Below are 129,652 nucleotides of genomic sequence, written 5' to 3'. Positions count from 1 at the left end.
TGTATGTAAACATACCGAAAGATATCTGGAACGGCTCCACAGCCACCGTAGTTCTTCATAAAGAAAGCAAGAAAATCCCTATAAGGAAGTGCGACAGGGAGGGACATACAATCTCTCCAATGCTATTCACAGTTTATTTGCAGGAGGTATTCAGAGACCTGGATTGGGAAGAATTGGGGATAAGGGTTATTGTGGAATACCTTAGTAACTTGCGATTTGCTGATGATATTGCCTTGCTTAGTAACTCAGGGGCCAATCGCAATGCATGCTCACTGACCTGGAGAGGCAAAGCAAAAGGGTGGGTCTAAAAATTAATCTGCAGAAAAGTAAAGTACTGTTTACCAGTCCCAGAAGAGAACAGCAGTTTACGAAAGGTAGCGAGTCACTGGAAGTGGTAAGGGAATACATCTACTTATGGCAGGTATCGACCGCATATCCGGATCATGAGAATCATCAGAAGAATAAGAATAGGCTAGGGTGCGTTTGGCAGGCATTCTCAGATCATGAACAGCAGGTTACCATTATCCCTCAAAAGAAAAGTTTATAACAGCTGTGTCTTACCACTACTCACCTACTGGGCAGAAACCTGGAGGCTTACGAAAACGGTTCTATTTAAATTCAGGACGACGCAACGAGCTATGGAACGAATGATGGGTGTAACATTAAGGGATAAGGAAAGAGCAGATTGGGTGAGGGAACAAACGTGAGTTAATGACATCTTAGTTGAAATAAAGAAAAAAGAAATAGACATGGGCGGGACATGTAACGAGGAGGGAAGATAGTGGATGGTCCTTAAGGGTTACGGACTGGATTCCATGAGAAGGGAAGCGTAGCAGGGGCGGCAGTAAGTTAGGCGGGCAGATGAGATTAAAAGTTTGCAGGGACAACATGGCCAGAAGTAGGACATGACCGGGGTAGTTAGAGAAGTAATCGAGAGGCCTTTGCCCTGTAGCGGGCGTAGCCAGGCTGCTGCTGCTGCTGCTGATGATGATAATAGGTACGCGGTCTGCTTACCTGCAGTGCAGAAGGAATAAAGACAGGTGTTTATGAGCAAGTCATGGCAGCTCATTTTGTTTCTCATTCGCGGGCCGGTGAGGTGCACTGCAGGTCGAGCCAAACACCATGGAGAAATCGCTAGGAAGTTGCAGGGTTGCAGCCTGATGGATGGCGGTTGTAATAATCCAAAATAGTAACGCAAGATTACACCTGCGGCCTTTCTGACGGTGGTGTTGCAAGATGATGGGATTGGGCTCGGGTGAAGTGCCAACTGGGCACTCTAAGCACTTCCACCGCAACGTGTGTTTTATATTCGTTGGTCCTGGGTGGTTGCACTAGTCGCCGCTCCCGATATGACTTTTGGAAAACCGAGGCAATCTCTGAGAGCCCAAGCCTAAATAGCCTGTAGAGCACTAAAATTTGTCCTGGAAGTGTTGGTCAACACGGGCAAACTATATCTCAAATAGCCCACAAAAATGTGCCCAGTAGGCTTCCGACGCTCTATTGTCACGAGTCTTCAGAATACTATTGGCGTTTTAATAAACAGCAGAGCAGCGGGCTCTTCGAAAGTGCGTCCGTCGGTGTTGGCTCGCGAGCAGGGAAGGGGCGCGGTCTTCGTTGTTCTTTTGGGCTCTACCCACTCTTGCCCTCGACCCACTACCTACATGTGGCATTATCCCCCCTTCCGAACAAAAGCATCGTCTCGAAGCTGCAAAATAGGCGTGAGCAATAAAAACAAAACAAACAAACGAAAAAATAACACAACACAGACAAGGCGAATGTACGAAAAAAGAAAAAGGAAACGTGCTGCATGTACAGTCAGTGAACAAAAAGGGTGAATGAGAAAGAAAAATTATGAGCGCGCAGTGTACGGCTTCATGCGCACAACATGAACTATGCCCGAGCTCGGTTGTCGTTGTGTCCGGGTCCGTGTCTGCGATGTTGTGTCCGGGACAACTTCGTAGTTAATGTCACTGACGCGGCGTAGTACTTTATGCGGACCAAAATATCGGCTCATTAACTTTTCAGAGGCCATGGTAGTGAACAGGGTTCCACACCGAAACTTGTTCTCCGGAGTTGTAGGACACGTCCCTGTGGCGGATGTTGTAGCGCCGTGCGTCCATCTGCTGCTTCTGGCCGACGTGCAGCCGCGCGAGCTGCCAGCTTCATCGGTACGTTTAGCAAATTCATCGGCGTCAGTTATCAAGTGGTCGCCGTCTTGACACGGAAGTATAGCACCAGCATCGTCCGGACTTCGCGACCGTAGAGAAGGCGGAATGATGTGAATCGCGTCATCTCTTGCACGGCGGTGTTATACGCGAATGTTACGTAAGGCAAGATCCAATCCCATGTTTTGTGTTGGACGTAGATGTACATCGAAATCATGTCTGTGATTATCTTATTTAGTTCTTTGTAAGTCGGTTGGTCTGTGGATGATACGCCGTCGTTTTTCGATGCCTGGTGTTGCTTAATACAAAAACTTCATCGATAAGGTGGGCAGTGAATGCTGTGTGAATGTTATGACAGCAGAGGGAGCACCGTGACGCAGTACGATGTGGCGCATGAAGAATTGTGCTACCTCTGAAACCGTGGCTCATGGGATCGCCTGCGTCTCAGCATAACGTGTTAAGTAATCAGTCGCAGCGATCACGCATTTGTTGCCATCGGCAGAAAGAAGAAACGATCCGTGAATGTTAATGCCGAGTTGGTCGAAAGGCTTGCGAGGTGCTTCGATTCCATTCCATTCCTTTATTTCAGCATTCAACTTCAGCCCGGTTAACAGCATTCAACATTCAGCATTTCAGCATTTCAGCATTCAGCATTCAGCATTTCAGCATTCAACTTCAGCCGGGTTAACCCGGCTGAAGGAAGCCAGCCGGGTTAACCGAACGTGTCTTTCAGCGCTGGCATTCATGACAGCCTTTAACGTACTGCTTGACGTTTGCCGAAAGCCCGGCCCTATAGTACATCTCGCTTAATCTAGCGAGTGTTCGTACGGGAGAAGCTTAAATGTCCAGATATGGGCTCGTCACGGCAAACCAAGAGGACGCCATCTCGCATGTCTCTTGGGACAACCAGGAGGTAAGCACGGCTAATCGAACGGGGATTCTTCTTTACAGCACGTTGTGTCGTAGAGAGAAGGACGTCAACGAGTGAGGCAGATGGCGTGGTATGGCTGTGCCACGGCCCTTTTAAATGATCAATGATCGGTCGAATCTCAGCGTCGTCACGCTGCCGTCTGATCGAGTCCAACGAACTAATGGCGCACAGAAAGCCATCATCGTTCTCGGTTTCCTGAGTGACAGAATCATTGGGAGCGCGGTACAGTGTATCAGCGTCTTCATGCTTGCGGCCAGACTTATAAACGAGAGTGATGTCAAATCCTGTAGCCGCAAGCTCCACAGTGTCAATCGTCCTAAAGGGTCGCGCATGCTTGCCAACCAACAGAGTGCATGGTGGTCCGTCACTACCTTGAAGGGACGACTATAGAGGTAGGGGCGAAACTTGATAATACCCATACCACTGCAAGGCACTCTTTCTTCCGTACTCGAATAATTCACCTCGGCGCGGGATAGGGAGCTGCTGGCATAGGCTATAACTCTTTCCACTCCATCTTGACGCTGGACGAGCACTGCGCCAAGGTCAATGCTACATTCGTCGGTATGCACCTCTGTATCGGCATCATCGTCAAAATCTGAAAGAACAGGTGGTGACTGTAGGCGCTGTCGTAATTCAGTAAAAGCTGCCTGTTGCATATTATGCGAGACAAATGGCCTGTCATCCCTTGTAAGGCGAACCAGAGGCTCCGCTAACTTAGGAAAGTCCTCAATACACCGGCGATAGTAGGCGCGCAAACCCAGGCAGTGCCAGACGGCCTTCTTATCGGCAGGAGCTGGAAATCCGGCCACAGCGGTAAGCTTGTCTGGATCGGGTCGGACCCTTTGGCGCTTACTACATGCCCGAGGAACTTGAACCGAAGTGGCACTTTTCAGGCTCAAGTGTGAGGTCTGCCGATCGGATGGCTTCTAGCACACTCCGCAGGCGGGGAAGATGCGGCTCGAGCGTTTCAGAAAATAAGACCACATCATCAAGGTGCACGGCACAAGTCTGCCACTTTAGTCCGGTGAGGGCAGTGTCCATCATTCGCTGGAATGTAGCCGCGGCTGCACACAAACCAAAAGGAAGGGCTTGAAATCCGTAAAGGCCATCTGGAATCAAAAAGGTTGTTTTCTCGCGGTCTCGTTTGTCTACCTGCATTTGCCAGCAGCCACTATTTAAATCGAGAGAAGAAAAAGAGTGTGCAGGCCACCGCCTATCTAACGAGTCGTCGATACGCGGCAGCGGTTACAACTCCTTTTTAGTCACGTTGTTAAGCTTGCGGTAGTGGACAGAGAAGCGGAGCGTTCTTTCTTTTCGACAGAATGATCGGAGATGACCACGGGCTGCTGGATGGTTCGATGACGCCATCGCCAAGCATCTCCTGGACCTGCGTACGTATGGCTTCCCGTTCTTTTGCCGACACCCGGTAAGGCTGCTGGTGTATCGGGCACGCGTCATCGAACGTGATGATCCTGGGTCTAGCGATGGGAGTCTGGCGTACCTTTGAAGAACTCGCGAAGCAGGTCCGGAATTCATGCAAGAGCTTGCGCAGAGCTGTCTGGTTATCGGGGGACGTTCAGAATTGATGTCGATATGGCCCAGAGACATCTCTGTTGTATCCACTACTTCAGACGTGAAAGAGTTCTAAACGTTTGCTACTTCGTCGGCAAGCGCTATCGAAGTGCCGCGGAAAAGATATCGGCGTTCCTTGCTATAGTTGGTAACGAGAAACGGCGACTGGCCATACCGAAGCTGTATAACTCCTTCTAGCCGCAGAAACACCGTGCTTCAGGACATGTTCCAAATTAGTTTCGGCCACCGCTTCGCCATCGCGTAAGCCACAGCATGTCACGTCGACAAGGGCACTGGCTCGTAGAGGAAGCGTTACACTGTCTCCAGAAACATGAAGTACGACGGCACGCCGTTGATCTTCCTGCACGCCGATTACTCGGTCGACTGAGAATGTGTGACGACGCACTTGAACATTAATAATAGGTCCATACTCCTGCAGGAAGTCAACACGAACAAAAACGTGGCGAGAGCATTCGCGTAAGACAAGGCAACAGGCTACGAACGTAGATCCTTGAATTTCAACTCTAATCGCACAGGCGCCCAGTGAGCTAACGACGTGGCGGCCAGCTGTCCGAATATGCGAGTTATACCAGGACGTGATTATTTTCTTCAGCTGCGTTGCCATTTTCTCACTTGGTATCGAGTAGTCTGCGCCGGTGTCCACTAAAGCGCTAATGGCGTAACCGTCTATAGTCACTGCTATATCAAGAGAAAGCCGGTCGTCTTGTTCAGCCGTAGGTGGTGTCAGATCGGGATCTGCCCGTGTCTGCGTCAATCGGGGGTCTTCAGCACTTCGATCGCCACCGACCTCATCTCCAGAGATCACTTAGTTTTCCCAGCGGGGAGTGGGCGACCGCGCGGTAGAATACCACTGAGGCGGAGGTGAAAATCGTCTCGGAGAAGGTGGCCATGACTGTCGACGGGCAGAAGGCGGCAAGCGCTGTTGAGAGCGGTAGTCCTCAATGTCCCGGGGTCGCTGCCCGTATCGGGGCGGCAGCGAGTAAGCGGAAAAGTCGTGAAATGTACTGCCGTACCACAACCTGTACCACCTGTACAGATGGTCAGCCACCTGTACAGGCGGCTGACCACTTGTACTGCCGGTACAGGTGGTCAGCCTCACCCCAGTGAAAGCATAGAGGCCAGCAATTGGGTGTGCGCCAAACATCCGACTTCCGAGGGGATGTGCGTCTATCGTCGATGTAGTGGACTGGTTGCTCCGGAGGATGGGCAGCTGGAGCAGCATGAGCAAATGGCGGAGGCGTGTACTCAGCTTCGCAATACGGTATCGGCTGCGCCGACTGGAGTGACACTATAGGATGAACAGCGACGGAGAGGAATCAGGGTGCCTTAAGCCTTCCGTGTAGTTTTCACGGCTATATTGAGTAGGTCGTGTCGTAGCATTATCAGGTGGCAAGTTGTCATGGAGGACCTGGTGCAGCTCGTTCTTGACGACGCTTCTAAGGGAGCTTACCGTAGGGTGTGGTGTTGGTGTGACGCCGGCCTTTTACAACTCTCGACACGCTAAAGAGCGGATGAGCTGTCTCAGGCAGTCACTGTTGCTTCCAATGGTCGTGAAAATGTCAGCAGTGGACATGCTGTTCACATGCCGCTCATACTGGTTTGGCCGATGCAGGAGCATGTTTTCCATGGTCACAGCCTCGGACAGGAACTCCATGACCGTCTTCGAAGGTCTTCGCACGAGACCCACAGAGAGCTGCTCCTTGACCCCGCGCATCAGATGGCGTAACTCCTCCTCCGTCATTCCTGGATCAGCTCGTCTGAAGAGGCGCGTCATGTCATCGATGCACACAGTCGTATTTTCGTTTGGCTACTGGACGCGAGCCTCAATCGCTCATTCCTCTCGTTCGTGGCGATCAGCACCTGCGTATGTCTAGAGAAGCTGACGACGAAATTTGTGCGACGATGTTAATTGCTCCTCACGGTTCCGAAACCATGTGCGCGCGCCATCCTTTAGGTAGAAGTAGACGTGGCTCAGTTTTGCCGCGTCGTTCCAATGGTTCATAGCAGCCACGTGCTCGAAGTCGGCTATCCATTCTTCGACGTCTTCGAACATTGCGCCGTAGAACGACGTCGGAACCCGTCGGCTCTCAAGTGTATACCGGTTTAACATCGTATTCTCCATACCGGTTGGAGCGGGTAGAGTGGAAGCGCTGGTCCTACCGGTTGAACTGGTGGGCGTAGCGTCGACGACTTCTGAAGCTAGTCGCCTGATCCTGCGGTCGACTGGCAGTGGGTTCGTCGTGCGGATCCTTGGAGGGGTTTTCAACATCTGTGAGGGCTACCCCGCACCTCTACCAGTTAGTCACGAGCCTTCTTTTTTTTATTGAAATGAATATAAGGAGAGGTTCGCGCCTTTATGACACTCAGTAGAACACTTGATAAATAAATATATACAGTTCAACAATACACGAAGCACAAAGTTTTGTGCATGAGCTCTGTACACGTACGCGTATATAAAGTCCGATATTTTGAACAAGCAAAGCACACAACACATGTAGTACACTGCAAGTACAGAACAGAATTATACATATTGCGTAAAAGTTGCGATCGCATCATAAATCAATTTGGAACCCAGAACAACATTTATGTTTTTCAGTTAGCGTATTAGGATAATCTGAAACTTATGTTCCCAAAATTTTGGTGTCCTCTAAAAACGTTTTCAGAGCAAGAAGTGCTCTTTTCTGAAGGCCCACAATCGGCCATGGGCCAAGCATCTTTTTTAGGGTGAATGGCCTTCTATCTAGTATCAAGAAATTTGCTTTGAGGATGATGAGGAGAAGATGATGCACATCTTCGTCTAGATGGCCACAAGAACACTGCGGACTGGACACACGTTTTGTCCTGTACAAGAAGTGTCTCGCAAGTGCAGTACCAAGACACAGGCGGTGTACCAATGTTTCAAATGTTCTGTTGTCTCAGATTTTCCGGCATTGATAAGTTTGTACATGGGTCTATAAAGTTTAATTCCGAGTTCTTAGTTTGTTGATCAAACCAGATTGTTTTGCTGAGGCGACAACAAATCTGTCTCAGGATCAGACGGACTTCACTACGCAATAGGGGAATATTGGTTGTCTCTGTGTTATTAAAATACTCTTGGGGCTTTAATAAACCGCAGAGCAGCGGGCTGACAAGATTTCAAGACCTTGGTTGCGCAGGTATACAAGTGTCAGATCAGCAGCTTTTCGAAATCTTGCAACGAGTTTGGGGATGTGTCACAGCTGAAATCCATACAAAATTGTCGCCTGCGTACATTTATATCTTCATCGCTGCTGGTAGATATTAAACGAGACGAATCAGCGTGAGGTTTTATAGTGGGAGCTTAGTACTTCGCCTTGAAGAACGCCTCGGTAGGTGTAGTATCCTGTGGTTTGTCTATTGCTCGTACGCACAAAGAACTATCTCATAAATAGGTAAGTAGAAATCTATCGAAAAACTCTACCCCCAAGGCCAACAGTATGACTAGCATCGACAATGGCCTCGTAGGATACTTTATCGTATGCCCCTTTCACATTCAAAACGATACTGCAGATAATATTTTACTGTATTTCTCATTTTGGACGCACCGTAGCGAATTATAAAAAACTGTCTATTGATGAGCGGTCTAGCCGAAAATCAGCCAGGCAATTTGGATGCACGTTGTAGCCCTGCTGCGACCACGACAAGTGGCTATGGTTCCTTGCGACTAATTACCATAGGTAAAGGCACTCTAGCTTGCACATATTAAGAGGTTCAATGCCAGTAATAAGCCTTCTTTTCTTGCCAGGCTGCTGAATATTACCTCGGTTTACCGCATAATGATCTTTTTGAATTTTTTCAGCTAATGATCTTAATCAGTTGGTGCGTATAATCTTTATCGCTGTTCATTAGGATAATGTTATCTGCAATCAGCAAATTTCTGATGCGAGACGTTAACGGTACGCCATCTTAAGCACAATCAACGTCCCCCCTTTTAGAGGGTTTTAGGCAGGGTACGACATCTACATCATTTAATCCACCTCTATTCAAGTTTTGTTAGAGCTACTTGCATTTAGTGTGTTTCTGAGAGAAAGCATTCGTTATTCGCAATTTATTGCATATATCTTTATTGAATATACTGCATATTTATTCACATATATTGTGAACTATTTCTAAAGTCGTAGTTAGTTTTGAACTGTTGCTCCTTAGTCCGGTTTCTTACTACATTCACAACGAATTCTCTCATGATTCCGCTATATTCGGTTTTCCGCTTTCCCTTTTCTTTAATGTCTATTTCCTTTCTATTTCTTGCCCATCATGATTCGGCTTTTTTATGTAGAATTTGGAGAACACTTTAGGGGTATGAATATAGGGCCTTTGAGCCTATATATATAGGGCAGACGGGGGTGCTTTCTAGAACGTATTGGGAGTGTCTTCCACGTTTCTGAAGGCTTTAAGTAAGACCGCGCCCTTACTAGGACACTGCCGTGAGTGAGGCTACTCTACCCTCTTTGGTGAGACCAAGGTGATTACCAGAGACAGGGGCAGGCTGGAGAAGCCGATTCTTGAGAGAGGACAGACAACAGTCTCAGGAGATTTGTACATTAGTGTAAATTCTGTACTTCTTGCAACGAAGTAATTGATCTATGAACGATTGGTAGTTTTTTGCAGTGCAACATTCCACCTCACCCCTTGCTTCGTATTTCTTACAGTTCTATTGCTTTTTGTTTGAGCCCATGCGCCATCTTTTAAACTAGGTTCAACTAGTTCCGTTTTGTGTAAGGTATCTGCATTCGTCAGGGTGAGATATGATTCATGTGTGCATGTCGGTATACTATATTTCTCACGGTAGACGCTCTCGTTACTTGTTTGTAAATCTTGCTCAAAAGCGAACTGGTTCACGCGCAGGCGCAGTACACGTTTGCAGGATGCTTTATGCTGCAATAAATTCTGTAGCGAGTAATACCTTGCCTGTCTGCATCTGTCTTCCTTCCATCTGTGTTCTTTACATCGGCAATTCAGCGCTGCTCTAGCTTCAAGGTCTATGAGTGAGCTTCATTATATCGACTGCTATGCTCTCGAAAATTCAGCATAATTCCTGTATACGCCCTGGACCAACAAGTTCTGGTTTTTGCATAATATGAATGTTGTCACTGTAGCTATGAAACACACTGGTTAGAAATGAGACCTGTAAACAATTATATTGTTACGAAGCCAACACAATAAGATAGACGTATTCTGCCTTGAGCAGACGACGAAGACGGGCATCTGGTGGGCAGGCTGTCCGCCATCTTGGTTGATACTGTGTACCTCAGTGTAAATACATTGCACTGGCGAGTGTTGCACAGACATTTAGGGAGCCGTAAGTCACTTTCATTCATGACGTTATCGCTTTTGCCGCCGGTTTGACGAGCGCATGCCTGAGTCCAAGAATGTTTCTCATGTGCTGAAAGGTATCGCCAACGATGCTTTTAGCCTGCTCGTTTATACAGACGTTGATACCGTTGACACCATCACCAAACAGCGTCGGAGATTTATATAGCTGCCCAATGTGGCCCAGCGTCACTGTGTGATGCAGTTCGCTACGTAGAACTCACGCCTTGTGTACTTCTACGTAACATCCTTGTGATGGAGGTATTGGTTGTTCCCTGTACCGTCACAGAGCTCTGTAACGGCCGCCTCATCACGGTGCCGACCATGTAACTTGGCGCCGGGACATTGTCTTCGCCACTTGCCCTTCCCGTGGCTCCCACCTACACAATTCTCTCTCCAGCTCGTGATACTGTCGGCAAATGGGTCAACCTTTATAAATGAAACGGCGCCAGCTACAGTTGTGACCAGAGTTTTATGCTGGCCAACGTGCATTTGTGCCTCGATGGCCCATCACGGGTGTCGTTCGAGACGCACAATACTAACGTTACAAGCTGGGACTCTTTCAAGGAGGAGATCCACCACCTTTTTGGTGGCAGCGCTGGTCGGCACCTTGCTGCGCAGAATGAACTGGCGAGTGCTGCACAGACATTTAGGGAGCCGTAAGTCGCTTTCATTCAGGACGTTATCGCTTTTGCCGGCGGGTTAACGAGCGCATGCCTGAGTCCAAGAATGTTTCTTATGTGCTGAAAGGTATCGCCGACGATGCTTTTAGCCTGCTCGTGTATACAAACGTTGATACCGTCGACACCATCACCAAACAGTGTCGGAGATTCATATGGCTGCCCAATGTGGCCCAGCGTCATCGTGTGATGCTGTTCGCTAGCGGCCAAACAATGAGAACGTCATGCGCATTGTTCGTCGCGAGATTTAAGTTGCTTGTCCAGCATCTTTTTAGCCTCGCGTATTCGACCACTCATCTCGTTCATCCCTGTCCCTTTCTAGGCGGTCGTCAGGCAGGAGTTTGCCAATCTCGGCCCTCTATAACCTTGTCCACTGATTCGTCATGATCCTCGGCCTTATTCCAGAACCACCCCTCGACAATCCTACACCTCTCCTTAGCCCTTCTGCGATCCTGCAGAATGGAGAATGCCCGGCAACCAACCGACCTGCTTCCTCTGTCATCAGGCCGGGCACATTGGTCGTTATTGTCGCCGCTGTTCGAACTACACGCCTCGCCAGACCTTCTGAGCTCCCTGCGCCCTACTCCTTCGAGCGGTTCAGCCACTGCTTCCCCTAGTTACTATTAGTAGCCCTTCTGCGCGCCTCTCACCTCTGACGCCACTCCTCCTGTTCGCTGCTTCTGCCGCTCCCCGTCGCCGCAACGCCACCAATTCCGCTCACCGCAGCCTCGCCGCTTTCCTCGCCGATCTTCTCTGGACGCTCGCAGCCGAAAAACTGGATCGTGTACTTTATAGAGGTGAAGCTACAATGCCATGATCTCCTGCACATCCTCTACTGACGGTTCCTCACCACTCACCATAGCCTCCTAAAAGTAAAAGTTGACAATGTTTCTGTAACCGCCCTCATCGATACTGGTGCACAATTATCTATTATGGGCGCCCCTTTACGCCGCTTCCTGCAGAAGATTATGACGCCGTCTACGACACAGATTATACGTGTTGCCGATGGTGTTCAAATGATAGGACTGTGCGCTGCCCATGTCAGCACTGCCGGTCCTCACACTGTTGTTCATTTGCCATCCTTGCTCGCTGCCCACATGTCCTTATACGTGACCTTCACTTTCTTTCGGCACGCTCAGCAATACTTGATTGTTCTTCAGATACACTCTGCTTTGATCTTCCTCTTCTATCAGCTGTTTCTGGCTCACCCGTTAGTCGCTTAAGCCCCACTCATTTTATTCACCTACGGCCTAGGAGGCGTCACGCACGTGTGTCTGTCATTGACCCCTCCCGTTCCTGACAGCGCCTATACCATCACTCCGATTACTGACTTACGACTGACGTGTAATGTTACTGTGCCACATACAATCGCCACAATAGCAGTTAACTGTGTGTTCATCCCACTTCTAAATTTTGGTTTTACCCCTCAAGGGTTGCTCCCCAAGATGTCGCTTGCTCAACTCACCGCTATAACAGACAATGATGTGAAGTTTGTCGCCATAAGTGATCCTGATGAAGCTGAAGTTACCCTGTCACCTTGTCCTGACGACACCATATTCAAAAAAATGTTTAAATCAGACCTTTCGCCTGACCAAACCGACGCGCTCTTCCGGGTTTTGGCCTCACCCGGCGACATTTCCGACATCCGTGATTGATCCCTGGGCCAGACTAAGATTGTGACACGCAGCGGCAACACTGGCGACTCTTTTTCGATTCTTCATCGGCCTTGTCTTGTGTCCGCTCAGAGCACGAAGTGGCTCACCAAGAAGTGGCCTAAATACATGCGAAGATGCTAATTGAACCGTCATCTTGTCCTTGGGCCTTTACCGTCGTCTCAGTAACGAAGAAAGGCGCTCCTTTCGTTTCTACATTAATTATCGGCCCTTTGACAAAGTCACCAAGAAGGGCGTGTACCCTCTTCCCCGTATTGAAGACTGCCTCAACTAACTGCCTCCAAGATGCCACCTAGTTTTCAACTCTACACCTTCACTCAGGCTACTGGCAAATTGCTGTAGAAGAGATGGATCGCGTGGAGACCGCCTGCGTAACCCCTGACGGCCTTCACTAGTTCAAGGTGGTGCATTTTGGTCTCTGCAATGCGCAAGCTACCTTCTTTGGCCGTGAGCCGACGTTACCACTGGACACCTTACTTGTGGCTGCTACATCGCCGCCTAGCGAATATGCGCAAGATACCATCGTTCGTGGAGATCACGAGCGTCAGATCGCCCACTCTAGGCTGTCGGCCGCTCGAGTTTCCCAGAAGCGCCTTTAAGACAGGCGGCCGTTTGTTTCTCAGCCGGTGCCTTACTTTTCCTGCGGTGTCCATTCCGTCATGTTGGCTTGCCCGGGAAGTCGTCATCTCGGTTCAAGGACCCTTACTGGATCGTCCGCCAGGCCACTGACGTCACCTACGAGATTGTTTCCGTCTCGCTGACTGTGCCACCTACGATCGCTCCCAGTGACATAGTTCACGTAAGCAGACTCAAAGCATACGGCCCTCCTTCTGATATCCATGTTTAAAGTGCACTGAGACGGCGCTCCTGCCAGCGGGGCTAATGTTACGAAACCAACCCAATTACAGAGAGACATTCTGCCTGGCGCAGACGACAATTACGACGGGTCTGCCTCATGTGTAGGTTGTCCACTACATCGGTTGCTACTTTGTACCTCAGTGTAAAGACGTCGTAAATAATCACGCCTCGTGTCGTTTCACGCAACAATACTGTATTTTCCACTACAGCGCCACTGGCGCTCTCCTCCAGCGGTGGGTTCCAGTTAAGTGAACTCGTGAAGGTCAGGGAGGCTAACATTCAATTTTGTGGGCAGGATATGCGTCGTTTTCAGTTATCACCGCTGAAGACTGCTGGACAGCAAAGCCGGCTATATAAATTAATTTGTGGCATGCTGAGAGTCATGTGATTACAAAATTTTTATGCTAGTACGGCGTAATCTTGAGCGGGATGCTTTTTTCTCGAGCGCGGCAAGAGGTGATAGCCACGCCTCTTTTTCGCAGCAACGCACGCACATTAGTTCGCAAAAACGTCGGTCAAAAATCACCACCATTGCCGGAGTGCGAAAACTTAAATTGATTCTGCAAGCGCAGTGCCTGTACTAACTACTGGAAGGTCTTATAGGGATAAGAAAAGGGTTACATATGTCAAAATTGCCGATCTAAAGCATCGTTTACCGGTGATACAATTGAATGGGCGTTCTTTAACGAAATAGTTAAATTCATTATTTTCATTAATAAATCTTCGTGCAAGCCGGCTCTAGAGTCTCCTAGTCTGGTGCGCTTCATAATCATGTCTTTGTTTAGCCATTTAAGTTCATACAATTTATTTATTTTATATTATTCACAAGTTCTCTGTGTGCCTAAATTAAGGCCTCAATAAACCGATTCTCAAACCTCAGACCAAGACCTAGTGATAAAAACCTCAGTACACGCTTTGGCTACCATTTTCGTTGAGCGGCCATATTTCTCGGCAAATACTTCCATTCATTCTTTCTTCTTTTCAAGACAGAATAAGACACGGGTTACTATGCATGTGTTCTCTTTGTTGCCTCCATCACATTCTGTGTGGAAGACGGCGACGGTAGAGCCATTGCTCATTAACATACCAATCTATTACCATCTTAGACTGATCATTCTCCCTCCCCGCCATAGCTTTTATTTCTTATCTATTATTACATTGTCTGTATACACGCTTTTCTTCGGATTATTTTTTGCTCCACAAACAAATCGTTTACTTCTTTCGCTCCAACGTTCAAATTGTTGACTCCCTTGATTTATACACTTAGTTAACCACCCGATTCATGGCCAATCCCCCACTGTGATTATGTGCTACAACCACTCGGGGCAACCACCACAACAACTTCGGCTTTCGCTTTTCTCAACAGTTTTGCGACGCTTTCTTAGGATTTCAACGCATTATTTGTGTACAATTGCATTGTAAAGACATAATGACTCCATGGACACAATACTGGACACACTGAGTGTTTATTTCCACGTTTTTCAATGACTTTACCATCGTCGTTCAACCGCCAGCTCGCGAGCATTAGCGAGTGCAAACTCCGACACGGCACGCACTCGCTAGCGCGACCCTGCAACTGGCACGGTGCTCTCTTCCACGCCGTCGCCGGGGCATCGGCTGCATTTTCTCGCTAAACAATGGAATATCAAGTGTTGGGGGAGAACATTGCTTCGGAGGGAATTACAACAGATGGCAACGCCGCGTATCGCCGATCAATAACTCAAAATATGCGCGCTAACCCCACTCAGACATATGGCGTGCTGAAACGCGGCAAGAATAAGCCCCACGGCAGAGAAAATGTTGAGCACAACGTCCGAGCGAGCAGAATTCGGCAACTACCAAAATGCGATGTCCATATCATTGTCACATCCAGAGCGGGAAATATTATCGCCAGCCTTGGCCCAACGGTCGTCGCCAACGCCATTTCCACCTCGGCTAGTATCAGCCCTTGGGGAACAACAAACGTGCACGCTTTGCCCGAGCAACAAGGAGAACACGCCTAAAATAGAAAACGAGAACGCCTACCTATGGGGTAAACAAATGTGTATCGGTGAGAAGATCTTCGAGGTTTGCACCTATGAAGCGGCACCGCACTTTACCTGTAAAGGCGTCGTCCATGGGATCTCCGTGCAAGACGGATCGGCGGACATTGATGGAAATACCGTCAACGACAAAAATCCGCTAGCGCTGGTCACCAAGTGCATCGGCAGTACCACCGCAGTAATCATGGCCTTCGACGGACATCGCGTGCCCAATTTCGTACTATAAAGGTCGATGCTGATGCAATGCACGCTGTACCGCAGGCGGAGAGAAACCTCCTACGCCTGCGGTTGGCTCGGCCATCGCGCGGACGTTGGCCTCAACCCTGGGGACGCTTTTCGCCGAGCATGTGGTGCCGCGACCTCCGATAGGGAGTATCCGTGTACATCAGAGTGTCAGATGTGTGGCGGCGCCGACCTCACTGCTGGAAAGGCATCTAAAGAACGCAACCACATTCACTACGTAGTGCGGCGACGACGATGGGAGCGAGCACGTTCGACGCGAGGGGAAGACGATCGAGCTACAACGTCCAAGTCCACCGCCGGTGCCGATGAATCACGCAAATTCTGAGAGACAGCCGATCTGTTGGTAGACGATCCCGGTCCCGGTCCAGGGGCCTTTCCGGGAGCGGCTCCACGCGTGCATCGAGATCCCGAAGCAGTCATCGGCCCCGCTCCGGCAGCGCGCCATGCGGGGCTCCCAGTGGGCCTGCATCGCGAGGCCATCCCAGGTCGCTTTAGAGCTCCCGCCCCGTGTCCCGCTCCGGCTCCCAACGATCGCTGAGCCAGCTGGCCTCACCATGTGCAGGTAACTCCAATAAGAATAAGTAAGGTACCCTCACTTGGTCGGACACCGTTCTGGGTAGAGGAAACGCTACATCACAGACAGGGTCGGGTTCACTCCCAAAGCACGACAGACACACCACATGTGAGATAGCATTTCTAAAATGCGAAAACGCGATTCTGAAAGGAACAATAGATGAACTCACGGCAGCCATCGCTGAACTGAAAAATGGCAGTTGCGCGCACGCCGATACACCTGCCGCCGCCAATGCTGCCAATACAGTCCCCCGTGGATGCCGCAACCCGCAGGCGCCCGTAACAACGATGATGAGAGCGCATCTACAAAACGCGCGGTCGCCCGCGCCTAGCCTAATCTAAAGCATGAATTAGACGATATTAAAAACACGCTCTCGGCGATTAAGGAGAGCATCTGCTCCCTCGGCGAGAACATAGACCTCGTGCATCCCACTCTCGGCACACGGTAATAAGCTAGGCCAAGTAGAACACTACTTCAAAGATGTCATGACTCCCGCCATCAAAAAGGGTAAGCCAGTTTTGAACGCACTCCCACGCCGAGTCCACCCCCTCACGCGTCGCCTTTCCACGCGCCAGGTGCCCGGGCCGACCCCCACATGATTCAAGATGGCCAGGCCAAATAATGCTTTTTGCATTTGGCAGTCGCACTGAAGGAGCTTCGGCTTGACGAAAGCCTCCCTGCAGCAATGCCTGCGAGGTCACAAAGCCAAATTGCATGTCATCCTGTGAGAAAAAACCGTAATATCTACTACCACGTTCTCTCGATACCAGTGGTTTCCCGGACCCTCGGAAGGACGCGGTACCGCCACGCTGGTCTCTAAGAACTCCAGCCTAGCGCACGACCTCGACAGGCCCAAAATTGAATACGTCATTGCAGAAATTCTCACTGAGAACGTGTCTTGACGAAACGTGCACATGCTCCATGCCTACACTAGCCCCCAGAACGACACACAACGGTTGAGACGCCTTTTCTAAAAAGCCGTCAGCCTCACCGGTTCCACCGACTAGTGATCGCAGGCAACTTTAACGCTGCGCATCGCACCTGGGGCTACGCGTAAGGCAACCCCAAGCGTAACGAGCTCCCGTAGAACGCGAACGTCATGGACCTTACCCACATTACAGACAAGGCTTTTCCCACCCGCACCTGCACGTCCATGCAAGGAGAGACCACCCCGGATCTCTGCTTCGTCAAGAACATAGCTGACGCCCGCTGGTCTAGCCTTGCGGTAGATGTGAGTAGCGACCACTTCCTACTGGCCATGCACTTTCCAACCATCGGCAGGAAGACCAAGTCGTACACGTGGGTCGATTGGGACGTCTTCCATAAGACTCGCGCAGAACGACTCCCACCCGACTACGCCTCGTAACTCGAGACATGGACAGCTCAGCTCAACGCCGAAGTCGCTAAGGCCACCAAAACCATCAGTACGGACCACGCCACCGAGAAGGTCAACAGTCGCCTCGCCCACCTGTTCAAGGCCAAACAGTCCGTCCTATCCCGCTGGAATGGCCAGCGCCTAAATCGCAGGCTCCGCAAGCGCATGTCCAAGTTAGACAAAAGCATAGCAAATCACCGCCAGTACCTTTCCAAACAACAGTGGGACGAAACCTGTAACTCGATCGACGGGCAGGTCCGTAACGTTAAGACGTGGAACCTCCTTAAGCACCTGCTGGACGTCACCAACGCCTGTACTAACCAGCGCCATTCGCTCGAGAAAATACTCCATCAAGTCGAACGGGCCGCATAAACGGAAGACGTCACCAAGATCCTCATACAGAAATATCTGCCGCTTCCCATGGGTCCGTTGAGTACTCACCCTGAATACACCCGTCCCGACTACACCCTCCACGACGCCAAATTTTCTGCCGAAGAGGTACGCCGGGCTCTGCATGAACTCAGCGGCCGCTGCGCCCCCGGTCCCGATGGCATCACCATCAAGTTCCTGCGCAACTTGGATTACCCTTCTGTCCTTTACCTCACCAGCACCATCAACAAAGTGCGGAAGAAAGGCGAGCTATCCGACGCCTTTGAGCTCGCCCACGCAATCTTCATTCCCAAACCGGCAAGGCGCCTAGCATAGATGACTACCACCCTATCTCGCTCAAGCCGTGCGTGGGTAAGGCGCCCGAACACGTCTTCCTCAACATGACCCGTGGATACCTCGAGGACCACGAATGCCTCCCGCGCCGCACGATCGGCTTCCGACCCGGGTTATCTGCACAAGGCGCCATGTTACTCCTAAATCATCTCATTCTGAACGGTGGAAACACTCGGGAAACTCGTGCAATACTCGACCTCGATTTGGAAGGCAATCAAAAACCTTGGGCTCGGGCGTCTTTTTATTACTTTTTCCGCTCCTTCCTTACCTGTGCAACGCTGTGCTACGCGCAGGAAACCTAGTATCGGAAGCAATTGAGCTCGAACAGCGGTGAACCCCTCCAGGATCAGTCCTCTCGCCAACGCTTTTCAATTTCGTGATGATCGGGCTCTCCGAACAACTCTCGAAGATCGACGGGCTAAACCACACCATTTACGCGGATGGCACAACCATCTGGTGGTCCGCAGGGTCGAATGGCTTTATTGTATCCTCCATGCAGGAGGCGGTCGAAACCGCCAGGTCCCACCTCGAACACACTGGTCTTTAGTGCTCCCCCACCAATCGGAACTGTTGCTGTACTCGCCCAAACGCTGGGGCGCCAATCTCTGCAAGTCTATACAATGCTTTGTAATTATTCTTTTTTTTTTCAAACGCCAATACTGATGATTCTTGGATAGCTATCATTTAACTTCCTGTTTGAATAATTCCCACACAGCAAAGGGTGGCAAGTCCATGCGGCATGACAAATGAGCTATAAGCTCAGTAACACGTTTTAAGAAGCACTCACGCGAAAGTAATTGGTTATTAAACTACCACGATTCCCAGCAAATACGCCGACATTGGTACCGACGGCTACAAAGCGATGCAGAGACCAGGCAATGGTCAATAAAGAATACAGGGCGCACAGTGAAAACATAAATAATAGATAGCGTGCTAAGTGAAACGTAAACTTTATTGCATGCGAGCCTTGCATGCGGGGTAACTTGGAAACACTGCATCGAGCATTTGCAAAATTTACTTGGGGTTCGAGTTTTGAATCTATGCGGCGCGACAACCTGTTCTTCCCCCTAAAGGTGGTGGTCTAGGATTAGTCTATCTGATCGTCAGGCAAATTGCTTCTCGCCTGTTTTTCGTTCGAGACAGTGACCATCCCCTTTTCCGTTAAATGTTACAACTCCGTTTAGTTCGCCATCTTCCTAATACAGTAGTGTCATCAAATGCCAAAGACGTCCCGCAGGCTCCATGGGGCTTTCTCAAAGAGGTCGTTGATACATTTCTTGAAAGTTAGATTCAGCCTGGAGTACGTGTTCGCTGCGAGTCGAGAACCAACTTCTGTGGCACTGGTGGACGCTATATTCCGGGATCCTTTGTATGGTGCACCTTAATTAAGGCGACCTTATCAGGATGTGCTTAAACGCGTCCGAAGAATGTGTGTACCAGCTGGAGTTGAAACTTCTTTCTTTAAATTGCATTCGGAAACACTCCTTGTTAAATCTTGGTTGAATTCAAGGGTCTGCTTTGTGCCGTGGTCCACAAACTGTCGAATCCGCCCATGTACCGAGATCATAGATCAATAAGTGGATGCACTTTTTGGACGGATGTGTGTTTTTGCCCAAGTTTTGAGTGTGTAGCTGTGTCCGCTCTGTAATATACCTTCAGTTTTGTTTTCCTTGTAACAAAGAAAACGATGCGTTGGCGTGGCTCAGTGGTGGAGCAATTTATTCCAACGCAACGGGCCCGGGTTCAATCCTGGCGGGAATTCGTTTTTTTTTTTCTCCTTCCCGGCGATAACTTCTATGGACACCGGATACCGACAGCGGCGGCAGACACCGTCGCCACCAGAAACGGCTGTTGGAACGTGTATATAACACCTTAAGCTGTAAAAGGAAGTGGTCGGTTTTGTTCTTAATTTAATATTTCTTACCAAAAGTACTCATGAGTGCTTATTAGTCGCAGAAATGTATCAAGATTTGTGTGCGTAGTCGGAGATTTCGCCAGGACTCCTCAACATGTGAATCGCTTGCTTACAAAAAGAGTGTAGGCGGGAGAAAAATGTATGCTAAGAAAATAAAAGTATTCATATAAATGAAACCTCTTAGAAGAATATTCCAACAATCAGATGGTCTGTAGCAGCACACATTATTTAGGAGGGGAGAAACATTAAGGTTATACGTGCGCATAAAACGTGACAATGTATTCTCTGCAGGGTGCATATACGTCTTTTATGTATTCGAGAGCATCGCGCACTATAATGTAGGCATGCCGTCAGTATTGGCAATTAGAACTACATTTGGAATTGCACAAGTGTACGTAATCCTCGTATTTTCTGCTAGCAGAGCTTCAATAGATGAGCAAGGACAGAATGTCTCCAAAAACTGTGGACGCATTGCACACCCCACGAAAAATCAGGCTCATTTACCACACCTATAGAACAAGGCGTCCTAGCATTTAATTGGCACGCCACTTTAGAATCTGCGTCCAATGTGTAAATTCGTAATGGAAACCAAAGCGCTCCTTTCTGGAGGCACGGGTAAATCTTACGCCGAAAGGTAGCACGCCTTCAGAGCCCGACCGTGCAATGACGACATAGGTGTGATAAACAAAATGGTACGATGCTTAAACTTCCTCTTAAGAGTGGGACGCGGTAGCTTCCCGGCAACTGCAGCTTATGTAACTGTAATGTTCACCAGGAAACGCTGACAGCCTACGCACTGCGCGAATGCGAGCTTTCTAGAAGTGCCGTCAATTGCGTGGGCCGCGCATGCGCGGAGACGAGCGCCATCTGAACAGTGTTGCAAGGAACCGGGCGCACCGCTCCATGAAAGTTTGAAACGCGGGAAAACGGGTTTGTGTTTGACTTTCCGTCAAACAGACTTATGTTTTCTCGTATATATAAATTACAATATTGCGCTATCACATCTCTAGTGTAAGGAAGAAGAAGTGCGCCGTGCAGAGCTCCGCAGCCGGATCGCCAATGCTACTGAAGTGGGGCTCGGGCTAGACGCTGTTCCTGGTGTGACTGGCTAAGCCTACGCTGTTGCGTCTGCTTGTCCGCATCCATCGTGCCGTCCACAGCCGTGTCGTACTTCTTTTCCATAATTGGTGGAGGTTTGCTGGGTCTCCTGTCATCCTGGAATTGCGCAGCCGGACTCTCCCTGCCACCATGACCACCGCAAGCGCCACGAGCTTACCACCACCTGCTCCCCAGTCCTCCGTATGCCCCGGCACACTCCGTCAGCGGGACCCTCCCATCTTCAGCGGCACTGACGACCACGACGTTGATGCCTGGCTCTCGTCATACGAACGCGTCAGTCTGAACAACAAATGGGATAATATCGCAAAACGGACCACCGTCCCTTTTTACCTCACCGGAAGTGCCCACTTGTGGTTTCGGAACCACGAAAGCGAAGTCCCAAGCTGGACGGTGTTCAAAACAAAGTTCAGCGAGGTCTTCGGCCGCCCTGCTGTTTAAAAGCTTCGTGCCGAACAGCGCCTGCAGTCGCGCTCTCAGCAGCTTGGTGAGACCTTTACCAGTTACATCGAAGATGTCATCGATCTCTGTAAACGCGTCGATGCATCCATGACTGAGGGCAATAAAATCAAGCATATAATGAAGGGCATCGACGAGGACGCATTTCAGATGCTCATTTCAAAGAGCCTCTCTACTGTTGCACAATTTATTGAATTGCGCCAAAGCTATGACGAGCTCCGCCGTCAACGCGTCCTCACTCGCCGTCCTGTTCCCCATCACGAATCGTTGTCCGGCTTGACCTCCCCTATTCAAGATTCCACCCTCCTCTCGCAGATCAAGGCTTTCGTCCGGGAAGAAGTAGCTCGCCAGCTCTCCCTCATCTCCAACCCGCCGGACTCAAGTTCGTCCCTTAGTCCGACCCTACAACATGTTATAGAAGAGCAAGTGTCCGAGGTCCTTCCTCTGGAACGGGCGCCTCAACTCACCGCCCCATTGACTTACGCCGACGCCGTCGCACGACCAGGACCGCCGACCTTCCGGGCTCCGCTTCCGATGCCTAGCCCTGTTCTTACCCCCCCGCCGCCACGACCTTCAGTCCATCGAGTAATTAATCCCTGGCGCACACCGCACAGTCGGCCCATTTGCTATTCGTGTGGTATTCCCGGACACGTTGCACGCCGGTGCCGCCGCCGTCCATTTCATCCCCGTGAAGACCCACGCACAGCCGCGTACGACCATCCTTTGTCTTACGCTCCAGACCGCGATTTACCCCTTGCCTGCCCAAGCCTTCGCCCAGTCTCCGACCGCCGTTCTCCTTCTCCTCGTTGTCGCTCGCTCTCCCCGATGCGTCGACGTCCCTCTACCGCTGACACGGAAAACTAAGTGGCGCAGTTCCCGAGGCAAGAACTGCGTCATCGTCACAGCGCTCAAGCCCTCTTCTTTCTTTTCGCCGCCCAACGTTATTCAGGTGGCTGTTGAAGGTGTCTCTGTGCTTGCCCTCATTGACACAGGTGCCGCCATATCTGTAATTGCCGAAAAACGAAAAAGTCACGACGCCTTTCTTCGGTCCTTTACTCCGCACAGCCACAGCACAGCACGTCCGGCCGGTGGCTGCGTGCACCGCCAGACTTGAAATTCAAGGAGTTGTCTACACAGTCGAGTTCGTCGTTCTTCCCCACTGTTCCCACGATATTATTTTAGGTTGGGACTTTCTCTCCCGTCACCAAGCTGTTATTGACTGCTCCCGTGCACAAGTCGCCTTCTCTTCGCTTGGCAATGCCACATCTGATGACGTTTCGCTTTCCTGCACCAAGTTGTCCCTCACTGACGACATCCATATACCTCCGCACGCATCCGTTCTGGCACCTGTATCCTGATCCGTTGCCGCCGACTCTACCGTACTCTTCACGCCTTCGACTGCTTTCGTTCACCGCCACCTCTCACCACTCCCAACTGCGCTGCTTAGCCTTCAAGCTGGTGCCACTCACCTTCCTATACGCAACCACTTCCCATTCTCGATTGCGTTGCTTCGCGGTGAATCTCTCGGCACTGTGGAGCCTTACGACACCATTACCACGTCGGAACTTCCTGCTGGATCGTCAGAACACCCTCTACTGTAGTCCCGCACCTGTCGCATCGCCTGAAGACGTTTTCAGCCACGTCATCGACAACGCCTTAAGCCCCACGCAACGCCATGACCTTATCCGTCTCCTCGAGAAATTTCGCGCTGCTTTTGACAGTCATAGCACTTCTCTGGGCCGAACCACGACTGTATGTCACCGTATTGACACCGGTTCTCACTCACCGCTACGACAGCGACCCTACCGCGTCTCGTCGACAGAACGACGCGTCATTGATGAGCAAGTAGGTGACATGCTAAAGCGTGGTGTCATTGAACCGTCCGACAGCCCATGGGCATCGCCAGATGTTTTAGGTAAAAAGAAGGATGGCTCGATCCGCTTTTGCGTTGATTACCGCTGCCTAAACAAAATAACCCGAAAGGATGTTTATCAGTTGCCGCGGATCGACGACGTCCTCGACAGCTTACAAGGTGCAGAGTTCTTTTCCTCCCTCGATGTACGCTCTGGTTATTGGCAGGTGCCTATGGCTGCAGAAGATAAGCCTAAAACTGCTTTCATCACACCAGATGGCTTATACGAATTTCGTGTAATGCCATTCGGGCTTTGCGACGCGCCCGCGACTGTTGAGCGGATGATGGACACTATTCTTCGAGGCCTCAAATGGAACACGTGCTTGTATTATTTGGATGATGTAGCAGTGTTCGCACCAGATTTTCCTACTTACCTTCATCGCTTGGAGCAGGTTTTACGCTGTCTCAGTGACGCTGGCCTCCAAATAAATCTGAAAAAATGTCACTTTGGGGCACGCAAGCTGACAATTCTCGGACATGTCGTATGGCTGCTTGTAATACCTCGGCAGCTCCGCACTGATGTATGCGCCGCTTTCCACGCCGACCTTCAGTGTGCACACGCTGGTCTCTTCAAGACCTACACCAGACTACGTCAAAGGTTTTATTGGCGTGGTATGTACACATTTGTGCAAAAGTACATTCGCTCTTGCACAGGATGTCAACGCCGGAAGCCTGATCCTTGCCGCCCTTCTGGACCAATACAACATTTGCCATGCCCTTCGCGACCCTTTGACTGGGTTGGGATAGACCTCTACGGGCCTCTGCCATACACAGCTGCTGGCAATCGCTGGGTCATTCTAGCTGTAGACCATCTGACGACGTATGCAGAAACGGCCGCTCTGCCAGCCGCGATGGCTCGTGACGTTGCCTCCTTCCTCCTTCAACGCTTCGTTCTACGTCACGGCGCTCCCCGCGAACTCCTGAGCGACCGTGGCCGCGTCTTTCTCGCCGATGTCATTCAAGAACTTCTCGCTGAATGCCGCATTATTCATCGCTGTACCACCGCATATCACCCGCAAACAAACGGATTGACAGAACGCTTTAACCGAACTCTTGGCGACATGCTTTCGATGTATGTCGCCTCCAACCACACCTAGTGGGACCTCATCCATCGCTATGTCACGTACGCCTACAATACGGCACCCCAGTCAACGACGGGCTTTTCTCCCTTCTTTCTTCTACATGGCCGCGAACCATCCTTTCCCATTGACACTATTCTTCCTTACCGTCCCGACTTATCAGAGGGTACACCTGTTGCCGAAGCCGCCCGGTATGCAGAAGATTGTCGGCAACTAGCTCGCTCCCTTACAACGCAAGAACAAGCCCTAAAGAAATTTCGTCATGACGACGGGCTCCCCCACCACCAGTTTTCGCCTGACGCTCTCGTTTGGTTGTGGGTGCCTGCTACTTCGACACCAGGTGTCTCCTCCAAGTTTGTATCCCGATACCATGGGCCCTACCGGGTTCTACAGCGAACTTCTCCGGTGAACTACGTCATCGAACCTCTGACACCCCCTACGGACCTGCGTCGCCGAGGCCGCGAAACTGTTCAAGTAGATCGGCTCAAGCCGTATCACGAGCCCTTCGTCCTCACGATGCCTTAGGCCTCATGTGCGGCTCCGTCTTCAGCGAGGGGGCAAGTTGTAAGGAAGAAGAAGTGCGCCGTGCAGAGCTCCGCACCGGATCGCCAATGCTACTGAAGTGGGGCTCGGGCTAGACGCTGTTCCTGGTGTGACTGGCTAAGCCTACGCTGTTGTGTCTTCTTGTCCGCGTCCATCGTGCCGTCCACAGCCGTGTCGTACTTCTTTGCCATACTAGGAATAAAGTCATACCTTACAATTTTTTCTGAGGCATTTTACTTGAAGAAATCCAATTACGGCAGTAACATATTTGCGAACATGGAGGGCCGGCGTGGTTGGGTACGCGCGGTTCGGGAAGTAATTTGTCTAACGAGAACGCCGCCAATGCCCGCACCGTATTTTCTCCGACACGGGGCCTTTAACGTTATCGCGTTATTACTTTGAGGCAGTCGACGGTATTACGAGTGAAATGCGGCGGTGCTTTGATCAGCCTGGCATGGAGCAGCTAATGAATTTAGAAGGCATGTTGACTGACGGCGCCAGAGGAAGGCAATTGTTGGCTCACAAATTAAAGGCAGCATTAAGGGTGCACGCAGCCTCATTTTGTGCCCAGCCGTCTCTCGGGGCAATTCTGAAATTTTCTTGCTATTTTGGCCAATGTAGGGCCTCGATCAATAAAAACATTTCGGAGACTCTGGAGGCAGAATCTGAATAAGCTGATGAGCTGCTATACGAAGTCTTCAAATACATGCGACTAATACCGGCACCTGTAGCGTCGGCAGAACGCACATCCTGCCCTTTACGCCGAATTAAACTTACTTTTTGAGCCGCACGACGCAGGCGAGGCTAACACATCTCCTCAGTTTGGATGTTCACAGGGAAAGGACCACCAAGCTCAACTTAGAACAAGCAATCAAGGAATTTTTCACAATGACTAATGAGCAAACACCTACTTCTGAGCTTTTAGTCGATCAATGATGCATGCATTTCTAATTCTATGTTTGAAATCTGCTGCAGTCTGCGAGCACTACAAATCTGCAGCTATCCATCTCTCTCTCTCTCTCCTCGTCCTCTCTGCTTTCAATTATCGGACATGTGTCCGTAGGCGGGCTGTTCAGAGCCATATGGTGAAGCGCCACTGCCTCGAATAAGCTTGTCCTCACGAGGGATCACTCTGCGAAGAGCAGTGCACACAACGCTGTTCTGCGCACACAGCTTCCCCGTGTCCTTTCGAGCGTTGTTCGTTTTAACGCACAGAGCAAATGGAAACACATGTTGTTAGCGCAATTTAAAACAGAAATTTAAAATAAGGAGTACTCCTTTGAGCTTAACTTGACGACAAGGAGTTTTGATAAAACAAAGCTTTCGCTTGTAAATGAATGTACAGCGTAATCGCTTCTTCCAAGCTATGTAAGCTCTATAATTTGGTCTGCGAAGCAGAGATCTCCTTACCTCTCGCAATTAAAGATGTAGACCGGTAATTACGTATATCTGTTGTAAATGTTATGAAAGATAAATTAACGTGTATTCACATTTTTTCATTCTCTGTACAGCGTCTTGATCGAACCGCCCACTTTTCACGTGACGTTATATTAAAAGCAGGCACCAAGAGCGGGGAATATCAAGTTGGTATTGTTTTCGAGATTCCTGTTAGATTGCTTCAACTTTCTCGTGCACTGAATCTGTAGCTGAGGGTAAAAACATGGAAATAGATAAATGTTATTCCTTTGTTTGTATCTTACGCTATACTTTAATAACGTACTTTCCTTGCACGATATTTTAAAGAGAGCTTGCTGCATAAGTAATTTTCTGAACAAATATGTGCAAATGTGTACCAAAAAAATGTGACTCGCTGAGTATTTAAGCAGATGTGCAGCTTGTTTTTTGTTTGGTCACGTTTTCGAAAACTAAGTAATGAAGCCCGTACATTATTAATGTATTTATCAGGTTTTATATATGAATCAGCTGCAGAAGACGTGTAGGCTAATTGTACGAAAGTTGAAGAGATGCATGGCTGGAAAATATTCCTGGAATTATATCAGCGTTACATCTCAAGGAAGTGTTTTACAAATAAAATATAGCGTGTAAAGCATGTTTCTCTTTCTCTTTCTCAAACAAATAAAGATAAAACGTGCAATTTGAAATGCAGCTCTTTCTTCCCCTGCGCTTTGCATGCGGCAGCCCCCGCCCCACTAGGAAACCACTTCAGGAGTCACTGGCTCCAGAAATTGATAAACTCTGTTCAGTGACTTCTTTGGAAACTTCTGCAACATCTGCATTCACGGTATAATTAATCATTCCCACACGAAAGAGAAAAACCAGGAAAACTTTTCATATGTGCTCGTAGGCTAAAGGAAATAAAAATTTAAGATAAACTGCAGAAAAACTGAGTTCTTCAAGAAGCACGTTGTCTCCTTCGGAAGAAAATTCGCAGTTCCGCTTCAAAGGCGAATCACCGATTGCGATAGCACATTAGTAGATGGCTGTACGAAGTAACGATGGTAGTTATATCGGCCGTATATATTTCTAAACATTCGCTTACTAACTAAATTAACAAAGATAGAATATGCAAGCTTGACTCAACGAAATAGTACAAAGAAACAGACGCACGGAGACAGCTGTGTATATGGGTTGCCTGCTTCTTTCTACGTCCTTGTTCAGTCGCGCTTACGTATTCTACCATGGATTCAAACCAACCAGCCAGTCAAAGTGTTTTAACTAAATTAACCAGCACGGTGTCACGCGTGCACCGGCAAACGTGAACACACATCGCTGGAGGACAGCGGAAACTGTCTGTGAAAAAAAGGCAGCAGTTAGGAATCGCGGCAGCAGCCGCAAGCCAAGTGATCCTTGTGCATATGTGGCTTTAACGCGTATGAAACGTCGAAAGCACAGCGCATACGAAGCTAGCGGCACTACGCGCACTCTGCAATCACCGCAGATCGCTATGAAGATGAAGCCCGCGCTGGCGCGGATTATAGCCACGTCGCACAGTTTTTAAGACACATGAGCGCCGGCTATAGCCCCGTTTACATGAATGCGAGAGAAGCGCATTGCATTTCCAAGCGCATTTGGGAAAGGCGATGCGACGCCGTTTACATCATCATCATCATCATCATCATCATCATCATCAGCCTGATTACGCCCACTGCAGGGCAAAGGCCTCTCCCATACTTCTCCAACTACCCCGGTCATGTACTAATTGTGGCCATGTTGACCCTCCAAACTTCCTAATCTCATCTGCCCACCTAACTTTCTGTCGCCCCCTGCTACGCTTCCCTTCCCTCGGAATCCAGTCCGTAACCCTTAATGACCATCGGTTATCTTCCCTCCTCATTACATGTCCTGCCCATGCCCATTTCTTTTTCTTGATTTCAACTAAGATGTCATTAACGCGCGTTTGTTCCCTCACCCAATCTGCTCTTTTCTTATCCCTTAACGTTACACCTATCATTTTTCTTTCCATAGCTCGTTGCGTCGTCCTCAATTTAAGTAGAACCCTTTTCGTAAGCCTCCAGGTTTCTGCCCCGTACGTGAGTACTGGTAAGACACAGCTGTTATACACTTTTCTCTTCAGGGATAATGGCAACCTGCTGTTCATGATCTGCGAATGCCTGCCAAACGCACCCCAGCCCATTCTTATTCTTCTGATTATTTCACTCTCATGATCTGGATCAGCAGTCACTACCTGTCCTAAGTAGATGTATTCTCTTACCACTTCCAGTGCCTCGCTACCTATCGTAAACTGCTGTTCCCTTCCGAGACTGTTAAACATTACTTTAGTTTTCTGCAGATTCATTTTTAGTCCCACCCTTCTGCTCTGCCTCTCCAGATCAGTGAGCATGCATTGCAGTTGGTCCCCTGAGTTACTAAGCAAGGCAATATCATCAGCGAAGCGCAAGTTACTAAGGTATTCTCCATTTACTCTTATCCCCAATTCTTCCCAATCCAGGTCTCTGAATACCTCCTGTAAACACGCTGTGAATAGCATTGGAGAGATCGTATCTCCCTGCCTGACGCCTTTCTTTATTGGGATTTTGTTGCTTTCTTTATGGAGGAGTACAGTGGCTGTGGAGCCGCTATAGATATCTTTCAGTATTTTTACATACGGCTCGTCTACACCCTGATTCCGCAATGCCTCCATGACTGCTGAGGTTTCGACTGAATCAAACGCTTTCTCGTAATCAATGAAAGCTATATATAATGGTTGGTTATATTCCGCACATTTCTCTATCACCTGATTGATAGTGTGAATATGATCTATTGTTGAGTAGCCTTTACGGAATCCTGCCTGGTCCTTTGGTTGACGGAAGTCTAAGGTGTTCCGGATTCTATTTGCAATTACCTTAGTAAATACTTTGTAGGCAACGGACAGTAAGCTGATCGGTCTATAATTTTTCAAGTCTTTGGCGTCGCCTTTCTTATGGATTAGGATTATGTTAGCGTTCTTCCAAGATTCCGGTACGCTCGAGGTCTTGAGGCATTGCGTATAGAGGCTGGCCAGTTTTTCTAGAACAATCTGCCCACCATCCTTCAGCAAATCTGCTGTTACCTGATCCTCCCCAGCTGCCTTCCCCCTTTGCATAGCTCCCAAGGCTTTCTTCACTTCTTCCGGCGTTACTTCTGGGATATCGAATTCCTCTAGATTATTCTCTCTTCCATTATCATCGTGGGTGCCACTCGTACTGTATAAATCTCTATAGAACTCCTCAGCCACTTGAACTATCTCATCCATATTAGTAATGATATTGCCGGCTTTGTCTCTTAGCGCATACATCTGATTCTTGCCAATTCCTAGTTTCTTCTTCACTGCTTTTAGGCTTCCTCCGTTCCTGAGAGCTTGTTCAATTCTATTCATGTTATGCTTCCTTATGTCAGCTGTCTTACGCTTGTTGATTAACTTCGAAAGTTCTGCCAGTTCTATTCTAGCTGTAGGGTTAGAGGCTTTCATACATTGGCGTTTCTTGATCAGATCTTTCGTCTCCTGCGATAGCTTACTGGTATCCTGTCTAACGGAGTTACCACCGACTTCTATTGCACACTCCTTAATGATGCCCACAAGATTGTCGTTCATTGCTTCAACACTAAGATCCTCTTCGTGGCTTAAAGCCGAATACCTGTTCTGTAGCTTGATCTGGAATTCCTCTATTTTCCCTCTTAGCGCTAACTCATTGATCGGCTTCTTATGTACCAGTTTCCTCCGTTCCCTCCTCAGGTCTAGGCTAATTCGAGTTCTTACCATCCTGTGGTCACTGCAGCGCACCTTACCGAGCACGTCCACATCTTGTATGATGCCAGGGTTAGCGCAGAGTATGAAATCTATTTCATTTCTAGTCTCGCCGTTCGGGCTCCTCCATGTCCACTTTCGGTTATTCCGCTTGCGGAAGAAGGTGTTCATTATCCTCATATTATTCTGTTCTGCAAACTCTACTAATACCTCCCCCCTTTACATGTAGCGCATTAACTCTCGCGAGAACGTAGCGCCACATGGTGTCGTGTAAGGGAAGTGCAGCCGACTTCCGGTGTAACGGGTTTCCGGTAGTGGGCAGAGTGCACTTCGGCGGCTGAGTGCCGACGGTACCGGCTACCGAGAGCCTGACGCTTGTGCAAAATACTTGGGAATGCAGCGTTCCGTCTCTCCAATCTAACAGCTCGCCAATATTTATTTCAGATATGATGACAAGGAAAGCAGTGGTTTTCTCTGCGGAGAGATAGGTTCGCGTAGGGCACGCTGCGGCGAGCGAAGTTACCGTGGGGACGCCATTTTATTTCTGCCTCGCGCGTTGCTGTCTCGCAGCTTCACCAGCGCGGCAGTCCCGCAGCTAATTTATTCAAATAATTCCTAATGCGACGATCCTGCGTTTACATGCTCCGCGAGAGTCGACTCGCGCCCGTAAATCTACCTTCGCCAGGCGCACTAATGCGATGCGCCTTCCTGGTGCCTTCCTAGTGCATTACCGCTGTTTGCACGAATGCGATACGCTAGAAATGCGATGCGATGTGACACCGTCGCATTCATGTAAATGTGGCTAATGCGTCCCTACGGCGTCCGCGTATCGCATGGCCAACACCGTAGTAGGCGCCGCGGTTGTGTCAGCTCTGTAGAGAGCGGCGGGCGAGGAGGACAACGAAGTTACGCTTACCACGCTGACCCAGTGGCCCTAGTTTTGTAACAGCTTGAACGACAAGGTGTCATGGCCGTTCCATTGCCGTCATGGCGTCATAGCCGTTCCATTGTGATAATTCTAGCTCTGTAACTACACCGTCGTTGTGCCGTCGTCATCTCACCACCGGCATCATACAGGTTGCGTGATAAAGTGGCCGTTACGCCATTGCCGTCCTTGACCCCTTGTCATTTCATTCTCATCAATGGTTGCCATTCCAGCCTAGCCAATATGTAGTCGTAATACCGTCATTGTCATACATTGGTTGTCATACAATTTTCGTGACGTATAGCGTTCATTACATCGTTGTTATTCAAACTTTGAGATATCACTCTCGTCATGCGACCATCGTTAGCTATCGTAGTCATACGTTGTCATCATGCCATAGTCGTAACGCTGTCGTTTCGCCACCGTCAACACTTCAGAAACGTCAACTTATTGTCGCCATCCCGTCGTCATCATAGTACCTCCGTCTATCCATCGACATGATTCCTTGTCTGTCATTTTACCTAATGCGTCTCTTGTCATTCAATAGTCATTATGGCGCTGTTGCGTGATGGTCGTCATTGGGTCCTCGTTTGAGAGACGCTATCGTGTATCTGTCGCCTTACCGGAGTCTTCATGCTGCTATGTTTTTTCTATCATCGTCATTGCAGCTCATTCGTCCGGTTGTCGTCATACCATCGTCATCACTTCATTGTTGTAATCGCAATGTCTTCATTCCGCCGTACTCATACTACCTCCATCGATCCATTACCATCCTTCCTTGTTCGTCATTCTATAGCAATGATGCTCTTCTTAGTGAGTTGTCATTTTCTCGCCGTTTTTATGCCATGATCGTCATTGCGTTGAAGTCATAAAGACGCCATTGTACATGCGTCGTTATGCAAGCGTCTTTATGGCGCCATTGTTGTTCCATGGACGTCTTTCTAGCTTCTTCGATTGTCAACGTACCGCCATCGTCAGGATATAGTCGTTATACAGTTGTCGTCTCAATGTCCTCACGTTACTGTCATTTCGCCGTGGTCGTTCCACCACCGTCCTAATTTAAAAATCGACATGTCATTGTCGCCTTTTCGCCATCGTTAAAGTGATTATGTCGTCCCATCCTATCAGTGCTCCTTCATCATTCTATCGTCAGGGCGTCGGTTACACACAGCCGCCGTCATGATGCCATGCTTATGAGGGATCTTGGCAAGCAATTGCTATTTCAAAGTGAGGCGATAACGGCGCATGCCGCATATAGCGGCAGCAATGAAAGTATCGGAATTAAAACTACACGCGTTAAATAAACGTGACTTAAGCAATACGGTGTGTCGTTACATAACTCCATTGCTATTCTCATTACTGGAGACAGTCATCACGAGATGAGTTCTGCCGTTATTTTTTTTCTTTTAGCTTATGCTGACGCTAACATAACCATGTGCAGTATTCAGGCTGGAAATGAAATAATGCAAGCATCAGAAGACAGTCCTAATGCGATTAGTATTCTTGGTCTTGTGACGCCTTGGGCCTATCTATCTATCTATCTATCTATCTATCTATCTATCTATCTATCTATCTATCTATCTATCTATCTATCTATCTATCTATCTATCTATCTATCTATCTATCTATCTATCTATCTATCTATCTATCTATCTATCTATCTATCTATCTATCTACCTACCTATCTATCTATCTATCTATCTATCTATCTATCTATCTATCTATCTATCTATCTATCTATCTATCTATCTATCTATCTATCTATCTATCTATCTATCTATCTATCTATCTATCTATCTATCTATCTATTCTCTTTCCTTGACAATATGACCCAAGTTGTCTACCAGCTTGAGAATTGAAATGTGCTCATCCTTCTCCTGTCGATGTGGTCACGCTGTCATTTTACTGTCCTCATCACTCGAAACACGTCACCCCATTGTCGGCAAGTCGTCGTCGTCATGCTGCCTTCGTGTTTCCATAGACGCTATCCTTTCTTTGACATTCCAGGGTAATCATGCCGTCGTCATTAAATCGTGATTATTACACTGTTATGTGATCGTCGGCATTGCGTTCTCGTCAGGTCGTCGTGTCCGCCATTGTCGGCATAGTATCCTTAGTCATTGAATTTTATACCGTCACCTTATCGCCATCTTGGCCAATGTATCACCGTCATTTTAGTTTCGTAATTCGAATCTCGTCACGCAGCCGTCATGATACCACTGTCGTCACGCCGTCGTTGTCCTACAGTTGTCGTGAGACAGTGGGCGTCCTGCCATCTTCGTAATACACTCGTCGTCATCCTGTTACACTCCTACAATTGTCATACCATCCTGGTCATGCAGTTACTGTCATAGTGATCTCATGCTGTCGAGGACGTTCTATGGTCTTCGTACTATCTTCGTCATGCCACTCTCACCATACCGTCATCCTCACGCCAACGCCGTCACATAGTCGTCATATCATTGTCTTCATGTTATCATCACGTTGGTATCGTCATCACAGTTGTAAACTCGTCTAATTCTCATTGTGCCTTCGTCGTCATACTGCCTTTTGCATACTGCCTTCTGCTTGGTCATTGTAGCTTAATCATGCTGTCCTCATTTAAATGCGATAATGTCGCCGCTCTCGTGCCGTTGCCCCCATCGCCCGTTGTGAGAAAGTCCTTTGCATCCGTTGTCATGGCGTCTTGGCGGCGTCATTGTTGTTATTCCAGCTTCGCTGAATGACACATGCACTGGTGATACACTCGTCATACACTTCCCTATGCACACGTCGCTATAACATTGTCCCCAAGACGTCATTGTCACGCTGTCGTCATTACAATATCGTCCCCATTTCCGCCGGTCATGTCAATTTCGTCACGCCTCCATCGTCATACCACTTCTGTCGTCCCATCGACGCCATTTCTCCTCCATCATTCTGGTATGCTCATAGGTGATCTTGGCAAGCGAGCGTTATACAAAAGTAGGTTGAAGTTAGAGACAGTGAGTGTCTCATATTGCCTAAGTAACGGAAATATCAGAATAGCTTCTTCAGAATTTAAATGAACTTCTGTTCAGCAATACGGTTTGTCACTACACTGCTTGAATAATAATCGCATTACCAATGACTGACATCGTGAGATAGGCTCTGCCGTTATTACTTCCGGTTCGGTGAAATTTATTAGTGAGGCAGCACTCTTAGATATTGTTTTTTTATGCGGTAACTTTCACTGTCGACCTGTGGATTTGGAATACAGGGATTCTTAAAAGCTACTTTCTAAGATAATTTTGATTTCAGAATAAACTCTTTCAACTCCACAGACGCCATTCTCCAGCACTCATAAGGCCAAAAATGTATGATTGATTTCGTTTATTGAACAACCACAAAGTCAAAAAAATACAAGCAGGAAAGAATCCATTACGTCATACTAGTCCTCCGTGCTTCTTATTTCGCTATACCTGCTGGAGTAAGGTAAAAGAAGATAAAAGAAGCTTCTTCTGCTTTGAAACACGACCGATGAACTGTGCTTATAAACCTTCGGGTGTGCTATAAGCCCAACCGATCATATCGTCGTCATAGGTAGGGCTTGTAGCGGTTGGGCTACCAGCGTGCCCTCTTGGTCGGATCATCATGCGAACGTTTGGATAAGAGTAGTGGTACAGAGCTTCTGTTGTGTCCCAGTCAATGCCGTCACCAGTACTATCGTGGCGACCGTTCAAGTTGAGCCCATTTAGATTGCCACCTAGACAATCACCGTACCACCATCCACCACGGTAGCGTTCGGCGCAATTAGAAGTGGAACCGTCATTGTCACTGTCGAAGGTTGAGAAATTCTGGCCCGAAACTGGAAGAATGGCGTCCCAACCTGGAAGAGAGAATTGTGAAAAGTATTATGTTTAATGGAAATACACATTTGAGAGTAAATGGCCTGAATTGTTATACATATTATAATTCGCAGTGTTCACGTGATTGGCTGTATTGTTACAGATATAGAGAGAAAGGATGCATAGAAAGGGAGGGAATTTAACCATGGGTAGTTCCGTTTGGCTACCCAAAACGGGGGTAAGGGTAGAGGGATAAAAAAAAAAAGTGCAGAATGAGGGGAGAGAGAGAGGCGAGCACTAATCAACCGGGTACATTATAGAGCGATAGCGGGTGTCGTTGTCAACGTCTATCATGAAGACTCGTAGACGGCACAAACATTACTAGCGAAAATAAAGCCTTGTGCACGGACTTGCTTTAGAGCACTGGACAAGAACGTTTAGTTGTGCTAGTGAACAAACATTTATTTGAAGAATTTCACATAGTCAGTCCGTCATTCAGTCAGTTTTTATTTGCAGGAAAATCACATCATCCTGCGGGTGGCATAGACTAAAGGCATGGTTGCCTAACGAGATCTCTGCCCCCGTAACAAAAGGAGCAGCCTACAGCAGTACAGCCGAAGCTGGTACAAAAAAGAGAAGCTGCGTTACAAATAGTACACGCATACATCCTATACAATATGGCTGTACTTAAGCACTATGGACAGATTCGCTCATATCACAAAAACACTTAAACGGAAGTCAACAATTCAAACGGAAATTTACATTTCTCATTCTTACTTAACAATTTCAACGGAATACAAAATTGCCCGCAGTTCACGTTTGAACATTTTTCTGGGTAGGCAGAAATCCAAAATCGAAGCAAAGTTATTTAACATGTCTATTACCTGATATTCCAGATCTTTTTTTCCATAATTCGTTCTGACTTTTTTATTTCTGCGTTTGGGGTTACTGATATCGTATTGCGCCAAGACAGGTGTGTAAATACTGTGAGGTTTCTTTTTATATTTTCGCTGTGCCAGTATCCATAAATAGACATCATTTGCAGGTAAAACATCAAATCTGGAAGAAAGTGGTTGCGTTGGCAACAATCTGATAGGGCCGGTATGGTTCACAAAAATCCGGAGGACACGTTTCTGGAGCAGTTGTAGCCTAACTTAGTTCCCTTTTTCATTGTTACCCAGACCCGAATACCATACAAAAGTTTAGAATAGAACAGGGAGTAATATAGTGATTGCTTTAGTCAAAGAGGTAGAAGAGGGGATATTTTTCTAATACATCCAACAGACTTCGCGAGTTCGGAGAGCAGATGATTGACATGAGGGGTCCAAGACAACTCTTCACTAAAACATACCCCAAGAAACTTTTGCACAGTTACTTGTTGTAAGTTATGTCCTCTGTACTATAGGTTTATCATTTTTTATGCTTATTGATTGGCTTAAATATTATGTACCATGTTTTTACTGCATTCAACTGTAGTTTGTTTTGTTGCAACCATGTGGATAAATAATTTAAATACAGATTAGCCGATTGTTCAATGTCATGCAGTGTTCTACCTGTAAAAAATAAACTAGTGGCGTCTGCAAACATGGTTACTGTGGGTATTTTTGTAGTTCCATAATGTAATTCACATTGAAGAGGAAAAGTAACGGGCCTAATATAGCACCTTGCGGGACACCTAGTTTAATGTCAAGCTGTTTTGAAGAAGTACAGTATATTTTAACAATCTGACGCTGAAACGATAAGTAGTTCTTTATGAGGTCCAATGTGATACCTCGCATTGCATAGCAATCTAGTTTTATAGCTGAGATTTTGTGGTCAACGGAATCAAAAGCTTTGCGCTGATCGAGAAATATTCCTAAGGTGAAGAGCTGATCTTCAAAATTTCGATAATTTGCTGCTTGACGGCAAGAAGAGCGTCCTGAGTTGTCTTATTTTTCTGAAAACCATACTGCGAGGGTGATATTATATGATACATGGTTAGATATTTTGACAGCCGGTTATTGATCGACAATTCGTAAATCTTTGAAAACACCGGTAGCACTGAGATTAGCAGCTAATTCATAATATCGTCAGTTGTAACTCCTTTGTGTATTGGAATTACTTTGGCCAGTTTTAGTTTATCTGGGAAGACTCCAGCAGAAAACGTGAGACTAACGAGATAGGACAGGGCTGATAACTAATTACACTCGCATTACAGGTTCAACATTAATTTCATCATACCCACTTGCGACATTTTTTAAGCGTATTATAAGACCATTGATTTCTCTTTCGGTAACGGCATCCAAAACGAATGAATTTATTCGACGAGAAGGCCAGTAGAGCCCACTTTGTTGAACAGATGGCTGGGGTACGGCTGCATTAATGAAATACTCGTTAATTTCATCTGTTAGCGTCTTGTCTCCTATAGAATCATTGATTACTATTTGGTCAGCCTTAACCAGTGATGGGTTTCTGCCAGTAAGGTAATTTACCTATCTCCAGATTTTTGCCGGATCCGTTATTATCCTCGCAAACATTGCTTCATAATATACAAGTTTGGCTTTCTTGATATCAGTGTTTATTATATTGCGATATTTTTTAAATTCTTTGAACAAGTCACCGTCTTTGCATTTTATGAATTAGCGGAACATATTGTTGTTTTTCTTGATGCGTTTTAGTAAGGTCAATAGTCACTAGGGTCAATAGTCAAGGTCAATAGAGTTTAGTAGGTCAATAAGAGGCTTTAGTAAGAGTGTCAATCCAGGGCTTTTTAATTTTGCGATCGCCTTTTTTATTCTCTCTCAGTGGAAATGCATCATTGTAGCAACTAAGAAAGACCCGAAGAAAAACCTCACACGCAGAAATTGCATCCTGCTGTAAGTACACATTTGACCAGTCAGCCCGCTCAATTAAAGAATGGAAATAGCTTAAGGAGCAGTCATTCACCACTCTATGCTCAAGCCACCAGCGTTTATGGTTCGTGGTTAGGGTGTGTTGCGTGGCAAAGAATATATTTCAGCATTGCCATTTGTTGGGCGTGTTGGTAAACAGAAAGCATATTTAGCGCCAGCCAACAAGGACGGAAGGCGCATTGTAGTGTCGTCTCCCTTCTGTCCTTTTTTGCTGGTGCTAAATATGCGTGCAAAGAATATAGGCAGATGGTCACTGATGTCGCATGATAATGCTCCTGCTTTGAAATCTGATGCATTCAGGTTGAAACACATATATCTATAGAAGTAGAACTTTGTGAAGTAATTTGGGTTGGCACAGAAATAGCATTTTCGCACCCATAGGAGGACAAGAAATTCATCAAGTGGCGCACGGAGTTGGCTATATACTTCCGCTCTTCAAGTTTCGCTTGTTAACCTTGCGTAGTGATAAGCTTACTATTTGGACATATGAATTTTACCCATTCGCAATTCAATGAAGAACTAATGCTGGCACTGAAGCAGTTTTATTATTACATTGGTGCGCTCTCAAACCTGTACTGTGCTTTCACTTCTTTTATAGACAGTTACAAAACTTATCGTCACATAATGATCGACAAGCTATCGATTGTGTAGTATAAGCCTTACGTCCCGCCAGCCAAATGCAGCTGAGGGTAGAGGCAAAAGCGGACGACGTTTCCGTGCAGCCCACTGCTTCCTATTCTCTTACGCCTGATCCATTATGGTGCCTTTTAGACCGTGCGTATTGCTCAGCAACTTACAGGCAGTCATACAAACGTGCAGTCATCAGCGGCGAAAACCAAATTTCTCTTTTATGGGTGGCACATATCCTTACGCAACAATACCTAACACAGCAAGCAATGCTAAATCACTCACGCTGCGCAGAAATCTATGCAAGCCTGTCACTGCAGGTCCACTACTGTGCAAGGCGCTGAAAAGACTCTCAGTAGACCAATGTTGGGTGCATAATACGTACAGGGACACGCGCTGTGCCAGGTGTATTTTTTAAACTGACGATACCGCACAGAACGCCCACGTGCATAAGCACATGCGAGCACGCAGCTCGCGGCCCTGATAAATACGACGCAGACAACACAGACACCATTTGCAATCATCAGGCCGTTAGCTTTCCTTGGGTCGCAGCACCTTCGCTAGAGTGGAAATACGGGATAGTATGTGGTTTATGACTCCATATTATACATACGCGACGTCAAAGACAGCTTAGGAAGCTGAGAGCTTAATACGCTCTCAATTGTATTACCATCAACGCCACGATACGCTCTGTCAACCTTTCCTTGTTTTCACTCGTGGCGGCTCAAGTATCCAACGATGAACTTCCATGACTCCTATCGTCTACATCCTTAGGTTGGAGCTAGTTAACTCTCCCGGCCACAACGCCCCACTCTGGTGCGGTGGTCCACCTAATGTACCCACATTTATGCTTGTGCTCGTCATCATCGAGCAGCTTTTGACATACGGCACTCAATCTGCCATCCAGGCGTACCTGCCACGCAATACCTTATCGTTTGACCGCGCAGACGCGCTGATATACGATACTGGGTCCGCAATTTTACAGCGTGTCAACGTATCACAGTGCAACGACACGCCTACTCACCAACTCACCATTCACTTAATCATGGTAGGAACTTTGCCGCCATGCCGTGGTTGTGCCTATTTTCTTAGGTGTATTGATAGGTACACACGGTGGCCTGAAGCAACTCCAATGCTGGACATAACGTCTGAATTGGTCATATTTGTCTTTGTACCCGCATTCGCCGTTTTTAGTGTGCCATCATCGGTGACCACTGATCGAGGAAGACAGCTTGAGTCTGCACTTTTCATGTCTGTAAAATCAATTCCAGGTTGTGCGCACATTCGCACAACCGCTTATCACCGTGCATCCAACGGCATCGTCGAGAGGCTGCATCGACGCTTGAAAGCTGCACTCACCGCTAAGCCTCACGAGGAAGATCGGGTATCACACCTTCAAGTCGTGTTGCTCGGCCTTCGGTCAACACTCCGACCAAACTCGCCTGCGCTGTAGCTGAGGTGGTTTACGGCTCAACAGGGGGGAACTTTGGCCCAGATGGTACGACTCGTTTAAAGAGGAAAACAAGCGCGACTTCAGACGGGGCGTGACCAAGGAGTGGACCGGACGAACGGACAGCGCCTACGGCTGCACCCTCCGTTTGCCCACTGACGTCGTCAAGCTCGTATCCACGCCGTATGTTTTGTATCCATCTTCGTTCGTCCAGCACATACGCATTTTCGGGTACAACTTGCGTCCATTGCCAACCTCTTCTCACACGAATAAGCACATTTTTCTGTCCACAAACATGCAAACATCCTCACACGTTTGTTTTTTTTTCCGTGTTGACATGCCTCGCCCTTCTCTTCAGCCGCGCCACGAGGTTCCTTTTCCCATCATCAAACGTTCTGAATACCAATTCACAATCCTGCGCAATGGGCGTAAGGGTAATCGCAAGGGTCAAACCGGCTCCTATTACTAACGCCTCGGTATGACCACCTCTGGAGTGACACGGCTACTTGTCTGCAGAGGGGAAGGTGCACCTGTGACAATTTATTTGTCGGACGCGTCCCTGGTTTTAGACATGAGCGAGTAGTGGCGTACGGCTTAAGTGATAAGGAAGAGGAGTTTGAAACGACGGAGCACAATAATTGAAAGGGCGTACAAAAAAAACCCATGCTCTTAACGGTGATTGGTCGTTCCACGCCACAAAGCAGCAACTGTGAGAACAAGAGGACTGCTGAATTACCGGAGAAGCGATGTTGGCCATCTGAACACCTCAACAGTGTCAATGCGAAACACAACAGGAGGAGTGTGATTAGGTATTGCGTGCCCTCTTTATGCCTCTGCGATTGCACATTTCGAGGATGCCGGCGAGCTCCAGGAAGGACAGGCTAGAAGGAGTGGCTGCACTGTAGTGGGTGATCCTAAGCTCCAATTCCTCTTACAGTGCCTATCTGGGTGAATCTGGTCAAGAGAGCAATCTGTCCGTCCCGTACAAAAATGTCGCAGTGGGATTGAGCGGCATTAACTTGTCATTTACATCTATCTATCTATCTATCTATCTATCTATCTATCTATCTATCTATCTATCTATCTATCTATCTATCTATCTATCTATCTATCTATCTATCTATCTATCTATCTATCTATCTATCTATCTATCTATCTATCTATCTATCTATCTATCTATCTATCTATCTATCTATCTATCTATCTATCTATCTATCTATCTATCTTTCTCCCGCCTACATGGCCCACTGGGTTATTGGTGGTTGATTGGGTGGCGCATCAAGCTGCTGTGCTGAGAGAACCCGGTGCGAAACCAGCCATCAGCTAAACTTGGGTCACTGGGTATGGGGTAATGAGAGCATGCATGCCGTTTTTAACGAAGCCTTTGCACACCGACATGCGTCACTGTAGATGAAGGACTTGGTAGGTACTACTGTACTAAGGTAAGCAGCTATGTGCCACTGCGAATCTGTCGCTGGGCTACGACAAAAAATCAGCAGAAGACGCCTTACGCACCTCTCCTGTTTAGCATTAATTAAATATGGGGTAACAACGTATTGCACCGGCGAAACGGGTTATGTATTAACCGTCTACTGATGCGGGGCTTCTCTTTCACGCTTCCCTTAGCATAAGGAGCCTACATGCAGCAGTGCTTGCATGTAGACTCCCATACTGGATGCATGGATGGCTGTTATTAGCGTCCCCTTTGGAACGGAGCGGTGCGTTGCGGAGCCAAGCTCTTCCTAGTATACTGCCTGTTCCCCTATGTAGTTAAATAAGGAGAAAAAAGAAAAAAAAAAGACCCCGATGAATTTTTATACCCAAACATTCTGAACCTCTATTATGAACTTGGTTTTTGTACGTTACTGTTTTTTTTTCATTTCTTTACTTCTACCAATCATCCAACCGCCTAGTACTAATCTCTATTGCGCACATGTTTACTTTTCCCCTGCTCTCGCTGAACCCAAGGGCTTCAAGGAGGCAAGTCGTGCCTAAATTGACCGCTGGGCAGATATTTTCACTTTATAATAAAACATGCTCGATCGATGCCCTAGCTTTACCGCAGCAAGCGCATACTGCTTCTTCTTTCTTATATCTCGCTTTATAGGTGCGTGTTCTAAGGCATCCTGATCTCGCTTAGAAAAGTAATGAGCTTCCTTTCGAGTAAACATAAATTATTTCTGGGTCTACGCACCTGTGTCCAGTCATGATGACCAGCAAGTCGAAAACTTCTGTGAAGACGTGGAATCGGCGATGGGTAAAGTAAAAACAAAATACACCATACTGATGGGTCACTTCAATGCCAGGGTAGCCAAGAATCAGGCTAGAGACAAGTCAGTGGGGCAATATGGCATATGTTATAAGAATAGCAGGGGGGGAGTTATTAGTAAAGTTTGCAGAATGGAATAATTTGCGGATAATGAATACCTTCTTCTACAAGCGGGATAACTGAAAATGGACGTGGAGAAGCCCGAGTGGCGAGACTAGAAATAAAATAGACTTCATACTGTGCGCTAAACCTGGCATCATACAAGATGTGGACGTGCTAGGCAAGGTGCGCTCCAATGACCACAGTATGGTAACATCTCGAATTAGCCTAGGCTTGAGGAGTGAAGGGCAGAAACCGGTACATAATAAGCCGATCAATGAGTTAGCGGTAAGAGGGAAAACAGTGGAATTCCGGATCAAGCTACAGAACAGGTATTCGCCTTTAACTGAGGGAAAGGACCTTAGTATTGAAGCAATGAACCACAATCTTATGGGCATCATTAAGGAGTATGCAATAGAAGTCGGTGGTAACTTCGATAAACAGAATACAGTTAAGCTATGCAGGAGACGAAAGATCTGATTAAAAAATGCCAATTTATGAAAGCCTCTAGCCCTACAGCTAGAATAGAACTGGTAGAATTTTCCAAGTTAATCAACAAGCACAAAATAGCTGACATAAGGAAGTATAATATGGATAGAATTGAGCATGTTCTCTGGAACAGAGGAAGCCTAAAAGCAGTGAAGAAGAAACTAGTTATAGGCAAGTATCAGATGTATGAGTTAAGAGACAAAGCCGGCAATATCATTACTAATATGTATAAGATACATCAAGTGGCTGAGGAGCTCTATAGAGCTTTATACAGTACCAGTGCCACAATGGATTTGGAAATCTACTAGATGAATGTGACATGCCACAAGTATCGCCGAAAGAAGTAAAGAAAGCCTTGGGAGCTATGCAAAGTGGGAAAGCAGCTGGGGACGATCAGCTAACAGCAGATTTCTTGAAGGATGGCGGGCAGATTATTCTAGAAAAACTGGCTATCCTGTATACGCCATCCCTCATGATCTCTAGCGCACCGGAATCTTGGAATAACGCCAACATAATCCTAGTCCATAAGAAAGGGGATGTCAATGACTTGAAAAATTATAGACCGATCAGCTTACTATTCGTTACCCACAAAGTATTTAGTAAACTAGTCGCAAATGAAATCAGGGACACCGTAGACTTCTGTCAAGCAAAGGACCAGGCCGAATTTCGTAAAGGCTGCTCAGCAATAAACCATATTCACACTATCGATCAGGTGATGGAGAGGTGCGGAATATAACTAACCCTTATCTTTAGCTTTCGATGATTACGAGAAAGCGTTTGATTCAGTCGAAACCTCAGCGGTCATGCAGGCATTACGGAATCAGGGTGTAGACGAGCCGTATAAGCATACTGAAAGATATCTATAGTGGCTCCACAGCCACCGTAGTCCTCCATAAAGAAAGCAACAAAATCCCAATAAAGAAGGGCGTCAGGCAGGGAGATACAATCTCTCCAATGCTATTTACAGCGTGTTTACACGAGCTATTTAGAGACCTAGATTGGGAAGATTTGGGGATAAGAGTTAATGGAGAATACCTTAGTAACTTGCGATTCGCTGATGATGTTGCCTTGCTTAGTAACTCAGGGGACAAACTGCAGTGCATGCTCACTAACCTGGACAGGCAAAGCAGAAGGGAGGGTCTAAAAATTAACCTGCAGAAAACTAAAGTAATATTTAACAGTCTCGGGAGGGAACAGCAGTTTACGATAGGTAGCGAGGCACTTGAAGTTGTAAGGGAATACATCTACCTAGGGCAGGTAGGTGACCGCGGATCCAGATCCTAATACTGAAATAATCAAAAGAATAAGAATGGGCTGGGTTGCGTTTGGCAGGCATTCTCAAATCATGAACAGCAGGTTGCAATTATGAACAGAAAGGTGTATAACAGCTGTGTCTTATCAGTACTCACCTACGGGGCAGAAACCTGGATGCTTACGAAAAGGGTTCTAGTTAAATTGAGGACGACGCAACGAGCTAGTAAAGAAGAACAATGGATGTAACGTTAAGGAGCGGGGATAAGAAGAGAGCAGATTGGGTGAGGGAACGAACGCAAGGTAATGACATCTTAGTTGTCAATCTACGCCGATGACATCGCCCTATGGGTGCTGGGTCCACCGCAACACATCCGCAAGGCACGTGCGGCCCTACAGAGAGCCCTGGAAAGTGCGGCGGCCTACTTGTGTAGCATCGGCCTTACCATCTCGGCCAGGAAGACTGAGGCCTTACTACTGCGTCCCAGAGCATCAGCCCACCGTTCAGCTGCCCGGCTGCGCTTGGAGGGCGTCCAGATCTCATGGAGGAAGACAGTCACCTACCTGGGGCTGCGCATTGACCATCGGCTGACCTGGCTGTCGGCTACCAAGGCCCTGTACGCCGAGACGCTTCGGGTCCGCAAGGCGCCCTCACAGCTCCTTGCCCGTGGACAGGGCTTTACCACGAGGTTGGCCCTGTAGCTATTTGAAGCTGCAGCCACTTCACGGGCACTGTATGCCCTCTGTCTTGTGGCGCTGGCCCCGCCCCGCCTACGCAAACTGGAGCTGCAGTACCGGTCAGCAATACGGCTCTGTCTTGGCGTTCCCCGAACCTCACAAGTGGCCGCCACTTTGGCTGGGGCAGGTGCCTGGCCCCTGCCATTACTCTTCCTACAACAAGGGCTACGACACATTGATCGCCTACACCATGCCGCAGATGGTCAAGCACTCCAGACCCGCCTACGTTCCCGGCCAGCATCACTCATGGGACGGCTGTGTGGCCTCTATAAGGAAGTCATAGGGGACACGCCTGCAAACGCTCTAAAGCCTCGCCCACCACATCGACCACCAATCCCTATCTCGACGGAGCTGCCAGGTGCCTCGAAGAACCGTTACCCAATATGTGCCCTACAGCAGACGGCAGCCTCTCTCCTCCAAGGGAGACTTGGGGACCGCCTTCGCATCTTCGTCGATGGATCCGTGATACCGGAGACGGGCTCATCCACAACAGCCTGCGTTGCACTGCCCCTACAAAAGAGGAAGCTGTGCCGTCTCCCGGGACACGCAAGCTCTACCGCAGCAGAGCTAGCAGGACTCCACCTTGCTGTGGACCTACTTGCAGAAGAGCTACCAGCGACCCCGGCAGCCATCTTCTGCGACTCCAAGGCGACGCTGCTCTGCCTGCAGAAACCTTGGGGTTGCGCTGCTCTCTTCACCACTGACGGCCCTTCCGGACGCAGGATGCTCACTATCCCTGCATTGGCTACCGGCACACGTGGGGATCCTGGGCAATGAAGAGGCGGACACTCTTGCAAAAAGTGCCCATCACTCAAGCGTCCCCCTTAGCCCTGCTGCAACGGCCGCAGACTTCTCGAGACACAGGCTGTGCCAGCACATCTTCGCTTGCCACCCGGACAAACGGGTATCCCTGGGCCGGCCTCCACGGCCTCTTCCACAGCACGGCCTCCTACGAAGGGATGCCTCGTTGCTGCTCCGACTGCGAGTTGGCTGCTACTGGAGGGCAGCCCGCCGGCACCGCCTCGGGAAAGCTACCTCGCCAGCCTGTGCCTCCTGTGGTGAACCATAGACTCTGGAGCACCTCCTGCTGGCCTGCCCTGCTCAGCTACAGCACCGCGGCCGACTTCTGCAAGAGTTCCACCGCCTGGGGCTCCCATGTTCACGACAGGTAGATGTCCTCTTCCCCTGTCGCAATCCGCTACCAGCCTTCCTAAGTGTCGTCGAGTAAATCGACTCGTCGGGGCTGTCGGCGAGACTATAGGAAATTTCTACAAAGGCGGATGGCCTAAGGGTCATCCCACCACGGTCATCCCACAACCTCGGGCTTCCTGATCCGCCACTACTTCGCTTCTGCTGGGCCACCTCATATACGGCCTACCTCCAGCCTACTCATCCGGTCGAACCCACTGGGCCCTCCCGGCCGGGCTGCTCTGATGCTGCTAGGACGACCTTCTACCTTTCTTCCTCCTGCGCTCTCTCTCCTTTAATCCCATCTCCCGGACCCTGCTGGCGCTAAGCCGTGCTCCCGTATGAGTTGCAGAAAATAGTGCTAGCCTTTCCTCCTTCCCCACAAGAACCACTTCTCTCTCTCTCTCTCTAGTTGAAATCAAGAAAAATAAATGGACATGGGCAGGACATGTAATGAGGAGGGAAGATAACGGATGGTCATTAAGGGTTACAGACTGGATTCCAATAGAAGGGAAGCGTAGCAGGGGGCCGCAGAAAATTAGGCGGGCGGATGAGATTAATAAGTTTGCAGGGGCAACATGACCACCATAAGCACATGACCGGGTAGTTTCAAAAGGATGGGAGAGGCCTTTGCCCTGCAGTGGGAGTAGCCAGGTTGATGATGATAATGATGATGATGATAATGAAATCGTCTCTTTTGTGGTTTCATTTTTACCTCTTAAGAAGATACTCATGACAGGTTTCTTTTCCATTGCCGCCACCCATAAGTATATTTCAGCCTCTCTGACTTTCCGTTTAAGGTTCTTTGTCGCTCTGTTACTCACCCTACAAGCCACTTACTTGCTGGTAAGCTTCCTAGTTCTTTTCTTCCAGTGGGAATTAATGTTTTTCCTGTACAAGTACTTCCAACCCTCTTGCAGCCCATATACTTTCTTCCATATTCCTCAGGCATTCTTCATAATCAATTTTACTTTGAGCTTCCCTCACTTCAAAACTTGCCCAGCTCCTAGCACCCTGCACAGCTTCATTTGTAGTCATTCCGTGAGCGCCCAGTGCGCGCCGTCCCACTGACCTTTGGTTGCCATCAAGTTCTGATTCTACACCCAATTTCAAGCAAACTGCATTTGCAAAAGTTAGTTCTGGAACCATTACACCTTTGCACATATGCACGTAGTACCTATTGTACCTCCATAGCGCTCGGTGTTTCATTAGGGCAGCATATCTCTTCCCCTCTACTGTTATTCTTTTTTCTGTGTTTCCATATATTTATTGCCTTCGTTTGCCCATATACCACGGTGTTAATATTCTTTTACCCGAGGTATTTCCTAGCCCTCTATTGACACTGTCTGTTCAGTGTATTTATTGAATACCATAACACCTGATTTTCCAGTTCTATATTTCAAACCTAAATTATCGCCTTCCTGCCAACTGATATTATTTAAGCATTGCAAATTACTTTGCTTGCTAGCTAGGTACACAATGTCGCCAGCATAAAATAAATCTGGAAGCTGCTGTTCTGCTACTGTACCCGCCAGTTTATATGAGAGATTATAGCCAATATTACTTCCTTCTAGCGCCCTCTCCATCCTCAACATGCACTTCATAAACAGCACTGCGGATAAGGGGCACCCCTGCCTCAGTCCCTTGTTAAAATCAACTTTCTTCTCGCCCCTCATCGTTTCCCATTCAACACAAAGGGCATTTTTAGGTGAATCTCTCTCAAAATCTGTAGACAATTGCTGCCTCAGCCTTCAGCTTCCAGAATATCCAATAAAATGTTGTGGTCCACGTTGTCATACGGTCCTTTAATGTCTAAAATGGCCACGTTAACGGTCTTCTTTCTACACTTGATATTTCAATATACTGAGTAAGAACAAATAAGTTATCATCCCAATCCCTACCTCTACTAAAGTCATTCTGAAGTTCTCCCAACATGCCATCGTTCTGTGCCCATGCTTGCAGCTTTAATTTGATTGCTTGCATTGCTAGCCTGTACGTTAAGGATATAATGCTTGAGGGCGTATATGAATGAATTCCATATTTCTCCCCCTTAACTTTGTAACTTAAATTGATTTTAATTTGTCGCCAACTGTCTGGTATTCGTCTGTCTTTATAGGTTTCTGCAGTGCTTTCACCAGAGATTCCTTGCTTTTTGGGTCAGTTCATTAAGCAGCCTAATGAGAACCTCGTCTAGCCACGGCGGCCGCATTTCGATGGGGGCGAAATGCGAAAATAGCCATGTACTTAATTTTATTGAAGTGCACGTTAAAGAACCCCAGGTGGTCTACATTTCCAGAGTCCGCCCCTACAGCATGCCTCATAATCAGCTCGTGGTTTCGGCACGTAAAAACCCATAAGTTAAATTTTTTAGACTCTTGTCTATTCCTGTGGCTGTGCACCTGAGAATTTTCTCTTCCGCTCTCTTCCAGTTGAAATTTGTCAGCACTAGCTCCTTTTCCATCTGTTTCTCTTTCATGCTCTTTTTTTCATCAATTACAGCATCCTCATTGCCTCAGAAAGATTGTGCTGTTATTTTTCGGATGTCATTTAATGCCGCTTCCCCACCCACTTTGCTTCCGCCTTTGTCTAGGATATGTTGTTTTATTGTCGTTGACTTCCGGGTTTATAATTTTATGTTGCTCTAAGCTATTCTAGGTGCGGCCTTCTTTTTCTCACGTATTTCTGACAACCAAGGCTCACTTTCACCTTTTATCTTTGCTTGCACCAGTTTTTTAACTTTATATTTTTTTCACCCGGCATATTTCCCATTTACTCGCTACTTCATCCTGCGGCAACTGCGCCTTGTTTGCCTGCCTGAGCTCTCGGGGTGCTTTCTGTCGTTCGGCGATCGCTTCTCGTACCTCCATGTACCACCAGCTTTCCGGTTTCTTTTTTCCTTTCCAACGAACATGCTGTTTCTCTTTCCGTATTTCAGTCGTTACTACACTTAGAAGCTTAGTAGAACTTAGTAGAAAACTACGCGCGATCTGCTGTTGCCACAGAGAAGCCTGCCTGGGGCCTCGGAAAAGCACGGTACGTCGGTGGGTGCGAACGCGGAGAAATGCGCAATGCGGCAGCCGGGCCCCTCTCTCTCACTTCTTTCTAGACACACTGAGCCACCTCGTATTATCAGGAAAAAAAAGAAAAATTGGCAGAAAGAAGGAATGGTACAGCCCGGCGCCTGTCTACCTTCAGGTTAGACAGTACGTCCACGCTGCGGATGAGACCTACGGTCCAGACAGTGCAGTCATACGTACTGACATCAAGATCCTTTGAGTGCGTTGTTGAATGGGACCCACTAATGCGTACTACAACCGCAATAATTATAGAAAATTTCCTCACGGGGTCATGAAATCAGGTCACCGATTAAATTAAGGAGCACCCTCCTATTACCGCTATGTGCAATCTAGCGGCCCCATAGGGAAGACTGCGCACAGCACTTCGTGAAACGCACGTCGCGCTAGTGCATGCGCTGAGAAACGCATCATGCTGCAACCGGAGTGTACTCTCGCGCTGTTTTCTAGAGACACTGCGCCGTCTAGCGGCGTGGTCGAGAAGTCCACACGTAGTGTCGAAGGCAAGAAGTGAGGCCCGCCGGTGCCTACGACTGCTCTGAATTGTTCCGTCGCTTGCCTTACACCCAGGGGCACAAACTCAGTGACCTATGTGACGGTGAATGGTGAACAATGGTGGTGAACAAACCAAGCCTGTAAAACTGTGAATGAAGTGTTTATTTGGGGAAGCAGTGAAAGATGGTCCCCATCAGACAGTAAAAGCGATACGCGTGATAATCTTTCCACGAAACGCGAACTCTGGATCTTTGGTTTCTTCAATGGAGCTAATATGTATAAGGGGACGTTCGCTGTATCCGTAGTTCTGTGGTTAAAGGGTTGCGGGTGGCTCTGGAGGAATTTTGGAGTAGAAATAAGTGCTCTTTTTTTCTTTATGAGTGGTAGTGCAGAGAAAACGCGTACTTTAACTAGACAGCTGCTTCATGGCATCTTGGGAAGAAGGATACACGTGAACTACTGAAGCATTGCCTCGCAGCAGCTTTTGCGAGCGTTGGCGAGCGTTTTGCGCCGTGGCCTTACTTCTACGCTTTATCTTCGTTCACACTTGGGAAGCGAAAATATGGTGAAAAAACCGAAGCTAGCAAAAACGTTTTTCCGCATATTCCCAAAATGTTCACATTTCTTTTGCTATGGCCACCTTCGCCAAGTTTACCTGCTGTGAGAACATATGGTCGTGGGGTGGAGCTCGTCACCACATATCGAAAAGTAAGTGCGTTCATCAATCCATTGGTCACGAAAAACAGTAATTGCGTGCGACTTCGCTCGCGCTGAATGTTAACGACGGATATACAACAGGAAAAAAGTAGCTATAATCTATTTAACCTTTTGTTTCATGCAGATGCAGAAGGATCAGCTGAAGAAGCGCGCGTCCCGAAGGCGGTGGTGGTGGATACGCCTCGCTCTGCGAAATCTTGATAAGTTGGGCCATGGCAACGCTTCGCTGCTGCACCTCTTCCTGATCCGCATATCTTCGAGAATTTCCATCCCAATCTCGCTCTTGTGGGACGTGTCCTTCTATAGGCTATCAGTGCTATCTTACAGAACGACGCAATTTTTTAACGTGTCGGTTAGCATAGCCAGTGACATTTTGGGTGACTTCTTCAGTTTGCGGCTGTACGCCTGTGCAGTTTTCGGTAGAGTTCAACGACTTTCCACTTTTTACCGTCGCGAGAAAATCAGTCCGAGACCAACCAGGAAAGTCGTCGGGTTTTAGGCCCACTTGGGCGAGAAATTACTCGGATTGTTTTGACATTTTCGCTCTTCCGCCCGCTTCGAGACCTAGTGTCAACGTAGCCTTAATGCTATCCAATAAGAAATTCACGTCGAAAGGTGTAACCGATTACAAGTTGAGAGCTTGCGACCTTTCACAGTGCTGTCTTACGTAGTACTTGACTGGTACACCAGGAGTTGCTTTACGATGCACAAGCTTATACACAAATGCATTCGCTTAGCCATGTCCGCTCTTGCACCTTGAAATTCGTTCTCACTTTTTTGCTCACTACTTGGAATAGCATCACGCGCGCTTATAACTTCTCGGACTACTATGCAAGCAGATTATTTTCAACAACAGTGAACTTACACCAGCTACAAAAAAAAAAAAAAAACCAGTAGCGTTGAAAAGAAATAATTAGGGAATTAGTAGCATTCTTTGCCAATTCTTTGCCAATTCTTTTCATTCCTTGTTAAGAGGAACAGAATCCCGTTATAACTCGCTTTCTATGAAAACTTTTAAAACAGAAGTAGGTTAAAGCCATGCCGAAAACGAAAAGATATCTCCCCTTTCAAGTGCGAATCTTCAGAAGGTGGCGGCTGCAAAATGTCTTGGAGCACATTTGCAACAAACCCGGTATTGAGATATTCCTATTGTTTGGTTTCATACAACCTTTCTTGGTACTTTTGGAATGCTGTCGTATCGAAGGTTTTCATATGTCCGGAAATGCGAAACAGTGCTCCACAACTCATTATTTTAAGAGGAATGTTACGTCTCAACACCGCCAAAGGTGTTAGTTGAACGTTTGCCACGCGTCAAACAAGCGGACTTCCTAACCACATATCAGGGGGGCGTGGCGAATGAATAAAAGCACTCACCCCACCTTTACCTAGAAACCAGAGAAACAGGTGAATGGAAGGGAACCGCGACAACGAATGGATGGGCGCAGTTAATTAGATGAGTCAAATTACCACCCATTCCTCGGCACTTATCCAACGTTCAAGACAGCGGGCAAACCGGACGAAAGGCCTTTAGCCCGCCCTTAACATTGCAGAATGAGCGAAGAACGGGGTGGGCCATGACGAACGAACCGAGTGTCGCAGGATGATTCCTTTTTCCCCAAGTTCCAAACCAGTTTCTTGAAGGCGGAGTTACTGCGGGTTATGGACAGCATGTGCGTGGTATCGCAACAGAGTCGGCGATGGTGATTTGCTGCTGAACAGTCTTCAGATTCCCTAATCGACTCTCCTAGAGAAGACGACGGGATTAAAAGCAGTGACTTTGTGATAGTGAGGACAGAGGGTCCCGATGTGAACTTGCTCCTGCATGGAGTTGGCTTCCGCATTGGAGCCGTGTAACTAAGCAAAACAAACTCTTTTTCGCTCATATTGTAGAACGTAACGTCGCAGTTGATGGGCTTGGTGGATTCCATGCCTTGAACGGCAACTTGGCCGCAACGGGAAGCATTAGTTCGGGTGCTCCTAGATAAACACATGTAAAAGGAGAATTCGTTTTTGTAGGCAACCACTGCAACAAATTTGACGAAGTTTGTGGCATTTAAACGAAAAATTTAAGATCTATTGAATGCTGACCTCAAATTTTTAATTTAGGCGGTAAATTTTTTTACTAAGGATGGACAAAAATCACAAATTTTAAGAAAAAAAAAGTGTTACGCTTACAACTCAGGAACTCAGCAATGAAAATTGATCTTGCAGTTCTGTGAACTGCACCTCATAGTACATTTAAGCAGAAAAAATTGATATGTTATACATAAGTGTCAAACATTCAATGTGTAAATACCTATTTTTCAGAACCGCTCGCCACAACGTAACAAATTCACGTAATATATTGTTACGTGTAGAAAGACGCAGATGAAAGAGGATATTTACAGGCTATTCGTCGGTCGGCTCTCGGTCACTTGGCGGAGCACGCGATATGGGCATGTATAACAGGAAAGCAGTTTCTCACAAAGGCCAACTTTACGCGATGGTGACAAAAGCAACACGAGGGTGCCGGGCAAGAAATGGACATCACGGTGACGGAAGTAATAGCGTTGCTTCTGTTTATCTTGAGGCACTTGTAGACAAACACGCACAATTTGGCGAGCGTGGTCAGCACGGGCGATTGCATCACGGGAATAAGCGCTAGTTGAAGCTGTGGTGTACGGAAGCACAGTGTCTAGTACTAGCATCGGTTCTCGGCCTTACAAGAGGTAAAATGGGGAAAAGCGAACAGTTTCGAGACGGGAGGAGCTGTACGCAAAGGTGCTGTAAGGTAGAGCCAGGTCCCAGTCACGGTGGTCGTCTGAAACGTATATCGATAGCATGTATGTAAGGGTGCGGTTCAAATGCTCTTGAGGCCGTTCGTTTGAGTGTGGCAGGAGGTAGTTAATTTATGCTGTATCGAGCAGGCACGCATGATGTCGTCAATGATTTTGGGTAAAAACGTACGGCCACGGCATGTTAGCAATTGATGCGGAGCACCATGCATCAAAAGTATATCATATAGAAGGAGGTCGGCAACTTCAGTGGCGCAATTGGTTGGAAGAGCGCGGATTACGGCGTAGCGGGTCGCGTAGTTAGCCGCGACTGCAACCGACTTGTTTCCTGATGTAGATTCCGGAAATGGACCGAGAAGGTCTAAGCCAACACGATGGAAGGGCTCGGCAGAGTTGTCGAGTGGCTGCAGGTAACCAGCGGGAAGCTGGCAAGGCTTCTTGCATCGTTGGCAAAGTTCACAAGCGGCGACGTAACGCGATACGGAACGGACAAGGCCCAGCCAGAAAAAACGGCGACGTACACGGTCATAGGTTCGAGATACGCCGAGGTGTCCTGCCGTTGGTGCGTCATGAAGCTCTTCTAGAACGGTGGAGCGGAGGTGTTTAGGTATTACAAGGAGGAACTCAGAGCCGTCCGGATGAATGTTACGACGGTACAGAGGAGCGTCGCGGAGGACGAAGAGGCATAGAGTGGCATCGGCCGGAGAGTGTTCATAACGGTCGATGAGTGCTCTGATGTAGGCGTCACGACGCTGCTCGTCGGCGAAATGAAGCAGCTCTGTTACAGTGAATACGCAAGCAGCACTGGCAGTATTGGAGCAGTCAGAGTGTTCAGCAGGATAACGCGACAACATGTCAGCGTCTTGGTGCAGGCGGCCAGACTTGTAGACCACTGAATATGAAAATTCTTGTAGCCTCAAAGCCCATCAACCAAGCCAGCCTGTAGCATCTTTAAGCGATGAGAGCCAGCAGAGAGCATGATGGTCAGTGACTACGGAAACAGGGCGACCGTAAAGGTAAGGACGGAACTTCCCAACCACCCAGACAACAGCAAGGCATTCTCGTTCCGTAATGGAATAGCCGAGCTCCGATTGTGCTAGGAGGCGGCTTGCATAAGCAATAACGCGGTGCCGGCCACGCTGACGCTGGGCTAAGACGCTACCTACGCCATGACCGCTGGCATCTGTATGCAATTCTGTAGGAGCATTAGGCTCGAAGTGGGCGAGAATGGGTGGTGAGGTTAAAAGAGTGACGAGACGAGAGAAGGCGGCGGCTTCTGAAGTGCTCCACGAGAATTGCACGCATTTCTTCAAAAGATTAGTGAGGGGTGTAGCAATTGTCGCAAAATCGAACAAAACGACGAAAGTACGAGCATAGCCCTACAGCACTTCGGACGTCTGCGGCTGTTTTCGGAACCGAAAAGTTTCGCATAGCAAGTGTTTTGTCCGGATCAGGCTGTACTCCCGAAGCGTCAACGAGATGACTCAGAAGACTAATGTGGCGGTTGCGAAAACGACATTTGGACGCGTTAAGTTATAGCTTCGCCTTTCGAAATACATCAAGCATATTTGTTAGACGCTCAAGGTGAGTGTCGAAAGTTGGCGAGAAGACGATTATGTCGTTGAGGTAGCAGAGGCATGTGGACCATTTGAAACCTTGGAGCGAAGAGTCGACCATAGGCACAAAGATGGCAGGGGCGTTACATAATCCAAACGGCATTGCTTTACATTGGTATAGGCAATCAAGTGTGATTTACGCGGTTTTTTCTCTGTCCATATCGTCAACAGCAATCCGCCAGTATCCATAACGAAGATCAATAGAAGAGAAATAGCTGGAACCGTGGAGGCAGCCAAGGGCGTCGTCTATACGCGGGAGCGGGCAGACATCCTTCTTAGTAATGTTGTACAGATGACGGTAGTCTACACAGAAGCGCCATGTGCTGTCCTTCTTCTTAACCAACACCACAGGTGACGTCCAGGGACTGGAAGACGGCTCAATGATGTTTTTATCCAGCATTTTGTTTCCTTTGAATTACTCGGCGTTCCGACGCAGAAACTCGATACGTTCGTCGGTGAATTGGTGTAGCATCGCCAGTAAGAATTCAATGCTTGACCGCGAGCGTCCGGCCTAAAGGGCAATCGTCGAAGTCGAAAATATCTCGGTGGGACGATAATACTTGGTAAAGGCCTTTAGCCTGCGCAGAGGACAGGTCCGTCACAACCATTTTCGTTATGTTGGGATCGGCGCCCGAAGCTGGGGCGAGGGTCCTGCTAAGCTCGCAAGAACCATCGGTTGATAACGCTGCCACGTGATGGTCGCCGAGGCAATCAACGCTGGCAAGGCAAATACCTTACGGTAGAATTTCCTTTGCCAATCCAAAGTTAAAGATAGGTATGCGAGTGCGGTTCGCAGTAATAGTAAGTATATTGTGAGGCACGGTGATGTCATACTGTATGGAATGTCGGGCAGAGGTGTGACGAGGTACTCGCCATCAGGAACTGGTGGGGAAGTCAACAGTTAATAAAGGCTATTGATTTTGGTGGCAGGCGAAGAAAGCCGGTGGGGCGCAAGCGGCAGTGGGGTGCGTCAATAGGTTCTGCGAGAATCGGCAACTCAAGGCGAAGGGTACTGGCAGAGCAATCAATAAGAGCGGAATGCGCGGAGATAAATTCGAGGCCAAGAATTATGTCGTGGGGGCAATGAGCAATCATGGTGTGAGAAGTCAGGGGGTGTGGCGGCTGGCGATGCTGAGACGTGCCGTACACATGCCGACGATAGGCACAGTACCGCCATCCTCCACGCGGACGACGCGTGCCGACGCCGGGGGGAGGAGTCGTCGTCGGAAGGCAGCACTCATAATAGAGAGATGTGCGCCTGTATCGATGAGTACAGTGACAGGATAGCCGTCAACGTCAAGAAGGTTTTGGTTCGTTGGTAACGTGAGCAGAGGATTTGAGGGCAGGGTCGACAACGCAGCTCCACCTGCAGGAGCTGCAGTGCCTAGTTTTTCGGCTGGCTCCGGGAGGCGATAGGCGGCGAAGACAAGCGGCGGGGTTGGGGCGAGCGAGACTGGTGACGTCAAGGTGAGGGCGAGCGGCTGTAGCGAAGGTTCGGAGCAGGGGCATCAGTGGCATTGAGTTCATCACGGGTGGCATAGGGAACAGAAGGTCCAAAGGTGCGAGAATAAGTACCGGCGTATGTCCGAGGAGGGGGTGGCGATCGGTTGCGGCAGTGACGAGCGACGTGGCTGATGAGACAGCAGTGGAAGCAGGTCGGCCTGTCATCAGGGGTATGCCATTCGGACGGGTTGCGGCGAGATGTGGCAGAAAAGGACTGTCGGGGACGAGGAGGGCTGGTAGAGAACTGGGAAACGCTGGGTTGAGACTTTGAACACACTGAGTTCAGACCCGTGTTCTCAAATTCTTGTCTGACTACGGCTTGAATCATTGCAATCGTGGTTGCTGGCGGATCGGGAGGCGTCGCGAAGAAAGCTGACGAACAGGCGGCCTGGAGCTCGCGGCGAACAATACGGGTTACATCGTAACAGGTAGTGGGCTGATGGGGTCGACGTTCACATGTCGACGTAACAGCGGTGTTGGGTAGCTGCGTGATGTGGGGTGTGATACGGCGGCTCTTAGCTTGTTCATGGCGACGGCATTCTTTTATGATGGAGTCGATAGTCGAGACGTTACCGAAAACAAGCAAATTGAAAGCGTCTTCGGCGATGCCTTATAGAACATGTGGCACTTTATCTGCTTCAGACATAGTATCGTCAGCTTTGCGGCACAGAGCCAAGACGTCGAAGATGTATGAAACGCACGGCTCTGTAGATGTCCGAACACGAGACGATAGAGCCTTTCTCGCGGCAACCTTGCGGCCAATAGGGCTGCCGAACAGTTCCCGTAGCTTTTCTTTGAAACTGTCCCAACTGGTTATCTCGCCGTCATGCGTTTGGTGCAACATGCGGGGGCTGCCGCCGAGATAAAAGATGACATTGAGGAGCATAATCGTTGGGTCCCACTTGTTCTTAGCCCTGGCCAGTTCATAGAGCTTCATCGAGTCGTCAAGGTCCGGTCCCTCCAGGCCAGAGAACACAGAGGGTCGCGATGTTGGGCAACCGTGATGATTGGAGCAGTTGGACAAGCTGAAGCCAATGCAGAGGCGGTCTCGTCACCGGGAGGCATGGTGACAAGCTTGATGTACCGACCACTTCGGAGTCCCATGATGAGGACGGGGATCGCTAACCTCCACCAGAATGTTACGTGTAGAAAGACACAGATGAAAGAGGCTATTTACAGGCTATTTACACTGGAGCCATACAGCCAGGCCGACACTGCCCGCGCCAAGGCACAGACCAACTTCATCGTAGTTCTCGCGGCTTCTCGTCTCTTGAGTATCTCCCGATAATATCGTAATGACATAAATTCACATGACGAATTTGTCCGCCTTGAATGATCTTAGTGAGCACCTGCTGGTGGGCTAGTTGGTTATACATGATTGCAAAGAAGGCGCCAAATAAAACAAGAGACGAAGGATGCCTATGTAGTTGTCTCGTGTCTCCATCCTTCGTCTGTTGTTTTATTTGGCGCCTTCTTTGTAATCTTGAATGATCTAATGGATGCCCTTTAGATACTCACGATATCTGTCCTTTAGGGAGAGCTATTAATATGTAGACCTCGTGCTTCTATCTTTTTTCGAACCTTCGGATTTTAGAAAATTATTTCAAGCCAATTCATCAAGAATTGAAATTCCGCTTTCCACAGTCACTAGAATGTACCTTTTACTCTCAAATGCAATAAATTTCATTAAATTCGGCCCAGGGGTTATCTCAGAAAAGGGTTATTGCGTTTTATATGTATTTGAAGAGGCCGCGTCAAATTTGGGCCCGAGCTAAAAGTTCCTTTTAACGGCAACAACATATTGCCATCTGGTTTGCATGAGAACTACGAAGTTCATCCTTCTAAAGATTTTCGTGTTGCAAAGGAATGCTACCCGTTCAGTTATCGATGCTTCCTTCATGAGCACACGCAGCCAATTTTCGGTAAGCTTAACATATTACCTGTAGAAAACCCGCCTAAATCGACACTAATCATTAAGTGGAATAAAACACGAGAGTTTTTTTTTTGTCTGGTGCAGCATACAGCTCTGACAGAACAACATAACTTTTAGGACATAGAGAATGATAAACTGGAAAGTTTAATTACCCCGTAATGTATGCACCTTAAGTTCATATTGGGATTGTCGCGCAAATGTTTTGTTTCACTTCCGTTTTGCTACGGGAACGGGAAAAATATTTTCTTGGTGTTTTCGATGTTAAGGTGTGAAGTCCAAGGCTAAATGCATTATAGAATCATACAATTATTCAGAAGCGCTATTGTTCTTCTGTGTCAAAACTGTCCCTTGAATTTGTATGTTACGTACATATTTCTTGTTAATTCACAAAAGATAGCTACTTTAGTGTAGAAATGTGAGATGACGTTTCTTCAATACTTGAGGTCATACCGAAAAAAACTGCAAGTTGTGCTAAAAGGCTGCACGCCAATCGAACTCCCATGAGCTTATTGTATGGATCCCCAGTACATGCCCTTTCTTTTTATGCGGAAATATACTTGATTTCTTTTGAAAGTGCAGGTCGCCAGCAGCAGCCATGCCAAAAGCTTTTCTGTTTTTCGCTGACTCCCTAATACGGACAAAAATAACACTTTAGCCACTTATGAGCCCTAACAAGACTAATGTTTTATCCAAGCAAACACATTCAAAAGTAACAAAAGGCATGGTTTTTTCAGTTCCTTCATACCCTAGAATATCTACTAAAATATACCGCATATGCAACTACAGGATTTCAATTCCCCTGTTTTGCTGTTATGAGGTCTCGTTCTGATCTCTAGAACAATGAATAAGCTGGCATGCTTTAAATTGTTCTATTTTGAATGCTTAAGGATTTCTATGCCTACCGAAAAAGGAAACGCGTTCGTCCATCAGTCCTTCCGTCAATCCGTTCCGTAAGACGATCCCATTCAAGATAGGGCCCGAAGCAGCGATCGATTTGACCTTCGTGTTGCCTCTTGCTTCAACGCCAACTAAGCGGCGAGAACACAGCCCGCAGGAAGCTATAAGCACTGAACGCACTCTGTTACAACCGCAGATTGCTTTCATATTCGGACCGAGAGGCCGCGCCATACGCAGCCGCCGTCAGAGTACAGTTCATTACGGGTCGTAATATGTTCGACGTGTAGCGATAAGGTGTTAAGGAGCGATAACGGATGATAATGATGGCGATGCACCTGGCACCTGGCACCGCCACCTGGCACCGCCAACTAAAGTTGCTTGCTTGCGCCATCAATTACCTTTGCGCAACCGTGCATAGAAATTTGTGTCGCCGAAGACCTGTCGTTTATGCTGTATCGAGTTTCCTAATATTAATAGTGACACCGGGCTGCGTGGAGATGAGCAAGTGGCACAATGCTGAAGCGTATTTAGACAACTCCCAGAGGTGGTGTTTTGAGTGATTTGTTATGATCGAAAGGACATGATACCGCTGGTAAGGTGCAACTTGTCATATAAGCACGCGAAAGGCAACAGCAATGTGAGACCTTATAGTGAAATTCATAAGCCGTAATAAATATATAAACGACGCTGTCATATGTCATGTTTGCGTTGAAAGCGCTGCGTATTCGAACATATACTCGACATTGTTGTGACGCACATAAAAATATCGATTAGCACTTCAGACATTTTTCGGAGATGTCTGTGCCGCTGCTTCTAAGAAATGTTTGTATGTGCTGTATTTGCTAAGTAAAACTAGATGCACATGATCTCTTTGTGGGACGATATTGAGTTTCTATTTCTATCTTACGAAAGTGTGAATCTGAGATATGACGAACATACGCAATAAATAACTGCAAACAACAAATAATAGTGCTCAAGTACGTATACTGTGAGCTCTCACCTGTTTTTCCTTCATAACCTCCCAGTTCAAGCCTAAAGTATTGCAGTTCATGCGCTACTTTGAAATTCTGGTAGTCAAGGGACACAGTTTCTTCCGTGCTGTTGCTCAATACGACACGCAGATCCATATTCTCATCACCGGATGTGAGAACGTGGAGTGCGATGTTGCCTGTAAGCAAGACAGTACATACTGAGAAATGGCTTCAAAATTAGGCTATAACGTCGCGAACCCGCAAAGGTTTATTGTAAAACTGGTACCATTATACCAACATAGCCGCCAAAGCAGAGATAAGTGCGTTTCTTCGAAACGTCATTTATTACGATTCTCATTTAGCCTTAACCGGCTTCAGGTAACTTTTCAAATTCCACTCTAGGACGTCGAGGAATCCTGATAGTCCTTCTCCAAATTACGTCTAATTAATTGTACAAAAGCTTGCAGCAATGGCTAGTGTGTATGGCTTTGCATTACTGAGCACGAGTCCGCGACATCAGACCGCGACCGCAGTGGGCAGGGCTTAGTCAAACTGCAGTTTATGTAGCAATTTTCTCGTTATCCATTTTTTTTTCTCTTCGTTAAATGAATAAATCTGATTGATTTAGTTGATTGAGCTTTATTGCCAGACGCCGCCGTCCGATCATGGGAAAATGAAAAAAAAAAGCAACAACGAAACCTCTTTACATTACGCTTTCGATTCACATTAAAAGGAAACTTTAGCTCGGGGTCAGTTTAAACGGCTCTATTCCAATACATGCAAGACGCAGAAACGTTTTTAAGAGACAACTACCGGAATGATTTCCAAGAAATGTGGTATGCTTGAGAGAGAAAGTGCAATTGCGGTAAGTTTAGGCAGCATAACGTTTACCAAAGCCTAACCCTTCTTTAAGGAACATGCCGACAATCGGCAAGTGTAAAACTAATAGAAGCTTGAAGTCTACAAGTTCGTATATCTACTACAACAAAACCATATGTCTTACGGCGCAATGCGAGATTGGGACGTTAAGTTCAATAGCTTTAAACTGCAATGCCCAACTTCCTATACTTGAAAATCTTCAGAAAGTTATCCTCGGGTAGACAATATTAGACGAAACATCGGTGCATCCTCCTTCGGCCGACGAATGCAAAAATCCACCTTAATACACATAGGTCACCATACTGTATAGGGTGGATGAGCAAAATAAATAATGTAGAGTTGTACTTTCCAAATGTTTTTTGATAGATTCAGATGTTTTGAAATAGCACATCGGTGAAAAGTTATGGGCACACTCATTATTCATTAATAAGAGACTAATTTGGTGTTTTCTTAGGGAAGGCATAATGACGCATGTGCCATTTTACTAAAAGTTCTCAAAGCTGATTTGCCAAGCCGTGGCCCTTGAAACTCTCCCTCACAACCAATATATTTCTTCTCGCACTCTACAGGCTGCATCATACCTATCCAGTATTCTTCAGCAGGATTTCCGAACCCGTCGGCGTACTCGTTCCAGTTGCGGTAGAAGTAGTACGCAGGGTTTCCGTACTGTCCGCGGCGTTGAATAACCTAAAATAACGAAAAAAGCCATTATGAAAGCCCAAATATGAGAAAATCTGTCGTAGTGCCTTCAACATTACGATAGCGATGTGGGGCCAAAATCTGCGCAGAAGGCTAAAATCTACTTTAAACAATAAGGGGCCATATCTCAAACGAAGTTGGCTGCAAAAGCCTCACCGTTATATGTTGTAATGATATGCAGCCGTCAGGTGCCGATACAAACCCATCTTAATTACTTAAGATGTCTATTTATGTAAGATGTAGTTATGTAAGATGTCTATACAGATTGCTTGTCGTCTTTGGAATAAAGAACACAGCATTTGCTAAATAAATGTAGTGGGTACTGGCTGCAGCAATCAACCAAGAAGAATAGCAGTTGCGACGAAGAAAAGCAAGGTTAGATCGGTTCTAGAATCAGGAAAGAATGCAATCCTTCCTTCAGAAAAAAAAAAAAAAAATCAGTCATGTTTTAACTAATAACAAGACACTTGTGGTACAACTTAAAGCAGCTTTTGAAGTGAACATTTATTTCCATACACTCCGGTGAATGGCGTTGCTGTTGCTGCGACTTTTGCTGCTGGTTCGTTAAATATTTCGACAGATATATTACTCTGCATTTACAATGCAACATGCTTTGTGACGATGCAAATACCAGCAAACAGAATTATCAGCCTGTGTATGCTTACAACGTAGTGCCAGTAATTGTACGCCTGTCCCGTTCAATGATTAATCATTTAATCAGTACATCAATCCACCCAAATGAGAGAGAAGTTTAATTATACGAAACGCAGAAGGGTCGGCCTGAGGTATATTCGTCTAGCCAGCTACTCGGCTTTGGGGGAAGGTGAAGAGGGAAAGAGGGAAGAAAGAGGCGCATGATGGGTGACGATGACGAGAGAAGGAGGATGTAAAATATATGGCAAGCAATTTGGCATGCTCAAAGCCTGCAGTCCAGGCACGTACTTTTTAAAAAATTCAGTCACGCCTCGATGGACGTGCCCAGAAACGAAACTCAGGTCTGAATGTTCGTGTACAGAAAGAAATTGCGGCAAAACGCCTCTCGCGATGTCCATCGACTGTAATGCGTTAATGCTGGATTATTATAGTGGCGCAACATAGTACCACTGTGGAAACGACCTATATGTATGATGCTTGTACTGCAGCGGGACTCCTCTATGGTATTTCTCTAAGAATAGTCCACGCCACTTATCGCCACCGCCACAAAGCCTGCGCATGGCGTCCGAAATGCATGTCGCAACGGTGCGTGCGAACGCTGACAAACGCGTCATGCGGCAACAGGGGCGAGATCGGAGATCTTTGTTCGATACCCATTCTGTTCCCTTGCTGCAATGTCACAAAATAGGTAGTATGGAAAATTTGTGAAAACGGGAGCGAGAGAACAGTCAATTGGCAAAGTGGTGAACTCCACAGGAAGTTTACTACCCTCGTTTGTCGACTGCTTGCAGACAATGTACTACAAAATGAAATATTTCTCGCGTTCCAATGACTGATATCCTTGTATAAAAATGAATGTTTTTCTTCTTAGACCTAAATACTTTGTTATATAGCAATACACATGACTACTGCAATTTATAACTGTTAGTTCCCAAGCGTGGGACCTTGGTGGTGTCGCGCACAGCGATGAAAAAAAGGAAATGACGAGAAGAGTGGCGCACATTTCAAGAAGTCACAACAATATTCCACTGGCTCACTGGCACCCGGTGATGCGGTCGACTTATTCGCACAACCAACTTAATGTTTGTTTCTAGAAACTAAAGCTACGCCGGAATTCGCTTTCTGTCATCTCTTAAAAGGCGTTCGGGCCTACAACTGCACTCCTTCCTCTTCGAGCAGCGCCAACGCAATAACGGAAGTTCCCATCGCAAGCGCCATTTTCTCAAATTAGGCAATGAATTGAATTCGAACGTGCCATTCCGCGGCCGCAGCCACTGTTTGGATCCAATCCAAACCACCAGACGCGCTATGCGAAGCCGGTCTCGTAACGAGCTCGTCTCGCTACAACTTCTCAACTCCCGTCGAGTTCGGCTCCTAGCAGACGACATGCTCGGTTGCAAGATGATTGACAGGACAACCTCGTGATTTTGACATCACCAAAAACGTCGTCGCGCCCCTCAGCTGGCGATGTCGGCGCGGCCTAGGGGAATCGCAAGCGCCCGTAACCAAGACAAACGATCTTCGATCGCACCTCTGGGCTCCCTTATCACTCTTGTTCCAGGACACTCTGCGCCATCTAATCGCACTGCCGAGAAGTGCGCGCGCACCCTCCGAGACTACAAGCTTGGCCCGCCGGTGCCTGCGAAATCTGAGAATTGTTCCTTCACTTGCCGCACACTCAGTCACCCAAGTTGGCGAGGGGTTCATCGAAGAGTGGCACATACCTCACGCATTTGTGGTCCAGACTGCGAATGTGTCGGGTTGCTGTCATTGCGGAACTATTAAAACGAAGCTTTCATTGCCCCTTTCATCGACTTTCCTCTGCTGCTGCTGCTGCTGCTGCTGTGGCCCTGTTGTGGTCCTGCACGCCGCTAACGCCGGCCATGTCAGCACGTAGTTCAGACGCACGCCACTACCGCTGGCCATGTTGGGACGTGGTCGTGAAGTGGCCATGTTACAAATAGATAAAACGCAATTGCTGTCTGTATTTCGTTTCATGGAATTTGTTTACGAACTGTAATTCTCAAAATTCCGAGGAATACTACTGTAAAGAATGTAAAACAAGGTGTGCGCCACGTGGCGGGTCTGCGTGGTTGTGGTTCGGAATGATTATTCGCCAAGCGACCCCGCGGCGTCGGCCCCAGATCTTCTGCGACACGGCGCCCTTAATGCTGCCGCGTTAGTGATGGACCGGAGTGTGGCACAAAGGAAAGACGGCCAGAGAAGCTCCTGTCAAGGTTTACGCCGTGTCGCATCTGCACATGACCTCTGGACGCCTAACTAGGCGTGACCTATCACAAATGCTGTGCAGGAGCTGCCGTTCTTGTCTCCGTGCGCACCCGCAGCAGACAGAACAGTAGAGAGAGGAGGAGAGGAGCGTAGTGTTAGCGAGGGAATAGAGCGAGAGAGAGGAGGTATCTTTGTGAGCTATAACGCTACAACCCAGAATGGCGCCGAAGCGTGCACTTAGGGCGGACGAGACAAAGGCTCGCATAAGGCGTCGAGCGGAGCAAGAACAACTAACACAAGTGGGGCAGCTAAGGTAAAATTTGCCATACAGTCACGATTGTCGTATGCCATCCATATATCACCGCCAAATAACGTCAATGAACGCAAACAGCAGACAAAGCTTCGATTACATCGATTCCCACAGTGTGTGGGATCTGCATAACTTTTTGACGAGCAGTGGATTCTGCTCAGCACAGGAGAAATTTAAAGGATATTTTTTGTCATTCTAAAGGCACACATCCCCAGTGGCACATACCTAGTTATCTTAGTTGGCATGAAATATGGTATTTGAAGAGCTGCACACAGATACTGGCACATACCCAGTGATTCAAATTCGCATTGAAAAGGGTAATTAAACGCAAACACGGACCGAGTGGCGCATACCCGATGCTCCAAGTAAGAGTCTGAGTTTCTCGGAACGGTGGCGCCTACCCAGTCCATGCATCTACACTGACCCCTGCCGGTATGAACAAGGTCGGTTGAAAAGCGGCCCGTATGTACACATGCGCACACACTGAGACCCAAGTTCTTCCGATGATTGGTTCTGAATCCTGTCACCTCAGATCAGCAGTGCGGTGCGCTAACCTTTTGATCACAGAGAGCCCAGTGACCGATGTAGGCATGAAAAAGGTTAGATACAAACATAGATAGATAGATAGATAGATAGATAGATAGATAGATAGATAGATAGATAGATAGATAGATAGATAGATAGATAGATAGATAGATAGATAGATAGATAGATAGATAGATAGATAGATAGATAGATAGATAGATAGATGGATAGATAGATAGATTGCATCTTTGACAGGTGGGAACCGAGCCGCAATACACATGCACATGGGTTCCAGCTCACGGTGCACAATCTTTGTCAGCTGCACTAAAGGCTGCTGCTGCTGCCGCGCAGGCGAGTCTTGCCGGTCTTCACAAGGCGATGTTCCAGCCGTTTTGGAAGTCGTGTAAATGACTGGTAGATACGACGGGCTTTCACCTGCTCGAAACGCTTGTACTCCATGATGACGTATTAACCCAAGCACAGTTCTTATAAATGAGTAGATTGAAGGCGTCGTCTGCAGTACCTTTTAAGACATGACTGACTTTGTCAGACTCGGGGATTTCAGTGTCGGCCTTGCGGCAGAGAGCCAGCACGTCCTGTATATAGGCGGCGTAACTCTCGGTGGACGTGGCAACTCGTGGTGCCAACTCTTTCTTGGTGATGACCTTCCGACCTAACTGTTTTCCGAAGACATCTCGCAGCTTCTGCTTGCAGGTCTCCCAGTCACGTAGTTCTGCTTAGTGATTTTGAAAACACACTCGCGCAGTTCCCGCTGAGTAAAAAAATATGTTCGCCGTCGACGTCAGCACCATCATGGCCACAGAAGGTTCCCGAATCAAGCGGATGCAGGAATACGAGAGCCGACGCAGTCGACGCAGCTGTTGCCGAACCAGCCACCGTCTCCTGTGACATTGGTGAAGAAACGAAGCGGCGGCCAGAGCAAAGCTCCGTTCTGAGTCGTTAGCCCGGAATTCCAGTACTAAGAGGAAGCCCGACGCACAAAGGTATGTATAACTATTTACACAAGAAAAAGCGAATGATAAACGCACCGGCTGGTACAAAGGTCACAGCTGCAATCGACAGTCCAGCACTTCCTTTTGGTGCCCCTCTGGCGCTGCATGATCCAGTACAATCGCGCCATAACAATATCGAGACGGAAAAAATGACCATAAGCGCTTCATATTATGGCGAAGCTAGTGTCTACTGAGTGAGAGAAGAACGTGGAAAGGTCTAGATTCCTTGGTAGTCATATGCGGAACTCCTGAACAAACAAAATGTGGTGGGTCAGAACATGCAATGATTACATGACTGATCTTGTGTAAACAAAGGTGGTTGCTACGGCTGCGTCTCCAGCTAAAGGACGGAAGCGCAGGATGATTATTTAAACTTGAAAAGTGGTAGTAGATTGTGGTGAGGAAGAGATGTTTATATTTACACGCGCACAGATTTGATTGCAGTTCGTGATCAAAGCTTGAACACGGGACCCCGTGGCTCACGCTGAGCGCTTCCTGTTACGGCGGCAACGGCAAAATAGTGCATGCGCAATGTGTCCAAAGCCTACGCCAGCATTTGCGTCAGCGCTGACTGCATTCCTGGTCGCCGCCGGCACTCCGCTTTCCTCCTAACCCTTTCGCCACACCGTCCTCCGTATTGCACCTCATGGTGCCGTTGCACCCTCCTCTCTGCTATCGTTATCCCACATCGTCCATTACACGGCGTTTTTCATCCACCGTGGCGCGCCAGTTCGCTCGCAAATTTCGCTATACTAGTTCGCTCGGTTACACGTGATGCCGAAGCGGTAACCATTTTAGAAAGGGAAGGTATGTTAGAGGGGAGCGCACTATTGTCAACAAATGAATTAGTATTATTTTTATGATCTTTTCATAAGGCAAGGTCACTGAGATGTATACTATGAAGATGTCTTATGTGGGATGAATTTAGGTTTTAGCCTATTATCTTAGTGGGGCCTTCCATGGCAAATGCCACAGTGCTACCTGAGGTACATCCACTAAATCCAGTTCGGCGAATTATTTCGAGCAAGTACATGCGAGAAGGTGTTAGGCTCGACAGGTTATTTAGAACCTTAAACCATATTGTGTTTTATAAAGTGGCGTAGTTTTAATTCAGGAGCAGCAGGTGCACGTACGGCTTTAATGTACAAAGTGTTGAGATGAACAGCGGCTTATTTGAATATTTAACGCGGGCATATTGCACAAGAAACGCCTGTGAGACAACAGCAATTCGTATACGTGGCTTTAATTTAAGCTGTGGAAGTCATATGCACCCCTAGGATAACAACATATAACATGGACTGCGCGCAACTTCATACACAACAGAAGCAAAAAATTTTAATTAACTAAAGCGGCACTATTAATTTATCGCACTGTAAACTCGCTTTTTCAAATGGAACATCACAATGCATCACAGCGTATTGTGCTGACCATAAAAGTTTCCTTACTGTCCAACCTCCACCGTCAGTGTCCATGTCGCAGGATACATTCTGTCCTGAAGTGCCGGCGCCCTCATGGAACACGGTGTAAACTCCACTTGTGGTTTGGCCGTTGCGAAGGAGGTCTGCGCAGTGTCGAGGGTGGAAGGAATCTGAAAGAAGAAAATAACACCAAGACGGCGTCTGTAGCTATATGATATTATTTGTATACCTATGGTTTTTTGCGAATATGCAGTTTCCGTAGCGTTTGTCTCGCTTAGTTTCAAATCACGGTATGCGTTGACAGAATTGCTTATGTAGTGCCAACGTCATTGTGCTCCTGCAATTGCCATTTTATAAATGTCAGGGGCCGAATTACCACAGCTTTTCTGCCCTAAATCACGCTCGTTATTTGCTCGCCACCTTCACTATATAGATGTCTGAGTTCACAAACGGCTAGTATCTTATTACCAATTTAGAGGGAGAACTTTCTTGTGAACGCGGGCCGAAATTCTCATCATGCTTTCTTGAAGCCTTTACGTCTCAGAATGACTCACGTGAAGCTGTCCCACGTATTGCTGACAGTCGTCTGCAGTACGCAAGGCCACACTAAACTTTTTTTTTCAAACACCCGCAAGGGCTGTGGTACAATGTATCGTGTAGCAAGCTGGCACCGCTGTGCCAGCTGGGCCCGTATATATATATATATATATATATATATATATATATATATATATATATATATATATATATATGTATATATATATATATATATAAAGCGCGCATGTACTCCTTACATATGGTGAACCAGTGAAGCTGAACCCTGCGGCCGCGACGCTTACCGCTCGGTTAATTCCGACCGTTTATTAAACTCTTTCTCATTTATTGGTTACGTCTTTGTGTTTCTCAAAGAGATTACGCAAATGTTTGGCTTGGTTTTATCACTATGTTTACTTGAAATGCCGTACATTGGGCTTCGCGTAATAACCGTCAAGGAGGGGTGCAATGAGCGGTTGATTGTATTAATCTAGCCGGTTCATCAAAGTCTTTCTGAATTAGGTTACACGTTTGAGTTTCCTAATGCGTTATTCACAGTGTTTGTGATTCGGTTGTGAACTGTAGTTAAAGTGATACACCGGGGCAGCACATTTCATTAAATGAAGACAGGGACACATTTTGAACATATTTCGAAGTTGGAGGGGGATTGCTGCGTGTGTGCTTTGCTGCGAGAGAGAAACGATGCCATTGTCAGCGTCGCCAACGGCGCACCACGCTTTCCGCCGGAGGGTTTCTGTGGTCGGACCGCGAGCGTTTCAGCTACGCATATACAGCTTCGCTGTAAATATATTTCTTTAATAATCTCCTCATGATGCTGTCTTGATCATGATACGCTCGCGATCCAACCACAGAAACCCTCCGGCATAAGCTGTGGCGCATCATTGGCTACACCGGTAGCGACGTTGTTTCTCTCTCGCAGCAGAGCGCGCGCAGCAGTGCCACTCCGACTTCTTAATGGTACGGCCGCGTATCGTTCGTTCTCCCGAGGAGCAGCTGGCCTGCGAACAACATCCCCAGGAGCAGGAGGGCGGGTGACCTTGCCGGCGTTGTAGGGGTTGTAGGACGATCCCGCCGCTGGCGTCCAGTTGTAAGGGTTGGAGGTCGTAAGGGAGGAACTTGGGAGGAACTAGGCGTACATGATTTAATTACAGATATTTACATTCAAACAGGGATACATTCGACAGTCTAGCGTGACTCCCAAATGGGTCACGCAAGACGAAGCATACAGCATGCTGAACCGCTTGTGGAACTTTCAGAATATTCAGAATATTCAGAATACTTTCAGAATATTCTTTCGCAAGAAAGAAATTTGGCACATTCCCGTCTTCCGTACAATGTACGGGTAACAGATGCTCCTACATAGCCTGCCCACTGTTTTGAATAAATTATTGTCTAGGGGTATAATTGCTGAAACATGTTCACTAGTTGACATGAGAAGTGCATTAATTCACTAATATCTTCTTTTTGAAAGCCACGTTCATGTATTATTTTTTCTTATCTTGCTGCGATGTATCCTGTGTATTTTAGCTTGCTGTGATGCATTTCTGGGTTTTTTTTTTACTAATACGCTGTGTTTTTTTTTTGTTCTTATGCTTTGTGCACAAACTCATGTATATACGAGATGTTTTTGCTCTTGTTAAATAGCTAGATCGTTAGTATGTCTTTTACATTTTGCGTTTTCGCTGTATGTCTTGTACAGGGGGGCTCGGGCGTCCCTCAAGTGGTTGTGTTCACTTTTTGCCCGGGCCTACCCGCATCGTTGATTTTTTGGCGATGTAGAAAAACTCAGCTTCAACTTCAACTTCATACGAGCACGAAGCTCCAAACACGCTGCTTCTCGAGCACGAGCACACAGCTCACGAGCACACTCAGCAGTCGCACAACAGCTGCTAATAAACACTCTGTCCTCCCTAGATCCCTAGGTGAGGGAAAACGGCAGTTCACCACCTATTCGTAGCGTCCAACGTCCTCGTAGTCGACGCGCCTTTTTTTTGGAGGAGGAAGGCTCACACACGCACGTACGCACTGCTTTCACAGCTCCCACCAAGGTGAGACGGTCTTCGCAGAACTGTGTCTTGCCCAAAGGAGGCGCCTCTTATTCCCCAATCTGATCCCCGCATCGTGGACGCCGTGGTTCTCCATTGTCAGGCGTCTTCAAAGGCGCGTGGGACGGTGCCGCCAAATACATTCGCTCAGGAACTCCCCCGCTCACGACAGACCAGGGTGGCGGTGGCGATTTCACTAACAATAGTTGGTCCGCCGATCGTGTTTAGTCATAGCGGCGCCGAGGGGGTGTTGACGCGGCACCTCGTGGTCCCTACGAAACGTGTCACCGCAGCGGGTGTTGAAGGCTTCCATGGTCTCTTCGGGGAAGCTCGCCACGCTCGCAGCTGCTGCGGGCTGAGAAAAATTTGCATGTCGGCACCTCTGCAGGCCGTTTCTAACAGCGTCAAACCAACCGGGTCTGCGACCGGGTCAAGACCGTCAAGACCGGGTCTGCGATGCGGAGCGCTAGTGGCAAAGTCGAGCCGATTCGGCTGTTTCGTTCACTTAGCTTCGCTTCGCGAACCAGTACGCGAAGCGGAGCTTAAGCGATAACGTTAGCCCGCCGAGGCCGTGGCCGAGCGAGATCTCTAGCGGCGACGTCGAGCCGAGGATCCGGAAATTCGGGTCCACGAGGCAGCGCAGCGGCAACGTAAAACATCAAAATAAAAACCGAGGCCGCACATTTCAGCTTCGCTGGTTTACCGTCTGCACGGGGTGTGTGGGCCGTGTTTCAACTTGTGTTTCAACTGATCGAGAAATTTCTACGTCCGTCAAGTAGGACGAATGCAATGGCTCATGTCCTCGCGGTAGGGTTTCTGCGATCGGACCACGAATGTTTCGCCTAGGCATATGCAGCTTAGATGAAAAGCATGCCGCTGATAATAAACGTCACTGACTGCCGAGACACTAATGCACGTGTGAAATCAGTGAGATACGTGGTGCCAGAACTTGCCGACACGCGACGCGGTCCACTGCTACAGCCATGACTGAGATTCCGCCGCCAGAGTCTTTACGGCTTCGCAAAAACGCGCCTCACAAATGGCGGAACTTGAAGCATGGAATGCAGATTTAATTTGCCGTCAAAGAGCAAAAAGAGCCACAAAAGCAAATCAGTAAGGCTTAGAAAGAAGCCATCCTCTTCACCTCTCCGGGCAAGAGGCCATCGTTTTTTGCCTTGATCCGCGATGAAGACAAAGCCGACTACGACAAACTGGCGGAAGGTTTCGAGATGTATTGCCTGTCGCAAAGCAACGAGACGTGTTTTGCCACAGAACACAAGCGGACGGGGAGACATTCAAACAGTTGTACATGGACCTACAGTTGAAACCAAGGAGCTGACTGCTGGGAGGCTGCGAGACTGGATGTTGCGGGACCAGGGAGTGTATGGAACTGCAAGCAAGAATTTTTGAGAAAAAAAATTTCAGCGAGAAAGGGTTCAGGCTTTGAGGTGACCGTAGATGGAGCAAAAGGTGACTAAATTGGACTTGCGCATAGTAAAACGTGGAGCGAGGAAAAAAAATATCAGTGCCTTTCCACTCTGCGAAGAAAGATGACCAGCTAAGCTGTGTATGTGGGCCCCTTAATCGCGAACTGCACCTCCGCCGAAGTTTGGCCCGGCATTGCACTATCCTCGGGATCGGTCCACGTATGGGGAGGGCTTAACGCCTGCTTTACCTCCGCGGCTCGTCGGTCCGGCATTACACTGTTTTCGGGAGCGGCCCATGTGTAGGGAGTGCTCAACGCCTGCTTTACCTCCGCCGCGGGTCGGGCCGGTATTGCACTCTCTTTGGGATCGGCCCACGTGTGGGGAGTGGTTAACGCCTGCTTCACCTGGGCTGCGTGTCGGCCCAGCATTGCACTATGTCCAGGATTGGCCCACGCCTGGGGTTCCTTGCTTAAAACGACACGAAAATGTCCTTGGATGGCATAGGTATGCAGCTTCACTGTAAAAACTGTTGGCCGGATAAAGCACGACAAGGAAAAGCACCAGGACAGATGCCAAGTATAAAGCAGATGCGGTTTCTGTGACAGAGTTCACAAGGATAGGCAATGCCTAGCTTCTGGTCAATTTGGTGCCCAATGCGACAAGCTAAACCATTTTTCTGTGCGCTACAGACCGAAACAACCAAGGGCTGACAACGCATTACAGCTAAGCGACGTAGCGGCAGTTACCGATAGAAATATTTCAACTTTATGGAAATATTCGCGGCTGGTAGCCTCATAATCGATAAGCGAAGGCGTGATTGACTTGTTATAACTCGCATCTTTGGCCTTGCCGTGAAGCTAAATGTGGAAGCAAGTACTCAGGTGAACTTCCATCATTTCACTATGCACGTTTGAGATTGTGAATGCCCGAAAGCATCCGCTGCCCACAGAAGCTATTCTCAGTTACGAAAGAAGTGAAATTAAGCAAACAGGAAAGGCCCGCCTCTGTGTTGAACAATGGCCGCAAAGACATGCGGTGTATTTTTTTCGTCTTGAGAAAAAGAATACCGACCTTACTGCAGCTTGAAAAGAGTGAGCAGTTCGGCTTGGTGAACATTAATCAAGGCTATGACGTGCAAGGTGTAAGCGAACTGTCTAAGTGCTAATAGCCGGACTTTAAAGACATGACAGTGTTCTTAAAGCTGTGCTCTGGAGGAGGATGAAAAACACACAATGTAGAGAACGGGTGCCGAAATTTCAACTAGCGTTACATAAATTGGCTAGCTATTTGTACGCACTGCGCATCAGGAACGCATATTGATGAAAATAATTGCACAAGCTAATCGATTCACCTATCCAGATACCTGTAAAGAAATGACATTTTTTTCATGCTGCGCCAAGGAAGGGCGGCTGATAAACTAAACCCCTGATTTGCTTTTATACTACGCTTCAACTCTTTCATGTTCTGTCTTGGTTTCTTTTATTTTTTTATTATTTGCTTATGAAAGGTGTGTTAGAACGTGGTCACAGGTATTAACACGCTACAACGGAAGTACAGAGTGGCCTTGGAAAGACGGTGTTCGCCCAGTAGCTGAGCCGGCAAGACTTGTTCCCCTCATTCGGCTGCCTAATCTCAAACAAGAAGTGGATCGCCTGAAAGCAGCAGCCATCATCGAGAAAGCTCAAGAACTGTCTGAGTGGGTGTGCCCACTGGTAACTCTCCCTAAATATAACGAGAATTGCTTCTAGCAAGAGATTATGTATAATATTAAACTAGATGGAAATAGTGGCTTTCACGAAAGCCCACTAGATAAAGAAACTTCGCCAATCTGCACGTTCATAAGCCATTTTTAACGTTACCGGTTTTTAAAACTACCATTTCGGTTAGATTTGGCGCCAGAAATGTTTCACAGGAAGGTGACATATGTAATTGAAAGTTTACCCATTATGCGGGTTTGTGTGGATCCGATCATTATCCGGCAAGCCACGTGGGAAGAGCATACGGATAGGCTGTGTACACTTCCAACACTGCTGTCACCGCAGGCTTAACGCTTAACTGGGAATAATGCATGCTACAGCAACGTCAAAAATAGAGCACATGGCTGACAAATTCATCGCTGCTGGAATAGAACCAAAGGAGAACCTAGAGAAATGCATAGCGATATCCACCAAGACGTCAACCAAAATGGAGTTCCAAGGATACTTGGGTGCCATGACTTACTTTTCTAAGTGCCTCTCAAACCTGGCTGATCGAACCAAAAACATTCGTGCCTTGCGGCGACAAGATGCCATTTTCGAAAGGACATCATTACACGAAAGAGAATGGGCCCTTCTGCGCGAAATGCTTATGCAAGAACCCGTTCAAGCAGTGCGCTATGTTTATCTTCATAAAAGTGTTAAATGGGACTATATTTTCCGCAGGAAAACTAACTGGTATCTATCAAGTTCTTAGATTTGAACCAAGACATCACTAGTTATCGCAATTAAGTAAAAAATCTGTACCCTTTTACGTGGCTAGCGACTGTAAATGTAAGGTGTCCCACCTAACGTTAGCCAAGGTGTTCATCGAAATAACACATTCTTTAAATACGGTACGATGATCTAGATTAAGACATACGTTGTTCGGTCGTCACACCGCTGATGACCCAACACAGCAGGTTCCATAATTGTATTTTGCGCTCTCTTCCTTAAATATTTTTTTTCGTTCAACATGTTGGTTAACGTCGCTGGGACATACGCTAAAGTCGACTGTTCTTACATGAACAGTGAAGCGCGGCCGAGGTGGCCCCATGGGCTTGCGCGGCAAGAAAGCACCAATCAAAAGGCACAAGGCAGGGCAGGGCATTAGAGGCTAAAGCATTTTGTTAGAAATCAAGGGTAGCATTCTATTCAGACATGCGTTTGCGAGGGATCAACAATGTTATATTGCGGTTCAGCAATTGATTTAGGGAAGGTGGGTAGAAGCATCCTGACGTATTGAGGCCCGCCTCATTATATTGAAGGCTCATTACGGAGGTCTGCAATAGTATGGCGAGAGCTTAGATTTTTTCTTGGCGATTCTCGAAGTTTACTCTGACAAAGAGCATCATAACTTGCTAAAGAAAATGTGAAAGTAAATTCGGACCTGCCAGGAATTTCACCGCGCTGACGCATGTAGAATAAAAAAACTAAATTATGGTGTTTTACGTGCCAAAACCACTTTCTGATTATGAGGCACGCCGTAGTGGAGGACTCCGGAAATTTCGACCACCTGGGGTTCTTTAACGTGCACCTAAATCTAAGTACACGGGTGTTTTCGCATTTCGCCCCCATCGAAATGCGGCCGCCGTGGCCGGGATTCCATCCCGCGACCTTGTGCTCAGCAGCCCAACACCATAGCCATTGAGCAACCACGGCGGGTTCATGTAGCATAGGCTTGGCTGTAATCGAAAACAAGAAAAGATTCCAACGACTATAAATACCCCTGTTTACACCAGAAAGAATATATTTCAAAAATCGGCGGGCCTAGCAAACGTGGTGTTTACACAAGTATGTTCCTGTGAGGCAGACATACAACAATTATAATTCACAAAAATTCGTTATATAATTTTACATTAAAGCCTCGAGAGTAGCTTCTTAGATGAAAAATTTGAAGGCGGCGACGTCTTAAGGTATCGATATCTCTTTAGACCTTGAAAATTGCCCCCAGTTCAATATTTTTTTCATCGTATTTCCAAACCTGATAGGTGCATAATAGCAACCAAGTCCGCCCACTGCTATGTCAGGCAGAGTTGCCCTGTGAGGAAGTGCATGACGAAATTTAAATTGTGGCATGCAGCTTTTAATATTAGTACTGCGCTTTGCGGCGTATGCCTGCCGTGACAAACATGACCTATCACTACCTGCTGCGATTGGCCGTGAAGCCCACTTTGAAACTTTGTCGTGCTTTTCATAACAATGAATATCTGTCTTACACAACAGCGTGACCACTTATTCTGCGTTCCCGGTACGATTAATTTTGATTTTGCTTGAATTGAGCACTGAAATTGGTCAGCAATTTCTCAGCTGAGGTGCAGTGTTGAAAACTTCGAACAACGGCACTGCGAAAATGCGATTGCCACTTAAAGAGCGGGTCCCAAAGTTCAATAAAAGGTTATTTAGCAATGTTATGTGAATTAGTATTCTAAGCCTCCGAATGTTCTCGGCAAAGTATGTTCACTTCGCCAAGGAACTCATCTACAAAAACAGCACGTTCACTAAGCTCATAGCCTTCTTTAAAAAAAATTTGCTGTAACAAAAAAGAATCTAATGCTCCATTCAATATATACGTAAGTAGGGTGTCATTCCCGCGGTAGCAAAGCTGTTAAATGAAAAAAAAAACGAAATACAGTACAAGATGCAAGATACGATCTTAAGACATGCGGTGTTCGACTGCCGCACCTCAGAGAATTGAACACCGTACGCTTTATAATTGCATGTTGTACTTGTTTTTATGTTTTGTTAGCAGCTTGGCTATCGTTAGCAGGGTCCCACAGTACATAATGCTATTGGCACATCGTGCGAAAGTTTCAGGGTTGCTTTGCTGAGAGTCTGCTTATTTCACGTTGTTTTGTGCTGCACAAAACTGGAGATTGCTACAAGCTTAGCTTCACGGAAGGTTGGTCGACAGATGTAACTATTATCAGTCCTTTCTTTTGCGTCAGTAAACAGCATGAAGAAACTTTGAGTGCACTTACATGGAAAGAGAAACGTACAAAGGAATACTTGGTGTTGTGAATAAGCAGTAAATATGAACGCATTCCGGTGTGCTGCGTGACATTACATTCATTGCTTATTCCGACAGAATCTTCCGCTTGGATGTTGTGTAGCGCAGTGGCGTTACTTGGCTTCATGACAGCCGCTACGGCTGCATGGCGTGTCATCCTCCTTCCACCCTACACACCCACCTTTTTTTGCGCTCCACGATTCATGCCTTTGGGAATGTAGAACGCATTTTCCAAAGCTTCAATAGCGAACACAACCTTCGAGCTTTCTGGCTTCGGAGCCATATTTGCACGCGGAAGCAGAGCGTTGAGCACGCGTGTGTAATATCGAGGGCCATAGTGAGCGAATAGAAAGACACGATACATTTCACGGCCAACGTCGCTTTGTTGCAGAAATAGAAGACGAGCAAGTGTTGAATTTGCAATCTGTATTCTTCCGGAGGCTTTTATTTATCATAAGCAGCCCAGTAGAGTGTTTTTAGAGCTATCAGATAAAAATAATAGCAACTTTAAGCCACGAGACGTTCATCTGAGGGATTGTTAGCTTTTTGTGCGCAGGCGTCAATTAAAGCGGGCGCGAGAGAGAAACTATGGGGGCCTTTGCTCCTTGAATATATGACTCTGCCTAGGCACTACTGAGGAGGTTTCTTAGCACGTGTTGTATTAGTTTGTCCCCTAGACATGCCGACATTGCGGAGTGCGGTCGAGTTTGTTTATGCTCAGCCGCTGGCTTCCCTAGCGGTGAGGAAATGAGTACGGACGCCCCATTTGGTGACGGATGTCTCTGAAGGGGGAAGGTTCTCACTGGTGTTGCATAAGTGGCGGGTCACTTTTTTCTTTCAGACGATAGATTGGATTTTTACAAGCACTGCTCCAGGCGGGTGCATGTAACCGGCAAACGGAAGCCTCAGAAGAGCACGTGAGGTTATAATGCAGCAGGCGGCGCAGGATCTCCAGGGCACCCAAGTCGGCCACTGAGAAGTCGGTGGCCGACTTATCGGCCATACAAGCGAGGGTCATAGTCCGCTTATGCATGGCCATTGACCACGTCGGCAGAAAGTCGGGCCTCTTGCTTGGCCTAGCGTCTTTGGGTGACTATGTGCCATGGGCTCCTCCTGCAGGTCGGTAAGCGAGCCTGGGCCAACCTCGCTATTAGGTCGGTGGCCTGCGCGTGCGCTTGTGTATATGAAAAAGTTCGTAAATAACTAAAACAGGTTGGCCGGTTTCTAACATTGTACCACTAATCTGAAAACCGATTCTCATAACAATTAGGCCACGGACGTATACCTCAAGAGGTCGCATGCAAGCCAGTGCGTTGAAATGTTGGTACATCATTTAAAATGGGCCCGCGAAACGTCATCTGAGACTTTTTTGAGAGCACAGAGGTCGTAACGCGAGGTCGAAAAGCTGGTTTGAGGTGCGGGGCCAACACTTTCTTGGTTCCTGGGAAGCAGATAGATCAATGCATAGACTGGGCGGTGTATTGGCTAAATTCTCCATAGGATTGGTCTCGGGAGGTTTTTACGGTTTCCTTCCCTTAAGTGTAGCTACTAATTTTACTTTTGCGCTTCGTTCTACCCGGTTTACCGCACTACAGCCGCTCCTGCTGCTGAAACCGCTTGGCAGTCACGGCGGCTGAATCTATTAGCCGGCATGCAAGCATCATGGACGCTTCTGCGACGCCGCGCCGTTGACTCATTCCACAAAGGCAAGTACTCTTGAATGAAAAGTATCTGTTCAAGTGTTAACAGAATCATATGCCGATTCGGCCGTGGAGCAGAACGCACCCGTCACCCTGTTGCAGTTAAGCTTGAGACGCCGCTGTTTTCAGCAAAGGCTACTTTCCGTTTTGTAGCGCGTCGTGAAACGCAGCAGTTTCTCGCTGAAACACATGTATTTCAGCACCTCAGCGTCTGAAGGATGGCATAATGTGGCCACAGTTTGACAAATGCTTTCTTTTTACTTCTTCATTTACAGTTTGCCTCGACAGTGAACACTTCCAAAGTCCAAATGCAAGCAAGACGTGAACTCTGTTGTGGTGCACTGAATCTTCGGCACGCAAGACAAAGAGGACGCACTGAAAGGTTACAGGCAGGTTATGCAGGGTGCAGCTACAGTCTAGTGCAACTAGGGGAACTGACTGAAATTTACTGAACGGATTTTTGATGTTATCATTGTATACACATTATGCGCTACATATATCAAATGATATTCATTTCTAAGCGATACTTAGAAAATGTCATTACTAAATAAAGAATGCTTCCTAATTTCTGCAGTACATTTTGTCTTAGTCTAGTCACGTGCAATAAAACGTGTCGACAAATTTGAGTGGTTCTGACACGTATGGTTTACAGATCTTTGTTCAATAAATGGCTTAAAAACATCCACTTCGTTTTGTACCTGTGTATCCTGGCCTTACAGTAGTGTGTAAGTGCAGTTGCTTTACACACACTTACATATATATATATATATATATATATATATATATGCGTATGTATGTATGTATGTATACAGGGTGCGTTATTTAGCTACACCAGAATTTTTAAAAATTGCCTGTGACAGCACAATCCCAACCCTCGAGAGGAATTACTTGATTAGCGTGGGCATTACTTCCGCTAAAAATCCTAACGCTTAAAGGAATGTCGTAATTACACTAATCTACTTTGTAATTAATTACTTTACGTCACATATCTCACTTCTCGAATAGTATCTAGTGAGTTTGCTAAGCATATGCACTAGGAACGAATTCTGAGAATGGCACCGGTTTCAAGATATGCGCCGTCAAACTTGCGATAAAAATGTACTGTTATTCTACTTACATTGTTATGGAAAAGCTTTTTAGATATTAAACACAAAAGTAGCGGGAACGCCAATTCATTTCCTCGGACACTTCAAAAAATTAATATCTCGAAACCGGTGTAGACCTGCGAATTCGCTCCAAGTAGAATGGCCTTGCGAACTGGCCTGCTATAATTCAGAGATTGAAATAAGTTCTGCAATGTGCTTAACTAAAGAAAGTCAATTATAGCAATTACGTTAAAATTCAATTAAAACTTTGATTTCTCGTAGAAGTAATGGCCGCCTCGTTGCATAATGTAATCCAAGGACTGTAATTGTGCTAGCTCCCACAGGCAATTTTTTAAATTTTGCGCGCAGCTAAGAAGCACCTGATATAAAAACCAATGCATAAATAAACGAGCGGCCCACCAAACTTTGGTTGACCAGTTGGCCAGGTTGGCCATTCAGGTCGGCCAAATGTCGATGGCCATAATGCCGGTCGACGTGAGGCCAGTGTCAATCCCCAAATGCGGGCCGCGCTCGGAGGGTGACCATGGGCCTAGTTCGGATGGGTCGGCCAGTGACCTCGGGCCAACATTGTGCCGAGCACTTTTGTGCTATTGGGGAGTCAGTCATCGTTACCTTACCGACGGCCTTTCAGCCACTTGCGTTCAAGCGCGGTTTCTAAGGCGCTCTGCCTTCTAGATTTTCGATATATACGGCCCGGGCTCTACTACGGTCGATACTGCTCCCACAGAAACATGTGTGGTATTATTTACAAGGTACATTGCCGTAAGGTGCGAGAAAGCTATGATCCGCCACGACTGACTTAGCACGAGCGTCGCAGGCGCGACAGTCTTCCCGACACAGCGTTCGCGAAGTCGGGCGTGAGTGCCCGCTCATTCACCTGTTTTACCGCGCGGGCAGCCAGCACCCAAGCGCAAACTCGACCCCACTCCGCAATGCCGGCACGCCTACGGACAACCGCCTATACGCGTAGTGCGCGCCGGTGGACGCGCCACTGGTGGCGGCCTTGCGCAGGTGGGGAGCCAGGCGCGCGCCGTAGTTTATTGTGTCGTTGATTGTGCTTCTCTGTCTTATTCACGTTTTCAGAGCAAAATAGGCAACACCCTTGGCATGTGTGGGGTGGCCAAAGCTTCAAGGAATGTCGAAGAAGAATCGTTGCAGGGTGGGGGGCTCAAACACCGGCGAAAACGTGCCGGCGACACGGTTCTAATCATTCCCCGCAAAGCCTCATCAGCGAGAGCAACGGTTGCAAAAATGTATTGTCGCTTCGGCGGAAAATTTCTTGTTCTCATTCTTTCCTTTGTCTCGTCGGCATTTTTTTTTCCCACTCAATCATAGGCGTGTAAGCAACGAAGTTCGTCTGCAGTGCAGCATGCGGTTTAAAGGCATTTCGCTGAAGTTCGGAAAGCCGTTTGCCGCTTATATTGCTTTCCGCTTCTTTACCGTGTTGCGCTAGCTAGGCAGCGCGACTGCACGAGCGCATTGTGTTGTGTGTTAAAGCTACCGAAGTTTGCAAGAACTGAAACTGTTGGTTTTATGTGGCCCAGTAAATCATCGCACCAGTTGTCCCGCACTTCATTTTTCTACATCTATTTTATGCGTGGCTTCGCACATCTTTAACTGCTGCTAGTTGCTGAATGAAAAACTATTGTTGATTCTTTTGAGCTGCGAGGTTTTCACCCTGCGTCATTTGTAAAGAGTATAAATCACGCCGTGTCTTATCGGAATGATAGCAAGGAAGTGCTTCTTTCCCGAGGGCAACTTAGATATTGTGTGTGTGTTTTTTTTTTCGGAAATGTGTTGCTAATAATTGCTGCATATGGTATTTTTGTTCCATATTTCGCTGAAAAGTTCGCTCCACGTTTGGGAAGTCATCACACCTCGATGCTGCCTGAGCAGACTTAACGCGCCAAGCGATTTGTTTGTTTCACAACGTAGTCCCTTCTTGCATGTGAAGTTTGTGCTCAACTGAATTCTTTCTTATTATGGTTACGCTGCAGAGGATTAAATCCGGCCTTGCCGCCAGCGCTCATCTACTTTGACTGGCGCTATTCTGTCTTTAAATATATCATGTGGCACCTCTCTCTTTTATTATAATAAAGTACTGAAAAGTTAGTTAGACTTTAGCTTCGTACGTTTCCAAGCAGCTCCCTTGGGGAACTTAAAATTGACGAAACTGCAGCGGGAATGGCAATTCATCAGCGTATGCAGCAGAATTGTATCGGCGGTACAGCACTAACACACGCTTTTATTAACCCGTGCATTTGGAGACAATCAATAAATTCGCAATTCTTCTTAAGGCGACTTCGACTGGACTTATTCGGCGATGTCACATGTATTCATCGGCAGAAAAATCACAATGCCATATGCAGACATCGCACCGAGCGGATTTGTTTGATATAAAGTGTTGCCATCGGCCATACCATGCTGAATACGCCGGTTCTCGTCCGATATAAAGTGTGCGCTAACGACGGTTGTTGATTATTGAGGTGCAGAAGCAGCATTACGGCAAGGGTAGAATTAAAAAGACGATCGAGAGATCACATTACTTAACAAAATCTATCGGCTAGTTAACATGAGCTGCACTTCATGTAAATGGGGTTCGTGGCGTTTGTCTGCGGGACGCATCTGGCAGGTATGTGGACCATGTTGTCCCAAACACCTGTCACATCGTGTTCCTTCTGCACTTCTCTACCCTTCACGCTATTCTCTTCATCCGCCAATTCAGCTGCCCCAGGTGCAAACGTCAACCGCAGTGGGCTACGAGCCGCGGAAAAAACAATGGCTATAGTAGCGACCACAGCATCGCCGCCGCCCAGCGCGCGGCACACTCGGGCGATATATCACCCCCCCCCCCCCCCCGCTCTAGTGGCGCCATGGGTGTGGCAAGTGCATTGTTTGTATATTTGGACGTCCTCTCTTGCAAGTGCTTATCGCTATCAAGGTGTCGCGACAGCACACAAAATACACAAGTGGATACGAAACTTGAAGTACGCGTGGCTGCCAATTCGATGGCGAGGCAGGCGTGACCTACATTGCATGAGCGACGACAATGGTGTGGCTCCAATCTGGGATATTTGTGATCAACAGAGATTGCAGCGGAATGTGCGGTGAGACGTGTGGAAATACCGATCCGATTGGAGAAGTTCGAGTACATTTTACGAGCGACGATGCTTCTCTGGTCAATTTAGGGCTGCTATTGTTTCTGGATAGAAGCTCTCCCAATAATAATTGTAAAGATAGGTTCATTCTGTCTGAGAATACATCTGCTTGTCCGTCAACGCACCGTGGCACAATTAAAAGCAAAGTTACGGTAATGTGCCTTAAGCGAAGTTTTGTTTAAGTGCTTAGTATAATTGCTATGCCCAGGGAAACACAGCGCGTGGACTTATAATTCATTGCCTAAGTATTTTGAACCTATGCGTACGGCGTATGTCTGTCTATGTAAGTTTTTGCAACATTTGCCTAACTACAAACTCAAGATCACATGTTCTCATAGGAGGCGATGTGGATGGAGCGATAGAACACCGGTTATTGCGAGGTTTTGACGGGATGAAGGAAGCATTGCGAGCAGAAATGCGTGGCACACAGTTGCAATAAAGTCAGGGACAGCCCATGCTTAACGCTTCAACTTCACCGATTAATACATGGTCAAGCATACCCACCAGCGAGCGAGAAGTCCTTTGTCCTTCTTTTGCAAATATTCATTGGCCTCTAAAACCTTTGCATGATTTTCCCTCATCGTGCCGAGGCTGTGTGGGATGTCCCCTCCCCCCCTCTCCATGTAACGCTACTTGTACTCGACGATACACCCACGTTAAACCCAATGGAACAGGCATAGATGCTATGTCCACACTTCAGGGCCTCTAATGTGATAGATCTAGCACGATTATCAGAACTCTACTGTAACAAGAAAAACTGGCGTTGAAAGCCACATTGAACATCTTAAATGACCAGAGAGACATTTCGGGCACGTGAATACCCCAAAAGGATGACTAGAGAGGCACGAGCTGGAAAAACCTTAAAAAAAAAGCACATTCAACACACACACACAACTGCTTGTGTGTGTGTGGGGGAGGGGGCGGGGGGGTCAGTGCGGGTGCGTGCGCGCGTGCATGAGTGCGTGTGCGAGCCCAGTTGGCGCTTGTTTAGTCGTCCATGAAATGACACGCGCTGCATTGGTATGGATCGCTGAACGAAGTCCAGGGTTGCAATACGCAGTCTCCACGACCAACTCAGCTTTGATTACAACTCCTGAGTGATCGGCTGAGTTTTGAGTATACTGTCTACGGGATCGATGCGCTTTACTCGGCATTAATCTGATTAGCGGACAGACAGGTGACCAGGCGGCAGGAAATGGATAGGATGTGTAGGTAAAAGAAGTTTTGCTGTAACAGTTTCAGTGATATTAGTGTCACACAGATAAGAAATATACGCAGGTTACCTTTAAGACTGTTGAACTCTTCTGCTAGCTCCCGTATACGCTGTCGAACGCTGTTGTACTTAGCCGGGGCCTGGGGCATTGACAGCACAGTGGTCGTAGCAGAAGCGACGATGCACAGAACGGCGATTGTACGCATCATAGTGTCCTGCCGGCTGTACCTGCATTTTTCGGAAGCAGGTTATTTAGTCTGAGAAGGCTAAGGTTACCTAATACAAAAAAAAATATATTTTCGCCTTCGGATACTTCAGCTACACCACCCTGCAGGGTTGCCTTGAATATGTACATTGCTTGTGCAGTCCACCATAGGAGTACTGTAGCTTACATGTTGAAAATTGTCAAGTGATGGAAGGCCTGATTTTTCCGCTCACGGCAAATGCAATTTTAACCTGGTGCTACAATGAAACACTATAATTTTTGTAAGAGGGCGAATATATTTGTTTGCATGTTATTAGAGCTAATGGCGAAGGATATATCGATGGCCAATTCTGGTTGAGGTATTACGGAAAAGCAAAATTATCAAGCAACATAAGTTCTGGCTAATCAGCGTCACTCATTTTGACACGATTGGATCGACAATTCAGTCTGATTAAAGAAATACGGGTTACTTCCAGCTTATTCCGTCGTTGATGACATTCGGATGTGGAATATTGCTTTTTACCTACACTTCAATATTGCACAGTTCTTTATTCTTAATTATGAGCTTTTACCGGCCGGCTTAAATGAGGAAGCGAAGAAAAAAAGAAATGTTGTGAACACATTCCCTATGCCAGTTCATATATGTGAAGCTTTCTTAGTTTTTGACAATTCTTCACTGAAACACATCATATGGTATGTACAATATACAAGTCCTAATTAAGGGAGAATGAGACATGCACCCAATCGTAGCAATTGCTACAAAGGAAACCCATACGGGTTCCTCGAATTATTATTTTCTTCAACTGCGAGGCTTTTCTTTCGAGGAACCCTTATGGGATTCTGCAGAAGAGTACGCATTTGGGCTGGTGGGTTCATGATTACGAGCAATAAAAAACAATAAAAAATAAAGCAATAAAAAACAACAGCACTGTTGTCTGTGTCCCTTCACTCGTCCTGTTGTTAAGCGCTGTTTTTTATTGTTCGTATGAGATTTCTTTGTATCAATTGCTACGATTGGGTGGATGTCTTATTTTCCCATAACTAATTGCTCCTCTACACTTTGCGGGTTTCCGCATAACTATTACGTCAATGTACAAGCCTGTCTATTTAGAAAATTCAGTTCTCTGGTGCCACCTCACCACATTGCGATGAGAGATGCACAGAGAATTTACACAGCTAGTATGGTGGGTTTTCCAAGGCTAAGAGAAGTTCCATCCAGCATTAAAGCGTATTTAATCACAAGACGCCACGTACTCGACTTTGTACTCTACTTTGCCGCAGAACCAAAGTACGATGTGAGGCAGGCAGCAAACGCACCCCGTTACTTATGTTTTCATGCACGGTTATGGCTTATGCTCACTTTTAATGCACATCATTCTTGTGTGAGTTAACCCAGTTCTTTACATTTATCTGGCCGTTCTCGTGGAAGGAAGAAGGAAAAAGTGGAGAAGGAAGGCAGGGAGGTTAACCAGTTTAGCCTAACCGGTTTGCTACCCTACACATGGGAGCGGGATGGGGGGGATGAAAGATGGGGAGAAGAGATAGAGGGCACATAACACGGCACACACATCGTTGGTTACAGTCTGTCACTCTTGTGCTGTACGTGACATCACTGTCACAGCCGCTTGTCCAAGCCCGTATCCTTCATAAACCGAAGTAGTCCCTTCGTCGCCTTCAGCTGCGATGTCTTCAGTCGGCGATATGTGAAAATGGTTGCAACTGACAATGGTCTATTGTCAAGGTGCGCTAGAACGGACGGCATGGACTGTCTCTGAACATTATATTCAGGACAGTCGCACAGAATGTGTTCCAGCGTCTCCTCGCAAAGACAGGCATCGCAGAGAGCGTTGTCGGCCATTCCAATGCGAAACGAGTAAGATTTCGTGAAGGCCACCCCTAGCCATAAGCAATAAAGCAGGGTGGCCTCATTTCGGCGGAGTCCAGTTGGCATACACAGATGCATCAAGGAGGGCAGGTCGTGTTGATGATTGCTGTGGTTGGTCTGGCTGCTTGGTGTGCACCATAGAGAGAGCGTGATCTCCCGTGCAAGCACTTGAAGTCTGCTGGCTGCGTCGGACCGTGAAAGTGGTATGGCCTCTTCCTGTGTGTCTTCAAGAGCTGTCCGAGCGGCTTTATCGGCGTCTTCATTTCCGATGACGCCGCAGTGACTTGGCAGCCACTGAAACGTCACGTGATGTCCTTTCTCATGTGATGTATGGAGTAGGCATCTAATATCGAATACGAGCTGTTCGAATGGCCCGCGACGCAGAGCTGATAGTACAGATTGTAGGGCTGCCTTTGAGTCGCTGAAAATTGACCATTGCCGAGGTGGTTCCCGATTGACAAAACAAAGTGCAGCTCGAAGAGCCGCTAGTTCCGCAGATGTAGATGTCGTTAGGTGGTCAGTCCTAAAGCTGATGGTAATACCTCTTTCTGGGACGACTACAGCACCAGACGAACACTGCATGTTTGTGGAACCGTCAGTATAAATATGTGCACTGTCTGCGTACCTCTCGTGCAGAAGAAGCAGAGACAGTTGTTTCAGCACAGGCGACGACAGCTCAGACTTTTTCCCGATTCCTAGTACGCTGAGATGGACTGTGGGGCTGACAAGGCACCAAGGGGGTATCGATGGTTTAGATGCAGCGGTGAAGCCCGAGGGAAGCTTGTCGTTGTACTTGACGATAGTTTTTGAGAATGATGCTTGGTGCCTGTCTGAAGGTAGTGTTGCAAGGTGGTGATAGGGGGCCCGTGCCAAATGTCTGATATGCGTTCTCAGGGTTTCCACCGTGATGTGAGTCTGCATTGGATGGTCCCGAGCAATCGCAATAGTTGCCTCAGTTGACGTGCATCTCGGTAAACCAAGACAAACTCTGAGTGCTTGAGCTTGCGCTGCTTGCAGAACACGAATATTTGTCTTGCAGGTGTTGTTCAGTACAGGTAGACTGTATTTTAAAAAACCTAGAAAGAGAGCTCTGTAGAGTCTCAGCATTGCGCCTACTGACATCCCCCACGTCTTTCCTGTCAGGTATTTAAACAACTCGGAGGTTGCTGTTAGGCGTCGTTTCATGTAAGCCACGTGCGGGCTCCAACAGAGGTCTCGGTCGATAATTACGCCAAGAAATCTGTAGGTTCTGACATAGGAAATGGTCCGCCCATTGATTGAGATGACATAAGGCGTCATTGGTTTGCGAGTAAACGCCACTAGGGCGCATTTTTCTGGCGATATGCTGAGACCTTGTTCACACAAGTAGCTCGCTGTCAAAGTAGCCGCTCTCTGAAGCCGTGCACGTACCTGAGGACGTGTGACTGCCGAAGTCCAGAGACAGATGTCGTCTGCGTATACTGAAATTTTGGTGGTAGTTGGCAAGTGTTCAGCAAGCCCAATAAGAGCGAGGTTGAATAGCGTCGGGCTGAGAGCACCGCCTTGAGGAACGCCCTTGCTGGTATAGCGTCGCGTAGTTGGGCCATCGTCAGTTAATACATAAAATGATCTTGCAGATAGGTAACTTGCAATCCATAAAAATACTCGACCACCTAGGCCAACCGTCACAAGAGCGTCGAGAATAGCCTCATGTAATACGTTATCGTATTCCCCTTTCACATCTAAGAATAAAGCTGCAGATAAACGTTTACGGGACCTTTCGTGCTGGACATATGAAACGAGATCAACTACATTGTCGATGGAAAAGCGGTCACGTCGGAAACCAGCCATGGAACTCGGATAAATCTTGTAGTGTTCAAGGTACCATTCCAGGCGGCCAAGGATCATCTGTTCCATTATCTTTCCTACACAGCTGGCCAACGCTATCGGGCGGTAAGAGGTGAGCTCTAGCGGGGATTTGCCCTGCTTCAAGATTGGCACCAGGCGGCTCACTTTCCATTCGTCAGGAACATTTCCCTCCTGCCATGAGGTGTTGTAGAGACTCAATAGTGCTATCCGTGCGGATTCTCCGAGATAGCACAAGGCTCGGTATGATATACCATCTGGACCCGGAGATTATGAGCGCCTGCAGAGAGCTAGTGCCTCCTCGAGCTCCTCCATTGTAAAAGGAAGGTTCATGCGGCAATCTCGGGAATGGCGGACATCTTCTCGGGCTGGAGGATCTGGACGTGTCGCTTGGTCTGCCATTCGCGCACAGAAGTCTTCTGCGACATCGATGTCTTGCCGCCCTTGGAAAAGCGCGAGCGCCTTGAATGGAAAACGCTGTTCCGGAAGGCAACGCAGACCTTGCACCGTTTTCCAAATGTGAGACAGCGGCTTGCGGGGGTCGAGTGTCTGGCAAAACGTTGCCCAACGTTGCGACGCTAATCTATCCATTCGACGCTGAATCTTCTTTTGTATTCTCCTGGCTGCCCTAAGGTCATGGATTGATCTTGTACGCCGATATCGACGTTCCGCCCGGCGACGAAGTGCGCGAAGTCACTCTAATTCTATGTCGAAGTCGTTTCGCGTGTGAGAGATCGTCAGTATGCGAGTGGCGTTCCGCATCGTATTTTTAATTGTTTGTTCTAACCCAGAGGGTAGGCCCTCGCTGCAGGCATCTTCCATATCAGATTTGAAGTTGGCCCATTGAATCGTCCGAATGGTATTCCGTGGGCCAGATCTAGACGACAAGCCTTTGATGTTCAGATAGGTGGGAATGTGATCACTCCCATGTGTCTCAATATCTGGAAACCACTTCACATATCTGGCGAGAGAGTTGGAGACAAAAGCAAGGTCGAGGCAGCTGCCGTATGTCACGCCTCGAAGAAAGGTGGGGCTACCATCGTTCAAGAGAGTAAGGCCATAGTTGTAGGCGATGCTTGATAATCTTCGTCCTCTTGCATTTGTCTTTGTACTTCCCCATGCTGGATGGTGTGCATTGAAATCTCCTATGATGACCCATGGGGCGGGGCAAACACTTAAGATATCCGCTAATCTTTTAGTGTCGAAATTGTTGGAAGGCGATATATACACGCCTATGAGAGTAAACAAGAGTTTGTTCTTTTTAACTGTGACGCATATAACTCTGATTGTCGTCGTGGGGCGCAATCGGTTGCAAAACATAGGTGAGTTCCCGACGAACAAAAATGATGATTTTGCTGCATGCACTATTTGTTGATGACATGAAACATTCGTACCCTGATAGTCTGATTGGTTTCGACAAGTTGGGCTCACAAATGACGATGAGTGGAAACACATTGGTGCACACATACTGACGGAAATCTGAAATTCGTGATTTTAGGCCTCTGGCGTTCCACTGCATGACGGACGCTGCCTTGACTTCTTTTCGGAAGGATGGGGTATGGGTAGCCATCTTTCTAGTTGAGGGATTCAAGCACTGGGCTTAAGGCGTCCAGGACTTTAAGTGCGCTTCGAGCAGACGGTGTCCCGGCCGTTCTCGTGGACTGAGCCGTAAGGTAGTGCAGACTAAAATTATGTACCGCTAAGGCCGCTAGGTATCTGCCAGCGGGAAGTAACAACTAGAACCACGATGAATGTGTCACGCGGCATGTTTCACTGGGCCCTCGGGCATGGGGGTGTGCCCCAAGAACTACTGGGTATGTACCCCTCTTCGATAAACGTCTTCAAAGTTAACCTCGGTATGTTCCACTGGGTATGTGCTGCTGCTCTTCAATGAACATTTGTACGCCAAGTTAGGTCAATGGGTACCACATCCGCAATAGGCAGACAGAGCGAGAGTGGAAAGGCAGGGACGTTAACCAGAGGCGAATTTCCGGTTTAATACTCTGCACTGTGTCGAGAGATATAGGGACTGGGAAAATGCCAGAGAGAGAGACAGAAAAACAGGAACAGTTAACATATCTGCGTAAATCAGTGCCTCATGTAGATGTCAATTGTAGTGGAGGTCGCTTTACCTTAATTAAGCAAATTGTTGATATGCAACTTGGCTAACATGTCGAGTGCCTCAAAGTGCTGAAAAGCTTTCAGTGCAGAATTTTTCCAGGGTGTTTATTCCACACTTTTTAGGCATGTATCCACAGTCTACAGGTAAGAGCATCGGCTTTCTGCACTGGAGGGTGGACCTGGTTCAAAACCAACCATCGGGAATTTTCTTTCTTCTCCTCTCTCTCTCTCTCCAAACACAAACGCGCACACACACACACACACACACACACACACACATATATATATATATATATATATATATATATGGATGGATGCAAAACTTTAATAAGGTCCTGAGGTAGTACGCGACTCAGCGCGCTGCGGGTCGCTCCCACGTTGGGACAGTCAGGCCTTGCCCGACCGCCGCATCGTGGGCCCTCTGGACAGCTCTCTCTCTCTCTGTCTCTCTCTCTCTCTCTCTCTCTCTCTCTCTCTCTCTATATATATATATATATATATATATATATATATATATATATATATATATATATATATATATATATATATATATATAGCCCTCAAATGCACCAAGGAACACATGGGGTACGTTATTTCTACTTACTGAGTCTGAGAAAAGCTACATTTACGTACAAGAAAATGGAATGAAAGAGCAAATGACAGCAGACGGGATACGAGCCCACGTCTTCGCATTGAGCGTGTGATGCTCTTCCCAATTGAGCTAACATTCTACCGTTTTCCCATCCACTTTTTTGGGTGTATATGTATTACTACTAGAACTGACCATGGAGTGTTAGCCGGCGCCGCCACTCACAAACCTTGTCGGCAGATGTGGAACATTCTTACTGCCGGAGATGTTAATTTGGGTGCCGGCAACTGGTTAATAAACACACGCATGGTACCTAAATGCACCAACCTTGCCAGATGTGGGACTCTCGTAATGTAGTGAACGAGAAGAAAGGGAACTGAGAGGCCTGATTTTTATTAAGCATTTAATGAAAAGCCCAGAGACACCAAGGATAACATAAGAGAAATTACTTGTACTTAATAATTGAGGTAAAGAAAGGATAAATTAATGAAAATGAGAGAAGAAGGGAAACGAGAGAAGAAGGGCAACCGATGGGCTTATCATCATCTTCACCACCATCGTCATCATCATAATGCTATTTAATTTCCACTGCAGGACGAAGGCCTCTCTCTGCGATCTCAAATTACCCCTCTGCTGCACCAACCGATTCCAACAAGCATCCGCGTGTTTCCTAATTTCGTCGCACCGCCTAGGCTTCTGCCATCCTCTACTGCGCTTCCCTTCTCTTGGTACCCATTCTGTCACCCTAAAGACCCAACGGTTGCCTAATCTGCGCACTGCATGTCTTGCCCAGCGACATTTTTTTCTCTTAATGGCTATTAGAATATCGTCTATGCCCGTTTGCTCTCTGATCCAAACTGCTCTCTTTCTGACTCTTAAATTTATGCCTAGCATTCTTCATTCCATCACTCTGCGTGGTCCTTAACTTGTTCTCAAGCTTCTTTGTCAGTCTCCAAGTCTCTGCCCCATATTTCAGCACTGGTAAAATGCGCTGATTGCATACTCTCCTATTCAATGATAACGGTAAGCTCCCAGTCACGGGTTCACAATGTATGCCATATGTGATCCAGCCCATTTTTATCCCTCTGTGAATATCCCTCTCAGGGTCAGGATTCCCTGTGATTTGTTGACCTTGGTAAACGTACTCCTTCACAGACTCTAGAGGCTGACTTGCGATCTTCAATTCTTGTTCTCTTGCCGGTTATTAATCATTATCTTTGTCTTCTGCATATTAATCTTCAACCCCACTCTTCCACGCTCCCTGTTAAGGTCCTCAATCATTTGTTCTAACTTGTCCGCAGTGTTGCTGAAGAGAACAATGCCATCAGCAAACCGAAAGTTGCTTTGGTATTCGCCTTCGATCCTTACTCCTAAACCTTCACAATTTAATGGCTTGAATACTTCTTCCAAGGAAGCAATGAATAGCATTCTAGAGATTGTGTCTACTTGTCTGACCCGTTTCTTTATAGGTATCTTCCTACTTGTGTAAAATGAAGGCGGCTGGGGAATCTCTGTAGATATTTTCCAGGCTATTTGCGTGATAGGTCTGTACTCCTTGATTACGCAATTCCTCTATGACTGCAGGTATCTCTACTGAATGAAATGCTTTTTCGTAATCTATGAAAACCCTATAGAGAGGCTTATTGTATTCTGCAGATTTCTCGGTAGCCTGATTAATGACATGGATGTGATCCATTGTAGAGTATCCCTTCCTGAAGCCAGCGTTCCCTTGGTTGACAAAAGTCCGGCGTGGCCCTTATTCTATTGCAGATTATTTTGGTAAATATTTTACATAATACTGGGAAGAAGCTAATGGGCGTATTAATTTTTCAGTTTTTTAAAGTCTTCCTTCTTGTGGATTAGTATAATGTTTGAATTCTTCCAGTTTTCTGGGACCCTTGCAGCCGATAGACACTTCGTATTGAGAGAGCCGCCAGTTTTGCTAGCATTAGGTTTCCTACATCTTTGATTAAATCGACCGTTATTCCATCCTCTCCCGCCGCTTTTCCCCGCTTGAAGCTTTGCAAGGCCCTTCTGACTTCATCTCTAGTTATAGGAGGAGTTTCTGCATACTGTTCATTATTTTTTCGAATATGGTACTCCTAATTCCTCTTGGTAGTGTACAGTTTAGTATAAAATTCTTCTGCTGATTTTATTATACCTTCAGAGTTGCTGATGAGATTACCCTGAATTCTTTCAGTGCATACATCTTGGTTTGTCCTATTCCAAGTTTCGTTCTCCCTGATTTCAGGCTACGTCCATTTTTGCAGCTTCTTCAGTCTTTCTCACGTTATGATTTCGAATACCACTGATTTTCTTTCTGACGATCAGTTTTGACAGTTCCGCGAATTTTATCTTATCTCTTGAGTTCGGCACTTTCATTCCTTTTCGTTACTTTATTATGTCCTTTGTTACTTGGGAGAGCTTGCCTACTGTTTGTCTTTGTGCCTTGTTTTCAACTTCAATTGCTGCCTCTGAAGCCAACCTCGTTACGGTTTCCTTCATTACCTCTATGACATCATCATCATCTCTCTGTTCTAAGGCTTCATGTTGGTTTGCTAGTACGAGCCTAAATTTGACTGCTTTTACCCTTACTGCCTGTAAGTTGACCTGTTCTTTCTTGACCAATTTTACTCTTTCTCTGTTCAAATTGAGGTGAATCCTAGCCCTCACTAACCTATGATCACTGCACTTTACCCTACCTATCAATTCTACATCCTGCACTATGCTGGGATCGGCAGAAAGTACGAAATCCATTTCTTGTCTTTTTTCACCAATAGGGCTTTTCCAGGCCCACTTTGTGTTCTACGTTTCCTGAAAAAGGTGTTCATTATTCTCAGCCTTATTCCTTTCTGCGAATTATGCCAGCATCTATAGCGTTTCTAGAATCGACGTCGTAGTTGTCAATTGCCTGTTCACCCGCCTGCATTTTCCCCATTTTTGCATTGAAGTCAACCATTGCTACTGTATAACGAGTTTGCACTTTTTCATCGCTAATTCACCATCTTCATAAAACTGATCTACTTCCTCATCGTCGTGACTGGATGTTGGAGCGTAGGCTAGAACTGCCTTTAATTTACACCTCTTAAGTTTGATTACGAGTACTGCTACCCTCTCGTTAATGCTGTAGAATTCGTCAATGTTGCCCGCGATGTCCTTTTGGATTAGGAATCCTACCCCGTATTGCTTCTTATCAGGGGGACCTCTATAGCAGATGACATGAGCGTTATTTAGCAATTTGTCAGCCTCACAAGATCTTCAAATCTCACTAAGGCCGATAATATCCCACACAATGTCTGATTGTTCCTCAAAGACTCCTGCTAAGCAGGTCTCGCTCGAGAGGGTTCGAGTATTACACGTTGCAAGGATCGGTTTCCATTGGCGGCCCACAGATTCTTAGGACCCTCTGCTGCGTTACAGTTGTGACCGCCGTCTTGGTCAGGTGCTCCGGAGCTGATGGGGACTGAGGGCCATTGCTTAATTGTAGATATAATAAGGGAGGTTGTGGCCGAATACTGCTCCATGGAGGCCAATTCCTGCTCTGGTGAGGGAGTGTCTTTGTCCAAGCTCAGTGGGCCTTCCTAATTTGGTTGTGCCTGGATTGGTATAGCCCCACTCGCTCTCGGCATCTTTCGCCGGTATCAGGTGGCACTCCGAGCTTGCAGATGTAGTGCACTGGAGCATGTCAAAATTAAAAAAAAAAGATGGAGGGGAGGGGTGGGGGGATTTGAACTTCCGACTACCGCAACCGAGCATTAGGCATAGCTCAGTAAGATAATACCGCAGGCGGCTAGGCTACCTTGTCGCCGAAAAGTACGGCCTTCATGCCTAAGAGATCCTACAATTTGACCGCCCTTTGCGCGTTGCATAGGTAGCACGATATAATATCACTTCTCCATGGTCATATCCTGTTGTTTCCCGAATATCACACACGCATGCGGTCTTGAACGCGCCTAGGTACACGATATATTTTCGCTGAATTTGAGCAGCACTTAACACTTGTGTGTCAAAATAAAAAAAGGGAAACGTTTTCAGCGCTCGCCGAGAGGCCCCGAGAAGGTGAACTTTGAAAGCTCCCAGTGATGTCTTCAGCCTTTCTACAGCTTTCGACAGCAGTTATACTAGAGATAATGAGAAGGAGGAGAGAGGGGGGGGGGGGAACTGACCCCGTAGTTTTTTCTGGGAATGCTGCGGGCTTAAACACTAGAGTGTTGGGAATTGTATGCCTCATTTAACCTACAGTGGCGCCTTCTTCAATCAGTTAGACATGGTTTGAACATATCGCGCTTGTAAGATATAGACGGCTCTGCTACCGCCGCGGTCATAACTCAATTTTCGGGAATACAAACGAAAATAAGCAAGAAAGAATAACAGCAGATGTAGGCGAAAGGAACGGATGCATATACGATCGTTCTGACGTGCAGAAAATCTGTGTGTTAAGTTTACAGCTAGGTTTTGTTGGGTACTTGCTTACCCGTATTCTTTGCTTGAATACTGTAAACAAAATCCTTCCCGTCATCTTTCTCTGTACCTTTTGTGCAGAGATTTCGCAACCTCAAAGAAAGCCAGTTTTGGCAGCGCGCCTCGTAAGTTGCTGCTGATAAGTTCTTGATCATTTGTATTGTTATGCAGTATGTAGTGCCAACATCTATTCCCGTATTAGGTTACCCGGATACGTTTTCAAAATCTGTATAAGCTAGCTTCTATGTATTGTAGGCTTATAAAGAGGAAATAGCGGCAGTGCAGACGTTCGGAATTTGTCTGCGTTATATTTTCTAGTGTTGTCACTAGAAGGCATGTGCAAGGTATGTCGGTAGTTTATTTGCAAAGCCCGTTTCGTAAAGATTTTGTGTTGCACGATATAGTGTCAATTCTCCGGCGGAAACGAGTGAAGAAGGGCAACCGACGGGCTAAATTTCTGTCAATCGTTACCATATAACGCCAACTGACAATGAAGCCAAGGAAAGCAAGAAGGAAATTAACTGTGGTTGAATGGAAATGCAGAAAATATTAGAGAAAAGGGAAACAAAAGTGTACGACAAGATCACTTGCCACCGGTGGGAGCCAATCGCGCAGCCATTACGCTTGTGTTGCACTACCAATTGTGCTACGGCGACGGCTATGAATCCGGCCACTAACTTAGGTTTATGTTTAATAGAAGTGGTCCTCGGAGCGTTAGCCAGCGTCACTCAGAGCCATGTGGTACCTTTGACATTCTTTTTTACCCGGTGGCGTCAAGTAGCACATGAACTAAGGAGAGCAGGCACGTGGATAAGAAAACCCTCAGATGCTTCCTAATGACATCAAGGCTCCCAGATTCGAGACACTCGCTATGAAAAAACGAGAGAAGAAGGGGAACGGAGGAGCTTCTGTTTTGTTGAAGCACAACATGAGCGTGAAGCTAAACAAAGGAAAGCATAGCAGAAATTAGCTGTGTTTGAAATTGTAAAGTAGAAAATAAAGGGGGGCGGGGGAAAAAGGGGGTGCAATTGGACGACGAGAACCGGCGTATTCAGCATGATATGGCCGATGGCAAGGCGGTGCAATGAAAGTGAACTAAAAGAAAACTTGCCCACAGGGAGCGCCGAGCCCACGCGTCCGCATTACGTATATGTATGATATATATATATATATATATATATATATATATATATATATATATATATATATATATATATGTGCGTGTGTGTGTGTGTGTGTGTGTAGCGTCCGTGTGGTTTGGGTTGTCGATTAATTAGGATTCCTGCGGGGATCTGCTCGTCCCTTTTTAGCCAGGTAGTAGCGCGACCGCCAGGAAAAGGTATTGGTTCCGCGTTACAATCCCAGACATAGCCGAATTTTCCTTCAAGTTCGAACGTTTCTTTATAAGAAGTCAGTATGGGTGTGCCTTATAGCTTCCTGCTACATTAGGGTGGACGACAATTCTCCCTTTATAGAGTGAAGCTACTCTAAAAAACTTTTGTCACAAACGAATCTTTGCGAGTGACGAGAAATTCGTCCTGCTTGTGACAATTTAAGTGGGTTGTAATCCTCCATGGTTACAAGGTGGCTTTTGTGTTGGGCTGCTAATCACCAGTTCGCGGGATCGAATGCCGGCCATGGAGGCCGCATTTCTATGGGAGCGAAAAGCGAAAACACCCGTGTACTGAGATTAAGGTGCACGTTAAAAACTCCATGGGGTCCGAATTATACCGCAGTACCCCACTACGGCCTGCCTCTTTAACAGATCGTGGTTTAGGCACGCAAAACGTCATACTTCTTATCTTTATATTGGTGGGTACTATATTTTACGTTCAGGCAGTCGTAAATTTTTTTCGCGAAACCATCTCTATGTTGTGGATTTACGGTGAGTTAGATTGATAGCTTGTGACTGGAATGGGTGCGCTATAAGGCAGAAGTAGGTGATGCTTTTTCAATTTGAAGGAATAGCTCTTTAATGTTCTCAGAGCAACGCTTGGCCAGAGAGTGTCAGCGTTGCAGGGATAACAAAAAAATTGCAGCAGAACACGAAATAAAAAATGGGGCCCGTATTCACAAAAACAACGCCCACGCTATAACCGGTCGTAAAAGAAGGCGCCAGCCAATTATGATGACAGACATAGTATTAGCAAAGGCGGCTGGCAAATAGGAAACACCACTTGTCATCGGAAAGGTTTGTGAATTAGGCCCTAGTTCTAATTAGGCCCTAGATCTAACTCGCCGGACAGGCCGCTATTGGAATATGAACCTGGCAACGTTTAACGCTAGAACGTTATCTAGTGTGGCAAGTCTAGCAGTGCTATTGGAGGAATTAGAGGGCAGTAAATGGGATATAATAGGGCTCAGTGAAGTTAGGAGGCCAAAAGAAGCATATACAGTGCTAAAAAGCGGGCACGTCTTGTGCTACCGGGGCTTAGCAGAGAGACGAGAACTAGGAGTCGGATTCCTGATTAATAAGAACATAGCTGGTAACATACAGGAATTCTATAGCATTAATGAGAGGGTGGCATGTCTTGTTGTGAAACTTAATAAGAGGTACAAAATGAAGGTTGTACAGGTCTACGCCCCTACATCTAGTCATGATGACCAGGAAGTCGAAAGCTTCTATGAAGACGTGGAATCGGCGATGGGTAAAGTCAAAACAAAATACAGTATACTGATGGGCGATTTCAATGCCAGGGTAGGCAAGAAGCAGGCCGGAGACAAGTCAGTGGGGGAATATGGCATAGGCTCTAGGAATAGCAGAGGAGAGTTATTAGTAGAGTTTGCAGAACAGAATAATATGCGGATAATGAATACCTTTTTCCGAAAGCGGGTTAGCCGAAAGTGGACGTGGAGGAGCCCAAATGGTGAGACTAGAAATGAAATCGACTTTATACTCTGCGCGAACCCTGGCATCATACAAGATGTAGACGTGCTCGGCAAGGTGCGCTGCAGTGACCATAGGATGGTAAGAACTCGAATTAGCCTTGACTTGAGGAGGGAACGGAAGAAACTGGTACATAAGAAACCAATCAATGAGTTAGCGGTAAGAGGGAAACTAGAGGAATTCCGGATCAAGCTACAGAACAGGTATTCGGCTTTAACCCAGGAAGAGGACCATAGTGTTGAAGCAGTGAACGACAATCTTATGGGCATCATTAAGGAGTGCGCAATAGAAGTCGGTGGTAACGCCGTTAAACAGGAAACCAGTAAGCTATCGCAGGAGACGAAAGATCTGATCAAGAAACGCCAATGTATGAAAGCCTCTAACCCTACAGCTAGAATAGAACTGGCAGAACTTTCTAAGTTAATCAACAAGCGTAAGACAGCGGACATAAGGAACTATAATATGGATAGAATTGAACAGGCTCTCAGGAACGGAGGAAGCCTAAAAGCAGTAAAGAAGAAACTAGGAATAGGCAAGAATCAGATGTGTGCGTTAAGAGACAAAGCCGGCAATATCGTTACTAATATGGATGAGATAGTTCAAGTGGCTGAAGTGTTTTATAGAGATTTATACAGTACCAGTAACACCCACGACGATAAGGTGAGAGAGAATAGTCTAGAGGAACTTGAAATCCCACGAGTAACACCGGAAGAGGTAAAGAACGCCTTAGGAGCTATGCAAAGGGGGAAGGCAGCTGGGGAGGATCAGGTAACAGCCGATTTGTTGAAGGATGGTGGGAACACTGTCCTAGAAAGGTTGGCCGCCCTATATACACAATGCCTCATGACCTCGAACGTACCGGAATCTTGGAAGAACGCTAACATAATCCTAATCCATAAGAAAGGGGACGCCAAAGACCTGAAAAATTAAAGACCGATCAGCTTACTCTCCGTTGCCTACAAAGTATTTACTAAGGTAATCGCAAATAGAATAAGGAATACCTTAGACTTCTGTGAACCAAAGGACCAGGCAGGATTCCGTAAAGGTTACTCAACAATAGACCATATTCACACTATCAATCAGGTGATAGAGAAATGTGCGGAATATAACCAACCCTTATATATAGCCTTCATTGATTACGAAAAAGCATTTCATTCAGTCGAAACCTCAGCAGTCATGGAGGCACTACGGAATCAGGGTGTAGATGAGCCATATGTAAAGATACTGGAAGCTATCTATAGCGGTTCCACAGCCACCGTAATCCTCCACAAAGAAAGCAACAATATCCCAATAAAGAAAGGCGTCAGACAGGGAGATACGATATCTCCAATGCTATTCACAGCGTGTTTACAGGAGGTATTCAGAGACCTGGAGTGGGAAGAATTGGGGATAAAAGTTGATGGAGAATACCTTAGCAACTTGCGATTCGCTGATGAAATTCCCTTGCTTAGTAACTCAGGAGACCAATTGCACTGCATGCTCACTGACCTGGAGAGGCAAAGCAGAAGGGTGGGCCTGAAAATTATTCTACAGAAAACTAAAGTAATGTTTAACAGTCTCGGAAGAGAACAGCAGTTTACGATAGGTCGCGAGGCACTGGAAGTGGTAAGGGAATACATCTACTTAGGGCAGGTAGTGACCACGGATCCGGATCATGAGACTGAAATAACGAGAAGAATAAGAATGGGCTGGGGTGCGTTTGGCAGGCATTCTCAAATCATGAACAGCAGGTTGCCATTATCCCTCAAGACAAAAGTGTATAACAGCTGTGTCTTACCAGTACTCACCTACGGGGCAGAAACCTGGAGGCTTACGAAAAGGGTTCTGCTGAAATTGAGGACGACGGAACGAGCCATGGAAAGAAGAATGATAGGTGTAACGTTAAGGGATAAGAAAAGAGGAGATTGGGTGAGGGAACAAACGCGGGTAAATGACATCTTAGTTGAAATCAAGAAAAAGAAATGGGCATGGGCCGGACATGTAATGAGGAGGGAAGATAACCGATGGTCATTAAGGGTTACGGACTGGATTGCAAGGGAAGGAAAGCGTAGTAGGGGCCGGCAAAAAGTTAGGTGGGCGGATGACATTAAGACGTTTGCAGGGCAACATGGCCACAATTAGTACATGACCGGGGTAGCTGGAGAAGTATGGGAGAGGCCTTTGCCCTGCAGTGGGCGTAACTAGGCTGATGATGATGAATTGAGCAGCCTTTGAATGTCCGCACAAACCAATAGGTGAAACGCATCACGTAGAGGAAAACAAATTGTGTTGCACATGGCGGCACATGAATACCATGGCCCGCATTCACAAAGCGTTCTTACGCATAAATGTTCGTGCCAGCCAATAGTGATGTTATGGCATATTATTAGCGAACGCGATCAGCCAATGAGAAACAGCACTTACGAACAAACAGCTTTGTGAATTCGGTCCTAGCAGAAGAATGCGAAATTTTTTTTTTTAATTATGGGGTTTTAAGTGCCAAAACCACTTGCTGATTATGAGGCACGCCGTAGTGGGGGACTCCGGAAATTTCGACCCCCTGGGGTTTTTTAACGTGCACCTAAATCTAAGCACACGGGTGTTTTCACATTTCGCCCCCATCGAAATGCGGCCGCCGTGGCCGGGATTCGATCCCGCGTCCTCGTGCTCAGCAGCCCAACACCATAGACACTGAGCAACCACGGCGGGTGCTATGAAAATTCGAAAGAGAGCAATTAAGAAGGGAAAGCAGGAACATCAAGCAGGAAAGTGTCTGGTTGGCTCCCTTACGCTTGGTATAGGCGAAAATGGGGTACAAGATGGGAAGAATCGTAAGCTCGAATTTCTTCGGGGCGACAGACTTGGGAAAGGAGCCTGAGACATTTAATTCGAGTCAGAATATCCCTGAGTCACGTAAACAGTGGCGTAGAAGACCCGAAAGCTGTGCCTACATTGAAGCGAGTAGCGTGGCTAAATTGTGAAGGCCACCGCAGGACATACGTGGCTGATTTGTACAAAAAGATTCTTTTTTGTTTAGCGTGGTGTAGAAAAATTTCGGTACAAAAAATTCTACAGAGGTCTAAAAAAATTCATATAAGAGCTAGAGGCATGCGTTTAGGCAAAGCGAAACGGAGATAAAATTGCGCGACGTACTTACTGCACTTACAGAAGGCAGTGACGAGCCAGCGCGTCGCAGGTATGCTGTAGCCCGGTAAGCTGGTCCCAGCAATGCAATCAGAAACGATCGGCTTTTATTGCGCAGCGGCCGATGTAAATCTCTCGGGAACACAATGTCCGATTCTTCAACGAGCACCTCATAGACCTGGTTATCACATGAGATAAAACACATTCCAGTTATATAGCGCGAAGGTAATAAACACTACATCTACCATGAAATGCGTATTGCGAGGTATCTGGAAGCTAATGACCGGATTGCCCCGATTGACTTCCACGTGGTTCGCTAAGTCCATCACCTGCGTCCGTCACCTGCGTTCAGCTGCGAATGACTGAATCTTATCTTAAGTGTTTTTTTTACTCATGACTAGTGTACAAAAGAACAAATGATAGCGCGGGAATGGCGCCGTTCTTGTGAAGGAAAAAAATCGGTACATACAATTAATACTGCTTACGTGTGGGAATACGAAATCTTTACAGTTTATTTGGCAGAATGTTCTTTTTTTTTTCTGCGCTTTCCTTGTACACGCAAGCTCTCACATCGGTAAGGCTGAATCGAAGCAAAGCAAAGCGTCTCAACACGCTCGCTTGCCAACGAGAAGTTGATAAGGGTGGTCTGTGCACCTTGCATGAAGATAATATAACCAACTCTTATGTAAAACTCCTCACCAACAGTTCATAAAGGTGACGTGTGCAATGACAGACGCAATAAGCACCCGTTAGGCAACCAGTACTTTGGAGCCGCCGTTCTGTCAAGGAAACGTGCTAGTCTCGCACCCCGGAGGTACCGGTTCGGTTCTCATCTAAACCGAAAGATATCGAATTTTCTTTCAGAGAATTAATTTACCTTGTTTACAGGATCCTCTGTGAGATATTTGACGCAACATTTATATGTAAAAGGGCATTTAATGCTTTCGCATTTTAAAGATTGTAACTGCACACAAGGTTTTCAATTCTTTGGTCGCAATGACAGCAGATGGCCAGTTTGCCTGTAGGTGAACAACGTGCAACACATCCCCATGCCTGCCTCTCAAATATCTAATGGTCAAGAAGAAATGATAAATTTCATAGACAGAGAAACGGCCGACTTCCCAGTAGGTAGGGAGAATTCTAGTCGAATGTGACGGTTCAAAATGAGCCATTAGTGGGAGCGATGGCCGGCATTAGTGAATGACGAAGGGCCGTCAGGATAGCGCGGAAATGGCGTTCGTGGTGGACGAAATTCGTCTATAGGTGGGGGCGGAAAGCCGAACGTACGCCGGCGAAATGAGAAAAGTGCTGGAAGAGTTGGGGTCGGGCATTTCAATAGGGCCAGCTTGCCCATGCTGTCATCCGACTCATCCATGCCAAGGACGTCGTTGAAGGAGGAACATGTTCTCATCGGGGACGATGAGTATTGGGCGTATTTACAATATCTACATGAAGAGTGGATAACGTTACGTCTCATTATTCTAGTATGGCTGAATTGAAGCACCACGCACCACGCACTAAACACGCTAAGCAATAGCATGCATTCAGGCGTTCAGTATTGTTACTTAAAGCTCATGATAATTTCGCTTACCACCCCACAATACACTAAACGAAAAACTACAAAAAATTGCAAGACAAATTTGAACACAATAGCTGGCGGTTGGTACAAAATATAGTAAGATATATAAACATGAAAAAGTATGCTATGATTAAGCATCACGAGCTTATTGCGGAGTGAAACTGCCTGGTCCATACAAAATGTCATAGTTGAAACGGCGAGAAAAATTCTTGGCCCGGTTTAAAATCCTTGCAGCAGCCTCCAATTCTCGCCAGGCCAAATTTCACCTGGAGGAGTGCTACCAATGTCTCGTTCGACATTCTATTTCGAAGGTCGGTTTTAATGAGCGATATCTGGCTAACACTTGTTCGACGGCGGCATCTGATACGGTTAGCGACAGAGAAGACAGGAGGAGGGTTTGGAGATGTGTATGGAACGGATGGCTGTGGTGGCTATGGGGCGACGGAAGAAAATATGTTCTACGTTGGTGTTGCAGCAAGGGCAATTTGGGCAGGAAGGGTCCGAGCAAATTGCCACGCAGGCGCCAAGCGGCAAGCAGAAAATTCGGCAAATTTCGGTTAGTTCAGCTCGGTGTTCTCCCATCGTTTTGGCACCGAGGTCATCCACGGCGCACAATTAATGGGCACTAAAAGCACCTCATGATTAAAACGTAGGACGCCAAAACCTCGCATGTGGAGACAGCAACAGCCTGTGTTCGCTGGCGCACGCGCTCGCTGGTATATAGCGTTGCTTCGCGGATGGAGACGTTTCCCGAGGCCAGCTTTCTTAATTAAAATTGTCAAAAGGACGCGATCTTTGACCTTTTGACATGCATATGTATTCTCTCACATAGAACTTGCAAATTTTGATTTTGTATCAGACGCGCTCAATTTCATTATCCTGCTGACCACTGCATTTTGATTCCAGCGTGCTTGTTATTCCTGCTTAACTATATTTACTTTTTTTACACAGGAAAAAACGTAGCCCAATTTGGCTATTATTATCCCAGTCTGGCAACCCTGCATTTAGTGCATGTACCTTATACCAACCAAATGCAAGAGCTTACCGGGGACCCCAAGCAATCCAAGATAAGGGTATTCCTTTTCAGGCGCCTCGTACTGTATTCAATGACTGAAAGAAGCGAAAACACAAATGCCCGAAGCGGCAACTACCAATTGGGACGTGGCAAATTTCAATTTCATACATATTTGCCTCGTTTGGGTTTCGCTTGGCTGTGCAAGTAGCACACGATACGCTGTTCGCCTTTCATTTGTTGAGCATAACAAATGCAGCTAAATTCTTGTGAAGTCCCATTACCTTTCTTGCCTTCATATAAAGAAACATTAAAGGTGTCCGAAGGTGGGCGTTTAGTGCAGCCTTTCCTCTCAACAGGAATGCAAAATTGCCACGAGCTTACTGCGGATGGCTCACATCATTTTTAGTTATTGTATTCCACTGGCAAAACTCTAAGAAATCGAGACAGCAGAATATAAATACCCAGGTGCTTTTACATTAATTATTATGAAGCAAATGTTTGTTTCCTTAGCCGAGAAATATTTTTGATGGGTATTGCGCCTGATAGAACACAATAACAGCATAATTCAGCACCAAACGACCGTTAAATGAGGTGCAGGAAGCCTAAGCCCAATCGCGGCGTTAATCCCGTTAACCCGGTTCGGATTAATGTCTAAAGGGAGAATATTATATTCCGACAGTGCATCATATCGAACTCAAGTTCACCAGGAAATTTTGTAATGTGTGCGTGGATGACCTAATTATCTACTCAAAAACAAAGAAAGATCATGAAGAGCACTTACAAAATGTTCTCGCAGTAGCTTAGCACCGCTAGACTCGAGATCCGCTATAAAAAAAGATTAGTGCTCTGTAGAACAATTGCATTTTGGATGAGTATTTGATGGAAGAGCCAAGGGAACTAAAATGGAAAGTGTTCACCACATCAAGAAGCCGACAACGCATATGACGTTTATTCTAATGAAGTTTGTCTTGGACTCGCAGCCCACTTCCGTGTATTTAGAAACGACTATTCAAGACAGACACAAAAAGTCGTGCCGTTCGTTTGATCCGCAGAATGTGGGAACTGGTATCTCGAACTTGTGCGCAATATTCTGGCGGACCCGGTGGTGACACTTCAAGACTGACTTCCCATTTCAAGTTTACTCCGACGCTTCTCGATACGCTGCATTAGCCATCCTTTATTAATAAGACAAAAACGAGTGACCTAGCCGGGAACTCAGTCATAAGCTACTGTTATTGTACATTCACGAGACCGCAAAAATATTACACGCAAACAGAAAATGCAGCACTAGTGATCGTAATAGCCCTAATATAGGACTATTTTGGAGACCGGCGCCGACTATTGGCGGCAAACAAAGAACCTGCCTTCGAGGTGACAGCAACCGCGGGATTCTGTGGAAGCGGTAGCGATCATCAAAATCTGTTGCCTCAAGTCACTGCAAGCTGACCGTCACGTAAAGCTCAGTAATTGACGCAAGGGTCCAACGTCAATGGCTTCCGTGAGAACAGCGCCAACTTCAGAATCTCTATTTGTTTCGTGTTTTCGTCGTATGCGGGGTTAATGGCGCAACATCAGAGGCGAAGTCCAGCAGTTTGGTGCAACATAATGTACGGAGTGCTGTGAACACTTCGGCCTCGGGTGGGCCATGACAACGTCATCAAATTTCGTCTTCTAGGGAAAACAAGTGCTAGAAGCAGACATCTTTGATGCGGTGCAGTGTGTGCTGAGGTATGTAGTGTGATCAGCCACGCAATGTTCTCCATCATCATCATCATCATCATACTGGTTACGCCCACTTCTGGGCAAAGGCCTCTCCCATACTTCTCCAACTACCCCGGTCATGTACTAATTGTGGCCATGTCCCTGCAAACTTATTTATCTCATGCGACCACCTAACTTTCTGCTGCCCCCTGCTACGTTTCCCTTCTCTTGGAACCCAGTCCGCAACCCTTAATGACCATCGGTTAACTTACCTCCTCATTACATGCACTGCCCGTGCCCCCCATTTCTGTTTCTTGATTTCAACTAAGATGTCATTACCTCGCGTTTATTCTCTCACCCAATCTGTTTTCTTCTTATCCTCCCCTTAACATTACACCCATCATGTTTCTTTTCATAGCTCGTTGCGTCGTCCTCAATTTAAGTAGAACCCTTTTCGTAAGCCTCCAGGTTTCTGCACCGTACGTGAGTAGTGGTAAGACACAGCTGTTATACACTTTTGTCTTGAGGGATAATGGCAACCTGCAGTTCATGATCTGAGAATGCCTGCCAAACGCACCCCAGCCCATTCTTATTCTTCTGATTATTTCAGTCTAATGATCCGGATCCGCGGTCACTACCTGCCCTAAGTAGATGTATTCCCTTACCACTTCCAGTGCCTCGATACCTATTGCAAACTGCTGTTCTCATCCGAGACTGTTAAACATTACTTTAGTCGTCTGCAGATTAATATTTAGACCAACCCTTCTGCTTTGTTTCTCCAGGTCAGTGAGCATGCATTGCAGTTGGTCCTCTGAGTTACTAAGCAAGGCAATATCATCAGCGAATCGCAAGTTAGTAAGGTATTCTCCGTTAATTCTTATCCCCAATTCTTCCCAATCCAGGTCTCTGAATACCTCCTGTAACCACGCTGTGAATAGCATTGGGGAGATCGTATCTCCCTGCTTCACGCCTTTCTTTATTAGGATTTTGCTGCTTTCTTTATGTAAGACTACGTTGGCTGTGGAGCCGCTATAGATATCTTTCAGCATTTTTACATACGGCTCGTCTACACCCTGATTCCGTAATGCCTCCATGACTGCCGAGGTATCGACTGAATCCATCTCCGTATTGGAATGCAGTTAAATTTTTGGGTTTTACGTGCCAAAACCACGATGATTAATTATGGGGCACGCCGTAGTCGGGGACACCGGCACAATTTTGGCCACCTAGGGATCTTGAATGCGCACCGAATGCACAGGACGCGGGCATTTCTGCATTTCGTCCCTATGGAAATACCGCCGCCGCAGCCTCAATTGAATCGCGCGACCTCGACCTTAGCGGCGCAATGCCGTAGCTACTAGCAGCCACGGCGGGTGCAGACATGAAGTGTGCTGCCACATTTACGGAACGTTGATAGTATAAATATTGTCGAAAGGTCGGAAATCGGAAGGACGAAAACATGAGTCAAAACGAAGAGTAAGAAGGATGGCCTCCTTAATGCCGATCGCTGGCGCCTTCGTCGTCTTCTTCACTGTGTTTTGTTTATAGGCCGATACATATTCATATCGTGGTCGCTCTTGCGCCACTACGGACGCGGCAAAATGTACAATAAACCTATGCGTTTACCTTCAATGTGCAGAACTCCCCTCCTCACCAAGAATGAACTCAGAGTGATAGGGAGGGACGACGGCGTATGCCCGCTTAGGAAGCTTAGTCCGACGCGCCGGTATAGTGCAGGGCACCTACTATAATTTAGGCGCTCCGGTGCCGCTGGCATGCGACCCTCTGTGTGATGCCCGAGTCCGAATCAAGAACCCCAAAACCGGGCCACAACAGATGCAACTTTTTCTACTACGAAGTGACTATAATAGCACTAATTGCTCCTCCATGTCGCTAAAAAAGTTGTTGTTCACTAAATCAAAAACTTCGTCCATAAACAACAACAAAGTCCTCAAAGCTAGCAAAGAGATCGCTAATATTGCAACACTGCACGGCTTCTATAGCAATATAGAGCGCATCTCTTCTAGAGAGCCGCCCCCTGCTACGCTTCCCTACTCTTGGAGTCCAGTCCGTGACCCTTAATGACCATCAGTTATCTTCCCTCCTCATTGACTCGCGTTTGCTCCATCACCCAATCTGCTCTCTTTTTATCCCCTTAACGTTACACCCATCATTCTTCTTTCCATAGCTCGTTGCGTTGTCGTAAAGGAAAGGAAAGCGCAGAAAAAGAACATTCCGCCAGATAACCTATAAAGATTTCGTATTCCCACACGCATGCAGTATTAATTGTATGTACCGATTTTTTTTTCCTTCACAAGAACGGCGCCATTCCCGCGCTATCCTTTGTTCTTTTGCAAACTACTCGTGAGTAAAAAAAAAACACTTAGGATAAGATTCGGTCATTCACAGCTGAACGCAGGTGATGGACGCAGGTGACGGACTTAGCGAATCACGTGGAAGTTAATCGGGCAATCCGGTAATTAGCTTCCACATACCTCGCAATACGCATTTCATGGTAGACGTAGTGCTTATTACCTTCACGCTATGCAACTGGAATGTGTTTTATCTCAAGTGATAACCAGGTCTATAAGGTGCTCGTTGAAGAATCGGACATTGTGTTCACGAAAGATTTACATCGGCCGCTGCGCAATAAAAGCCAATCGTTTCTGATTGCATTGCTGGCATCAGCTCACCGGGCTACAGTATACCTGCGACGCGCTGGCTCGTCACTGCCTTCTGTAAGTGCAGTAAGTACGTCGCGCAATTTTATCTCCGTTTCGCTTTGCCTAATCGCATGCCTCCAGCTCTTGTATGAATTTTTTGAGACCTCTGTAGAATTTTTCGTACCAAAATTGTTCTACACACGCTAAACAAAAAAAAAAAGCTTTTTGCACAAATCAGCCACGTATGTCCTGCGCTGGCCTTAACATTTTAGCCACGCTACTCCCTTCAATGTAGGCACAGCTTTAGGGTCTTCTACGCCACTTTTTCCGTGACTCACGGATATTTTGGCCCGAATTAAATGTCTCAGGCTCCTTTTTCAAGTCTGTCGCCCCGGAGAAATTCGAGCTTACGGTTCTTCCCACCTTGTACCCCATTTTCGCCTATACCCAGCGTAAGGTAGCCAACCAGACACTTTCCTGCTTGATGTTCCTGCCTTCCCTTCTTAATTGCTCTCTTTCGAATTTTCGCATTCTTCTGCTAGGGCCGAAGTCACAAAGCTGTTTGTTCGTAAGTGCTGTTTTTCATTGGCTGATCGCGTTCGCTAATAATATGCCATAACATCACTATTGGCTGGCACGAACACTTCATGCGTAAGAACGCTTTGTGAATGCGGGCCATGGTATTCATGTACCGTCATGTGCAACACAATTTGTTTTCCTCTACGTGATGCGTTTCACCTATTGGTTTGTGCGTACATTCAAAGGCTGCTCAATTAACTAGGGCCTAATTTACAAAGCTTCCCGATGACAAGTGTTGTTTCCTATTTGCGAGCCGCCTTTGCTAATACTATGACTGTCATTATGATTGGCTGGCGCCTTCTTTTACGACCGGTTATAGCGCGGGCGTTGTTTTTGTGAATACGGGCCCCATTTTTCATTTCGTGTTCTGCTGCAATTTTTTTTTGTTAACCCTGCAACGCTGACGCTTTCTGGCCAAGCGTTGCTCTGAGAACATTAAAGAGCTATTCCTTCAAATTGAAAAAGCATCACCTACTTCTGCCTTATAGCGCACCCATTCCAGTCACAAGCTATCAATCCAACTCACCGTAAATCCACAACATAGAGATGGTTTGGCGAAAAAAAAATTTACGACTGCCTGAACGTAAAATATAGTACTCACCAATATAAAGATAAGAAGTATGACGTTTTGCGTGCCAAAACCACGATCTGTTATTGAGGCAGGCAGTAGTGGGGCACTGCGGAATAATTCGGACCCCGTGGAGTTTTTAACGTGCACCTTAATCTGAGTACACGGGTGTTTTCGCTTTCCGCTGCCATAGAAATGTGGCCTCCGTGGGCGGCATTCGATCCCGCGAACTCGTGATTAGCAGCCCAACACAATAGCCACCTTGAAACCATGGGGGATTACAACCCACATAGGTTGTCACAAGCAGGACGAATTTCTGGTCACCCGCAAAGCTTCGTTTGTGACAAAAGATTTTTTTTAGAGTAGCTTCACTCTTGAAAGGGAGAATTGTCGTCCACCCGAATGTAACAGGAAGCTATAAGGCACACCCATACTGTCTTCTCATAGAGAAACGTTCGACTTGAGGGAAAATGCGGCTATCTCTGGGATTCTAACAAGGAATCAACACCTTTTAATGGCGGTCGCGCTACTACCTGGCTAAAAAGGGACGAGCAGATCCCCGCAGGAATCCTAATTAATCTACAAACCAAACCACACACACACAAACACACACACACACACACACACACACACACACACACACACACACACACACACACACACACACACACACACACACACACACACACACACACACACACACACACACGCACACACACACACACATGTATATATATATATATATATATATAATATATTTATTTATGCAGACACGTAATGCGGACGCGTGTGTTCGGCGCTCCCTGTGGGCAAGTTTTCTTTTAGTTCACTTTCATTGCACCCACTTGTCATCGACCATACCCTGCTGAATACGCCGGTTCTCGTCCGATTGCACCCCCTTTTTCCCTCGCCCCCCATTATTTTCTACATTACAATTTCAAACACAGCTAATTTCCGCTATGCTTTCCTTTGTTTAGCTTCACGCTCATGTTTTGCTTCTACAAAACAGAAGCTTCTCCGTTCCCCTTCTTCTCTCGTTTTTTCATACCGAGTGTCTCGAATCTGGGAGCCTTGATGTCATTAGGAAGCATCTGAGGGTTTTCTTATCCACGTGCCTGCTCTCCTTAGTTCATGTGCTACTTGAAGCCACCGGGTAAAAAAGAATGTCAAAGGCACCACATGGCTCTGAGTGACGCTGGCTAACGCTCCGAGGACCACTTCTATTAAACATAAACCTAAGTTAGTGGCCGGATTCATAGCCGTCGCCGTAGCACAATTGGTAGTGCAACACAAGCGTAATGGCTGCGCGATTGGCTCCCACCGGTGGCAAGTGATCTTGTCGTACACTTTTGTTTCCCTTTTCTCTATTATTTTCTGCATTTCCATTCAACCACAGTTAATTTCCTTCTTGCTTTCCTTGGATTCATTGTCAGTTGGCGTTATATGGTAACGATTGGCAGAAATCTAGCCCGTCAGTTGCCCTTCTTCACTCGTTTCCCCCGGAGAATTGACACTATATCGTGCAACACGAAATCTTTACGAAACGGGCTTTGCAAATAAACTACCGAAATACCTTGCACATGCTTTCTAGTGACAACACTAGGAAATATAACGCAGACAAATTCCGAACGTCTGCACCTCCCGCTATTCCCTCTTTATAAGCCTACAATACATAGAAGCTAGCTTATTCAGATCTTGAAAACGTATCCGGGGAACCTAATACGGGAATAGATGTTGGCACTACATACTGCATTACAATAAAATTGATCAAGAACTTATCAGCAGCCACTTACGAAGCGCGCTGCAAAAACGGGCTTTCTTTGCGGTTTCGAAATCTCTGCACAAAAGGAACAGAGAAAGATGACGGGAAGGTTTTTGTTTAGAGTATTCCAGCGAAGAACAAGGGTAAGCAAGAACCCAACAAAACCTAGCTGTAAACTTAACACACAGATTTTCAGCACGTCACAACGATCCTATATGCACCCATTCCTTTCCCCTACATCTGCAGTTGTTCTTTCTTGCTTATTTTCGTTTGTATTCCCGAGAATTGAGTTGCGACCGCGGCGGTAGCAGAGCCGTCACTATCTTACAATGCGAAATGTTCAAACCATGTCTAACTGATTGACGAAGGCACCACTGTAGGTTAAATGAGGCATACAATTCCCAACTCCCTAGTGTTTAGGCCCGCAGCATTCCTAGAAAAAATACGGGGTCAGTTACCCCCCCCCCCCCCCCCCTTCTCTCTCCTGCTTCTCATTATCTCTAGTATAACTGCTGTCCAAAGCTGTAGTAAGGCTGAAGACATCACTGGGAGCTGTCAAGTTCGCCTACTCGGGGCCTCTCAGCGAGCGCTGAAAACGTTTCCCTTTTTTTATTTTTACACACAAGTGTGAAGTGCTGCTCAAATTCAGCGAAAATATATCGTGTACCTAGGCGCGTTCAAGACCGCGTGCGTGTGTGATATTCAGGAAACAACAAGATATGACCATGGAGAAGTGATGTTATATCGTGCTACCTATGCAACCTGCAAAGGGCGGACAAATCAGAGGATCTCTTAGGCATGTAGGCCGTACTTTTCGGCGACAAGGTAGCCTAGCCGCCTGCGGTATTATCTTACTGAGCTATGTCGAATGCTCGGTTGCGGTAGTCGGAAGTTCAGATCCCCCCACCCCTCCCCTCCATTTCTGTTTAATTTTGACATTCTCCAGTGCACTCATCTGCAAGCTCGGAGTGACACCTGATACTGGCGATAGATGCCGAGAGCGAGTGGGGCTATACCAATCCAGGCACAACCAAATTAGGAAGGCCCACTGAGCTTGGACAAAGACACTCCCTCACCAGAACAGGAATTGGCCTCCCTGGAACAGTATTCGGGCACAACCTCCCGCATGTTATCTACAATCAACCAATGGCCCTCAGTCCCCAGCAGCTGTGGAGCACCTGACCAAGACGGCGGTCACAACTGTAACGCAGCAGAGGGTCCTAAGAATCTTTGGGCCGCCAATGGGAACTGACCCTTGAAACGTGCAATACTCGAACCCTCTCGAGCGAGACTTGCTTAGCAGGAGTCTTTGAGGAACAATCAGACGTTATGTGGGATAATATCGTCCTTAGTGGTAGTTTAGTTCAGTAGTAGATCAGTTTTATGAATATGTTGAATTAGCGATGAAAAAGTGCAAACTCGTTATACAGTAGCAATGGTTGACTTCAATGCAAAAGTGGGGGAAATGCAGGCGGGTGAACAGGCAATTGACAACTACGACGTCAATTCTAGAAACGCTAGAGATGCTGGTAGAATTCGCAAAAAGGAATAACGCTGAGAATAATGAACACCTTTTTCAGGAAACGTAGAACACAAAGTGGGCCTGGAAAAGCCCTATTGTTCAAATAAGACAAGAAAAGGATTTCATACCTTCTGCCGATCCCAGCATAGTGCAGGATGTAGAAGTGATATGTAGGGTAAAGTGCAGTGATCATAGCTTAGTGAGAGCTAGGATTCACCTCAATTTGAACAGAGAAAGAGTAAAATTTGTCAAGAAAGAACAGGTCAACTTAGAGGCAGTAAGGTTAAAAGCAGTCAAATTATGCTCGTACTAGGAAACAAACATGAAGCCTTAGAACAGAGAGATGATGATGATGGCATAGAGGTAATGAAGGAAACCGTAACGAGGCTGGCTTCAGAGGCAGCAATTGAAGTGGAAAACAAGGCACAAAGACAAACAGTAGGCAAGCTCTCCCAAGTAACAAAGGACATAATAAAGGAACGAAAAAAAAAATGAAAGTGTCCAACTCAAGAGATAAGATAAAATTCGCGGAACTGTCAAAACTGATCGTCAGAACGAAAATCAGTGGTATTCGAAATCATAACGTGAGAAAGACTTCTCGCCTCTTGCTCGTTCCGACTACTGCGTCGCCGTTTCCGTAGTGCTGGCCTGGAATCGTGCCGTCGAGTCTGCAAAGCTGCTGCTGTGACCGGCGGACGCGAGCGGTGTACCCAAGGATAGTGTCGGCTCGCATGCTATGGACAGCGTGTGGACATTTCCTCAGCGCGGCCACTGTTGCATGTACTATATTGTTCGCGAAGCACGGGTTGATGTTAGATCGGGTCACATGTTTCGCCGGAATAAGTAGTGATTTAAGGTTGGGGGGATTTGGGGATGCGCGACTCTCACGCGTCCCCTAATATGCTGTTTCTCCCGCAAAGCTTCCGTCTCCTGTAGTGCGGCTTCGCCACGTGGCCTTGGGCCCACAGCGGTAGGCATGGTTGAAGCGCAATCCGAGAGATGGCGCGAGTGTTGCGCTGCTAACGCCGCCTCACGGCAGGGTTACTTGGGGGTGAAAGGAGAACACGCTCTCTCATCGGCTGCGGGCCGGCGTGCGCGGCGGACGTACCGCGCGTGCGCCGATCCATGCTTCTGCGAGACCATCTCGCGTGGCCGCCTTCGAACGCGCCACCGTTCGCGTGACCGTACGCGCGAACGACCAGGCGTTGGGATCCAGCATGGAGCGAACATATTCGCTCGTTATCCGGTAGCCGTGAGTCGGGCTTCCTAGATTTGTCGCGCGCCCATCGGCATGTATTGTGGATAGCAACTCGACTAGCAGGCATTGATCTATGAAAGGTGCAATAAATGCCCTTGTGATTGTTTGCACTACTGTGTTGTCGTTCCTTTGTCCCAAGAGCATGGGGGAGGAGAATCCCACAATATATATATAAAGCGGCTCAGCGGAAACACTACACTGGCCGAAAACTTTCTGTGGCAATGCAGAAATAACTAGGGAGACAACGCGTGCACAAGCTCAAGCAACATCGCTCTTGAATCCCGATTGCGTCTCTACACGAATACAGTACTGTGCCCGGCGGTGCTGAAACACTTCACCCCGGCATTTTCGGGCGAGTGCCCGCGCTTTGGGGAGGTGTTTGCGGACACATACCACATGGTGTTGGCATGCCCCTCCAACCCTGCTTTCCCCCCAAACCCCCAACCTACCCGAAAGGACTGGGAGGCCGCCCTGCTCGGCTGCTGCACCCTCCCGGACCAACGTGCCCGGGTGGCCCGAGCCAAAGCCGCTGCAGAAGCCATGGGGGTCCTGGACTAGGGACTCCCCCCCCCCCCCCCCCCCCCTAGACTTTGTAAGGGCTGGGCCCTTAGGGCTCAGCTCACACGTCTCCTGTAAATAGCAGAAATAAAGTTTATCACCACCACCATCCTCAGGCCCGGATTATCAACCGCGTTAGTATAGCTCAGGAAGAAACAAAATGCACAAACGTCTGATTCACAACAACAAGGTAAGACAAAATAGACCAGTGAGTGTTAAAATTGGCTTGAACTTTTCTTTTTGCCTCTACAGCGTTTGGCCAAATGCAAAACAGTCGCCCTTAGTGGAAGCTACGGTGGTCCCGCCCCCACCCTTCTTCCCCCATCACGCATCTGTTCCAAGAAACTTAACTTGCTAGCAAACGCTACCGGAATTAGCTTAAGTACAAGCACTTGCATTCGCGCTGGCCAGCCGGAATAGTTGCCGACGTGACACACCTGCCCGCTTGGGTTCACTTTCAGTGCCACTCCTCCAACCGCATCCCCATGTGTACGCTATCAATCTCGGCAAAGTGTGGTGAACCTGAGGCATTAAAACAGAAGCAAGTAGTTAACTTCTCTTGCCTTTCCTCCTTCCTTTTTCTCTCTCTCTCTCGCCAGAATAAGCTGTCTGCTAGTTACTTCGCTGCCATTGTAAGGGAGCACAACGCGGTTACCAGCAGCGGAAGGCAGAAAGTGGTTCTGTAGCTCAGTTAGCGAGCCGGCTGCTCGGAGCGCTGTCGGTACGTCCACTTTTCTTAGTCGTTTTTGCAGTGAAGCACCCTCCTCGTCTCCTTAGAGCCTCTAAACGTGCTCTAAACTTCCAGCCGCGCGATCTGCAATTGCGCAGACACAAGCAGGACAGCACTACGACGGCGACGTCAACGGCGCGGAATGTGCGTCGAGCGTTTGTATAATTGCTAATATAACAAAGCAATAAATCATCTAAAAAACAGGAAGCACTGTATAGGCGTTCGCAGAGACCGGTGGATCGCGAAAAAATGCATTAATGTTTTCCGTGTTCTGTTGATGCCGTGATCAGTCACTTATAATATTGAATAATTATCTACTCCGAAATCCACCTTGTTGAAAGTAGCGTTTAGCGATCGTATCCACACGCGAAACTACAGGCATTGGGCGCAGAATGTGACCAGTAGTTTCCTCTTCACCGTAGTGGTCTCGGGCTGCGGCGTGGGCCGCTACTATGCCGACCGGAATTGCCAAACGCCAAGCCCTAATATAGTTTTATAACATGGTCGAGCCTCTCTGGGGCAGTGTTGTTGCTAGTGGAATACTGAACGTAGGATTCCAGGAATGAAGTTTGGTATGTCTGAAGCGTACGTAGCACATTACAGTAACGTGGTGCGCACTGGCTTCCAAATGTACGAAGTTTTCTTGCAGAACCTATCCTTGGAGGCAGGATTGATAAAAACAGGTGTCATCGCGCGCAAATCGAGCAGTTTCGTCCGCAATTTCGTTGCAGATAACGCCACCGCACCGCCAGCGGCAACGCGGGTATATGCGCATCGAGGATCCGTATAATCGCTATCGCCATAAAATGGTGATTTTCTGGATCGACGAAAGGGAACTCTATAAACGCAGCACTCCCGGAATAGCGTTGTAGAATTGGAAGCCGAGAATTCAGTTCTATCTCATTCTGTTGATTTTGCTGAATACAATGACAGATAAAGCATGCGCTGCGAACAGTGTTCCCTATTACTGGTTTCTGCGTGTTAACATTCTAGAACGTTCTAGCGATGTCTGAAGGAAAAATTGGCTGAAGTAGCCCGGAAAGCTGGCGAGAACGATTAAGGTAGAAAACACGTAGCGTTGCATCGCACGTCCGGCTTTGTTAGCAGTGATATATTCTTTCTATTATGGCGTTTTCGTCCGCACTGAGGCAGCAGTGGGTTCTAAACTTCCGGTCACGCATTTTTGACACTTACAAATCTAAGGCTTCTGTCCTATGGTATACTATAGGCACAATCTATTGATGTATTCAGATATAAGAAATGTGTTCTGTGTGTCGAGCTATGCATGGCAGCTTTCTTGCTGTACTTAGGAGTGAAATTCACTCTATGAACGTTCTTTAACTCTGCAGCAAAACTACTGCCAGTTGGAGAGTTCTACATAGTTATAAGTTATTGTAACTCGTATTGTTCCAGAGAAATCAGAGGGCACCATCAGAAGTACTTTGGGAAATCTGTTTGTAAACTTAGCAAAGGGTCTGTGTGGTTTCACTCGCGCCTATAAGAGCAGCGGGAGAGATGCCCCAAGAAACTTCCGGTCACGGGCCTCATCAAAAGCCTGTTCCTAAGTTCTTCCTGCGTGCGGAGTCTATTTTTAAGCTTTGAGCATAGAGAAAGAAAAAGACTAAGAGCGGACACTCCGAGAAATCTGGCCTCAGGAACTACGTCATAGCTACGTAACGAACTAGTGCTCTCACGAAACGCCAGAGGACGCAGGCGCAAAAAAGAATATGTTTTAATGAATTCTGCTCAGTAGTTTTACAAAATAATAATTATACTCCCAAATTTGGCGTGTTTCTTATGCATAAAAACAGAATTTATCCAAGACACTTTCCGTGGTTTTTTATTCTTCCTTCATGCTGCCATCAGCCCCAATCACCATTCGTCCATCCAGAAGAAATCAACGATTCGTGTATCAGCGGCGTGCCAGCGGGAAGGTTTCGTGAACGTCGGCTACGGCGGTGTTTTCGGGTGTGAGACAGGTGAGTCACGTTTTCAAGCGAAGCTTGGAGTAACTGACTTATGAGGGCGATGATGTTTGCTAAAGAAACAGTTTGCTGCTCTATATGATGCGGCTAGACGTGAACAATGCCAAAAGCATGCCCCCTCAAGAAACGCGTAGCGAGAGGGCTGTACCATGTGCTTTCTTGCTACCCCCGCCGAGAAAGGAATAATCTTTTTTGGTTGCGTTCCGTGAAAATCATCAATCAACACAAAGCTGCTATTAACTTGGACCGGTTCACGGCTGTGCACTGCGACTCGCAGCTTGTCAGACGCCATCGAGACGCTGCGTCTTGGTTTGCGAGGGTAAACCGAAACCGTTCTTTCCCAGCGTTGTTTGCGATAACCACGGTATCGCTGCTCCATTGAAATAGTTCGTGTTGGCGCACTAAAAACGATCTGCTGGACAACGCAAGGTCAATATCAGGAATTGCACATTTCAGGAAAATTCCGGTTTCGAGAAAATTGAATTCTTAATCCGCATTTACATGATCGCGTGACGGTTGACAGTCCTTTCGTTGGCCCGTTCTAGAGGCTGACGAACGCTGGAAAGAACGTAAAAGACGCCACGCCGATTCAGACCGAAAACGGTGTTCCGGGGATGGGCGCTACCTAAATAAAGAAAATCAGGACGTTAGGCACGCTGTAGCCAAGCTTTGCTTGCTCGTTTCTCCTATAGAGTAAGGGCGCCTGAATATTTTAACGCGACAGCGTTAAGGAGCTCCTGTCACAGAAAAGCCGGTGTCGTCGTAGTCAGCGTCAGCGGCGTTGGCCATGAGCGAAAAATCCCGACAGGCAATTTATAAATAAAAACAACTTGCAACACGGCCTGCGTGGGAATCGAACCAGGGTCTCCGGAGTGTGAGGCGGAGACGCTACCACTCAACCACGAGTTTTTTTTTCTTTATTACCGGCTTGGCAAGTACATACAAATATTGTCAAATAAAACCGAATGTTAAAACGTCTAGTCGTTACTAAGACTGACGTGTCATGTTAAAATGGCTTCATCGAAGCCAAACTGTCCAACACTGAAAGCCAATTTGGTGGATCACTCAGCAGTTTCAACACTTCGCTTGTATAATTAACGTTCTCAGTAAAATAATACATTGCTGACCTTGCATCAACATCAGCATTGCGTACAGCCATACGAGTTCGCCACACACTTTGCATACACAATAGCATCAACATGTCCACCGGCACACCGTCAGGTTCAGCCCATGGCAAAAACCTTATTCCGAACGCAGTGATAGGAAGCTCCTTTTTTAATGTTCTTTGCAGGATGTCCCAAAGAAAGCGGGCATCGTGGCAGTCAAGAAAAATATGTTCGATAGTTTCTTCCTTGTTACATATAAGACGGTTGTCTCACCATGGGACAAACCAGCCCTTGCTTCTTAGCCATGGCTTAACAGGCAGTGTGCCGGTATGCAGTTTGAAAAAGAATGATTTTGTGTTAGCTCGTACAGGCATATTATTGACTCGCTTGAAAACATCTCGTTCAGGCCCTAAGTAATACATAGAACGATACACTGGTGTAGGTACAAACACTTCAACAAGATCCTTATACAATTGTTTTCGTGAGACTGCAAACAAGTAGTCTTTCGAAAAACGAGCGTTTAGAAGACGTATCGCCATGAAAACTTCACCATCGGTTTGCCATCGGTTTGATTGCGTGCGACGATACAACAAAATCGGGCAAAGCATCGCGCAATCTCACTTGGATTACCGTCCGCAGAAACCCATCGCTTTGGTCGCGGAAGAAAACAAATCTCGATACAAGTTGCTTGAAAAACAAATGCGTTAAACCAAGTCCCCCATTGCTCAACTCAACCACGAACTCAACCACGAGTTCGATGCTTCAAAGCGGTACAAAAGTGCCTCTAGTGAATGCGTTGTTGTCTTAGAAACGTGCCGTAGAAAGTTATACTGCGGTGTATATCGGAAATTATGACCATGTAACTTACAGAAGTTGCAGTTACACGAGTAGCGAAGTACGTTTCCGCTACATTTCTTCTGCGCTTTTCGCAGACGCAGAGCCATCTTGCGGCAAACACAGAAGACCCCCTCCTCTCAATGTACGGCGCCGCCCCGACAGGTGGTGCGCCACGCGCGCATTGGGGCTGTGCGGGATCCGGTGCGAGGCGCGTCGCGGCCCCGACTCCCTCTCCCCTGACGACGCTTCGCCGTGCTCTCTCACGGGTTGCAGAATCAATCGTCCTTCCTTTCTTTAGATCACTATCTATATATCTCTCTGCCCGTGCCGATCACGACGTTTGGCTGGCGTAGATCGTTTCCCTCTTACGAGACACCGAGTTCTTTGGTTCGTTCCGCTTTCTCAGGCGCACGTTTCGTTGCCGCGCCGAACGCTGCGTTGCTCGACGCTCACCGCGTGATTGGTGGGTGCAAAGTCCGATGCGGGGCGCCTCGTAAGTGATCGCTGCGCCGTAGCGCATTGTCATACACCCCTTGGCGGGTCGACGGGAACGCTGTCGCGTTTAACTCTTGAAGGCGCAGCTTAAGCGTCCTCCAATTTTTAATGATATTGCTCGCAAACAATGGCATGGGACATAAAGAGCGAGCGCAGCTTATTGCGTTTTGTACTGCAGCGAGGTGTGTATCTACGGCGCACGGACGGACGCTGGTGTATACGTCCGTGCGGATTGTTTATACAGAAAAGTAACGGTGGAGAAAGTCACCAATGAATACTGCATGTACTTATTGCGGCGGCTGTGTTGGGAAGTACTGCGCATTCTAGTAATTTTCGGTTCCTTGTCATTTTTTCCTGGCGGAAGGCATCGCACAGCGTATTGGCGTGCGCTCATTTGAGCAAAGGCCCCGTATTTGGACGTTTCGAATGCATCTATCACGCTTATGTGAACTGCTGTTTTGCCTACCAATGTACTCCTTATACTGAGTACGTGCAGGGGTGTCCAAAAGTTCACAGGACGCTGTGCCATGGGATTGCATAGGATGGCGGCCGGGGAACTTTTGAACACCTCTGTACGGGGTCTTAACATTCATCCTTGTAAGTCCGAGTTATAAGGGTCAGAGGTCAGGATGTGTCGGTGGTTTTATATTGTGCATCGGCTCGCTATTTATTCAAAGCGGTTTCCTCGCATAGTTATGACGTGTACATATGTTTTTGGTAATTAACGAAGCGTGCACTTATTGACATTTTCAGACCGTGCTGATGCCATGCTGTCCGGCGGTCCAAGCTACGACAGCTACTGCTGTGTGTCGTGGTGCTTTGACAACGATAGAACCCAGAAGAAGCCTGTCTTCCCTTTGAATAAAAACATGGCGGAAAATCTGTCTCTTTGATACGTATGAGCTTCTGTACCAAAACACAGAAGACAAGCGCGATGGATAAAGCCGTAGTGAATTATGATTACCTCTATCTCCATCAGTTATGACTTGATCGAAATGAATATTGCATCACGACCTCAATTCACACCAAATATTGAACTAGACAAGATAGTGAATCACTAAATCAAAAGGACAAATGAAAGCGTTGCCATTTGGGTGATGAAAAGTGGTCTGAAATGACAAGCTTCCGCTACAGCCCAACGTCGGTTACGAGGGGTAATCCAAATTTCGTGCCAGCGAAACCGAAACAGGAAGTGCAGGCCAGTTGCTCTCATCAACCGCCAGGCGCGCTAGGGTCGATTGGGCCGCTGGGGTGTATGGGAGTGCCCGCTCTTAACTTTTCTTGCTTACTCTATGAATGGGGCCCTTAACGCTGTCGCGTCCAAAAGCTGTCTACTCCTCTCATATAAAATCTTAAGCTGCATTGCCATTTGAGCCTCTGCTGTTATTTTGATGCCAAACAACATTAAGACGATGTCTGTCTGATGTCACATTAGTAATACATAACATTCTCATCCGAAACTCATTGCTAATTTTCATAAAAGCGGGACTGCCCAAGTTGCTGTAGCACAATTGGTTGGGCAACGTGCATGTTTATTTTATTTATTTATTTATTTATTTATTACAGAACCCACAGCGCCAGTGTGGCATTACAGTGGGGGGGGGGGGGGGGGGAGGGGGTCAAATAGTTTATACAACAAACAGTACAAGTCATTTCATAATAAATGCAAAATAACTTACGTCACAACACATACACCCTGTGAAACACAACTTCAGAATATGTTATCTTAAAGAAGAAAAAGAAAGATACATCGTCAGACAGCATTGGTCCTTAGAGCACAACTTCATTCATCAAAAGAACATGTTATAACAAGGAAGAAAAAAATGCATCATTAGACAGAATTGTTAGAGTCCTGCGGTAACCTGTTCCAATTCGAAATCGTCCTGGGGAAAAAAGACATTCTTAGCATTTCGGTTTTGCATTTTATTTCTCTTACCTTATTCACATGATCTAGACGTAAAGATATATAATCAGGCCTAAGTATGTACTTATCGCGTTCAATACCAGTTCTAGAATGAAATATGTTATGAAAGAACATTAACCTGAGTGATTTTCTTCTTTCCTCTAATAGTTCCCAGTCAAGATTCTCTTTCGCACGGGATACGCTGAAATGCCTAGAGTAATTACGGAACACAAAACGAGCCGCTAAATTTTGCAGTCATTCTAACTTTTGTATGTCAACCTTTAGTCAAGGGTCCCATACAGTGCAAGCATAATCGAGGACAGATGTAACATTCCTATTATACAGGAGTTGCTTAGTTTCCGAAGGAAACTAGGCAACTCCTGTTGCGGAGTTGCATTATTACACGTCATTTAAAAGCTACAAATACTTACGCTATGTTTTCCTTTTTGTCATTATCTGTTGGCTTCGAATTGGTGCGGGTAATAGAATGTTCGAGGGTTCTTACAAAAACGGTGGCCTTACCAAACGGGGCCCCTGAATACCCCTTCTTTACGTCCAATATATGATACGGGATATTTCTTGCCTCTTGCCTGTCAAGCCAATTATTCCTTTTTGCACTCTAATCATGCAGCCGTGTTAACTTTTACGTTTCAACCACTGATGTTTTTCTTGTAACGGGCCATTTATTGCTTCTAGGGTACACATTCACATACCTGTTTAGCTTTTTCTTTTCTTTAATTCATAACGTACGATATTCTTTCAACAATCACCTATTTGTGTTGTTTAAAAGCTGGTCGTACATCAGCTTGTCACTCTTTCGAAGCAAGCTTGTCACTAGGCTCTAAAGGTGTCAAGCGGCTATGCGTGCAGTTCTTTTCGTGACGGTTGTAATGATCTTCTGTTTAAGACGACCCTACTTGTCCGTCATGTGTGACTATTCAGTACTAGTGTGTTCTTAACTACTCAGAAATAGATGTTGCTGGTGTATATTTGTGCGTCAGCGTTTGTCGGTTTGATATTTTATTCTTTATTCGATACTTAGTATTCACATACGAAAAAGTCGATATTCGATCGCCTACCTCTAATATATACATAATGGATTATGACAGCTTGAATTTTTCATTGCCTTCAGATTGAAAAATAATGAATACAGCGCGGTTCATAAAACACAAACAATGTAGTCTTCCTAGCATGAACATGCATTTAGTCTTCCCATTATCCCTAAATCCGGTGTATATCTAGACGGTAGTCGCAGCCGAACTATCTTCTGCAGAACGCGCCTATTGGGCTCCTTGGGCGCCTATTGTTAAGACGGCGTTAACAATTACTCGAGCTTTGTACAGTTTAAATACCACATCTACCTGAAAGCCACCGGGAAGTAGTGACAGTAGAGTACAGGTGCGATTTGTTCAGATGCGCGTGAACGAGCCCAGCCGTTCCGATATCCACGCCTTCTTTACGCAGCTGACAGGTATTATCTCCTGCTGTGTTCTAAATGTGAACACAAAAGTTATTATATTTGGTTTTGGTATATCAGCGCTCTGACAAGTTTTTGCACTTCTTCCAATCGAATGTATTTGACACCCCTGAAGCCGCATGAACCCGCAAAGCTTTCAAATGGGTTTTGGGAAAAACAAATTTCAATTTTCTGAGTACCGTGCTTCGCAAAACCACTGTGTTTCACAAAGACAACGTGAAGGCTTTCAATGTGAATGCAAGCGTTGTTTCACAATGGTCATGGAGCCCATGCCCCGTACAGCGAGTTTCAGCCGCTTACATGTACCTCTTGAATATTAAAATGTGTTGTACAAGGCGATTTTACAGCGAAGCTGTATAGCGCTTTCGTCTAAGGAAATTGTCGTGTCGTTGGTGTGCTAAGCAAGAAACACCCCATACGTGGGTCGATCGCGGAGATAGTTCAATCTGGCGTGACTAGCGCAAGAATAGACGCCGGGCACAAAAGGGCGACAAGGACAAGCACAACTGCCAACTGGTGTTTATTACAAAAAAGGTTATGAATAGATACTCTCGCGCACTTGATCGCAATCCTTCGGGCACGTGCAAGACAACATGGTCATCACAAGCAGATGAGAGCGCAACATGGAGGGGGCAGGGCTTAAGGTGGTCTCCCACAGACAGTCCCAGGAAATTCAATTTTTTTAGCGGGCAATGCTATGGATGGCTTGCTGTCGCAGTCGACTTTCTGCGATAGCCGCTGTCTGAATGATGAGTCTGGTGTTATCCTGCCCGTGCGTTGCTATTATTTCTGTTTTTTCAAAGAGTGGCTGAGTCAATTTACATTGGGAGCTATGGATCCCAAGGAAACTTTCTCTCCTTTTTTGAACTTTCTGATTGTGCTCCTGTAATCTCATGTTTAAGCACCTTCCCTTTTGTCCCACGTAACGCTGTCCGCAGGAAAGCGGTATGTTATACACTACTTTTCTTGCGCCTCGAACGAAATTTTTTCTATGCACAATGTTGCATGATTTTGATTGTCTGCTCACAGGGCTGGTTTTTCCGCATAACTCGGATAACTTGTGGGGCGCGGAAAGAACGAGCGACAGTCCCGCCCTTTTTCAAGTTTTCTTTAGTTTATCCGAGATGGCGTGGTTGTATAGGACGACTGCTAGATTCCTGCTAACAGCATCATCTGGGCCGGGAGGGGCATCACACGATTGCAACTTCAAACGCAGCGTATCTGAAATAGAAACAATGACGCTACTGATATAGACAACAGCCTTTAAACGGGCTATCTGCGAGTTGTCCCCAAGCTTTGGTTGGTTGTAAGTCATGTCCATCGTTGCAAGTCATGTCCATGTTTTGTGGTTGTATGTCATGTCCATCGCGTCTTGAGGGGCGCTGGACACCCGCTCTTACGAGCGGTTTGTTCGCTTAGGAGGCCTCGTCTCTGCAGACGAGACCATTGAGGCCACCAGCCTTGAGGTCGACGGCCCTTTCTGCTGAGATGGTGGGGCAGCGCTAGCTGCAGCCGCCGAGGGTAAAGATGGCGTCACCGCTGGCTCAATATATGTGGGCTGACAGCAGGCGGAAGCCGCTCAGACGCTGCCCCCTTACGCGTCACTTCGGCGAAGTAGTTCTTTGTTAGGTACAATACCCGCCTGCGCGCATCCCCGAATGAAATGTTTTCCTATAATTTCATTGTCAAAATCTCTTTTTCTTATTTCCTTGACGGGCAGTACCGCGAGTATGTGGCACACTCCCATCACAGTCCACAGAATGGAGATAGTTTTCGCAGCTTTCGGAAGAGTGTTCAAGAGCACTCCATCTTGCAAACATTTGGTGGCTCGGGCAGTTCTGAGAACTGTGTCCGAATCGCTGGCACTAAAAGCATTGCAAAGTGTTCGGGATGGTACGGCCTGGCCAGGATCTTTACATAACCTGACTCGATTGCATTGGGAAGCACACTTGAACCGAAGGTGAAACTAAAGTTCATTGTACGGACTTCTTTCTCATCGCGCCAGATCCTAATTCGTTTGACATTGGTCGCACCTTGCTCTTTCCAGCCTTCCGAAAGCTTGCCCTCTGTCAGCTCTATTATTTGGTCATGAGAAATAACGCCGCAGATGGGATTCATAGTTCTGAGTGATTTACGGTAACTGGATTGTCCCCAAAAGATACAAGGTCCTGTAGCTTTTCATACTGTTTTTTATACTGGAGTCCCAAAAGAACGACACCAGTAGCTAGCTTCCAAGCTTTGTAACCTGGGCCTGTGTCATGACTTAGACATTTCGCCAGAAGGAAAGTTAAGATTAGTCTCAGGCTTTTTCCTGTCTTTTTTAGAGTGTACCACATACTATCGTATTTACCCGCATAATTTGCGCCCTCGCATAATTTGCGCACCCCTAATATTTAGCCAGCTTTACACACACACAAAAAATTGCATTTTTTGCCCTCCCCGTCCCACTGAGCAGTTATAGACAAGACGGTCTGCGAGTGCTAAGTCCCTTCTCCGGAAACCCCGAACTACGGACCCTACAATATTATATTCTTGGGACCGTACCCGAACACGCAAACCTGATCACGGGTTGTCGGAACTGCTCGAGCGTTTGCCTCCCTCTACCTCCCCTTCTCTCCCGCCATGAGAATGCAGGCACGTGACACTGCACCGACTATTTTCTGCATCGGAGGCATGCGAGGGCCAGTCGCACCAACTTTTCGCCTCGTTGCCCCTTGTTTTCTGCGTCCGCGCTACAGCGCATCTTTGGTTGATTTCGGAAGTTTAAAAAAAATTAAATTATGGGGTTTTACGTGCCAAAACCACTTTCTGATTATGAGGCACGCCGTAGTGGAGGACTCCGCAAATTTCGACCACCTGGGGTTCTTTAACGTGCACCTAAATCTAAGTACACGGGTGTTTTCGCATTTCGCGATTTCGGAAGTTTAACGCAATACTGAACGAGAAGGGCGTCTCGTCCTTTCCAACAAAGATAACCGCCTGTGAAAAGATATGCTGCATGGTTACGCTTCCCGTGACAGCTGATGGCCGAAAACTACCGCCATTCGTGATCTTCAAGCGCAAAACATTGCCCAAATTGAAGGTTGAAGGCCGTATTCACATCCGCGCCCAAGAAAAAGGCTGGATGAATGAAGAACTGATGAACGACTGGCTACACACTGTCTGGAATAAGCGACCAGCGGCCTTACTGCGACTGCCATCGCTGTTGGTGGTCGACAGTTTCAAGGCCATCTCGTGAACAGGGTAAACGAGAAGTTGCGGGACATGAGGACTCACCTGGCTATTATCCCTAGCGGACAAACATCATTTTCGCAGCCATTCGGATGTCGCCGTAAATAAACCCTTAAGGACTACGTGCGCAAGGTGTACGTGGAATGGATGGCCAGCGGAGGGCATCGGCTCACTCCCACTGGCAGAAGAGACGGTGTGCGAGTGGATACTCGCAGTGTGGAACCTGATTTCTCCCAGTATCGTCAAGAAAAGCTTCAAGTAGACGAACGCGCTCGACGGAACCGAGGACGATGCGCTTTGGGAGGGCGGTGACAGCGGCAACGACGATGATTCCCAGTCGGACCTCTCGACCAGTGATTCCGACTCGACCGCGCATGACCGGATCTGGCTGGTATAAGTAAGTGCTAATTCTGTTAAATAAACAAGTACCCTTCGTCTGTGCTATAATTTATTTCATTTTTAATGTATATACCGCGTGCGTTACTAAATATTGCACGAAATATTACTTGGGATGTGTTCGAGAAATCTCCGCGTAATTTGCGCACCCCCATTCCGGAGCTTTAAAATCGCGAAATAACTGCGCAAATTATGCGAATAAATACCGCACTTGGGAAACTTTTCTCAGTAGGGACGGCAAAAACAAAAGATATTGGAATATTTCGGTGAGTCCTCGTTTAGAGGGGCGATCAGGAAGTCCCGGAAAATAATTATCTATGAAGTATCTTCAGTGTTCGGCAGCAACATTTCGTCCCTATTTGTACGTTCGGAATTTCACCAAGCACAAAGCCCGACAAGTGGATGCCAAGAATGCGTAAAAGATATCCTGCAAGCGCCAGTGGTACATTACCGCTATCACCAAATATTGTATACCCGCACAAAGTTAACCCTTGGCACCCAGAAAATCCGAAGTAAAAGGAATTGAGTAGATGACTGGAAAAATGGAAAGGTAGACAGAAAGAAGAAGATTGAAAAGAAGGACAGGAAAAGGAGAGGGCCGATTTCCACAAGTTTGGTCAACCTGGAAGTGCAGTCCATGTGAAGCATAGGCATAGGCCCACAATTTATTGCGAAATTCTCGCACATCGCATGGCCGTTAACACAGTTCACCAGAGAATATATCCCTTTTACTTGTAGCCAAGACTAGCAGCGGGCATTTCACAAGCTCCGGCAACGCATGCAAGTGCCTCCCGTGCTAGCACACTTCAATAAAGACGCCCCGACGATATTAAATACAGATGCCAGTAATATCGGTCTAGGCGCGGTGCTCGTACAATGGCCGGACGGCTGCGTAAAGGTGATCGCTTACGTCAGTGGGACTCTATTCCATGCAGAGGCTAACTACTCCACCACTGAAAAAGAAAGCCTTGCTATGGTACGGGCAGTTCTGAAATTTCGTCCCTATTTGTACGTTCGGTATTTCACCATCGTTAGCGATCACCAATCGTTCTGCTCTCTCATTAATTTGAAAGATCCTTCCGGCCAACTCGCACGCTGGAGTCTTCGACCCGGAATGTTGGACTTTATCGTCGCATACAAGTCAGAAAAACGGCACACAAGCCCCGACTGCCTTTCTGGGTGTCCTGTTGAGCCGCCAGCATAAGACGATGACGGCATCCCCTTCCTGGGGATCGTGAACACTGCCAATGTTTCGTGCCAGCAACGGGATAACATTGAGTTGATGCAGCTTCTTGATTACCTCGAAGGACGAACCAACAGCGTGCCCAGGCTATTTGCTAGAGGGTTGGCGGACTACTGCTTGCGCCACAACGTCCTCTAGAAGTACTTCTCACCTGGTGGCCGCAAATACTTACTCTTTGTTCCCTCATGGCTTCCACGTGAAATTTTACACGCCTGCAACAACGAGACGACCGCTGGGCACTTGGGCAGAATTACTGCCGGCCAAGACTTACTGCGGTCGTTAAACGTTACGTTCAGACATGTCTGTATTGCCAGCGCCGCAAACTACCATCCGTCAAGCCAGCTGGCCTACTGCACCATGTTCAAATACCGGCCACACCATTTGCGCAAGTAGGCATGGATTTTCTGGGCCCATTACGAACGTCTACTACCGGCAATATATGGATAATCATCGGCACGGATTGTGTCACTAGATATGCCGAGACAGCTGCTCTGCAACGGGCAACAGGAAAAGAAGTGCCACATTTTTTTCTCGGATCCGTCGTTTTAAGGCATGGCGCTGCCGCAGTTGTCGTCGTTGACAGAGGTACGGCGTTTGTGGCCAAGATTTTTGGATAATGTTCTAGGTCTAAGTTGCACCGCCCACCCGAAGACGACGGCCCATCACTCCGAAACAAACGGACTGATGGAACGACTCAGTAGGACACTGGCTGATATGATAAGCATGTACGCAGATGTAGTGCACAAGAAGTGGTTCGAGGTTTTACCTTATGTCACCTTCGCGTAAAATACGGCTCGTCAAGAAACCATTCGCAAGACACGCTTCAGTCTAGTATGTGGCAGTGAGGTTACGGCAACATTAGACGCAATGTTCTCTCATTAATTTGATGACAACGAGATGGGCGCTGAAGAGATCACATAACGAGCGGAAGCAACTCGAAAAATTGCCCGTCTGTGAATCCACGAACAAGACTGTTGCACCAGGCGCTACACTCTTCGGCACAGACCCGTAACAGACAACATCGGTGACAAAGGATGGGTCTCCACACCTATTCGTCAGCGCGGGCCCTCTGAAAAGGTCCTGCGCAAATACTTCGGGCCCTACATACTTCTACGACGCATCAGTAACGTCAACAATGAAGTCATTCCGGACGGCTCTCACTGTTCAAAGCGCCGACGGCATTTACGCGAAGTCGTTCACGTGCCTCGTATGAAGCCGTACTATGATGGCTCACAAGACTGTGCATTTTTTGTCGCTGTTCTCCGAGCCACTGTCATCGGAAGGATCATTTTTTTGAAGTCGGAGCAAATGGCACAAATATTGCCGCGGGAATATGCCAGTGGGGATGACGTTGAAGTAGTGCCGGTCTTTAGGTTATCCAAGGAGAAGAAGATGGTGGTTTTCCTTAACGACTGACAAGGTGTATTTGCATCTTGAAACTGTAAAAGGTCTGAGTCCTCGTTGATCCGACGTCACTACAGTATTCTCCTCCGAGACACCGCAACCATGCTGAGTGGAGAACTTCCGACCACAATCCGATCTGTTTCCAGTACCACTGACTTGGCAATATAGCTCGCCATGGCCGCACTTCTTGGGTGTTTCCGTATTCGAGCTTCTTTTTCCCTTCTCCTCGACCACATGCCAATCCTCGCCGCTACTCGCCACGCGTATGTTACCTACCTGTGACGTTCCTGTAGATGACACTGTTCCCACTCGCCGTCACCTCAGCGCCGCCGGTTCCCATCGTCCCAGGCAGGCCGCTCTTCATCGCCGGCCATATACGGACATTCCCAGAAAGAAAAGCAGACCGTGCAGCTCATGAGGGAGGGGGGCTATATTATTTTCATCAAGCCAAAATCCTCAACTGGCGCTTTCAACTAAACATAACTTACTTGATGTTCACGTCGATGGTGTCCCTTTGACAGCGTTTATTAATACTGCAGCCCATGTGTCCACAATGATTGCTTACGTCCGTCGTCCACTAAAGAAGGTCCTCACGCCTGCTGCTACACGAGCCGTGCGCGTCGCTGATGGTAGCCCTGATGCCGTCGCTGGAGTGCTTACTGCCCGTATGAGCATTGCCAGACGCCACCTTCCAGTTCTTTTTACAGAGTAGACCAATTGCCCCCGTGACCTTATCCTCGGAC

General features: G+C 47.1%; 1 protein-coding gene across 2 annotated transcripts; it reads right to left on the bottom strand.

Moving 5' to 3' along the window:
• Window positions 1-34,653: 34,653 nt before the first annotated feature.
• LOC126524993 (techylectin-5A-like) lies at window positions 34,654-101,002 on the bottom strand. Of its 2 annotated transcripts, none has more exons than XM_055067534.2 (6): window positions 100,920-101,002; window positions 83,852-84,009; window positions 67,862-68,004; window positions 61,568-61,673; window positions 60,137-60,304; window positions 34,654-35,166 (listed from the first exon to the last, which is right to left on the bottom strand). In XM_055067534.2, exons 2-6 carry the CDS (start codon window positions 83,988-83,990, stop codon window positions 34,829-34,831), a joined length of 894 nt encoding a protein of 297 aa, XP_054923509.2. In that variant the 5' UTR covers window positions 83,991-84,009; window positions 100,920-101,002; the 3' UTR covers window positions 34,654-34,828. The 2 variants fall into 2 exon arrangements, with proteins under 2 accessions (XP_054923509.2, XP_054923508.2); XM_055067533.2 differs by having other exon boundaries at window positions 100,911-100,978.
• Window positions 101,003-129,652: the final 28,650 nt, after the last annotated feature.

This window comes from Dermacentor andersoni, chromosome 3 (genome assembly GCF_023375885.2).
Source record: "Dermacentor andersoni chromosome 3, qqDerAnde1_hic_scaffold, whole genome shotgun sequence".
Taxonomy (NCBI): domain Eukaryota; kingdom Metazoa; phylum Arthropoda; class Arachnida; order Ixodida; family Ixodidae; genus Dermacentor; species Dermacentor andersoni.
Note: the sequence above shows the minus strand (reverse complement) of the source record. Positions and strands in the feature narration are given on the sequence as shown.

Bases quoted from the DNA above. Each gene is read 5' to 3' on its own strand.
- LOC126524993 (XM_055067534.2), bottom strand. From the start codon at position 83,990: ATGATGCGTACAATCGCCGTTCTGTGCATCGTCGCTTCTGCTACGACC. The intron at 60,305-61,567 runs GTATGATGCAGC...TCTTGCTTACAG, and splicing joins TGCTGAAGAATACTGGATAG to GCAACATCGCACTCCACGTT. The intron at 35,167-60,136 runs GTGAGAGCTCAC...TCTCTCTTCCAG, and splicing joins AGGTTATGAAGGAAAAACAG to GTTGGGACGCCATTCTTCCA.